Source organism: Strongylocentrotus purpuratus, unplaced genomic scaffold (genome assembly GCF_000002235.5).
Source record: "Strongylocentrotus purpuratus isolate Spur 01 unplaced genomic scaffold, Spur_5.0 spur5_scaffold_16, whole genome shotgun sequence".
Classification (NCBI taxonomy): Eukaryota; Metazoa; Echinodermata; class Echinoidea; order Camarodonta; family Strongylocentrotidae; genus Strongylocentrotus; species Strongylocentrotus purpuratus.
The window spans coordinates 27,323,190-27,467,368 of NW_022145601.1; the positions used below are offsets into that span (position 1 = coordinate 27,323,190).

General features: G+C 37.8%; 8 protein-coding genes across 15 annotated transcripts; 3 read left to right on the forward strand and 5 right to left on the reverse strand.

The window, feature by feature from the left end:
• Nucleotides 1–2,189: 2,189 nt before the first annotated feature.
• On the forward strand, nucleotides 2,190–8,659 carry LOC115924610. 2 transcript variants are annotated; one of them, XM_030987192.1, is made up of 6 exons: nucleotides 2,190–2,477; nucleotides 3,355–3,589; nucleotides 4,142–4,397; nucleotides 4,867–4,986; nucleotides 7,271–7,500; nucleotides 8,311–8,659. In XM_030987192.1, the coding sequence occupies exons 1-6, from the start codon at nucleotides 2,201–2,203 to the stop codon at nucleotides 8,312–8,314; spliced, it is 1,122 nt and encodes a 373-aa protein (XP_030843052.1). In that variant the 5' UTR covers nucleotides 2,190–2,200; the 3' UTR covers nucleotides 8,315–8,659. The 2 variants fall into 2 exon arrangements, with proteins under 2 accessions (XP_030843052.1, XP_030843051.1); XM_030987191.1 differs by lacking the exon at nucleotides 8,311–8,659 and having other exon boundaries at nucleotides 7,271–8,144.
• Nucleotides 8,660–9,686: 1,027 nt separating this feature from the next.
• LOC115924611 lies at nucleotides 9,687–13,589 on the forward strand. Its single transcript, XM_030987193.1, has 2 exons — nucleotides 9,687–10,008; nucleotides 11,550–13,589. Exons 1-2 carry the CDS (start codon nucleotides 9,825–9,827, stop codon nucleotides 11,714–11,716), a joined length of 351 nt encoding a protein of 116 aa, XP_030843053.1. The 5' UTR covers nucleotides 9,687–9,824; the 3' UTR covers nucleotides 11,717–13,589.
• A 9,237-nt stretch (nucleotides 13,590–22,826) lies between these two features.
• LOC100890591 lies at nucleotides 22,827–28,496 on the reverse strand. Its single transcript, XM_003731652.3, has one exon. It carries the CDS (start codon nucleotides 28,494–28,496, stop codon nucleotides 22,827–22,829), a length of 5,670 nt encoding a protein of 1,889 aa, XP_003731700.3.
• A 3,822-nt stretch (nucleotides 28,497–32,318) lies between these two features.
• On the reverse strand, nucleotides 32,319–57,180 carry LOC105447566 (fumarate hydratase class I, aerobic-like). Its single transcript, XM_030987194.1, has 11 exons — nucleotides 57,118–57,180; nucleotides 53,401–53,551; nucleotides 52,683–52,810; nucleotides 47,744–47,882; nucleotides 41,528–41,628; nucleotides 40,703–40,909; nucleotides 37,284–37,410; nucleotides 36,319–36,509; nucleotides 35,521–35,838; nucleotides 34,615–34,734; nucleotides 32,319–32,793 (listed from the first exon to the last, which is right to left on the reverse strand). Exons 2-11 carry the CDS (start codon nucleotides 53,549–53,551, stop codon nucleotides 32,575–32,577), a joined length of 1,701 nt encoding a protein of 566 aa, XP_030843054.1. The 5' UTR covers nucleotides 57,118–57,180; the 3' UTR covers nucleotides 32,319–32,574.
• On the reverse strand, nucleotides 43,675–47,711 carry LOC105441800. Its single transcript, XM_011673300.2, has 2 exons — nucleotides 46,090–47,711; nucleotides 43,675–44,138 (listed from the first exon to the last, which is right to left on the reverse strand). Exon 1 carries the CDS (start codon nucleotides 47,442–47,444, stop codon nucleotides 46,116–46,118), a length of 1,329 nt encoding a protein of 442 aa, XP_011671602.2. The 5' UTR covers nucleotides 47,445–47,711; the 3' UTR covers nucleotides 43,675–44,138; nucleotides 46,090–46,115.
• A 10,848-nt stretch (nucleotides 57,181–68,028) lies between the features above and the next one.
• Nucleotides 68,029–119,459, reverse strand: LOC588701 (coiled-coil domain-containing protein 30). 7 transcript variants are annotated; one of them, XM_030987196.1, is made up of 21 exons: nucleotides 119,307–119,459; nucleotides 97,398–97,517; nucleotides 95,812–95,925; nucleotides 95,371–95,598; nucleotides 93,655–93,747; nucleotides 92,222–92,476; nucleotides 87,889–87,945; nucleotides 85,184–85,253; nucleotides 84,315–84,427; nucleotides 82,110–82,262; nucleotides 80,101–80,238; nucleotides 79,556–79,639; nucleotides 77,303–77,419; nucleotides 75,711–75,868; nucleotides 74,818–74,915; nucleotides 74,659–74,726; nucleotides 73,623–73,795; nucleotides 71,431–71,595; nucleotides 70,597–70,777; nucleotides 69,189–69,286; nucleotides 68,029–68,238 (listed from the first exon to the last, which is right to left on the reverse strand). In XM_030987196.1, exons 1-21 carry the CDS (start codon nucleotides 119,358–119,360, stop codon nucleotides 68,151–68,153), a joined length of 2,625 nt encoding a protein of 874 aa, XP_030843056.1. In that variant the 5' UTR covers nucleotides 119,361–119,459; the 3' UTR covers nucleotides 68,029–68,150. The 7 variants fall into 7 exon arrangements, with proteins under 7 accessions (XP_030843056.1, XP_030843057.1, XP_030843055.1 ...); XM_030987197.1 differs by lacking the exon at nucleotides 74,659–74,726 and having other exon boundaries at nucleotides 68,029–68,235; nucleotides 74,750–74,915; XM_030987195.1 differs by lacking the exon at nucleotides 74,659–74,726 and having other exon boundaries at nucleotides 74,750–74,915.
• Nucleotides 119,460–120,091: 632 nt separating this feature from the next.
• On the reverse strand, nucleotides 120,092–127,575 carry LOC115924726 (kinesin-like protein KIF16B). The gene is made up of 5 exons (XM_030987503.1): nucleotides 127,480–127,575; nucleotides 124,606–124,788; nucleotides 123,854–124,012; nucleotides 121,418–121,561; nucleotides 120,092–120,277 (listed from the first exon to the last, which is right to left on the reverse strand). The coding sequence occupies exons 1-5, from the start codon at nucleotides 127,495–127,497 to the stop codon at nucleotides 120,092–120,094; spliced, it is 690 nt and encodes a 229-aa protein (XP_030843363.1). The 5' UTR covers nucleotides 127,498–127,575.
• Nucleotides 127,576–137,802: 10,227 nt separating this feature from the next.
• LOC115924727 lies at nucleotides 137,803–141,114 on the forward strand. The gene is made up of 2 exons (XM_030987504.1): nucleotides 137,803–140,621; nucleotides 141,069–141,114. The coding sequence occupies exons 1-2, from the start codon at nucleotides 137,803–137,805 to the stop codon at nucleotides 141,112–141,114; spliced, it is 2,865 nt and encodes a 954-aa protein (XP_030843364.1).
• The last annotated feature ends 3,065 nt before the right edge of the window (nucleotides 141,115–144,179 follow it).

A 144,179-nucleotide genomic window follows, 5' to 3' on the forward strand; every position in this document is an offset into this window, starting at 1 on the left:
ACACTATAAATACTGGACTATGAACTCCAAATACTAAATTATCCCTCGTGCAGGTTTATTTTGACTCAGGATAATTTAGTAATTTAGTCGGACATATAATTCATTATTGTATGATAGAGTATACACTATTTATATAATAGTTCACGACTTACTTATGCAGATGGTCCTTACAAGGGTGCTATAGGTTATACTGGCTTTAAACGGGACAGAAACAGAACTGTATACATAATTGAGTCCTGAAATCGTACCGGTGGTACTCGAACTGTCCAGGCTCCTAACCTAGAATGCAGCATCCTGATAATGTAGTCTTATAATATATGCACACTTAAATGATTACAAATTTTTCCTCTATTCTTTATGACATTCATACCACAAATATGTTACCAAACTTGTAACAAATTAGTACAATGCCCTTCCATACATTCCTGTTTTCCATTATAAATCCAATTATACAGGTATAATTTATACTGAAATGTACAATGTATTGTAAAGGTATCAAGACTAGCTTTATGCCATATTACTGGACTACCCACCTAGTGCTAGCCAACCTGAGAGGATGGTGCACCATTAAAAGTTTCAATCACTGATGACATGGAATATCTCATATTGGCAACGCAGTCACTTTTTGTGATGTCATACAAGGAGAACTCTCCCACATGTACAAAAATATGTGAATTTCATTTTTTTCCTCAGTCAATTCATAGAACAGAATTTTTGTCCAAGTCCTCCTATAAAAGAGGTGATTTTAGTGCAATATCTGCAAAAGAAATTGGAAAGTTTTTCATGTATGATCTCCATATTAAACATTAGTAATCATAACTTTTTTTTAAATTCACGTCTTTACTCATTAATTGACTGTTTTTGCTTCAACTTAATTTCACTGACATTTATGTTACTTTAATTTTTCTGCATTCTTACAATTCAATTGTCTCTGAGGAGTTTATTCTCCTTTATAACGAGGGCAGAATCTAAACTCTACCGCAGTGCAAACTGTTGAAAGTTATACATCCCATACTTGTATCGCAATTGTATTAATGAAAATTCATCTAATTAATGAGAGTGCAAAATATAGGTTGTTTCTCTAAACATAGAGGTATATAGTCTGTACTGTTTGTACATTTCGGAGGAAATCGACTTACTAAAAGTTTCTGAATGTCCTGTGCATGCACATTTGTTGTATGTTACATGACACGATCATCAGGCAGACTACAACTTCACTCTTGATTTCTCAAGGGGAATTGTAATTTGTATATTATGCAAAACATATCTACCCTAGCTACATGTACATGTACAACAAAGAAATATGAGTAAAAATTGGCATTCAAGGAAAAAGGGATCTTTTTTTGCATGTTCCCCCGCCAAAAGAAGTTTGAAGGGGGTATACATGTACATAGGAATTGGCGTACGGTCGGGTTGTCGGGCGGTCAGTCGGTCAGTCTGTTGCAAATCTTGTGGATCGAACTACTTCCTCATTTTTTGAGCAATGATCATGAAACTTGGCACACATATTGGTCTTAGGATGGAGATGTGCAAGACATACTTTTTTACTGTGTTGGATACTGCGTTGCCATGGGAACGGCATATTATTGTAATATATCGGGGGAAAATCTCGTGGATCGAACTATATACATGTATACTTCCTCATTTTTTTGAGCAATGCTCATGAAACTCGGCACACATATTGGTCTCCAGTTGATTATGTACAAGACATTTTTTTTAATGTGTCGGAAAGTGCGTTGCATTGGTAATGGTCTGTTATTGCAATAAATCTGTAAAATCTTGCAGATCAAACCACTTCTTCATTTTTCGAGCAATGCTCATTAAATTTCGCACAAATATTGGTCTTGAGTTGATTATGTGCAAGACACATTTTTTAATGTGTCGGAAAGTGTGTTGCCATGGTAATGGTCTATTATTGCAATAAATCTGTAAAATCTTGTATATATCAAACCACTTCTTCATTTTTCGTGCACACACATGGGGAGTGAGTATTAATCACTTTCGGTGATATTTCTAGTTCTAGGCAAACATGTAGAACATTCAACTGTATCCCTTATAATCTTTGTGTGAGGTTGTCAAAGCAAAATGAATATAATTTCATTAAGCAGCTTATATTAATGCCTGTATTTGTCCGATTTACTTTCTTCCCAGGTCTGTTTTAGTAATGGTCTTTCTACACATGCAGGCAAAGTTTTGCCAAATGAGTGTCACAAACATGGCAAAGACTTTGAAAAAAACGGAGAACAGCCTGACCGATGTTTTGTCAGTGATGGCGATCGTTAATGACGACATGATCTATTCATTTCCGTCATCAGAGGAAGAACTCCTTCCTTCTCAATCTTACACACAATCGAGGCAAAAACGTAGCAGTTCTGGATCTAGCAGCGACGGAACTCCACCAGAACGTAAGAGACGAAACAAGACTTCTGAACATTCGGCGGAGAATTCAGATGCAGCAATTGAACAAAAATGTCAAGGTTAGTTTGTGTTCCATTCTTTTACAAAATTCATTTCACTAATAATTCCAGACGTACAACATTTCTCTCTACATGATATCACTAAGTTTAAATGTGATGTTATTGATTGGCAGTTTTTAAATCAAAGAGAAATGCAAATATCATGGAGAGAATGTGTACAAAATAGTTTATCAATATAACAGCACTGAAAGCCTGATAAAATTGGGACATTCCACTTTTATTATTTGATTTTGTATAACTTCAAACAATTTTTAAATGGACTCCTATACAAATACCACAAATATTTCCATTTTTTTCATCAAAACTACAATCTCCTTTTTCTTATTGTTTATGAAGTACATGTTTGGGGCCAAATTGATTATTTAATGCCCCTCTGCAATAGCCACAGGGAAGGTAAAATGGCCAACTGCTGATTAAAACCAAAATAAAGTTGAAAAATGATTAATTGCCAATTCCCCAAAACAATGTTCATATGTTGCATTTTCCACATAAGGCAAAATGAGATTGAATTGAAAAGGGCTATAGGAATATTTTTTGTATAGCTCTAGGACAAAATTTCCCTGATGAGCCTCTGTGTGTTTTGATCCAGTTACTAATAATATGTATCAGGGCCCGTTGCATAAAGACTTACTATTATGGTAACTACCATAGAAACCTTGATTTCGATTGGCTGCTGAGCCCGGTTACCATGGTAGTTACCATAATGGCAAAGTTACCATAATAGTAAGTCTTTATGCAACGGGCCCCTGGTGTCATTTTCAAAATGTAGATTAATTGTTCTCTGCACAGGGGATATTATTTATAAACATTAAAGATTTAAATGTCACAATCTTTGAAAATGTGTCATTGACCTGAAATTTTATTTCTTTACATGTAGGCATTTCTGAAATCTCCCTCAAAAAACTTGTGGAGCCCGAGAAGGATCTCCAGAGACCACGTACCAGGAAGGAAGTGATGGAGGCCAAACAGTTCGTGATGAAGGCAGCAACCCACTTCCAGAGCTCCCATGTCCTTCCAGTCCTCGCAGTAGATGGCCCTTCTGGAACAGCTTACCAGCTCCTAGGAGGGGTGTGCTATGCTCTTGCAGCTAAGGATCTTGTTGACGATGAAAGGTATTTTATTCTATAAAAGTTACCCGTTTTTGCAATTGCTTTTTAATGTTATTTTTGTTTCTTTTTGTAGTTACAGTGTATGAGACAAAGGTTAAATTTTTAAAGGGATTATGTGATGTACTTACCGATATTATATGTACAGAACATATTCATTTATCACTTGTCTTTTTTTTTCTCCATTTATTATGCAGTCCACAAATATGTAGTGGAAGCATGTAACATAAAAGAAATGCTACCCAGGTAGTCAATGTACCATTTGGGAAGAAAAATGGTAATAGAGAGGTGTTCCATTTATAGTTATACAATGAAGGGTATATTAAGGACAATACAAAATATTTTTAGATCCCTGACTCAAATAAAATCCCATAGAATATTTCCCTTGTGTACCATGTTCATATTTGTTTTCTTAAAAAGTGTGTGACTGCATGGAAAGGTATACCGTGTAAGCTTTTTTCCAATATTTTATTCTGCATGATACATATATACACCATGTTTCTATATCCTACCCATCTCAATATCCTATAACCAATATACTTTTTCTGATTGCTTTAGATATGAACATCTATCTCGTGGATGGCGCTGCAGGGTGTACCAAAACCTGGACAAGGTTGAGGCATTGAGAGTGGCATCACTGCATAGGTGTGGGCAACCTGCTGTAGACAAGCCGTGCTTGCAGGAGGAGGTTGCTGTCTGCAGGTCAATTCTATACGATGACAACAACCTTGATGTGGAGGATGAGCCCTGCACTATGACTGCCTCGACAAGACGCAAGTGTTCCCTAGCCCTTGGGAAAAATGGCTCCTTCAATGTAAGTCTAAACACTAGAGCTGACATTTTCATCTGACATTTTCATCTAGATAAAATGCTGAATTCATTCAATGTTCTATTTTTACTTGTAGCGAAGTAGGTTTTTTTTTTAATGAAACGATGAATCGGACATTAAATTAGATTTATGTTCAGCATAAAAACTCATGAACATCACCCAACCCCCCAATAAAAAGGTTATTGTTATATTCAGCCAACTTACATGTACATGACAAAATGGAGTTTAATCAATGATTGATTTGAGATGATCGAGCTTTCAAGAGTGACTGTTGGAAACATAAATTTTAGCCAAAAAGTTCTAACATTTCTTATATTTTAACTTGAGGGGTCATATTACAATATGGTGAATTATGTAATGCAATGGTGATTGCAGTGAATGAATTGGAATGTTCAGAATCAAACTGGTTATGAGAGCATATATTATCCATTTCTTTTTTTGTTGTAATTTACAGGCACTGAGGGCTCTCGAGCCAACTTTCCAGTTGGCTAGTTATTCAAACAGATGCTACAGGAAAGCCACTCTCCTTTTCGATGCAACTAGAGAATCTACTGGAAAGGATTTGAAACAATGTGTAAGTAAGCTTTAAATTTTTTTATTTTTTTTTACACATTTAAATATCATCTTGAGTAATGAAGGAAAGCATTTTTTTATGCCTCCGTTACGAAGTAGCCGGAGGCATTATGTTTTCGGGTTGTCCGTCCGTCCGTCTGTACGTACGTCTGTACGTACGTACGTCTGTACGTACGTACGTACGTCCCGTTCTCGTGATCGCGTTATCTGAAGAACCGATTGATGGATTCCTGCCAAACTTTGGTCATGTATGTATCTTGCAGAGCCGATGAACTGATTAGATTTTGGGGTTACGATGTCAAAGGTCAAAGGTCACAGGGCTCATTATGTATGCAAAAACAGCTCGTGATCGCGTTATCTGAAGAACCGATTGATGGATTCCTGCCAAACTTTGGTCATGTATGTATCTTGCAGAGTCAAAGAACTGATTAGATTTTGGGGTCATGAGGTTAAAGGTCAAAGGTCACAGGGCTCATTATGTATGCAAAAACAGCTCGTGATCGCGTTATCTCAAGAACCGAGTAATGGATTGCTGCCAAACTTAGGTCATGTATGTTACTTGCAGAACCGATGAAGTGATTAGATTTTGGGGTCACGAGGTCAAAGGTCAAAGGCTACAGCGCACATTATGTATGCAAAAACAGCTCGTGATTGCGTTATCTCAAGAACCGATTGATGGATTGCTGCTAAACTTAGGTCATGTATGTTACTTGCAGAGCAGATGAACTGATTAGATTTTGGGGTCATGAGGTCAAAGGTCAAAGGCCACAACGCACATTATGTATGCAAAAACAGCTCGTGATCGCGTTCTAAAGAACCGATTGATGGATTCCTGCCAAAATTAGGTCATGTATGTTACTTGCAGAGCCAATGAACTGAGTAGATTTTTGGTTCATAAGATCAAAGGTCAAAGGTCATGGGCTCATTATGTATGCAAAAATAGCTTGTGAACACATTCTCATTAGAACTGACAGATGGATTACTATTTAACTCAGGACATCTTGCAGAGCCAATGAACTGAGTAGATTTTAGGGTCATGAGGTCAAAGATCAAAGGGTCATATATGTATATGAGAAATTGCTTGTAATCACGATATTCTGAGAGCCTGTTAATGGATTACAATTGAACTTGAATTCGAAAAATGTCTTCTGTTTTGGTTTGTAAAATTGCTCTATGACGGAGGCATCATTTTCGACTGCGCGCAGTCGAATTCCATCTAGTTTCTTCATAGAATCGAACAAAACTTGACTTGCGAATGTTCAAAACACCAAATAAATTATAACTTTTTGGTAGAAAATGTATATTATTGCTGAGTAATGAGCTATATGAAAAATACAAAAATTGAGCTGGACTGGATGTCACACATACCACATGTTTTCTGTGCAAATGAGAATTGTGGTTTATTCAGCCGCTATAAGGAGTTTATCAAATCATCACAACCAAAGTAAATAAAGTAATATAGCGCCACCATTGGCGGATACCCTATTCTGACTGGAGGGGGGGGGGGGGGGGGGGGGTTCAATTTCCAGTTCAAAATCTGTGACTGATGCGCAATGGCTGCAAATAGCGACACGGCTTCCGGTGACTTTTTCTGACTTTTTTTGTTTGTCTCGCAACTTTTGAGACCGAGTTCTAAAAATTAACAATAAAATCAACTTTTTGCATAGGTACGTTCGTGTACAAAATACTGCTTTTCCTAAATTGCTTTACAACACTGTTAATTGTGCCTTCTAGTCTTTTTGCCTGACCATACTTGTCTTGAAACTTTTCAAGATACACTTTTGAAACATGAAAAAAATCACATATATAAATGAAAACAATAGATACATAAGTAGTTTATGAAACAATAGAATACAAAAGAATTGATCGGAAATTTCATTATTTATTATTTCAGTATTGTTGCCTATGCTATTCAGCAACTTTAAAAAAGAGATTGAGCTTCATAACTTAATGAAATATTAATGAATATGTTAAAATAGGTATCTAATTTGCATAAATTATAATAAAGTAACAAATTTGTGATAAAAACAAATCTGTATTGACGTCCTTGCAATATTTCGCATTAAGCTTGCACTCAAAGTGAGAATAGGGTTAAAGCAATAGTTTTTTACATATTCAAATCAAACAATAGATGAATTGGGGATTCTTTGCAGAAGAATTGACTTTGATTGAAAAAGTTGATAGTTCATATATATGCAAATAAAATTTGTCTTCTGACAGTGAGCAACAATACTTCACGTGCACTAATAACTACTCTTATTATTTTCATTTGTCTTATTTTATAGTGTTTCATGAAGCTACAAGGACTCTCAGAAGAGGAGCGATATTCACTTCTTCTGGAGGCGACCTTGTCTTTGAATGTTAAAAAGATGAAGGCGGATGCCGATGAACTGAAGGCAATGAAGAGTCTGAAGAGCGTGTTTGCTAAGGGAGTTGGGGCTAAGACGTGGGAATTAAGAGGCGATAGAAAGATACCCAACCTTCACTTCAGAAGCAGCCCTGGAACCCTATGTTGGTATGCACAAATCATGGCTTCGTATAATGTCTATTGAAGAGAATATTGAGCCCCAGCAAGATATACAATAATTGCTATCCTGTATCTCCATCAATCCAAATTTTAAAGTTTAGATGAACTAGTAGGGTTGACTATTCTGACTGGGGGGGGGGGGGGGGTCAATTTGGCCCCTGCCTCCCCCGTACACAATCCAGGACTGCCACGTAACCGCTACAAATCACAACCTGCCTTTCAATGACTTTATTGTCTCGCAACTTTTGAGACCAAATTTGCCCCAAAATTGGGACAGTCCATGCTAGAGGTTATGCAACATTACTTAACCACACGTCTAGCCACAATTGACATTTTGCATAGTACGTTTGTGTACAAAATACTGCCTTTTCTAAATTGTTCTATAAAACATGTCAAGTTCAAATGTGGGTCAAAGGCAACAGGTCAAAAGGAAAACAGACTTTCCTTGGGATTCCATTATTGCTAAAGAGTAAACTACCAGAACCCAAAATTCACCTCCTGATCTGCTTATAGGGCCTAAGATGCAGGCAAGACAACGCTTGGCGTTTGCCTTGTTTAATGATATATTATTGAATGTGTTAAAATAGGAATTTAATTTGCATGAATTATAATAAAGTAATAAATGAGTGATTTTTGTAAAAAACAAACATCAAAGCAACATTTCTTTGCATGTGCATTGCTGTCCATGCAAAATTTCCCATCAATCAGACCTTCTGTGGCCAAGATATTGTGGGGGGAGGGGGGGGGGTCAAATTGACTCCGGAGCTCTATGATCAATGTATATGTATTTTTTTTCAGGTAAAAAGTATACAAAAGGTAACATCCCAGAGGTCTTCCTGGAGCACATCAGCAGGGCCAAGAGAGACATGGACATGAATGCAGACGACATCCCAGCCCTTATGATACAAGAACTAGAAGAGGTATTGTCCCATATTCTTAAGGTTCCAAAGCACTTATTTGTAGGCACTTGGTAATTGAAAGAGGTAAACTGAATTTCACATAAAACAAATCTCAAAATTGTGAGTTTAAAATATCTCAAAGTTGTAATATTGTAATCTATAAGGAACTCAAGGTTAAGGGATTTACATGGAGAATGATCTTATGCTGATGAAAAATCATTGGTAATTTGTCATTGATAACAAAAAAACAACAATTATATTCATGGCATAGAAATTGCAATTTTCCCACAAGTCATATATTACGTACAATGGCACTGTCGCCCAGACGACTGGCATGGAAAAGTGCACCCACATGCTATTTCATCCTATTTTCAAATTTGATTTTTCTATTTTGATTCAACATAGCAAATGTTAAGCTGCAGATAATTATGAAAAGGGTATAAATAAAAAAAAACAGTTTCCAGAACTTTGCATTGTGTATATTATCTGGGCTCAACATATTAGAATTATAGTTAATTTGTATGTTCTTTCCTTTTTATTTGAATTTCTGATATTACAGGATATCCAGTTATCCTCAACACCATCGGCTACTACCAGAATCTTCCTGACAAAGGACATCACAGCGATATCCAAAGTGGTCAGCCAACATACCCGACACGATGTGCATATATTGCATATTGTCCAGTCCCCAGTAGGAGATATTCAAGGTAACTATGCATGTTCCATGTCTTTTATTAAATATCTTATGAAGCTGACTGTTATTTCGGTATTCAAAGCAACATAACAAACGTTTTTGTGGTTGTGTAATAATGAGATAGCTGCAGTGTGTGTTAAAAAAATATAAATTATTAAGAAAGAATGTTACCGTATAACTTCCAGTGTGTTAGATTGGCTGCTCGATCTGAATGAAAATTCTTTCTTAAGAAATCCTCCTATGAAGCTCAACATTCATATAAATTTTTGTTTATATCACTTGGATTTTAAATATAATCTTGAGTTCTGGTAATGACAGAAATTAATTTCTGACAGAATCCAATGACATTTACAATGAATGTTCAAAACTTCAAAAAATAATGATTACTGAATGCTTTTGGGGGAAAAAAACATATAATAGCTGACTAATGCTGAACAAATGAAGATAAGATGCTTGCCATGTGATCTCAAACACATTACCTCCAAAGCAAGCTAATTATATTAATTAGACAACTGCGGAGTAATTGTGAAACAAATGCATTTCTAATGTCTGGGTTTTTTTGATTCCTAAAGAAAAAGGTGCATTCAGAACTCAAAAAATCACATTGTATCTGTTTGAAAAGAAATTGTGCCTCATGTGAAAAATCACATGTATGTATATTCGTTTTACTTCTATAGGAAATTAAGGCTTATTCATACTGTTCTAAGTAGCCATATAAAATGTGCATATATATTTTATCAACAGATGTCAACCATAATGTCTGTATGCAGTATGGTATTGTCGAGTCTAGGAGGAGGGGTGCTGGCACTAGCCAACTCTACATGCCATCAAGATCAGACTTCTACAAATATGCAGTGGAGCATTTCACTTCTATTGATGAAGTGGTTCTTGACGTTGGAGACGGTAAGACATTTTATCTATATACAGATCCAATTAAATTATGATACAGTTTTAGAATAAATGGGTAGATTAAATATATAGAGATACCAATAAAGCAACATGAATACAAAAATAAAATAAAATGTAAGGAAAGGAAAGTTGTGAAATAACGTCCAAATTGTGTAAATTCAAATTGGCTTTTTTCAATTCAAGTATATTTACCTATTTTTCACTATCCATAAATTCTAGACGCATAATAACTGACATTAATAGCATCAAAGTTGCCCAGTGTTGCACAACAAAGATTTTAGTCACGAGATTTGGGGTCGTGCAAAATCATGGTCAATATCAATAAGCAACCCTGTGCCTTGTCGGAAATTTGTGTTAACCCTAACTTTACCGGAAAGGTCTCAGATGGCGCCCCCCCCCCCCCCCAGACAAATTTTGTTGTCAAACCCATTGCATTTTCAGCAATAGCTAGCGCTTCATGATTTTTTTTTCAAGTGTTATAAATCTTATGACACTGAGGTGTTGAAAATCAGACCTTTCATGATAAAAGGTCGAGCCGATTTTTTTTTTTTTTCTTTTTTTTTTTTTTCTTCCAGTTTTCCAGTAGAATGCAAAAAAAAAAAATGTTCATAAAACATTGAAATACATAAGAATTGAAAAATATGCAAAAAAAAGGCATATAAAAACTGTTTGAGAAGAAATGAACTGTGTAAAAGCTTAAAGACTTGAGATGACATTGTGAGCATATAATTTAAAAAAAATCCAAGTCAAGAGAGATATAGAGAGCTTTATATCTTCTCAAAAACTCTGAAACCAAAAACAATTTGGAATGAAACATTTTAGATAGGTTACAAACAGAGATTTTTTATATATATTCTCACCAGGAGAGAAATTAAAACGGTGGTTATTAGAACCGATCGTTAGATATATTGTTTTTAAACAATGGCTCACATATTCACTATTTAAAAATACTTTCCATAGATATTACAATTTGAGACATTCAGATTGGTCTATTTAAACTATAACTCATATGTGTATACCATTTTCGAGAAATAAAATCAGATTTTAAAAATTCTAACAAGAAAATTGAAACGTCAGTGCCAAATTTGGTTACTTAAGGGGTAGGCTCTGAGGCCCCCCCCCCTCCAGTCTTACAAATTTCAAAATAGCCCCATTCAGTAAGGGTTTATGCTTTTTTTTTATTTTTTTTTTTTATTGATAATGTAAAAGTATTATTTTAGTAAGACAACCAAAAATTTAAAAAAGGGGGTTTATCATTTAAGTAGAAATGTATTGATAAAGAGATGTTGAGCAAATTTAACTCGAAAACCAGCTTTGAAAATCAAAGACAGACTGAACTTTACTAAAGCATTCCATATTGAACTTACCAAAGTAAAATACAAAAATGAACAATATGTAATGCATTTGGTATGGAATTAGGTGCTCGTTTGCTGTGGTTAAAGCCCTTTACCTAGTGTTGCGTCTAATAACTTGGTTCTTCACAAGCTTCACCAGACAAACAAAATTAAATATTCTTTTCTCTATTATATTTTCAGGACTGCTGGCAAGGGTTGCAGCAGAATGTGGACGAAATGGGAGGATGGTAGAGGAGACAACACTGTCCAGCACAGAAATAGAGGCCATGATGGGTGCTGCAGACTCGGAGGAGATTCTAGATGCAGATCTAGTATTAAGCATGGACCAGACGTGTTCTATACCTTAGTGCATTTTGTTTCTCTCGTTTCCTCACCTCGATCACTACCTCATTTAGTTCTGAAAAATCTTGTTAAGATATGTGACAAACTAACGTTTTTATGTAAATATTTTTATACAGATATGGCTGGTAGGGTGTTTATATATCATTCTTTTGGCCGCTGGAGTTGTATTTTCATGAGGGAAAATAAAACTCCTTTAGGTAGGCTAAAGAATATGTATTACATACATAACAGGAAATATCTATTATAATATTAGATAACCTTGATTAAGACCAAGTCATGGTTTTTACATGAAAGTCTGAACACGAACAGTTTAATAGAGTCTGATCTACAGTAGATATCCATTGTCTTCGCCTTTCTTCTCTGTGCTTAGCTGTTATTAACGAATATTGTTGATACATGAATACATTGTCTTAGCTCAAGCGCGTATGCTCCTACTGTTATCGTTGACCAGCTGGTCAATATAACCATCCAGATGACCGGGCGTGAACTGTTAACAATAAATTGCAGTCCCCATATCACTTGACATGCTGTGGACCAATCACACCTTAGCAACTCTCTGAGCTATCTAATACAAGTATTTAAGTCTATGTGTAGATGTGTTTTTAGTTTAGTAGATAGGTGGCTGGACTACCGATCATTAGGTACATGTATGTGGTTCAAATCTCGGCCACTTCACTAAGGTCTAGCTTTGGCAAGACCTTAACATACATTTACTACACTCAAACTATGTTGTACCAAAATATGTAGCCTAGTTAAGGTCAGGTAACATACATGCAGGAGCACCTTGCTATATAGATGAGCGCTATACTAGAGTGCAATATTATTATTATTATCTTTTATTAGAGCATATTTTTGTCTTGCCAAGTGAACTTGATTACTTTGAAGGTAATTTCAAAGGCACAGGGTTGGTGAACGTGACTCGTCACCTTATTTATTTTTCTAAAGCATCAACACAAAAACCCACATATTATTATTTTATCAAGGATAAAAACTCGGGTCACAACTATTGGGCCCTTGATTTTGTTACCATCTTGTCAAAATGAAACACTCGATCTAACTCATTTCCAAGCATCAGAAGACGGTTGTTGATATCAATGATGTAGTTGGAAGATCATATACTTCAAAGTTATAATCAAGGAATTATCAGAGCTGGAGTCCAAACTGAGGATAATTTATGCAAACATCTGGCAGATTCCAAAGGATAGTCAATAGAATTATTAAACTGCCTTGGTTCTTTGATATTTGATGCGCGATGCCACCAAAGTAAAAGAAAACATTTTAGAGAGGATGTGAACTTTGTGGGTTTTTGTTTGCACAGTTGATTTATTATATCAATAAACATAGAAAACAAATAGGCAATTGTTTAGTAATTATGTACGATGCCACTCTGAAAATCCCATTCCTCAACAAGCAAGATTTCTTGAGATATTGCCTTAAGAGTGTAATAAATATGTACTGCTTCAAGTACAATATTGATCCCTTGCTGATTGCTTTTCTGATTTTCATATTTTATATGGTACTATCAAGAAAATATTTCTATTAAATTAAATCAACCAGAGTAAAGTCCACATGTGTCCACTCATGGAATTAGCAACTTTAAATCTTGTATTTTTGGACGTGTATCTGTTTGCTTACACCTGGTTATACCATTCATGAGCACTTTCTGTGTAACCAATTATCATTATATTGAATACCTTTAATTGCATATGTGCATCCTCTGTAGCAATACTGGCCGCGGGTGTTTCATCGTTAGTTCTTTTGAATCAATGTGCATGTATTCGGAGAGCGCATATATATTTGTCGTGGTTGTTGTGGCATTGAGCCTACTTCAGAGGAAATTGTTAAGCTTTTACTCCAGCTGTAATTACTCCTTGTTATTATATTAAAGTTTCACATCACTTTAAGAGGGTCAATTTGTAGGATCACTGTAAGTTTATACGTATGTTTATATGTATAAGTTTATACATGGCACGCACCCTCCAAATCCATGTATAAACTTATACGTTTTGGATGGTCAGTACGATGTATAAATTTATACGTTTTGGATGGTCTGTACGATGTATAAATTTAAAAGTTTTGGATGGTCTGTACGATGTATAAATTTATACGTTTTGGATGGTCTGTACGATGTATAAATTTATACGTTTTGGATGGTCTGTACGATGTATAAATTTATACGTTTTGGATGGTCAGTACGATGTATAAACTTATACGTTTTGGATGGTCTGTACGATGTATAAATTTATACGTTTTGGATGGTCTGTACGATGTATAAATTTATACGTTTTTGGATGGTCTGTACGATGTATAAACTTATACGTTTTTAAAGGGTCCATGTCATGTATAAAGTTATACGTCAGAACAAACAGCATGATATACATTTGTATATTTTGCAAGTTGTGTTATTTATAAAAGTGATATTGACAACCTATTTTGTGTAAATAATTATTTATTTGTTATCAGTGCATTTATTTGTATTGCCAAATAAAGAAACATGGATTACATTTCAACTGCAAAAAGCATCATTAATTAATTATTTAAGTGTATTGTGTTAATGTTTGTATAAATGCGATGTCTTTCTACTACTGCATGAGAAAGAGAGAATTTACTTTTAGTGATTTCATAAATACTTTAATGAGGAAAGCGAAGGAGTGAAAATGAGAAAGTTAAATATACAGCGAAAATGTCATATAAAGTGTGATGGAGGTGATAGTTGGCTATACCATGAGAAAAGCAAAGCAGTGGAGGCTATAAGCCCTATAAATGAGAGAGTTCTCAAATTATAAGGATTTGGCATGTAATTTGATTTGAATCTGGATTACCCAAGTCCAGATTGGAATAAATTATTGTTTTATACATATGTAATAGAAGCAGAAAATCAGACAAACCAATAAAAAAAGTTTCGAGCAAAATCGGATAACAATTAATAAGAAAGTTTTGAATTTGTATTGACATGGAAGACTTTGAAAATCATGCGACAAATTGTCAACTCACTCATGAGTCTTTGACGCAGTATTGCCTTACTATTCCCTTATTGTTTTCTTTATATTGATAATACAAATTTCCTATTCTCCCCCTAAGAATCTTATTTCCTCACACTATCTCTCCAAAAATAACTTACTTTCAGTAGCAGAAAAATCAAACTAATCAAAAAAATTTGAGTAATGTCGGATAACTATAACAAGGAAATAATGATTTTTGTTAAAGTATGACAAAATATGGAACAATGGGAATCACTACACAAATTGCCAATTCGGTTATCAGTTTGTGACGCCATTGCCTCACTATTTATCAATTGCTTTATATATTTTGATTCATTAATTTCCCTTTTTTTTATCCCGAAAAACTTGATTTCCCCATGTCTTTGCCCAGGTTACAAGATTTGTATCATATTGCGTGCATGACATTTCACAAAGTCTGCTATAAACTTTGAAAAATTAGAATTTTGATAAACTGTTTATATAAGAATCAATAATTATGATACTATTCATAATTGTTGATTCTTATATAAACAGTTTATCAAAATTCAAATGTTTAATGATTTAACTGAAACAAATTAGTCTATATTAGTTCATCCACACAAAAACATATTACTATCAATATAACTTGGATGCTGGTGTGAGGAAATGAGATATTTAGGGGGAGAATGTGAAATTTATATTATCAATATAAGGAAAATAATAAGTGAATAGTGAGGCAATAACATAACAGACTCATGAGTGAGTTGCCAATTTGTCGCGTGAATTTCAAAGTCTTTCATGTCAATAAGAATTCATAACTTTTTAATTAGTTATCTGATTTTGCGCAAACTTTTTTTGATTGGTATTTCTGAATTTTTCTGCTTCTATTAGAAGGAAGTTATTTTGGGAGTCGCCTTGCCCTTTAAGAGTATGCATTTACAGTGTATAAAAATAAAACACTAATATCTTGTGCAAGAGTGCGATAAGGTAAGTTATAAGCCCCCGTATAAGCCTAATCAGCGACAGCATCGCTTCCTAATCCGAAATAAATTGCATACCTTGCGCCGTTTTTATTTTAAATCCCTTTCTTTAAGTCGTCATCAATCACAGGGAAATTGTGATCATAAAATCTAAAAATGAGACCATTTGGATTTCGATTGAGGAATTATTTTTTAATGAACAAAAGAGTAAGAGGACGAAGAAGAAGAAGAAGAAATGAAGGAAGAAAGAAGAAGAAGATAACAATAGAAGGAGATGAAGAAGAAGAGGACGAAGAACAAGCAGAAGAAGAGGAAGAAGAATAATATGAAGAGGAAATGATATAAGAATGAAAAGGAGAAGGAGTTGGAGGAGAAGAAAATAGAGGAAAAAAGAAAAATAAGATGAAAGTAGTGATGATGCTGTTGATGACGAAGAAGAAGAAAAGGGTAGTCTCTCAGATTTGATTTCTCAAAGAGGAAGTCAATGTCTCATGGTTCTTGGGAATATAATAAGTGTACAAGCGACTGTTTTTAGAACGCTTTATCAAATGACATGATGCAGAATCAAGAATGGTGTGTCGTTGTGAAGGCATATGAGTGGTGGTTTATCACTCCTCTTACAAGTATTGTCTAATTGACTTGCGTAAATTCCGGGTGGGCGGGGGAGCACTCTAATTCAGGAGGGAGCGTTTGGCCGAGGAAAATAGAATTATCGAGTAACTTAAGCGATTACATTCCCATCTAAAAGGTTTTCATCATCACCATCATCATCATGATTATTATAATTGTAATCGTGATAGTGGGGTGATAGAGGTGCGCTCTTCGCATACCACTCTCTGAGCCTCTCCCTTAATTTGATTGTATCTGTGTTTTAATTTTATATTATGTTGTTCTTTTGTGATCACATGAATTTTTATGTAATATTTAAATGACTAGACATCTACTGAATATTTTTTTTCTCAAGTACTCGTAATACTTGTAGACTGCTATATGAGATGTTTCACATGCTGCCATAATGTACATGACTTGTATTTTATTTATTGCAGTTTACTTTTTGTTCAGTGTCACCCATCCATGCCATCATTTTTTTTAATACCAACATTTAATAATACGTTTCTAATCGTTTTACATTTCTCTGCTTTACAATTTTGTTAAATGGTCAAACTTATACCTCTTTCCTCTAGAGTTACTGATCTTGGAGTATATGCATCCATAGGCGCCGGAAGTGGGGGCAGGGGGAGCAGTTGCCCCCCCCCCCCCAGTCAAAAAAGTGGGGGAGGAAAACGCATTTTTGCCCCCCCCCCCAAAAAAAAAAAAAAAAAAAAAAAAAAAACGCCCCCCCCCCTCAAAAAAGAAAAGAAAAGCAGTATAGGAGTAAAGATGGTTTGTATTTGAACCCAAAAGAACATAACAATAATAACAACCTGAATTAAATGACATATAAATTTCCATTCAAAGAAAAGGAAAGTTAACAGGAATTAAATTTCCTAAACATTGCGCATGCTACATATATTTATCATTGGAGGTTTTTATAATAGCGATACGCGCATATCGTGGACATATTGTGAGAGAATGGGAAAGTGTGTCTGTTATTTGTTATAGGAGTGAGACTCTCATGAGCCCCTGAACGCTGGCGTACTGATGGGGGGGGGGGGTGTTTTTTATTCGATACCAGTATTTTACAAATGTTGCTGAAATGACATGATTTTCCGGTATTTTTTCTTAATTTTTTTTATCATACCTTTTTATGCGTTTGTTGGAAAATTAGAAATTCCCAAATTTACAGTCGGGCGAAAAATATGCTTATTTACAAGCCTTTGTGTCATGGTCTGCAGAATGTCCGGGCTCGGGGGCCCGAGCCCCCCTCACTTTTTGAAAAAGTTTGTTACAGAGAAAAAGAAAGAAAGAGAGAGAAAAAAAATAAGTGACACACCAAGGGCCCTAAGGCGGTCCCCTGTATGCCCATCTGACCGTAATTAAATATCCTAAAACCCTCGAGCTTTCGGGGGATCTGCCCCCTGGACCCACCAATGGCCCTAAGGCGGGGCCCTGGATGCTCATCTGACCGTAATCAAATTCCTAAAATCCCAGAGCTTACGGGGGCTCTGCCCCCGGTCCCAACTTAGGACCCTTAGGCGGTTCCCTGTATGCTAATCTGACCGTTATTACATACCTAAAACCCCGAGCTTCCGGGGGCTCTGCCCCCTGGACCCAACCAAGGGCCCTAAGGCGGGGCTCTGGATGCTCATCTGACCGTTATTAAATAACTAAAAAAAACGAGCTTCCGGGGGCTCTGCTCCTTGGACTCTCCTCAAATTAGTGGCCTGCCAGTGTCACAAATAAGGTATTTAAAAATGTTTATCTGACCATGATTTTAATGTCTAAAACCCCTGAGCTTCTGGGGGCTCAGCCCTTTGACCCCCTACCGGGGCTCAGGCCTTGGACCCCACGCCAATTTACGATCTACCTGATCGTTAATAATCCACTTTAAAAAACATTCCGCGGGGCCTGCATGTAACGTGTAAGAGTGGTGGTTGATGCAGATTTTTCTTCTGCCCCCCCCCTCTTCCAAACGTTTTTGCTCGTTACCTCACTGGCTCACTGCCCCTGGAAGATGAGCCCCCTGGAATGTTTGCCCCCCCCCCCCATCCCAAACTGCTTCCGGCGCGCCTGTATGCATCAATACCATATTCACATTGTCCTTGATATCAAGACTGTCACCATGCTGTTCGTGCATTAATTCTACCCAGGTTAGATTATTGTAAATAGTCTTTATACCGTTTTGTCTACAAAAGATAGAAGGTAATATGAAACGTCCAGAATCGAGCCGCTAGATTAATTTTTAGTCCTTAGTCGCATCGGTTTTAGCGCTCCTGAATAATTGCTTTTTTGTTATTATCATTTTTATTATATTATCGTTATTGTTATCATGTAGAAGTAAAGGTTTCCCCAAAATTGTACAGTGTGGTATATGTACACAAATATATATATTGTGTATGTGTGATTCTAAGCAAAGAAAAACAAAGATGAAATAAATTTCTCATTTTGCATCAAACTTGCTCATGTTTCCCCCTTTTGCAATTTGTTGTAGGATTACGTTTTAGACAGTGTAAATACTTTCAAATCGCTGCGTTAAACACACGATTACTTTTTTAAAATTTAGATTTGATTAAAATCCTGATATTCTTACTAATCAAACTAATAATACAGTCCCAAAGCCTTCTAAAAGTCAATTTAAGGACATTATTTTCTTGTTTTCTCTCTAATTTTTAGAGGGGGGGGGGGGTGCTGATGTTACTTGGCAAGGTGAATTTTGGAGGGGAGGGTCAGATGTTTCTGTTGATACACCCGAAACTGGTGTAACGGTGACAGGAGTTCAGCCATTTAGATGTCCATGCAATGCAAACATAAAACAAACATAGAACATTATTAGTGACTACCACCTGATTACCTAAAATGTGGCTGCTTATTTTTTATTCTTGGTCTGGAATGTGTCAGGATGCCCCTCCTTCAAATGTTAGTGATAACACACACACACACACACATATATATATATATATATATACATATATATATATGTATATATATATATATATATATATATACATACAGTGTGTCCCAGAAAAAACGAAACTAAGAATTATCGATGTTTTATCATAACTTAATCACAACTATAATTAATAAATGACAGATATTTGTAAAGCTTATATTCTCCTCTTTCATTTAAAGCAACTCATGTAATGCATATTTCACGCATGAGTGATTAAAAACAATTTGAAGAGAGAAACCAAAAAGTCATTTGGCGGGCCGTATCTGAATTTCAAAGAGAAAATGACTTTTCTAGAAAGTTCATTTTCTGCCCTTTCATTTGACACCTCAATCAGGACAAATGAGCCAGGAATAACAAAGTTCTTGTGGGTGCAAAATGACCTTGAAGTAGTCAGATAGTCTGTCTTTAGTTCTCCATTTTTAGACTAGGTCTGGAGGTCTAGGCTTAGACCTCGACATTAATTCTCTGACTGTATTCTGCCCAATCACGTCATTCTTTCGACTCAAAATACACCCACAAGTGATCATGCTCTATTCATAGACCTCTCTAGTCATATTCTCATTTATCAGACTGGTACTGCACTGGTCCCTTGTTGTTCACGATCACCTTTGACTGGCCAAGAACCCAAGTTCACCTTATTATAGTTTCAACGCTCCTCTCAGCTCCGTTCCGTCCTTTAATATCTCGCAATCTGACACTATTCACACGTACATCGTCAATCCACGTACCGTACTGTAGAATTGCAATTGCAAGTGTAGAAATCAATTGTCGAATACCAATATAATGTCTCGAAAACTTTAATTTTGAAGCCTTTACTATAACCACATTTCACGTTACTCACGTCGGGTCGATCACAATGTTATTATACAATGATTGCATCCATTCCAATTGTTGTCCAAAACCAAACAAGATCATAAAACGGAAATATGAAGTAGGGAGAAGAGGTTAAAATTCTGTCTTGTTTCCAAGGGTTACTGCCAGTGATTATTCGCGCTTTTCCTCCCCTCAAACTTATTAAATTTTAAAACCGACAAGAGATGGCGCTCTTGCATTAGTTTGGCATCTACATTTCCGGCCCCTTAATTTTCAGAGGCAAGCCGACAGAAAATTACACCTTTTCTTATACTTCCAAAAAACAATAATAACCATATGGCTTTCTCGAATCATTCTGATTAAATCTTATTCCTGTATTATTTTCAAAAGTTCCTGCTAATAAAAACTCAAAACCTTTTCAAAGTCAAACTATATACACGTAACTCAATGCAATAAAATATGCATAACTGTGGCTCTAACATGCCACAACACCTACATGACACAAAAAACACCTCAATGCCATCATTTAGAAAATATCAATGACAATTTAACCTTTAACTAGCTTATGAATGTCTATACTCCTGATTATTATCAGTTTGTCAAACAAAAACCAACCAATGTCCCTCTTGTGGCTCTTTTTACTATCTTTGGACAAGAAAGCCCGCTTGTGTCACAAAATGAAAGATTTTTGCATAGGTTAGTAACTTGTAAACTCACTATAAATGATGTTGGCACCTTAAGAAAACACTCTGGAATGCTGCAATGCAGCCCTATCTTAAAAAAGGCAAGTACTGTTGACTCCAATACATAGCACAGATAAACTGAATTTTGTTATGCATCGATATAATAAAGACATGCACAATGAAATCAGGCCTTAGCTATCAATAGAATCTTGGTAACAATAATATGCTTTGGTCGTAAATCTGTCCAATTCTAAATTCTACTCAAACTACAATAAAAACAATGACAATGAGAGCCACAATATCGCAACAAAGATTTAAATGGTTAAGAACTAGATTAACCACTACCTCTTATTTTAGGGTGTACACTTTCAAGTTCCACTGAATTCAGAAGTATACTGTGGACTAAGACTATCAAACAACTCTCCTTATCGAAACATGTCATCAGATGACTAGTCTTGATTCAAACTCTTGTCACTGAGTTGAATCCCTTTTTTAACAATGTTCGCAATAATTTTGGACTTTTGTTATTTTCTGTCTCTTTCAGAATTTGTACAAATAAACAACACAATCGAATGTCATGTCCCTTCTAACGAATGCAGTAAAGCATTTCTTTCGTGCAAACTAAGCATGCAAAGTGTCGTTTTATATGTACAGTAGCTATGTAACAACAAAGCAAATGACACGATTTGTTCAAATCATGCTATCAAACACTGCCATTTCTATAAAAGAACTTTCCAAATGTAAATATCCTGACACTAAATCTGAACATAGCAAAATTATTTCACCTCTAATTATATACAACGAACTCATTTGCTATAAAAACATTAACGTCTTCAAAATAGTCAAGTGTGTACAGTTCTGCCTTCACTAAGCACTATTAATGCCCATAATACAATTTTTATCGTCTTGTATAAACTCTTTGAAATTTTGTCTCAGAACCAAAATAGCGTCTGCTTTAAAATAACCTGTACACCAAATATTTGCGTCAACACAAATATGCACATTATATACATTCCTTGATTCCTAAAAAATCTTTACATTGTATCCTTCAAAATAATAACCCATTGCCTTTTATAATCATGCACTTCACATAAATCTACACTTTAAAAGCAACACAAAATATGCTTCCAAATATCTCATATGACATTTTTAAATACATGCAAGATTTTTCTCTCCTGAGTTCCTGACAAATATTTACCTGAAAAGTGGAACATGACCCAAAGTTTTGTATTTGACTTTTGTTTTCTACTCCTTTTTTTCTGTCACAGAAATTTAAATTTAAATATTCATATTCTAGCAATTACATCATAGATGATCAAACAATAATTCATATATTTTACATATTCAATATTTCTATTATCTTCTCTTTCAACTTCTAAAAGACATCTGTGTCACTGTGCCCACCATTTCAAAGGTACATTGTACATACATTTTACACTCCTCAAATGCAATTCACTGAATAACAAAATATGCTTATGAAACTGTTAGAAATAGCATTCAAATTGGCAAGAATCTTTTCTACATGTATACATAAAATGCATTTTCACTGAGTCTCTGTCTATATCATGTTCAAATAATCTGACTTTTTCTTTTAAATGTCCAAAGTCTGAGTTTATTCCTTAGTCAGTCCATGATAGCCAGATTTTGCACAATAATCAAGTCTTTTAGTCTTTTTCGAATCTGCATACTCTGTGCCTCTGCTGCCATCTCTACGGCTTGATTACGCGACAGAATAGAAGGTGCAGAGTGGTCCAACTTGTGACTCCTAGTGAACAAATTCGCGTTTGGTCCAATGAAAACATTTCACTTGGTAAATACATGAAGTGGCGGCGCTAGGCTCGCACCATATATCACAATGATAATCTTTTCTAAAATCAACATTTTCCAAGCTTGTGATCCAACAATTAAAGGCTTCGCGATTGATCCAAATATAGACTTGAGCTTTATTATGGCGGCGCTAGGCTCGCACCAAATTACTTCACACATATAATTATCACAAACGGACTCCAAAATTGATTTCCAACTTGACTTGCTCCAAAATTTGATGAGTTGGTCCCGTGAAGAAACTTAAAAGGTGTCTCAATAGCGTATATCTCTTATGGAATCACAATTTCACAAATTCAAAGTGCTCATGAATCTCCTTCCAAGAGGAGACACAGTTTGCTGATGGGTCGCGAATAGGTGCCCGTCTTGGTCTTCACCTCCGCCCGTCGAACCATGCCCTGTCGATCTGGAGTGATGCCGATGATTACTCCCATGAGCCAGAAGTTACGAGGTGCTGTCTCGTTCACTACCAGCACTACGTCACCAACCTGGATGTTGCGACTAGGATGTACCCACTTCTGCCTGGCCTGGAGCTGCGGCAAGTACTCTCTCAGCCAACGTCGCCAGAAGACGTCTGCCAGATATTGAACCTGCCGCCATCTACGTCGTGCGTAGCAGTCGGTCTGCCTACTAACCGATGGGGGTAACATCGGGGTAGCCTTCAACGTCAGGAGCTTGTTTGGTGTCAGAGCCTCTAGATCGTTAGCATCGTCTGAAACCCTGGTGATGGGTCTGCAATTGATAATGCCTTCTATTTCACAGAAGAGTGTCTGCAAACTTTCATCCGTCATGGTCTGCTGTTTGGTAAGGAAGAAGAGCAGCTGTCGAATCGTCCTGATCTGTCTCTCCCATACGCCCCCGTGGTGTGAACCTCCAGGTGGATTAAAGGTCCACTTGATGTTTACTTGCAATAGTGAGTTGCTGAGCTGGGCCTGGTTCCAGCTCTCAAGTTCTTTTCTTAGTTCTTTCTCAGCCCCAACCAAGTTCGTTCCATTGTCCGATCTCATTTCTCTGACTGCTCCTCTTCGAGCAATAAATCTCCGAATTGCTGCGATACAGGAATCCGTATCTAGTGAATCAGCCTTCTCTATGTGTATGGCCCGAATGGCGAGGCAAGTGAACACTACGCCATATCTCTTGACTGTAGAGCGTCCTCTTTTCACTCCTATCGGCCCAAAATAATCGACTCCAACTCGTGTAAAAGGTGGATCGTCCGGTCTCAGTCGGTCTATGGGTAGGTCGGCCATCTTCTGTTGGATTACCCGCCCTCTTTGACGTCGGCACTTGACACATTTCTTGACGACTTTCCTGATGGCTGAAATTGCACCAACTATGTGATATCGTTGCTGGAGTTTTGCCAAGACATAGTTTCTTCCCATATGTCCTGAGTTTTCATGAATGTGCCGCAAGATGAGTTCAGACACATGTCCTCTCTTTGGTAGGATGACTGGATGTTTTGCTTCTTCAGGCAAGGCTGCCTTGTTAAGTCTTCCTCCTACTCTAAGTAGGCCATTGTCCATCTGAGGGTCTAATTTGTAGATAGGGCTTGATTTTCTGACCCCTGGCTGCAACCTTCCTGTCCTTTGGTTGACATCGTGTGCCTGTTTCCTCAAAGCCACAACCTCTACTGGGAACGCTCTGTCTTGAACGTGTATCAGTATTGCTTCCTCAGCTTGTCTAATATCTTCCACTGTCAATAACATGGGTGGATTCTCTCGTGTGTTCTGCTGACCTTTCATTTTCTCTTTCAGCAGCCCTTTCAATTTTAGTAGCCATGCTACTCCCTTTCTGAGGTGGTACCAGTCTGAATAATGGTTGATCAATCTTTCCAGGACATCATCTTCTTCCTCTTTGCTCACAGCAGTGGCCATACATTTGCTCTCACTGGCCGTTACTTCCGAGACCTCTGTAACGTACATCTTCTTCTTCTTCACCTCGAGATCATTGTTTACGTCGTGTGATGCATTTCTGGGTTGCTTAGGCCACTGGTCCTCTGAAGCTTGAAGAAATTCGGGTCCTTCCTTCCAGAATCTCATTGCTAGGAATCGATCTACCTTGACTCCCCTGGAGCATACATCTGCCGGATTCAGCGAAGTTTCTATGTAGAGCCATTGACTTGATTCAGATCCTTCTTGTATCAGGGCAACTCGGTTGGCGACGAATGTCTTAAACCTCCCTGTTTCGCTTTGGATATACTGTAGTACAGAGGTACTATCAGTCCAGAAGAAGGTCTCATCTACTGGGATGTCAAGTTCTTGTTTTACCATTTTGTCTATCCTTACTGCTACCGTGGCGGCTGTAAGCTCCATTCTCGGGATCGACGTCTGTTTAAGAGGGGCCACTCTAGATTTGCTCAAGAGGAATGAGCATTGGACTTCATCCCTGGTATTCACCATTCGCAAGTATGACACTGTTCCATATCCCTTCTCACTTGCATCTGCAAAATGGTGCAGTGTCACAGACTTTGGGTTTTCATACCCCTCTGGCTTCAAACACCTGGAAAGTTTAAAGTCTGACAGTCTTGGGAGTTCTCTTTTCCATGTTTCCCATTTTTTCAGCAGGTCTGGTGGAATCGTCTCGTCCCATCCTAATCCTAGTCGGCAGAGGGTCTGAAGTAAGTGCTTTGCAGGGAGTAGCACTGGGGAAGCACATCCTAGTGGATCGAACAGGGAGCACACTGTTGACAAGATACCCCTCCTTGTGGCTGGCTTGTCTTTCAGCTGAATCTTGAAACTGAAAACATCTTCATCTGTATGCCACAGCATGCCAAGTGCCCTCTCTGTTGGCAACTTGTCCTTGTCAAAGTCTAGCTCCTGCACTGTACTTGCTCTCTCCTCCTTGGGTATGGCATTCAATACTCTTCTGTCATTGCTCACCCATTTTGTGAGGTGGAATCCTCCTTTCTTACAGGCTTCTTGTAGGCCCTCTGATAGCTCTGCAGCTTCCTGGACTGTTGAGCTTGAGTACAAACAATCGTCAACATAAAAGTTGCGCATGATGATATGTGCCACCTTGTCCTCTGCAAAGTCTTCTGCTGTGCGCTTCAGGGCATAATTGGCACAAGCTGGTGAAGATCTAGCCCCAAACACATGAACAGTCATGCGGTATTCCTCAATAGGTTGAGCGACATTGCCATCTGGCCACCACAGAAATCGATGTAGATCCTTTTCTTCCTTTAGCAGTTTCACTTGTGAGAACATGGCTTCTATGTCTGCCATTACTGCTATGCGGTCTTGACGAAACCTTGTTAATACACCCACCAAACTATTTGTGAGGTCCGGCCCCTGTAGAAGATTGTCATTCAGTGACTTGCCCTTGAAAGAAGCTGCACAGTCATACACCACTCTAATTTTTTGCTTCTGTGGGTGATATACACCGTGGTGAGGAATAAACCACATCTTTCCATCTTCTCTAAGGAACTCGTCTTCTGGTACTCTTTCAGCGTACTGTTTGTTCAGCACCTTATCCATAAACCCTGCATACTCCCTATGGAACTGCGGCTGTCTAGCGAACTTCCTCTGCAGGTGGTTGAGTCTCTGCTCTGCCATGGGCCTGTTGTTGGGCAGGTCGACGTCTCCCTTGAATGGCAGTCCGATTTGGTAATGCCCTTGTGTTAGCTTGATGGATCCTTCAACCTTTTCCATAAATCGTTTATCCTCTTTGGATTCTTCGACTTTATCTTCCATCAAGCGTTCTGAAAACTCAGTGTTGTAGAGATTATTTAGCTGTTGCTGAATATCTTCCATCACGTGGACTCTGTGGGAGGCTATCTTGGACCCACTTCTCTCTTGCTTGCAGCTTCCAAAAACCATCCACCCTATGATAGATTTGCAAGCGAATGGTCCGTCGTTCTGACTATTGATAACCTGCAGTGGTTCCATTGCTTTAGGGACGTTATTGCCAATGATGATGCCCACGTCTGCATTGATCTCCGGCAAGTTTATTTCTTGTAAGTAGGGCCATCTTGCAATGTCATTCCTTCTCAGTATGTCTGACTTGTCTACAGGGATGGGCTGTATGTAGACGTCAGAAAGTGGTATATATGTGTTCTCATTCACATCAGCTACCTCCAGGTCTTGCAGTATGCAGGTCTTGACCAGCTTATCATCTGTTAATGTTTGAAGCTGGATAGTGCGCGTTCCTCCTCTGGCATTTAGTTTGTTTTTTAACTCTTCTGTGCAGAAAGTTGCGTTACTCCCGTTGTCAATGAATGCGTATGTGTGTACACATTTCCCTGTCTGCTTTGAGCGTACAGTCACAGGCACAATGGCCGGTTGGGAGTCCTGCATAGAAGTGCAGTTGGATAACGTGCGCTTTACGTCTGGGAAATTTTCATTTCCAATTTCTTCTCCTTCTGTTTGTCCTTCCGAGCTTTCCTCCTTCTTCCTATTAGCTCCAACGTCGTCATTAGTACGTTGTTTCTCTGATTCACCATTCCTTTTCACTTGTTTCGATGGTGCCCAATCTCTATGAAGAAGGGTGGGGTGTAACCTTTGACAAATCTTGCAGGTCGTCCTCTGTTTACAGTCCCTGGCAAGATGTGAAGACTGAAGGCAGGCAAAGCACAGTCCTTTGGATTTGCAAAATGCAAGTTTCTCCTCATGAGGTTTCTTTCCTAGGGCCTTGCATTCTGCTGTAAGGTGATTTTCCATGTCACAATACAAACACTTCGCTTCCTCGCTCTTCTTCATGCTGGAGCTGAAGCCCTGTTTCTTCCCTGGAAAGGGTTTTGTCTTTGTCTGCGTTTCTCCAGCTCTGGCAGGTCCTACAATATTGCCATAGATAGGGTTGTTGATTATCCGGGCCTGTTTACTAATGAAACTAACCACGTCTTTGAATGAGAGTGGCTCGTCCCGATTCTGGAGTATGCCGTCGACATAGCTCCTCCATCTATCTCTCAGCCTGAACGGCAGCTTTGATATGACCATCTTCAAGTGTTGTGCGTGGTCAATCTCCTGTTGAAGGTGTAGGTCCTTAGCCAAATTGCCTAGCTCAGTCACAAACAATGAATAACTAAGCAGGCCCTCCGGATCCTCACCTCTAATGTTTGGCCATGCCATTGCCTTGATGATCATAGAGTCCAGAACATGATGCTTATCGCCAAACTTGCTTTCTAGCAGCATTGTTGCCTTGTTGAATGCTGCCTTGGAATCACCTCCATACATGCAGCTTCTGACCATCTCATTCGCCTTTCCCCTAGTATATTGTTCCAAATAATATAGTTTGTCAGAGTCCTCCGATGTCTTGGACTCTATTACATGCTGAAAAGCCCTCTTAAAGGCGTGGTAGTTCAGGGGATTCCCGTCGAAAGGCTGAATGTTCCTTTGCGGTAAGGCGGACTTCATATGACATTCTAAGAGCATGTACGTAAGTTGGGTTTGTTGTCGCTGCAGCTCTACCCAATCAACATCACTATCAGAATTTGTTCCACTTACTCGTACATCTTGCAAATGTTCTCGGTTCTTGCGTCCTTGCGTTGAACTCTCTTCTGAGCAATCTGCATTCTTGACTTTGTGACTTGTTTGGTTCCTATCACTTTCATGTGTTACATGAGCAAAGGTTGGTAATGCAGGTGGCTGGTGAAAAGCTACCGTATCGTCGAACTGCTGTAATGCTGCTGCTTGGGCTGTAGCTGCAGCTAATTCGGTCTCAACAGCAAGTTGCTCCTTTCTTCTAATTAAGTCCTGCTCTTCTTTCTCGAGCTCCTGTTTCCTTTTTAAACTCTTCAACTTTGCTTGCAATTCTGCTCTCTTCATGGCTGTTTCCATCAAAAATTTCCTGGAATGTGATGTTGATTTGCTTGATACTTGAGATACACTGTCATCTACTTCAACCCTCTCCATCGCTGAATGTTTTCCTGCGTTCATTGAAGGAGAGTCAAACAGTTGGTTGACTTCCATCCATGGGTCTCGATCATGCAGTAACGGGTCCATCCGAATACTAGTAGCTGGATCTTGTTCATCCTGCCCTTCCATGATGATCTGATCCACTGACACAACAATCCTAATGTGGGGCTGTATCCATGACGGCTGCTGTCAACCTAAGGCTTTCAAGTATGCATTTCATGTGCTTATTCTTCTATACCACATTCACTGTTGCAGGTTTTCCAGCCTCTTTCCATATTCTGCACCGCTTGTAACTCAGGCGATATCAGCTGCAGCTAACCGGCATATTTCTGATTTCCAAAAACTTCCTGAAATAGCTCCACTAGTAGACTCTGTGTATGCCACTAGACTAGACCCTCTACTACTCTAGCCTTCTGTAATTAAGAGCAGTAGCCAGTAGACATATTCTCCATTCTTGGCTAATCTCTGACTGACATTTGTCCATTCAAATCAACCGTAACATCTGGCCTTCTGGGCATCTAAATATAATGTAGATCTGGTCTAACCTCTATAGACTAGACTGGAGTCTAGAAATCTAGTCTTAGTCGCTGTAGATTCTACGTCTACATCTCAAGTAGATATTTCAGGATTCCAATTTCTTTATCCTTTTCAACAGATTCCTGAATGCTAACCAGTCTCTTTATTTAACATCGTTAGGCCTTCCTCTGTTAGCTTGTGAAACTAGAATTTTAACTTAGAATGTGGGTGCAAAATGACCTTGAAGTAGTCAGATAGTCTGTCTTTAGTTCTCCATTTTTAGACTAGGTCTGGAGGTCTAGGCTTAGACCTCGACATTAATTCTCTGACTGTATTCTGCCCAATCACGTCATTCTTTCGACTCAAAATACACCCACAAGTGATCATGCTCTATTCATAGACCTCTCTAGTCATATTCTCATTTATCAGACTGGTACTGCACTGGTCCCTTGTTGTTCACGATCACCTTTGACTGGCCAAGAACCCAAGTTCACCTTATTATAGTTTCAACGCTCCTCTCAGCTCCGTTCCGTCCTTTAATATCTCGCAATCTGACACTATTCACACGTACATCGTCAATCCACGTACCGTACTGTAGAATTGCAATTGCAAGTGTAGAAATCAATTGTCGAATACCAATATAATGTCTCGAAAACTTTAATTTTGAAGCCTTTACTATAACCACATTTCACGTTACTCACGTCGGGTCGATCACAATGTTATTATACAATGATTGCATCCATTCCAATTGTTGTCCAAAACCAAACAAGATCATAAAACGGAAATATGAAGTAGGGAGAAGAGGTTAAAATTCTGTCTTGTTTCCAAGGGTTACTGCCAGTGATTATTCGCGCTTTTCCTCCCCTCAAACTTATTAAATTTTAAAACCGACAAGAGATGGCGCTCTTGCATTAGTTTGGCATCTACAGTTCTGTTTGTTTAAATTAAGGCTTGCATTTCCATAATTTTATTAAACGAATTCGATTTCACTGTCTGGCTGCCGTAGCAACAGAGTTGACAAAAGACTTAACTCCGTTTCGTTGACGATCAGCCATGCATCAAGTCTTTCGTCTTATTTGTACATGGCTGATCATCAACAAAACGGAGTTAAGTCTTTTGTCAACTCTGTTTGTTGTTACAGCAGGTAGCCAGTGAAAACGAATTCACTTCACAAACACAATCCTGAATGATAACAAAACAATAATTTATCAAGTAAAATTTTAACCAAGTTTAATTTCTTCTTTAGAATATCTGTTTTATACACATTTACACACATTAAATTTATAAAATGCTATGAATACCCATATAAGCTGATGATTTATACATGTTAAACATCTGCATTTTACAATAAATCGTTAAAAAAGAAAAAGAAAATATACAAAAAAAAAACTAAATATGAACAGGTCAATGCTTCCATCTCTAATAAACGAATCTAATTAACGTTTAATTATCGTTTATTATATTTAATTTTGTTATCACTCATTACCTGTACTTGCACTCATCTACCAATGATATGAGCTGGGACCTTCACATCTTGAACCTGATATCTAATCAGTTCATACTTTCATGCTTGTACATTCAGGCGTAACATTTGGCCAAGTTTGTTGAAAACTTTGTCCTCTCATCCACCACAAGGATCAACTTGTATTTTTTACCTTTCCTGAACATGCATGCCTTTGTGACCTTTCAAATAAAGAATACAACAAGTCAAATCAGTTCAATCTTGTAGGATTGTTTTTGTAGCTGTCAAAGTTGCCTTTATAGATTTCAAGTCACTATGGTAAGATTATGCATTATGACCTGTTGAACTCTAATTCTTCACATTTTTATGCTCACAAGTACAATGTTAGAATCACCTCAATGGTACTATAAGACTTGGTAACCAGTCAAACATAGAGAAAATGCTATTCCGTAAACAAAACACTAGATAACATATGCGGGCACCTCGTTGCCAAATACATGAATGCAAGGATATTCAGGCATCTCGTTGTCCAGAATTATCCTGTTTCCAAATCTACTGAGTAAATGAAGCAAACAAGCATGGTAATAATGTAATGGCAATTTAAAAAAAAGTTATATTAGGGCCCCTTCTGTCATAACAGATATTCTGGCACCTTGTTGACTAATTATGTGAGTATTCAGGCACTTCACTGCCTGAAATCATACTGTTTCTAAATGTTGCGAGCAAGTGAGCGAGGAAAAAAAAAGACACTTAATTGTCTTCAAAATGTTGTTTCTTCATGAAAATATAAAGCAGTTTCTAATATTTTGTTTTCACAAAATTGACGTTTATTTCATAATGGATGAAAAAAATGAATGTTGAATTAAATTTTTGGATTTAATTTCAGCACCTTACAGATGTCCTGCGGAATCCTGGTTGAAAAAAGCTGTTTTAGGGGATCAATCAGGTTGGATAAAAACAGAATATTGTTATTTGGGACCAAAATATAGTCAAAATATACAGATGTAGACCACAAAACACATTAAAAAACACCAGATCAACTATTGTACATCTAGGTATACACAACAGGAAAGCCTCTAAATAGCACCTAAACAGACATTTTCAGGCATCTCAAGAACTCTTAAAGCTTATCTGCCATAGTTTACAGGAGGGATTATACCGCCCTGCAAGGTCACTGGACAGGTGGTTATCTCATCAACTCAGCTCTCAGTTAACATAAGAAAAAGAGAATCATGGGGGACCAATGGTCACCAATTAGGCACTGTTTGTTATATAGAGGGCGCAATTAGCTACAAGTAGTGCAGTGGGCCTTTAACACCCTTCTCAGCATAATTTACTGAAAACTTTGATGTTCATCTCCTCAAGTTAATTGATATCCTATAATGAAAAATTCTGAACGGCTGCTGTTTAATAGCAAGAATTTTGTCTTCCTATAAAGATATAAGAGATATTTCAAATCACAAATATATTTCATGACCACTGACGTTAAGGGGAATCAAAACATTTGCCAATGCCGATAAGATGAAAATAGTGAAGTGCAAATTGTATATGAACTATTTGTATTCATCCTGTTAATACTGTTCTCAATTTTATATTGCATTTACAAGATATTTTTTTGAAATTCCACACATATAACATCACATGTTTTAAAGGGATGTCAGCCAACTTGTACTGAATAAGAGGCTTTCCATATGTACAAGTCAATTAATCTTCATAAATCATGTATGATTCTACTTTTTTAGGAGAGCTCAGTTGCACAAAGGACTATAGACCTTCCTTGGCTAGCAAATTCTGTAATGGCTCATATGTATATATATTTATATATATATATGCAGCGCAAACCTGTCTGTAAACACCACCCAAGGGAGACAAGAAAAGTGGTCTTTATAGGCAGGTGGTTTTTAAGTACAGGTGCCTATAGTACATGTTTCAATGGGAAACCATTTTCAAGGGAAACAACAAAAAACGGTCTTTGTAGACGGGTGGTCATCTAAAGCAGATTTGACTGTATATATATATATATATATATATATATATCCAAACTTTGAAGGTATTCTGATTTGACTGATGAAGAGACATACCCCTCCATATCGATCCTGGACATGCAGGGTTAAAGTTTTGAGGTAAATTTTAAAGAGAAACAAAAATGAATGTCATAATAAAATGACTAAATAGAAGTTGTACTTAACAAGTTCAAGTATAGAGTTCTTGAATTGTCAATCATATGAATCATTCCACCTGCCATTTTTTAAAGAAATCATTTCCCTTGTCATCAACCACAATAAAAGCTGGGAAATCCTCCACATCTACCCGCCAGATAGCCTCCATACCAAGCTCTTCATACTCTAACACTTCAACCTTCTTGATACAGTCCTGAGCCAAGATGGCTGCCGGCCCTCCGATGGAACCAAGGTAGAAACCACCATGAGTCTTACATGCCTTGGTGACCTGTGGAATGAGGGAGAGGGGGAGAGGAGGGGGAGGGGGAGAGGGAGGCAGAGGGGAGGAGGGGGAGGGAGAGGGGGAGGAAAATAGGGGCACATATAATGAGAAATAGACAACGGGCGTGTTCATAGATGGGTGAAAAGGAGTGAAAAATAGAGAGAAGAAGAGGGGGAGGAGAGGGGGAGGAGAGGGGGAGGAGAGGGGGAGGGGGAGGGAAATAGGGGCACATATAATGAGAAATAGACAACGGGCGTGTTCATAGATGGGTGAAAAGGAGTGAAAAATAGAGAGAAGAAGAGGGGGAGGAGAGGGGGAGGAGAGGGGGAGGGGGAGGGGGAGGGAAGGCGGAGGGGGAGTGGAGGCAGAGGGGGAGGGGGGAGCAGGAGGAAAATAGGGGCACATATAATGAGAGATAGAGAAGGGGCGTGTTCATAGATGGGTGAAAAGGAGTGAAAGAAAGAGAGAAGAAAGAGGAAGTAAACAGAGACAGGAAGAGAATGTGTTTTAAAGCTTAGAAATAAAATATTAGTATTTTTTTCGGTTCACTCTATTCATTTCATGTTCTGAGATGCCGAGTGTTTTTTTTGGAGAGGAATAATGTTTATTTTATTTGTTTTTTGTAATACTTTTATTTGGATCTGAGTCCTTATTCTGAATTCAATGAATTGATACCAAAGATTTTGTTATTGTGATAACACAGTGCTTGATCCAAAGAAAAAAGAAGGCCATGTTATAGAAAACTTCTATATCATCAGACTATATCATAAAGATGTTGACCACTAGTGTGTGTTTCATAACTTTCTTTGGACCGCTGAGGGAAGTTATATTTTCACAAAGCCCGCAGTACTGAAGCTAAATATTTCATATTCTTCACCACCCATCTTAATACTGTACAATCCAATATCAAAAGTGATGATATACTACATATTGTTAAAATAAGATATCATAGAGATTTATTGCTGTATATTAAGAAATGCCATCTCTCTTTTTCAGATTTTGACTTACATGTCAAAATTAATGAAATTCAAATCTATATTAGTGTTTATGAATCAGTCTGCTTATGGTGGCGGGTCATTGTGTTTATAGATTTGAAACAGAATTTTTGAGTTGTACTTTTTTTGTTAAATATGTGGTATACAATATGTGCCTTGCAACTTAACAGAGACAAATTCATCAAAGATTATTACAGTATACCATGGGGACAAGGCAAACTGAAGTGTAGCCTAATTGGTTAGTAGACTGAACTGGTTATCACATGTGCAGCCAATGTGATGATATGACTGAATGATATTAAAGGTAATACAAAGTTTTGGTATGGGGTCATGAATTTGGTTCAAATGGACCTATTTGAAGCATATGCGATCCTATAATATTTAGTGATCGTTGTCACGGTTGAAATCGAGTCTAGAGTGATGAAATTGTAAATAATAAACTCTTTATGCTGTATAGCTCCCTCTCGATGTCAAGATGTTGATTAAGCTATACATGTTCTTGACTAAAATCGACCGATAAGCTATTCCCGTTTGGAAATTATATATCACAACTACAAATTCCGAAATTTCATGGTCGCAGCTAACATTGTACGGCCGTAGGCACCATTTGAAATTTATCTAAATTTACCGGGAGCACCAGTAAATTTTTTATATTCAATTTTTCTCGAAAGCAGAAGTGTTTTGGGGGCCAATTTTTTTAGTGCTTATAATACATTCAAAGGGGCATCCAATTATATCAAGATTTTAAAGAATCATTATTCAGCCAATTTTCAAATTTCCCCAAACTTTGTATTACTTTTAAGTACCCCACACACATAAATCAAGAACTTACATCTTTACTTCTGTTCCCTTTGGCTAACATGACCTTTGACCCGCCAGCAGCCTGGAATGAGTTGACATAAGAGTCCATCCTTCCAGCCGTTGTAGGTCCAAATGATCCTGATGCATAGCCCTACAATCATGTGAAAGACAGAAAGTTATTTAGCCCTAAAATCATGTGAAATATTCCACTCAATATAACATGTTTTACCAATAAATTCAGTATTTCCCAAGTGATGTTATATTTCACCAAGGCCCCAGGTGAACAATACTTTTAAAGGGCAATCTATCATTCTATGACAAAGACATTTCTGGGTAATGTCACTATTCAAAGAAAAATGAATGCGAGAAATAAGTTTTGTGAAAACCATATCATTAATTAATATAGTGTACATCCATCATACTACTCCAAAACAGTTATTAAACTGCAAGCAGCAGCCTGGAGAACCTTGCAGGGTTTAAAGGTAAAGACCAGTATTGGAAACGCCCTAATTTCAAAAAATGGAATGGAAGCTCTTATTACCAATCATGTGAAAGAATATGTTTTGACTAATACATGATGATAAAAATTTTGCCGGGAAACCACCTACTAATTAATATATTTGGTAAATTAGTTTATCTATTTGTATGTGAGAGATAAACGCATGTATCACTCACGTGTGCGTAGTCCCATATACATCTTTCTGTGTACAGTGCTTGTAACTTTACCAAGACTGGGCCAAATTTCTTATCATTTTGATGATTCCAGAACCTTGCAGTACACACCAATACTTATATGCTAGATGATCAACCTTTTCTGATCGATTCCACAACGTTTCTTTCACAATGCAATCGCATGACCATAACTGGTCTTAATCTTTAACAAGTAAAATCTTCTGAAATAAAGAGGATATCTCACTGAAGGTGTTTAGGTTCTTACCTCTGGTGTCTTTGCTGGTCCTGCATAATAAACAGGATGATCTTTCATATACTGAGGAAGCTCTTCACCAGCATCCAACCTCTCCTGCAGCTTAGCATGTGCAATGTCCCTAGCAACCACCAATGTGCCTGTCAAGCTGATCCTAGTTCTGATTGGATGCTGAGTCAGTGTTGCTAGGATATCTTCCATGGGTTGGTTTAGATTGACCTTGATGACCTCACCACTCAGGTCACCCTCTTGGACCTCAGGTAGATACTTGATAGGATTGGTTTCAAGCTGCTCTAGGAACACACCTTCCTCTGTTATCTTACCAATCGCCTGCAGAAAAACAATCACAATAAAATCAATATGGTGAAACACCCTTGTCTGCATTCAGATTCAGATTATTTAATTGCTCCATATTTTCATATTGCATGGCTATTTATCAAATATTCAGAGACAAGTCAAATACATATGATTCCCTCATACTTAAAGCCACACTGTCCTACTTGTAGCTACTTGCTCCCTCTATATAGAAAACAATGCCTAATCGGTGACCATTGGTCCCCCATGATCCTCTTTTTCTTATGTTAATTGAGAGCTGAGATGATGAGATAACCACCTGTCCAGTGACCTTGTAGAGTGGTCTAATCCCTTCTATTAACTAGTACAGATAAGCTTTAACATAAACCATACTTATATTGTAGCAAGGTGACTTGAATATATACATAACACGTAATGAAATGTCATACTAACATGTTATGATAGTTATCCTTGCTATCTAGTATGAAACATGATGTCTATGAGACTTAGGCCTACCTGCCTGTCTGCGGAGCATGAAACACCCAGTCCTACAGGGCAAGATGCACCATGCCTAGGAAGACGGATAACTCTCACATCATGACAGAAGTATTTCCCACCAAACTGAGCTCCGATACCAAGCTGTTGAGATAACTCATGGATTTCTTTCTCCAACTCTACGTCTCTGAAGGCTCTGCCATGCTCATTACCTGTATGGAATAACCATACCAATATACCAAGGGGGTGTTTCACAAAGATCCTAAGTTAAACTTATCTCTAAGTTGGACTTAACAATTATGGAAAGCCGTTAGTATCCTTGAAAACATTTTGTAAAAGTTATTTTAAAAGGCATAAAATGTTGATTCAAATCATTCATATTTTCTGTTATCATGGGAGATTTCATGTTGATGTGGAATTTATGAAAAGTCTAAAATACTTGAATTTTTGCTTTTGAATATATTTCATTATTACCGGTAGGCTACAAATGGCTCTCCATAATATTTAAGTCCAACTTAGAGTTAAGTTCGACTTAGAAACTTTGTGAAACACCCCCCTGGGCTTGTACCTTAGATGAAAGGAACGGTAATGTATCAGCAAAAGGACAATAGAGATACGAAATAGAACCAAGCACCGCAATGGGCTGATGGCGAGCTGCACAACATTTATTGTATTTGGACCAGTGAAATCTGTGGTGAATGAGTTTGTTATGTTAGATCTAGTGTAGGGGGAAAATAAGATACAAAGTAAATCTGGGAGATAAGGCAAAAGAAATTACATCATATTGAGAGTTACAAGTATATGAATTTATTATAATAATAATAACATAATTACTGTAATGACCACTGCTCTAATGGAGGATGACTAGCAGTGCATTAGAATCATAGGAAATGTGAAAATTAATCAAAATTTTAAAATGCCCTTATCTTGCATAACTAACCTCAGTGAAAGCTTACACAGGGGCTACTTTTAGTATAAATACTAACCTGAGGTTGGTAGGGTGTCATAATACTTTGTAGACGCCATTTTAACCGTCTTGAGAGTCATCTCTGCCGACAGTCCACCAACCACAAAAGATAGATGGTATGGAGGACATGCAGCTGTACCAATTGTCTGCAAAATATATCAATTTATTCAAAATATTATTACCAATTAACTGGAAATGCCCAAAGGGGTCTTACATGTAGGTAGTCTACGCGAAATGTATCAGCACAAAAAGAAGCGTTCGTAACGCAGAAAGGCCCAACGCCGAATGAAAATTTGTAATGTGACATACATGTATATTAATTACATTTTTGTTGGTAATAAACAAGGTAGCATAGATATTTCCCAGGTCTGTGTCCTTGAAATACAGTTCTATCACAATGCCATAAAACTATACTTTTCACCACACCAATTATGAGTTTTTTGTTCTGGACACATTTTTTCTTGACGCTATATTTGGTAAACTACCTTTATAGAGGAATTTGATAACATTGCTCATAAGCTAACTTACACAATCTCTGACTTTAGCATTCAATTGTACTCCCATCAATAGGACTCCCATCTGACTAAGCTTATCCAAATGCTCCTGGAAAATAGACGCTTTTATGTTGAGCTCAACGGGAAGCGCAGCAGATGGAGGAAACAAAAGAATGGTCTACCTCAGGGCAGCGTACTTGCTCCTGTCCTATTTAATGTTTACACCAACGACCAGCCAGTGTACCCAGGGACAAGAAGCTTCATCTATGCTGATGACCTTGGCATAGCAGCCCAGAATTCCCACATAGACAAAATAGAAACCACTCTTTCATCAGCCCTAGACAACTTGACAGACTACTACAACAACAACCATCTGAAGGCTAACCCTGCCAAGACCCAGGTTAGCTTGTTCCATCTCCGCAACTACAATGCTGGGAGGAAGCTGTCCCTGAAATGGAACAATGTCTCATTGAAACACTGCGATCACCCTGTCTACCTTGGAATCACTCTTGACCGAACCCTTTCATACAAACAGCATGTTCAAAAGGTGAAGGGTAAAGTTGAGACAAGGAACAACCTACTACGGAAACTGGCAAACTCATCTTGGGGTGCCAATTCCTCTACGCTGAGGTCAACTGCTCTTGCGTTGTGTTACTCTGCAGCAGAATATGCCTGCCCTGTATGGGGAAGATCATCCCATACAAAGAAAGTTGATGCAGCACTCAACGACAGCTGCAGATGCATCACTGGCTGCCTCAAGCCCACGAATGTGGACAGCTTGCACTCCCTGGCCGGCATTGCTCCATCCGATGTCCGCAGAACAGTTGCAAGTAGGACTGAACGCAGCAGACAAGTTGAGGACACCCGCCATCCCCTTTACTCGCATCAACCGGCCCCTACCCGCCTGAAGTCAAGGAAAAGCTTCCTTCATACAGTCCAGCCACTGTCACAACCTCCTCATTCAACCAGAGTGATCTTGTGGGAAGAGAAACGTTCTGAAAACCACCACCATGAAAAGCTACCAATCCCGACCAAGGAACAGCTGCCCCCTGGCCATAGATGTGATTGGAAGACGTGGAAGTCCCTCAATAGGCTTCGCACAGGTGTGGGGCGATGTAAATACAACATGAATAAATGGGGATATACTGACGACACAGACACCAACTGCGAGTGTGGAACATCTGTGCAATCCATGTCACACCTATTAAGGATGTCCACTCCTAATCGACCAATGCTGCCTGGAAGACCTGGTGGCAGCAAATGAGAAGGGTCTCCAGTGTGCCAAGGCCTGGCAGAGCATTTGAGGACACGAAAGAAGAATACAAAGTGTATATATCCTTTTCTTGAACATGATATTATTTATTTTTGGTGCTTGATAAATCTTTATAGATATTTATCACAACTATGAAATTTTAGATGGTTACCATTTCGTGTTTGTTCTTTTCTTTTTACTTTTTTTTTTTTCCAGTTATGAGTTATGAGTTTTTGATCGATCGGGTGGGTGGTACATGTACGATATTACTTATTATAGGCCCTGTATAAGCTTGGCTTGTTAGAACTCTTGTGAGTAATGTGCCGCGGGATTCCATATCCTTAAACTGCTGGCGAACAGAGCAACAAGACCAAGCTCTGTAATTATTAGGATCTCTGTCCAGTAGTGCCGTGTTTGTGCCATCGAACTGGATCAACCAAATCAATTGATTCATAATATATGTATATGCAATATTTTTTCCCGTAACATGAGAGTAATTTTAATAGTTTCATACTATTAATTGAATGTATTGTTAACTGTAACTGTATAATTGTTTTAAATGGGGGCACGCTACAAGAGTCCTATCTCGCACCTCGGGGCAACGTGTCTGACACGGCCGGTTGTAGCAACTACTCCGAAGATCAAGATTACAGTAATCTTGATCTAAGGAGACACGAACGAACGAACGATTCAATTGTAATGAAAAAAATTGCAGGACTGTAGAGACATTCTAGATTTTATGAATCAATAGTTCATTTAGATACCAAGATATCTATGATTAAAATCTGGAAATCATACTAATGAATAAAACTCAGCCTGTACAGGTGAACATGTACTATCCCATGTCAGTCAATAAGTGCTAGTATATGGTACCCCATGTTGGTGTGCATACAACATGCAACTGTGAGCACCAAGCCACCAATAAAAAAAATTGATATTGTATGTAAATTAATATGATTTTTGCTTTTGGACCCCATGGAAGAACAGGACCATTCTCAAAAAAGGTCCTGAAATGGGCTATCCAACTGTTTGTCTATACTTTACACATTTATTTACTTTCTTATCATTTGAAATGTGTTTTATATGTATGTTTTTAAAACTTGTATGTATATATGAATTTCGGAAAAAAAAAACAAACAAACAAACTGGCAGCTAGTCATCATTAATTTATGTTTCTCTCTGGAATGCCTTCTCCTTTGAGGCACTTCTTAAAATATATTATAGAAAGCATATCATTACAGGACCTCTAAAAAGAAAAGGCCCTCTTAGTAAGTTGACATTTTAGTTGTTTTGTGTGTTGGATCAAATGGGATCGTTGTGCAGCACTAGATCACAATGACATTACTGATTAAGCCAATCTGAAATTCCCATAAGTATTGTGATCGCAACTTTAACAAAGTGTAACTTTCTCATTTTTTAAGCTGATTTTGTTCAAACTTTCACAAGTCTGCTTCTCTGATTTTCTGCTTTATTTTAGAATAGTTTGCTATGAAGATTGGATTTCCCTTTAATTGCTATTGCACAATACATACCTGCTAAGAAATATATGAATCGTTTGTTTTATACTTATCAATAATATAGTTGCGAATAAAACAATAGAAAAACATTAAAAATATTTGACCCAGAACACAGGCCTTTTGTCTTGCTTTGACTATAATTCCATTTCTATCAGCTTTGAAGAAATCTAAATACCTTGATTTTCTCATTGACAAAAGCCATGAGTTTTTCTTTATTGAGGAGAGCCTTTGTCTGCTGGTAAAGAAATGTTTTATTTGCTGAACCTCCTCCCTTGGCGATAAAGAGAAAGTGATATTCATTTCCTGGGACTGCGTAGAGTTCTATCTGTGCTGGTAGGTTGGTTCCTGTGTTTGCTTCCTTGAACATATCCAGTGGGGATACCTGAAAGTAACAGACAAAAAAAAAACTTAATCATTCTGCAGTGGCGGTTAAAAGGGGTATTAAATGCATTTATAAATTCTTGGAACTTGCTCTGGAGAATAGACAGCAAAGAAAAGGAGACCTGTTAAACTTAATACATGCATTTCAATGGGATGTCGCTCAACTTGTACTTATGACGGTTTCGTGAGATGCAGCCATGGAGGACAGGACATGGAAAAATAAAAGAGAAGCCTGTCTGTATCATGAAGAGCTTAATTCCAATAGGAGCTAAATCCACTTTTGATGAAAATTGAGTTATTGATATCAGAACATTGTTCACTTAAGTACCTGTCTTTCAACAAAATTATTACCTACATTTTGGGAGCAATTATGAAAAAATGCACTAATATCACTTTTCCATAGACGCCTGTAAAAAATCTGGTAAAGAATTTTTTTTCTTCTCAGGAGGTACAAAAATGGATTTAGCTCCTTTTGGAATTAAACTCTTCATATGTGAATATGGATTCTTGATATAATTAAGAATGAGAAAGGTAATTTCATTCTCTTGGTTACACTTGAGCCAGAACTCAACCTTCAATTTAAATCATATTATATTTCTTATCAGCCGAGGGGTCTCACCTGTGAATACCTAAGATTCTTCTGTGTGTACGTGTTATAGACTCCTCTAGATAAATGTTCTTCATCTCTCTCATCTGTCCAGACATTCTGACCTCTTTTACCTGGGCAACACAATAAAAGGTAAAACTAACCCATAATGGCAGTAAACCTTATGTCTACTCAACAATATTTTTATCAAAATTACCCTCTATTTCTCTTTTTGGTGCAAGCCATTTTCTTAATAATATGAAGAACATGTACATGAATCATAGGGAAACAAAACATTCTGGTCAGAAACATATTTTTTAAAACAAAAGTCAAATTACATTGACTTGATAGCGCAAAATGGTAAAAAAAAAAATCCCAACAACATGAATAAATAAAAAGTTTCATACATGTATTCTAAAAATTAAAAAAGCTCTTATTCATATTTTAATATTACCTGACTTTTTCTCAATAAAAATTGATTATCTGAGGATTACCTGACAGAGCAAGAGCAAACTTTATTCAACCTTTGTTCTATTGAAGTATATTACTTCAAAGCTGGTGAATGTAATAGTTTGTTACTATTGACACTACGAAATATGAGATGGAGTCATCATAACATTAGATGAGTTAACACATTTACTATTAAAAATTCAAGAGGATATTTATTAATGATAATAATAAAAATAATAATAATACTAATAATAATAATAATAATAATAATAATAATAATAATAATAATAATAATAATAATAATAATAATAATAATAATAATAATAATAATAATAATAATAATAATAATAATAATAATTATAATAATAATAATAACAACAACCAAGTGATTTATATAGTCCTCTTACACATATAAAACAGTTTCTCAGAGTTCCAACAACTTAACTTACACAAAGCAGAAGTAAATGATAATCACTGAATAGGAGAGTTTTTAGAACCTTCTTAAAAACATCTTATGAAGGGGATAGGCGGACAGATCATGGCAGATCATTTGAAAGTAGTGGTGCAGAGGCATGAAAAGCATTATTACCAGCTTTGTTTGTTCTGGGCAAAAGGAGTATGGTGCAGTCTGAGCTTGGACGAAGGCCTGGTCTGGCTTTGATAGGAAGTAATACCCTTTAACTAGGTCTCTAGAAATATACAATCCACATCAAACAGCCAGGCGTAAATAAAGAATGGCTACTATAGCATTGAATTGAAAGATTAAACGAGAACTCGTTTGAGATTTAATCTCAATTATATAAGTAATATAAAATGAGGGTTTACGTTAAATGAGACCCCGTTAGTGCGCATGCGCTAATCAGCAATATTCGTAGATAGCCGAGGATGTGCCTACTGAACCAAGCAGAAAGATAACGAGAACTGTAATTAATAACAATACCCAGCACTAGGGAGGGTAAGGGAGGGACGTAAACCCTCATTTTATATTACTTATATAATTGAGATTAAATCTCAAACGAGTTCTCGTTTAATCTTTCAATTATACTACGTAATACCAATTTCGGGATTACGTTAAATGAGATTTCAAAGCTCAGTAGGCCATCCGATCCAGTGCTCAACACAAAAGTATACATTATTGATAGAATAGCAAGCTAAAGCATGCTGCTAAGAAGGTAAACCAGCTGACCTTAAAAAGGCGATGCCAATTCTAGGACATCCTTTAGGACGCCATGATTGCACCTGTGAAATTGACGTTCCTGTTCTCTACTGGTTTCATGTAATAGTTTCGAAACGTCCGTTCAGAAGACCAGCCCGCCTGGGCTAGTATATGCTTGATAGGCAGATTTGAACTGTTTGCTGCTGAAGTTGAAGCAGCTCTAGTAGAATGAGCTTTGTAGATGTCTGTGTCGATCCCTGCTGAGGTCAACGTTTCCTTCACCCATCTGGCGATGGTCTGCGTAGTAACGCGTTTGTGCGGTTTCTTGAAGCTGATGAACAGATAGCGTTCCTGTCCCCTGACGCTCTCCGTTCTGCGCAAGTAGTGCCGCAAGTAGTTAAGTACACATAACCTCCTGTCTGGTGGATATGCCTTCATTTTCAAGTTGAAGTTCACATTCCCCGGTTTTGTTTGCTTTAGGAGGTCCTTAAAAATGAACAGAACTTCGCTGCCCTTGATTTTCATGTAGTCAAGATGCAAGCTGTGCAGTGACTGGACCCGCTGGGCCGATATCAGCGCCATAAGTGTGCAAAGTTTCATAGTCAGAGTTTTTAGCGTGAGCGAATTCGCTGGTGCCCACTTCCGTAGATAATTAAACACTATGTTCACATCCCAAATCTCCTTATATCTTGGCGCTGGAGGGCGCAATTGAAAAGCTCCTTTACAAAAACGACTAATAAGAGGATGAGTTCCAACTGTACATGACGAATCCTCAAGTACTAGGAATGCAGACAAGGCGCTGCGTGCAGAATTTATAACACTATAACTAGCTCTTTCACTTTCAAAGAGTTCTGACAAAAAATCAATTACATCATTGGATCTCGCCTGGAGATAGTTCAAGCCTTTTTTATGGCAGTATGTCTTCCATTTCCTTATGTAAACGGCATAGTTCTTTGTCGTTGATGCTCGCCACGATGCTGCTATTACATTGATAGCTCTTGCACTCAAACCTTTACTTTCTAGTGGCTGGCGCAGCACCTGCAACAAAGCAAATCAAGCTGATTATTAAGCGGGTGTGGCTCATTTGTAATAGGCTGTGCTAGTAAGTTTGGCCTTCTAGCTATGAACATTGGCTCCCCAATAATCATACTCTTCAAAAGAGGGAACCATGGTTGGGTAGGCCAGTTTGGAATTACTAGTAGGCCTGTTGCATCATCGCATTTAATCTTTTGTAAGCATTTTGCGATGAGGCAGAAGGGTGGGAAAGCGTAGAAACTTAATGGTTTCCAGTCGATTGTGAAAGCATCAACTGTTTCAGCTCCAGGGCAGGCAGCCATGAGATGTATCTGTCAACTTGCTTGTTTAATCTTGATGCAAATAGGTCTATTTCTGGGGAACCAAATTGCTGAGCAATTTCTTTGAATGCATCTGTATTTAGCATCCACTCTGTCTTGTGGTTAAAGTGTCTAGACATGTGGTCTGCCTCTGTGTTTAGTTTCCCTGGTAAATGGGCAGCTGATAGCCATATGTTCCTACTCATGCACCATTCCCAAATGTGTTTGGCTGCCTCATTGCAATCTGCAGACTTGCAGCCCCCCATATTGTTAATGTATGATACTGCGGTTACATTATCAACACGGAGTAGTACATGCACATTTTCCATATCAGCACAGAAGGATTGAACGCCAAACCCCGCAGCAACTGTTTCAAGGTAGTTAATGCCATAATGCCTAGCTTTGTGCAATTCTTTTTCATTCCATCTACCACCTGTGCATGATTGGAGGTTAGTAGCACCCCAGCCAGCCCCACTGGCGTCCGTGCGCAACTCAAGGTCTGGTTTCGGTCTTCTTATTGGTGCAAATGAAGACGTTACATGCTCGACCCACCATTGAAGCTCACCCTTGGCTTCATTTGAAAGTGTCATTTTTCTATCGAAATGACCTCTGTTTGCTTTTAGTGCTGCAATTTTATCTCTCTCTAAAGTACGATAGAAGAGAGGGCCATATTGGACTGCTGGGAAAGTTGAAACGATCTTCCCAATAACCCTGGCAACATGCCTTATTGAGGGCTCCTTAGTGTCAATAAGCTCTTGACAGAGGCGTTCTACTTCAAGCGCCTTGCTTTCTGGAAGTCTAATTTGCATAGTATTTGTATTCAGAACAAAGCCAAGGAACGTTATCTCTTTGGTGGGGGTAAGTACCGATTTTTCAGGGTGAATAATGAACCCGAGTTGTGCAAGGATGTCAGTGGTAGCCTTAACAGCTGCTTTGAGCTTTTCCTCATTTTCTGCAATGAGGATTGTGTCATCCAAATATCCTACCACAATGTGACCAGCTTGTCTGAGCTTAGAAAAAACTGGCTTTAGTAATTTTGTGAATAGCCTTGGTGCTGTACTGAGACCATTGGGCAGTGCTTTGAATTGCCAACATTGACCATTGACAATGAATTTGAGGTATTTCCTATCCTCTTGGTGGATCGGTACTGTATAATATGCATCTCTGAGGTCGACAGAGGCTAGAAAATTGTCAGGGGATACAAGATCCAGCACAGTGTGGATATTATCCATCTTAAAATGCTTATACATCATGCATTTATTCAATTCTGAAAGATCGAGGATTAGACGTACACCTCCAGTTCTTTTAGGCGTAGTAAAAATATTAGAAATGAATTCACCCTCTTCGTGTACACAGGGCTCAATAACATTTTTACGATGGAGGCTAGTAATTTCTTCTTGAATGCGCTTAGCATCCTGGACACTCCGTTTATAGCGTTTAGCCTTTAATTCAGGCAAGTCTTTAATTTTTTCTACATCAAACTCGATCTTGTATCCCGTGACAGCCCTAATAACAATAGGGTCTGTTGTTAGCTCTTGCCAATTTTTCCTAAAATACCTCAGTCGACCGCCCACTGGGGGAACACTACTAGTACTAGTACTAGCATTAGTCATATCATTTTCGCTAAAAATGAGATCAAAGTGTGAATCACTAACCTTGTCGTGACTTGGTCTTGGGAGTTCTACTTCCTCCTCTGCTGGCCCATGGGACCCCTCTGGGCACCTGGCGCTTGCATTTGAGGCTGGTTCGGAGCCTGAGACTGAGTGTACGGAGGCTGTCTGCCCCTCCTGTTCTGTCTGTACCCTAAAAAAGGGCCACCCTGCGATCCTGACATTGGCCTGCTATACCCGCGGGATTGGCTCTGTGAGCCCCAGCGGTGCCCCGGTGCATTGTAGCCACGTCCCCGATAGGGATGCGAAGCAAAGCGGTTTTTGAATTTGTCCCTCATTACACCAGCCGCTGCCAGTTGCTGATCTTTGAGATCCTTCACCTGCTTTCCAAGATCATCACCAAACAAAAGTCTAGTAGCTGGCAGAGTAGGTTTGCACAGATGCGTAAACCTTGCATTCAAGTCAGGTTTTAAGAGCTCTTTTCGCAGGCAGTTCAGTTCAAAGTTAGCGTTACAAATCAACGCCAAAGCATCTTGCTGTGTATCAGTTATACCGCCCGTAGAAACGGAGCGGGCAAATGCATTGATGCCATGAGTGAGTGATTTCTGAACTCGCTGTAACTTCAAGTCACGGCTTTTTGTCATCGGAGGTAGATTGTCCCATATCACAGGGTTCACCTTTGGTGCCTCTATAATCTGACAATTGCTTGGAGCTGGGTATTTTGCAGTAACTTCATCAAGAACTTTCCCCTCCAATTGGTGTGTCATGAGATATGAAGTAGATTGGGCTATCTCCTCCTCAATAGGATCTCCGATATCCGACGCCATTGCGAATTTTGCGGCGATCGAGGGAATGACAAAGTTATCAGGTTGAGGCATGTCTGAGTCCAAATTCTCTTCCTCCGAGACGGCGCCCGCTTCGGTTGCATCCGCGGGTAGACCGTAAAAATCCATGAGCCCGGTGGGCGGTATGTCATTCCCGTGGTCGAACGGAGGCCGTTGCACATAGTCTTCCCCGCCGGTAGCCCCGGTGGGGCCGCGAGACGAAGACGGGTGTGAGCTGCCGGTGACAGCCGTAGCATTAGTAGCGGGCAACGCCTCAACCACTCGCGCAAGAAGCGCTTCCATTTTATCAAGTCTGTTATTAAAAGTAGAAAATGGAACCGTTGATTCCACTTCCTGATTTTTCTCGCTCATTGCCTTTGGCTCCGAGTCCGACTTTGTTTTACTTTTAGCTTTCCCCGGCCCACTCTTGCTGACTTTGCCAGCCGTGACTTTGCCACTGGAGTTGGGTAATTTTTTCTTTCCGTCGGAGCCCGTGGCTCCTGCGCTACCAGGCGGTGCCTGGGGTGAAAGCGCGGACGGAGGAAACGCAGCAGTGCTGCTATCCATTTGAGACATTACAATTCTATCGATAAAATATCACTTCAGAAGGGCGTGATTTATAAAAATAAGCGTCTCAAAGTTATCAGTAAATGTCAAGGGTGAAACTAATAACGTTTTTTACCTTTGAATTTCGGGGATTGCGTGGATAATAAATCTGATTTCTTGAGCCAGAAAGGGGTCCTTTCGCTCAAATAACACGCGACTAACGAATTGCTGATTAGCGCATGCGCACTAACGGGGTCTCATTTAACGTAATCCCGAAATTGGTATTACGTAGTATAATGTACCTGAGGCACTGACACACATTAGCTTACCCATCATGATGGCTGTTCCTGTATCTTGACAACCTGGTAAGACCATTGCTGATGCTACGTTGGCATTCTTGAGTAGCTCTAATGATACAAAACGATCATTACTTGAGGCTTCGGGATCATCAAGGATGTTTCTTAATTGCTAGAGGTACAAAAACAATAAGCATATGGATAGCAGTCATGGCATGAAGTTCATGGACAATTTATACAAAATATATATCAAAAAACAGAAACAGAAAACATGCCTTACAGTCACAAAAGAATGGTTGCAAGGTAACATTTATAATATGAACAATTCAGTATTTCTGGAGAAATTTCACACAGGTGCTGTATAAAAATAAATTTGACTACCTATACACACACCATTATATCATTGTCAGACATCATTAGAATCGAGCATGTCAAGCATATAAGATCTATTCTGCTAGAAATTACTTTATTACCAGCCTACTACTTGACTGATCTCTGAGAAGTGTCTAACTTTTGTTTTAAAGTGGCCCAATCATTGTGGAGCGTGTGTGCAGTGCTTTGTAACTGCAAGGAAAAGGCGCTATATCAAATATCTTTTGGATTGGATTGGATTGGATACATGTAGCTTGTTTAGCTTACTTGTGAATTTTTTTTATAAATGTAATGCTTCCTGGGAGAAATTTCAATTATTAAATATATTTGTGGCATTCCACCCAGTAAATAAAATCGATCTGTATCAATAAGGTCGATTGATCGACCTGTATTGAAAAAACACAAGTCAGAAAAAATCTTGGAACCAGCGGGATTTGAACCTGCCATCTACTGCTTGCCGGGCAGCGACTCTACCACCAGGCCATCACTGGTCCATGGCACAGTCACGATGAACTAGAAACAAATACCTAAGCTCTCCTGATTAATTCTGACTCATTAATATTCATTAGTCCGCCATAGGACAGTAACTTTTATAAATGTAATGCTTCCTGGGAGAAATTTCAATTATTAAATATATTTGTGGCATTCCACCCAGTAAATAAGATCGATTGATCGATCTGTATCAATAAGGTCGATTGATCGACCTGTATTGAAAAAACACAAGTCAGAAAAAATCTTGGAACCAGCGGGATTTGAACCTGCCATCTACTGCTTGCCGGGCAGCGACTCTACCACCAGGCCATCACTGGTCCATGGCACAGTCACGATGAACTAGAAACAAATACCTAAGCTCTCCTGATTAATTCTGACTCATTAATATTCATTAGTCCGCCATAGGACAGTAACTTTTATAAATGTAATGCTTCCTGGGAGAAATTTCAATTATTAAATATATTTGTGGCATTCCACCCAGTAAATAAGATCGATTGATCGATCTGTATCAATAAGGTCGATTGATCGACCTGTATTGAAAAAACACAAGTCAGAAAAAATCTTGGAACCAGCGGGATTTGAACCTGCCATCTACTGCTTGCCGGGCAGCGACTCTACCACCAGGCCATCACTGGTCCATGGCACAGTCACGATGAACTAGAAACAAATACCTAAGCTCTCCTGATTAATTCTGACTCATTAATATTCATTTCAAGTTCAAGTTCAAGTTCAGTTTATTCAATTCCAATAAAATATACAAAACAGAATACAATCATGACAGAATAAGAGTATAAGTCGATCAATAATACAAAATACGGTAAAATTATAAAACTATAAAGTGATACATCAGATAACAACATAAGATTATTGGAATTGGGTGGCCATAAAAAACCATGTGGATTTGTCGAGACGACCACCCTTGATGAAGGTAAAATACGTTTCATTGAACATTCAATATAATATTTAAAAAAATAAAAGATAATAAAGTACTATAAAGGAATAAACAATTATGAAAATATGACAAAATTTATTTTAAAAATACATAACCGCACAAACCCACCACAGGACAATACAAGGCTTTAAAATTTCACACACTTGTGATTAAGTACGATTTGAGTTTTCTTTTAAAGGTATTCATTGAGTTAAGTGATTTTATTTCAAGTGGTAGATTATTCCAGATAACAGGAGCATGATGTCTAAAAGAGAATAGTGAGTAATTTTTATTAACAGTCCATAGATGATATTTATTTCTGCTTCTTGTATTATGGTCATGAACAGTTGTATTAGAAGTGAGCATTGATGATAATGATTTATGGAGCATATTCTGCTTATGTTTAAAAAGTAATATTGAACAGTAGTAAGAGTTGAGTTGAAACACAGTGAGAACATTAAATTTAACAAATAATTCTTTAGTATGGGCTTGTCTCCAAGAAAATGAACATATACGAAGAGCTCTTTTCTGTAATAAATACAATGGTTGTAATTTTGTTGGATATGTGTTCACCCACACTACATTACAATAAGATAAATAAGGCAAGACTAAGGTATTATACAAAGTTAAAAGAATACGTTGAGGGAAGAAATTGCTAAGTTTGCGGATGACACCAACATTTCTGGATACTTTGTTTGTTACATCTGTTATATGGTTATTCCATGTAAGTTTTTCATCAATCAAGACGCCTAAGAATTTTGTGTGACTTACACGCTTTATAACTTGATTATTCATTTTTATATCCAATAATTCTATGTTATTTTTTTTAGTATAAATTTTTAACATAAAAATATATATAATTTGATTTGTCCGTATTTAAGGATAATTTGTTATAATAAAACCATTCAGATACCTTCTGCAATTCAAAGTTGAGAATATTATTCAAAGATTGTAAAGAATCATGAGAAACTAAAATGTTGGTGTCATCCGCAAAGAGTACAAATCTCAACTTATTTGAACAGTTTGGAAGATCATTAACAAATATCAAGAATAAAAGTGGGCCAAGTATAGATCCCTGGGGCACACCGCATATAACATTTAAAGGCTCGGATAAAACATTATTGTAAGAAACATATTGCACACGGCTAGATAAGTAGTTTTTAAACCAGAGTAGAGGAAGACCCCTTATTCCATAAAATTGCAGTTTATGTAATAATATGGTATAGTCGATGCAATCAAACGCCTTACTTAAGTCTAAAAATATTCCAACAGTATGAAGTTTCTTATTCAATGCATTAATTATATAATCATGCAGGTTAATCAAAGCCATTTCGGTAGATACATTTTTTAAAAAGCCAAACTGATAATCATTTAAAAGATGATTACTAAAAAGGAAATCGTATAATCGATTATACACAATTCTTTCTAAGATCTTTGAAAAGAATGGGAGTAGTGAAATGGGGCGATAGTTAGAAACATTATGTAGGTTATCTTTTTTGTATATAGGGATCACTTTAGAAATTTTAAGCTTAGAAGGAACAATACCAGAAGACAAGGATAAGTTTAAAATATGGCATAATGGTTGCAAAATAAGTACTATTATTTTCTTAATAACTACCGGACTCAAATTGTCAATACCACAACTACTGCTACATTTGATTTTTTTAGTAACTTCAATTATTTCATTTTCAGTAACAGGTTTAAAAAACAATGATTTAGAACATTTCTGCAGCAAGAATTTGGTATAATCATTGTTATTAAGGTGATTTCCGGAATCATTTATTAATAATCCAATTTTTATAAAAAACTGATTAAAACTATTTCCTATATTCTTATTCCCGCATACAGTGTTCCCATTATCATATACAAAGTTAGGCAAATTATTCTTTTTACTACCAAGTACCTCTTTAATAATGTTCCATGTCTTTTTTAGATTACCACTAGATTCCTGAAATTTATGTTCGTAAAACCTTTTCCGAGCGTTCTTTAACGACTTGTTAACAACATTTCTTATCTGTGCATATTTCTTCTTGGTATTAAGGTTTGGATTTTCACGATATTTCTTAAATAATTTATTTTTCTTCCGAATCTTTTTTAATAACGTTGAATCGATCCAAGGTTTCTTCCTTTTTTTATTCCCTTTGATTTTGGAAACTTTTTGAAATACATTATCATATAAGTTACTGAATTTCATTAAAAATCTATTGTAAGCAACTTCAACATTTTCACAAAATAGTGTTTGATTCCAGTCAATAACAACAAGTTTTTCTTTGAAAGTAGTAATAGTATTTTCATTGATTTTACGACGTTCATATATCGAAGCATTTTTAGATAAATTGTATTTCTTTGAAACTTGGAATACAGGAAAATGGTCGGAGATGTCATTCACAAATAGGCCAGATGAAATGTCAGAATTGAAATTGTTTGTAATAATATTGTCAATTAAAGAAAACGATGACTGAGTTATCCTAGACGGTTTATCTATTAGAGGCAAGAAACTATATGCATAGATTATACTAAGAAATTGATTTACAGAATTACAATTAGAATACTTCATCAAGTCAATATTAAAGTCACCCATTATATATGCATGCTTACATTCTAAATCGATTTTCTTCAAGCAATCTTCAAAGTTACAATTAAAATCAATAATATTTGATGAGGGTTTTCTGTAAACAATACCCACAATAATATTCTTTCTTTGTGATAGTATTATTTCAATAATTCATTAGTCCGCCATAGGACAGTAACTTTTATACAGTAGATGGCAGGTTCAAATCCCGCTGGTTCCAAGATTTTTTCTGACTTGTGTTTTTTCAATACAGGTCGATCAATCGACCTTATTGATACAGATCGATCAATCGATCTTATTTACTGGGTGGAATGCCACAAATATATTTAATAATTACTTGTGAATGTTTTAAACTTGGTAAGTAAGCAATGTGAATCATAGCTTATTCCTTAAATAGATGTGTAGACCTGAGAAAGAGAGCTATCATGTCAACACAGCTTGTTCTTACTTATAACTGTTTGGGCCTGAGTAAGTGAGCAATATCATGATAATAATCATGGTTTGTGAAATATAGCTGAATGAAAATATCAATCATTGCTTGTTCTTACTCTTAGTTATTAGTGTTTGGGCCTGAGTGAGCGATGTTAATCATAGATTCTTCTTACTTGTAAATGTTTGGGCCTGAGTAAGTGAGCAATGTCAATCATAGCTTGAGATGCTAGCATGGTTAGTGCTTCTGGTTTCACTCTTAGAATCTTTCTGCCTTCAACTTCAATAGTAGAGACGAAGTCACCTAGGAAACAATAACAAAAACCACAGATATGAACTTCAAGTTGCTATCTGGGGACCATTTTACTAATGGAAAATATACAATTTTGAAGGCTTTTAGTACAGGGCAAATGGGAGGGGACCTAGCAAGATATGTCACAGAGTTGCCAATCTGTGTTTGATTGATCGCATCTTAAAAAATTTAAAAACTTCTTATTTTTAATTGGTTTTTGATCAAACTTTCACTGACCTGTTTCTTTCTTTTATATTTATGCTTCTATTAAAACCAACTCGATATCAGGGTAGACTTTCTCTTTGATTAAACATTTAATCAAATTGTTCATTTATTAACACATTCATATAATTCATCTGGTCACCCCCGCTTTATTTTCTCTCTCAAAAAGATACAATACAGAAAGAAATTCCAGAGAAATATGTGAATAGAGGCCATTGACTGTCAATGATTTTCAAACAGACCAGGGGCCAGTTTTCTCAAAATTACTATAATTCTATTCAAGGACATCCCATAGAAATGCATGTTAATTTCATGATACACACTTCAATGGGATTTCCAAGAAGTTGAATTTTTCCTTTGAGAAATGGCATCCAACTTACTGGTAAGTTTCTTGAATGGTGTGTCGCGAGCATGATCAGGTTCAAACACATCCTGGTAGATAAATGGTTTCTGAGCTGCTACAGAGGCTTTACTTCTTATCAACCCATGTCTCAACGGACAGTGAGATCTCAGAAACCTTGAACACAGCATCTAAAAACAAGAAGAAAACACAGGCCGTCTAAAAAAAATGCAACACAATTATTATTGGCAATATCTTAAAAAGGACTTTAACATCCTCTCTAAAAGTTGGTTCGTAATGTTGGAGCAATAACCCCTTAAATTCCATTTGAATTTCATAAGGACCTAAGCTAAAACCATAAAGGTATTTTTGTCATTGTAAGATGAACTATTTCACATCACTCAGCACTACGGTTTGCTTAGCCCTGGTTCCAATCGCGCGACGTCATGCCTCGTTCAGCGAGGCATGCGCACAGCTGTCCGATGGTACCGTAGCAGCCGACGAAGATTTGCTATCGCTATGATATCGTTATGTCATCGGATCATTATCAAGTTCTTTCTATTCTACCCAATTCACTGAAAGCCTGTCCCACAAAGCAGTTCACAAATGACATCATGGCGTTATTTACCTCATTCCCCATACGTTGATACCAAGATCATTCGAGCATCATTTTTCCGGACAATTCTAACCTGTTAATTCAAGTTTTTAGCAGTCCTAGCATATGAAAAATGTATTTCTTAATCAGTAATTTTGACTAATTTTGTATAATTTGTGAAATATTGTGATATACTTTTATGAATTCTCAAGTGCGAGTATGTGCAAGGTATGTGCAAGAAAAGATTTGTTCATGTGCGATGAGCCGTTGCTTATGAAATAGCTGCCTCATGAATTATGCATATATGGATTTTGCGCATGCGTTGTACTATCTCAATGCAGAAGAACTCTTAAACTCTGTACACAGGGCATGGGAAGCAAACAGTAAGTGCTCAGAGGGCACATAATAAATATAGCATTTCCGTTTGCTAATCTTTTTCTTACCAAGCTTATTTTACCATCTTGGGTTCATTCTCATTCAATTTCACCTTTCTAAAAACTGTTTTTATACCATCTACCGTCATCTGCAAAACCAAGGAAATTTTCATCAACAAAATTTGTGACATGTGAGTTCCATTTAATTTGTTACTGATCAGCAAGTGGACTCACAATTAAAATTTGAATTTTTAAATTATTCTTTCTAGTAACATCGCCAATTCAAAAAAATTGTATTTCATTGCTATTTAGGTGTCATCAATCGTCAAGTACAGACTATGAGTGAAATTAGTTGAGTTTTGTACAGTGGTGTTAGAAATGTTGAGAATCAATAGCACAGCTTTTAATACACAGCCAGGATAGTAATGCAACGGGGGCTCGTTCCTAGAAACAAACGACAGGACAGTCATAACTTTATCCGCCAACTACGGAGATGTCTCTGATCTTCTTAAACCGTTTCACGAAGAGCTTACTAGCTAGTATCTCGTGAGATCAATACTATCGGCGAGAATAGGAGCCGAGATTTAGCCTTAGTCGCAATACCACCGGATTATTACAAAATTAATATTAGGGAAAATGCAATTATTTAAATGAATTAGTAATAAAAAAAGATTGAAAATGATACCAAGAAATAAGAGATGCAATATACAGTCAAACCTGTCTATAGCGACCACCCAAGGGAAACACAAAAAGTGGCCTTTGTAGACAGGTGGTCTTTGTAGACAGGATCCTTTAGTACATGATTCACTGAGAAACAATTTTCAAGGGAAACAACAAATGTGGCCTTTATAGACAGGTGGCCTTTGTAGACAGGTGGTCACTAAAACAGGTTTGACTGTACTTCCAAATTTGTGTAGATTATACAATAGAAGTACTTGTAAAATATAATTGTGAGTATTTCATTACATGACCGGTGAATTAGTTTTGTTCTTGAGATGGGTACCCTCCAGATATTTCATTTGATATTTTATAAAAATACACCCTCATATTATTCTTAATAAAAATACAATGTTATGAAAGTTTTGTTTAATGTTTTAGGCATCAGTACAGTATCCAAATGACAAAAATTTGACATTCCAAACGTTAAAACTCATGTTTTAAAGTATTTATTTTACACATTTGAAGATAGAATTTATCTTGAAAGCAATATGGGTCTGAAAACTAAAGAATACACTTCAAACTATGGCTTGCCTGCCGTGGCAAAATACCTATCCCTTCGACGATTTTACAATGTGGAAATAAAGGCGTATATTAAATCAGTTTATTTAAGTGGGAAAATCCTTAAATACAAACATTGCATATTTTTATGAGATTATCAAATACAAAAAATGATAACTCACTGTTTAAATGAATGTGTTGAAAAATCATAGTTGGAGGATTTATTGTCCTTTTTTGCCAGCCATAGTCTACCTAATAAATGACATGTGATGGCACTGCCCATCAACTAAATAGTTATCATATAGGTATGTGACTAAAAAAAATTTAAAAAAATAAAAAATTGTGGGATTACATTGTATCTTATATTATTGGAAAGGGCTTGAAAAACCATTTAAAATGGTATATAAACCATAGCTCTAGGACAAATATTTAGCGAGTTATGATTTTTTAAAGATTAAAAATCTGATTTAATTATCGCCATTGTTTTACCATTGAGACCTCTCAAAATCTGTGACCGACCATGACCAATATAAAGGATGGTCTTATCAAAAATGTAAAAATTATTCATTTTTCTAGATAAAACCTTAAGGTAAGAACATGTGATAGGGGAAGAAAACCAATATTGTAGTATTTGATGTACTATAGACCCTTCTATAATTAATTAGTAATTAGCAATTAGCAAATTAATTAGCTAATTAGTCGTTAATGAACTCACTGCCACAAAAAGACAGACAAATTTCCGTAATTTCCTGACAATCAATTTTGAGGAAGTAAAAAAAACAATGATTGTATGTTCCGATTTGATTTATATTCATCAAGTAATGAGAAAAATGTATAAATAAACAAATTAAATTAGTTTTAGAACTATTAAAACTTATCTTCAGGGAAGATTACGATGGTAAAGATGACATTGAACTTTGACTTGAACAAAAATGCACTTTCACATGTCCGTTTCTGAAAATTCGAAGTCGAGGCGAAAGGAAATTTTTCCAATGACGTCATCAGACAAGCAAGCCAAATCTGGCGAGAAACCGCCGTTTCCACACGCAATCAAAGAGGAACCCTGCAGAGTAACTCGTATTGGGCGTGAAACTGCTGCCGGGCACGCTGAAACCAAGCCAATGTGCGCGATAGTCACATACCTATTTAAACAGTTATGACAGAGATACGACGGTGTCAGACGCGTCATAACTCCTTAGTCAGGATGTTGTCGTTGATCTTGGCAAAGAGGGCTTGGTGAAACACGTAGCGGACAAGTTGTTCACTAACGCTGATTTAGTCAAGAAGTTAGACTTATGACAGTTTCTAGAAACGGGCCCCTAGACGATGTGTGGTCATGCACCCCTTCATTACACATAGTCAATAGGCCTACACACTAACACAGTTGTTATCATACGGGACACAGTCACACACAGGTAACACCAACAAGATTCTAAATGCTGCTCTTATCATAATTTGTTCAAAAATTCATTCATTTCCACTATTCAACACATCCATTGTGGTTCTATACATTACAGTAAAATGTTTTTCCAACTCACGAAAATGGACAGAATGGATATTTGATACTGACCTTGTTGTCTGCTCCTTGAAACTAGCGACCAATAAGCCAGCGACCGACAAGGGAGGTTAAAGTGTCTCCAAAACGGCAAATCGAAATGAAAAAAAACCAAGTGCCCCCTTACCCCCTTAATTCTGACAGGTACACTTTTTAATTAGACACGTGCCCCTTTTCCTTTCTTAAAAGTGCCCCTTTTCCTTGTCATAAATGCCTCCTTTTCACTCCCAATAATTACCAACAATATCAAAAACTAACAGGTGCTCCTTTGTCATTATAATCAGCGCCCCTTTTCATCTCTGGTGAGTTCCTCTATTCAGGTGCGAGAATTAGTGCCCCATCCCTCTGATAATTGCCCTTTTTACTTTGACACATGCACCTTTTCTTTTTTAATAACTATCTTTTTACCTTTTGATAAGTGCCTACTTAGAACCCCTTTTTCTTTAATTTTCACTCGCTACACACATTTGCATTTATAGTCGATATATATATATAAGCATAATAATAATAATAATACATATGATTTATAAGGCGCCAAATCCACTTGACATGTTACTTATAAGAGAAATTTTCAGTCTTTCTTCATTAGATAATTGTGCTTAAAACTCATCAGGGTTTGTTTTTTGTCCTCTTTATAAGAAGAAATTTTTTGCACTGCGAAAATTAATATTCAGATCATCACACCCAATACAACTGCAAAGTATGTTGCTTGAGCAGTAACTTGTACCATATATGTAAAGGAATTGTCGTCATCCCTGGTAGTGTAATCACAATCACAAAGATGTAGGGTATACCGGGTCAATGTCGCTATTCATAAGGACCGCTATAAAGGTCCGCCATTCATAAGGACTGCTATTCATAAGGTCCGTTTTTCATAATTGGAGAAAAGGGTCATTATTCATAAGGGTCATTATTCGTAAGGACCGCTATTCATAATCAAAGAAGAGGGTCGGTATTCATAATATTAGAAGAGGGTCGCTATTCATAATACAAAATCGGGGTAGTTATTCATAAGGGTCCCTATTCATAATATTACACAAGGGTCGGTATTCATAACACAGAAAGAGGGTCGATCACTATTCATAATACGACGAGAGGGTCGCTATTCATAATACGAAATGAGGGTCGCTATTTATAATGCAAAATGAGGGTCGCTTTTCATAAGGGTCATTATTCATAAGGGTCATTATTCATAATTAATGAAGAGGGTCGCTATTCATAATAGGAGAAGAGGGTTGCTATTCATAATAGGAGTAGAGGGTCGCTATTCAAAATAGAAGAAGAGGGTCGCTATTCATAATATAGAGTGGGGGTCGCTATTCATAATAGTAGAAGAGAGTCCCTATTCATAATAGGAGTAGAGGGTCGCTATTCATAATATGAAATGAGGGTCGCTATTCATAAAAAAAAAATGAGGGTCGCTATTCATAATAGGACTAGAGGGTTGCTATTCATAATACGAAATGAGGGTCGCTATTCATAATAAGAAATGAGGATCGCTATTCATAATAGGAGTAAAGGGTCGCTATTCATAATAGAAGTAGAGGGTCGCTATTCATAATAAGAAATGAGGGTCGCTATTCATAATATGAGTAGAGGGTTGCTATACATAATACGAAATGAGGGTCGCCATTCTTAAGGAATGAGGGTCGCTATTCATAATACGAAATATGAGGGTCGCTATTCATAATACGAAATGAAGGTCGATATTCTTAATACGAAATGAGGGTCGCTATTCATAATAGAAGTAGAGGGTCGCTCTTCGTAAAAAGAAATGAGGTTCGCTATTCATAATAATAACAAAGGGAAACATCCCCACAGCTATGGCGTCCAGTACAGGCACGTAGCCAGAGTTTGATGATTGGGGGCACATAATCGATCGAGGTCACAAAAGGGGTCTAAACATGTTCAACCGATCTTGGGGGGGGGGGGGGGGCGACATATAGCCCTGAATAGTTGTCTCTTTTTAAAGTAGTTATATTTTATCTGTTATCTTTGATTATTATATAGAGCCAACCCCGCTCATGTGGTGACGTAAAAAAAAAAAAAGAGGAGTAAAACATAACACACGTACATGTAATCCTATCGTAAATTGTCCTCCTTGTTGGAAATCTTGCCCCACCACCATGCCCCCGACTGATCTTATCCAGGCTACGCCACTGAGACATTAAGTAAGCCAAGCAGGCCCATTATCCATTTTAGTTTGCTATATAAGAAACTAGTAATTGTTTTTACGACAATAATGTTTGTGTAGAAAGTAATTTTCATTAGGACTTATGGACCTACAAATTATTTAGCGGGATTGGACCTGACCATAAGCCTAGTATCTACCGAGCCCCCCCCCCCCCATTAATACGCCCAGGCGCGGATCCAGAATTTTCCAATAGGGGGGGGGGGGGAGGGGGTGGAAATTTGAAAAATGCGCAGACCGTTTTTTCAACTCAACATACCAATACTGACAAGGTCATATTAGAAGCACGGTACCGTATACCTACAAGCAGGCACAATTTTGGAAAGGGGGGCAGGCTCACGTCACGTCTCTTGTTCGATATCAACATTCCCCGTTTTTTAAGTTATACATTTTTTTTGACATTTCATCGGGGGGGGGGGGGCTGAAGCCTCTTGCCCGAAAAAGTAATTTTTTAGTTCGCAATTCGGTTAGTGAGCGAAACGAGCAAGCAAAAATTTGAGCATAATATGTATTTTGTGAAAGTGTTATTTATCACCAAGATAAACGAGAAAAGATATCAAAAATTCATATTCCGGCAGCTCGCTGTTCCTCCCCTCACCCATTAAGCGCGAAAGCTTTGAACTTTCTTTAATTATTAGAAAAATTAGACGATTTATTGTACCATTCTCGTATCTTAATCCTAGTCTGAATTCAGTTCCCCCCCCCCCCCTCCTGCGCAAAGCGCGTAAGCTTTGACCTTTCATAATTTAATGAAATTATTAGATAAAGAAGACGATTCGTTGTTCCATTTTCGACCCTTTTTCCTTGTCTGATTTGAGTTCCCCCACCCCCTCCCGCGCGAAGCGCGGAAGCCTTGACCTTTCATAGTTTAATGAAATTATTAGAGAAAGAAGACGATTCGTTGTTCCATTTTCGACTCTGGCTACGCGCCTGCTTTAAAGGGAAAATGAAACAATTATGATTGTGATAGCACACAATAATGTTAGTAGAAATGAAAAAGAACAAAAATTATTGCAACAACCATGGATAGATCACGGCCGGATGCGTGGGTCGAGTGTCATATCATAGTTTTGTGTTATTGGGCGAGGGGGCGTAGCTACCAAGCGAGATTTTACAATGTTGAATGCTGACATTGTGCACTCTAGGAAATCCCTAAGCCCAATATGTACGTTCTTTCCGGTATATATCTTTCTAGCTATATTTCTAAATTTCCTGGGGGACGTGTCCCCCTATCGGGCCCAGGATTGCCGCCCTGTCCATGATTACTACCAACATGAGCTCAAATACAAGCTCAAGCGAGTTTATATGAGCTGAAGCCAAATGAAGGGCAAAATAAGAGTTGTGAAGCGCAGGGGCTGTTTTAACGTTTAACTTTGATTCTGTGGCTCGAAAGTTACTGTCACTAAGCGCCATTTCCTTGTCTTTCCACCTTTCTCACCCGACCCCCCCCCCCCCCCCCCCACTCAGTGTTATCTAGGGTACGCGTACGCATTTCTCTCTCTTTGAAAGCGCCCCTCTATCTCCGGTGTGTAAAGTCGATCAGTACGGGCCGGATTTTTGTGTATTACGGGCCAGACTTTGTTACGTGAAAAGTACTCCTTTACCGAAGATTTTGGGAACACGAGTTCCGTCCTTCCGACCTAGGAGTGGGAGGGAGGGGGGGGGGGGGGGGGGCTCTCCTTCTCCCCTCTCTCTGTGTTTCTTTTCTCTTTTCTTTTCTTTTCTCTTCTGCTTTCTTTTGTCTTTTCCTTTTTATTCCTCTTTTTTTTCCCTCTTTTTTTCCTTCCATTTTTTTTGCGCCGCCAATAGGGGGGGGGGGGGGGGGGGGCGCGGCCGTTTCGCCCCCCCCCCCTGAATCCGCCACCAAGTATGCATGTGGTGTCCAGTGGCGTATCTGGCGCTTGTTCTCGTTTGGGGGGGGGCGAGAGGGGCGCAAAAACGTATCTTTTCCCCCTTGTTTTTTTTTCTTCCTCTTTATTTTCTTTCCCTTTCTCTTTTTTGCTGAGGGGAGGGGGGAGGCAAGGGCCTTTCGATCCAAACCTTTTTGGCGGGAAAATCGCAACTGACATCCCCTTTCTTTAGTTTTCTTCTTCCTCTTTTTTCTTTCCCCTTTTCTCCTCTTTTTATGGGGGAGGGGGTGGAGGCAAGGCCCCCCCCCGATTTCCTTCTTTCCCCCCCCCATTTCTTTTCTTCTTCCTCTTTTTTCTTTCCTTTCTCTCCTCTTTACCTTTCCCTTCTTTTCCTTCTCTCTCTTTCTCTCTCCTTTTTTTTTGGGGGGGGGGGGGCATTTGCCACCTCGCCCCCCGGATCCGCGCCTGGATGTACGGACGGTAAACGGTACGAAAATGACCGGTATAGGCAGGGGCGTCACTAAAGGGGGAGGGTGTCGGGTGCGACACCCCCCCCCCCACACACACACACACCTTTTTGAAAAAGTGTGTTAATGTAAATATAAAGAAAAAAAGAAAGGTGACCTGCCGGTTTCACAAATGAGGTATCAAAATATGCTCATCTGTCCGTAATTAAATGCCTAAACCCCCGAGCTTCCGGGGGGCATGCAGACCCCACCAAAGGCCCTCAGGCGGGCCCCTGGAAGCTCATCTGACCTTATTTTAATGCTTAAAACACCATAGCTTCCTTGACCCTCACCGGGGCTTTGCCCCTGGACCCCACGCCAATTTAAACAATTTGCCCAACTTTTTCACAGTGTATAGGCTAATGGTCTGGTCAAACTCCGTTTATTTTCGATGCTAGGAAACTTTCAGGTTATCAAGTTTTTGGATAAATCAAGTTAGGTTAATTAATATTATTATTAGTATCCTGAGGCATGATAGTTCATGGAAAACTGAAATCTTGAAACTCTTCATTGGCTTCATTGAAATTGAAGAGCTTCTGTGTGCCTGGATCTGACTAAGGCTATATAATTTGTAGTTCCATAAGTCCTACTAAAAGTTACTTTCTACAAAAATATTATTTTCGTATAAACAATTACTAGTTTCTTAAAATAGCAAACTAAGTCCTTAAATGGCTATGATGATGGACATGCTTGTTCTACTTAATGTGTCAGTGGCGTATCCACGATAAGCTCTGTCGGGAGGGGGGGGGGCAGATTGGTGGGGCGAGATTTCCCATGAGTGGGACAAATGACGATAGGACTACGCTGTAGCCATGGGGTGTCCTCTATCGCTTTCTCGTTTACATTTAGTTTATTGCTTATGTCATTTCGACTTTTTCAGTATTATGACTTTTTCGGTATTATGAATAGCGACCCTCTCGTCGCATTATGAATAGCGACCCTCTTCTCGTGTTAAGAATAGCGACCCTTATGAGTAACGAACCTCATTTCGTATTATGAATAGCGACCCTCATCTCACATTATGAATAGCGGTCCTTATGATTAGCGAACCTTATTTCTTTATGAATAGTGACCCTCTTTTACCATTATGAATAGCAGACCTGCAGGTATGGGAAGTTGCACATTATGAATAGCGGTCCTTATGAACAGCGAATGGACCCCATTATACCAATGTCAGAAAATGGTGTATGTTCACTTTGAGGTTTCCCTTTGTAGGTGCCCCTTTCCCCAGAAGTGCCCTTTTTTGTGGGTGCCCCCCCCTCACTTAGGAAGCGCTACGCCGCCCCTGACTACAATTAAAACTCATAACCACTCATGCGTGACCTAGGACCTAGGTGCATCAATTTGAAAATACACATTGAATTTATGTTCATACATGATTGGGTTGAACAATCATTCAAGTTTATTAAATTCACATCATACATTGATCATCAGACTAAGTTTACAATATCTATCTTTATCCTCTACAAGAATACAAGCTGAAGCTGTAAATGTGTATGGTACAAGTATAAAATGTTTACAAAAGATAATACAATATGATTACAAAATAAGGTGATCTGTGATGTGCATCACAATATTGTTCATTCCTTTTCCTACTCCAGGTACCAATTACCATGACCTGGGTTGAGTGTGGAGAATGTTGATTGCTGTCTTCCCAAAGGACATTAGTTCTGCGACAGGGAACCATCTACCTTAAGATTCACAGTTTACAGATTCATCCAGTCGACCCCAACACCCCTAATTTCAATATGTGTCAAGTGAAAGTTGATTGAAATGTTTTTGAGAGTTGCTGTGGTCCAGTGGATAAACATCTAGACTGTGAACCACAAAGTATGGGGTTCGCGTCCCTGTTGCAGCACTAATAATGTCCTTTGACAAGACATTAATCTACATTTGCCCCACTCTACCCAGGTAAGGTAGCCTGGCCGAAATTAATTCTTGAGCTCTTATTGTCACCACATACAGATTTCTTTATAGAACAATGGGTGATTGAAAAATTATAGTCTGTTCATGTCTTATTTAGTCTGTCACATACATGTGATATTGGCAGCTGTGCTTACGCCAGGGTGCTAGAGTGATCCGGAGTGGCAATGTGGCAGACCTGCGCGCTATACAATATCTATTATCATTACCATTATTATTATTATTATTATTATTATTGTTATTATTATTATTATTATTATTATCATTATCATTATCATTATTTTTGTTTAAATAATTGTTATTATTATCATTAATAGTGGAGTCTTGTATAGCAATTTTGCCACTCCAGAAACTCCATTATTATTACCCTGGCTTTCGCACAGCTGTCATTAGTATACATTATTGCTATTGCCATTATTGTTAACTTAAGTGTCATGATTTGATAACAACTTTCTTTAATAGTACCAAAATACATAAACTTCTATCCTATAAATTCTGAAAGATTGTAGTATAACATATTCACTTTTCTCATAAAAAATATTTTATATTTCAGCTCTGTAAATAATTTTTTAAAATAAAATACATGTAGTTTAAGACATGATACATTTAGACGTTCATCTCACTAATGCTTGGTTGCAGCATTCCTAAACAAGGAATATGTCAAGCCTTTACATATTTAGTACAGTCATATAGTGAAAAAAAAGGCATTAAACTCCCACTAATTGCTACATAAAAAATGAATTGTTATAGTATCATAAATATGCACTGAATAACATTTACAAAGTTCTAAGGAATCCAAGGGGTGGAAAGTGTTGTCAAATACTTACAGGAATATAAAACTCAACAAACATTAGCTGATAATCCTATTCAACATTTTCAGCCAGTTAAACAAAACCTTAAAATTACTTGCATTTCATTATTCAGCAAGGACAACAGTATTTCCAAAATGTGCAATAGGGTCACCATTTTGATTAATATAGTGATGTCAGAGGAGTATTTACTTGTGAGGTACCAACTGACCTGTATTTTAGCTACAATTTAGGACACATGCCTGTCAAATGCAGGTTTCGATAGACCATAATAATAATAATTAGAGTGCTTATATAGCGCCTAACACTTACTTTGTCAGAAGTCTCTAAGCGCTCTACAATAATGCAGCATAATGATAATGCATTCAGATAAATGGATATTTTTTCACCATATATGGTGACAAGATTCAGCTGTTTGGAGCTATTGAGCAGTTTCTTTTGTTAAGCAATATTTGGCATACATAGGTTGTTACTCGGTAAGACAAAGCTCCATAGCCAATCATTACCATAAGTATCACCATATCTATCCTAAGCAGTTCAATGGGTATGATAATTGATTGGAGAATAGCTAGAAAGGAAACTGCAAACTTTATTTTTCTTTTCTAACTAAACCAAAAGGAGTAATTTCAAGCTACATGTAGTTATAACTAACCGACAATTTCAAATAAGACTATCAGCTAATGTTTGTTAAGTTTCATTTTCCTTTAAAATCTGTGATAATTATTTTCCATATTTCATAAGCTTTAACAGAGCCAACTATACATATAGATTGGTCAACTCTGCATCAGTTGGACACACTCTGATGCACATTCTTTATTGTATGCTTGCCTCACAAAGCAGTATTTGCCATGGTCCAACTTACACAATCTTTGTTTATAAAGCTATGAGCAATAACTTACATGGACACCCTCTTATGAATGCAAATAAATAAAGTTTTAAATACAGTAGCGATGTAGCATGTACTAGGTGGTAAAATAAATAAGGTTTATAATTATAGAAGAAAGAGAGATACAGATTGAGTTAGTGAGAGGGAGAGAGAGAGAGAGAGAAAGAGAATAAAATAAGAGGCAAGTGGGGCAAACTTAGTAGAGTAAAAATGTAGTACAAGGATTCTCCAGCAAAAGAGAACAAAATCAAAATATGATGTACATAAATATAATAGTCCATCTGGAATGCTCCCCAAGGAGAGGAGAATGTGCATACATTGTGTGAGGATCTGTTAAATATGTTGACTAGGGTAATAATATATCTGTAAAGAGCTAAAAGACATCTTCAATGTATATATCAAGCCAGAATACTATTATCATTATATTATGCATCGACACATGATTGGAAAACAAAAAAGCAACATATTATAAACATATAAACCATACATTTACCATATAATCCTTGCATGATATATAATTTTGCATTATTATACTATATTATAATTGCATAATTATACTATATAAATTGCATAATTATATTACTTCAAAATTGTCATTCACCTAATTCCCAATAGCACACTTTAATATTGTCTTGTTACTGCTATTGGCACAACAGTTCTTAAAAACTGGATATATCATGAATATGAATAATTAGATTGTCAATCAAACCAGCCAAAATAGTATGCATGCACTATATATTCCCATTGCATACAAAAAAGATAAATGCGACTGGTTCCTGCCTCTGGTGATGTGTATGTTCATTGATGATTGATTTTATGACCTTTAACATCTGACCTCATGAACACAAACTCATTCAATCTTTTCATGCTCATTCATATTTTGACCAAATTTGGTTTGCATTTGTTTCACGCTTTTCAAGTTATTGTGGTAAAAGGCTATTTTCTGGTAGTTGTTGACAATTTGATGATCATGTGACCTTTGACCTCTTACATTAAAAATCTAATCGGTTAGTCTTTCTATGCTCATACATACATGTTCTTGATCACAGTCTGATTAAAATCTGCTGATCATAAAAGTATCGCAGTAGCGAAAAGAGGAATGAATTTACGGACGAGTGACAAGAAAACAGAAAACACAAGGCCTCCAGCACCACCTTGGGCAGAGGACAAAAAACAAAAAACAAACAAACCTAAAACAATAACGATAAATTAAATCACAGCAAATACTATACTATACATATACTTTTTTTCCATTGTTAGACATAAAAAAACCTTTCAGGTACAAGTACATTAAGCAGCATTATGTACATTAGCAGGTAATATGTGGTCTATTATTTCAGCCTTGATGATGAACATACATGAGAGGGCAACCAAAGTTCATGCACATTAAACAAAATAAGAATATGATATTCTATCCATGATTTCTTGTTTTTCACATAAATTCAATAAGATATATTACTACCAAATAGACAGCAAAATATTTACACTAAAAATGGGCGCAACTAGAAAAATTTATTGTCCAACTACAATCCAGCGATATCACAATCTCAAAATTCCCTGTCGAACCGGAATGAGCTACAAGTAAAGAATAAGTTATGCATGAGAGTTTACAAGTGATTTATGATAAAAAGCAATTCGTCAAAGGTAAGGTAATTGCATAAATGTAAGGCAAAATTTCTTTCTATTTACAGTTTTGATTACATCGTCTCTTAAAATACAGATTTCCAAACCCTTGTTGGCAAGTTCATAATTTTGCAGAACGGACACAAAAGACTGAATCATTTGCCGATCTCTTGACTTTTTTAAATCATAATTTCGCAACCGATAACATAGGAAATTTTGTTAGTAGTTAATTTTATGTTTCTGTTTCCATTGGTGGTATCAGATTTTTCAAAATCTTACCGATATTTACTAGAATGGAACTGTGTGGGAATCAAGGTCATGAGCGAACTATGGTCACACCACCATAAAATAAGGATTAACAAGGTATGTTCCAATACCGTTTGGAATTTTAACTATGTAAAAAAAAAGGTGACATGATAGGGTTAGGATTAATCGACCTTCAAAGAGTTTGACCAGCAAACCATTAATGCATTCTCAAATATTTCTGTAAGATACCACCAATGCATTCTCCAATATGTGTCCAGAGAGATTCAGCTGTTTTCTGAGTGTAAGACAGCGACAAATTATTCTTGTGCACATGATTTGTAATATTCACACTTGTTACTTTAACCCTAGCAGGGCCAACAGCTTCACAAATATAGACATGTAAATGTATCACCAGTTATTAAAAGTGTTGTCAGACAATACTCCAATCAAAACGCTTCTTTCATTGATCATCTACATATAAACCAAGTGCTCTGACAAAGAATTTCATATACATATCATGAACCAATTTTAGATTTCAAGACAAAAAAGCACACTATTGGATACATTTCATTTTGATCCGTGTAAACCATCTTTGGCACTGAACGGGTTAAGAGCTCATAACTATATTTTTTCTATTACAGTTGGGTTAGGGTCAACATAGGGGGCAAAATAGCAGTTTCCAGCACTGCCCGACATCAATTAATCTATGATTGTTCAGATGCAACATACAGGTATATCATTGTTTCTAGTCCAATTTGAAGTACATTTTCTTGTTCCTTTGAAATACATGTACTGTTATAGTTCTTGGCAAGTCTGTCTATGCTGTGACTGGCCACTCAACTGCTCATTATTGGCCTCTTACTGCTGTCAATCATTATAATAGTCTCATTTCCCATTTGGTGGACAATAGGTTAAGTAAGTGCCCTTGTCGAGGTTAAGCACTAGGTTTAGCGACTATAGCGTTAACATGTTTCTCCCGTTACTGAGCAGGTCGAGAAGCACTTGGGCTCTGTATTAATGGACGTCTGATCCATTGGTCAGATTAGTCTTGGATAGGAGACCATCATGATGACCATTCGCAAGATCCACTGATGACCTGCTGCTGTTAATGAAAGAAACATGGCAGATTAGAATAAAACCCTTGAACAGAAAGTGGACAAATTCATTCCTCTACCTCAAACATATAATTTTAGGTAATATTAATACATAAAAGAAATCTAAATCTGTCTGTCATCTAGAAGAGAATCCAAATCAATCAAGCTTCCTACCCTTCCCCACTCAGAAAAAAAAAAATTGGCTATAATTTTTTGCTCTAAAACCAAATTCTCATCACAACTGCATTGCTGCTCTAACACAGTATGTGCATCATTAGAGACCAAGACCTGTTTTATATTCCAATTTTTAAAATTACTTTATTAAGAGTGTCAAACATTATGAAACATGCACAAGCATCACAAGAAGCAAGAAATGAATTAATGTGCTGTGCAGATTATACATCATTGAATGGAAAACTCAATATAAAATAAAATTTTCAGATAGAAAATAAACACTTTAAACTGGCATCATACATTTTACATGTACATATATAGATACATTCCCATCCTTTCCCTTAAATATTAACATTGTTTTTCAGCAATAAATAACACATGAATTGTACATTGCATATGTATGGATAAGTTTATAAAGTTGTCTTCTAAATTATATTACATTTGAAACGTCGAGCCCCTCCTACCACCCATCCTCTCCTCACTACAACCCATACCGGTGCTATAGTTCTCTTTAGGACTATACTCAAGAAAGATTACTAACAGTCCTTTTCAGAACAACACACTTGCAAGGAAGATTACCAATAGTTCTTTTCAGGACTCCCAAATGCTCCCTCTCACATGGTGCAACCGTAAACCTAATATACTGACAATAATACCACTGTTGACATGTTTACAAAAAGATGTGTTAATCCCTATCCATAATCATTAGTAATTTGTTACCATTATAGTATTTCTTCATGTATTGATTCCTGAAATATCTTTTTGAGGGTAAAGTGTTACTTACCTGACTGAGTTACCCATGCCGCTGCTAAGAGATGTCTTGATGGATGGCTGAGGGTAGCCACCATAGCTAGGTACCCCACCTATTGATCGGTTGATCTCCTGCATGAAGCAAATATGGATGGGAATTCCTTTGTATCACACAAAGCTACTTATATCTACAGCAAATTTGATATAAAGGTAAGAGTATGTGTATAAAAGATACTAGTATTGTCTCGCCTGCACCTCGTAATGCGGGTGAGAAAGCAATACACATACATGTACATGTACGACAACTATGCCATTTCAGGCTTTCGACAGTTTAGGCAGTGAATTTTGGTTCTGGCTGTTTACACTACCGGTAACAGTCTTGCATAGACTTTATATTCCTGGACAATGAGAAAACTGTATGCTGTTAATAATATCTCAAACTTTACTCTTAGTGAGGAAACAAAAAAAAGTACTGAAACGTGGAACACGTCAGGGATGCCTTCTGTCTCCTCTTCTCTTCTGCCGTGACCCCAAATCTTCTTGTGATTGTTCATTCCTCATATATAAGTAAAGGTGAATATGAGGTTTGATGAAACTGTAGTGGATCGATCTTTGAGATATTTATCTAAGATGGCCTTGTACTTTTGACCTCGTCATCAAAAGGTACATACAGGTTAAATGGAGACATTAACACCAACCTACACATTTAGTCTTGTTCTTTGTAGTGTTTGCTCACACTTGAAGCATGCATGTATTTTACATTAACATCTCATTCTGTTTTGAGCCACAGAGATAGTCGGCCCAAATCCCTGTATTTGCGTCATAGGTCAGGTCCCTTAGACCCATCCGATGTGAATGTGAATGTGAATGTGAATGTGAAGGTGAAGGTTGATGCAAAGGCATCATTATTGGTTCTCCAGATTGGTTCTTCAGATTGGTTCTTCAGATTGGTTCTTCAGATTGGTTCTTCAGATTGGTTCTCCAGATTGGTTCTTCAGATTGGTTCTTCAGATTGGTTCTTCAGATTGGTTCTTCAGATTGGTTCTTCAGATTGGTTCTTCAGATTGGTTCTTCAGATTGGTTCTTCAGATTGGTTCTTCAGATTGGTTCTCCAGATTGGTTCTTCAGATTGGTTCTTCAGATTGGTTCTTCAGATTGGTTCTCCAGATTGGTTCTTCAGATTGGTTCTTCAGATTGGTTCTTCAGATTGGTTCTTCAGATTGGTTCTTCAGATTGGTTCTTCAGATTGGTTCTTCAGATTGGTTCTTCAGATTGGTTCTTCAGATTGGTTCTTCAGATTCACATACAAACTGTTACTGGTAAATAGCCCTTCTGATTCTCATGAGATGATACACTGTAAGTTCAGCTTGACTTTGATATAGATGATTTATAAATAAACATAAAATGAGAGAAATGGTAAGACACTGAAAAGCTGAACCTACATCCTTCTGCTTCTCCAGCCTGTACTCTCTGACCAGCTTCTCTAGGGCCATCCTCTGCTTGGACAGTGTATCAATGCGCTCCTGAAGCATACCATTCTCTCTCTCTAGGAACTTGATCCTATAATCCTGGGTACCGATTCCATGGCTCTGGTCTCTTACCATCTCTTCCAACTCAGTGAACCTGCAAGGATAGGACAGGTACACAGACAAGGTCATGCAAATTAACAATAGCAATACCAACGGCAATGACAGTTACAATAGCAATAGCAATAATAATAATAATAAATAATATGGATATTTATATAGCGCCGGTATCCACCAGGCTCTGACGCTCATGGCTCTGTACATATTACAATCACAAACATATCACTTTCGTAACTAAAATGAAAGTAAACTAAAACAACACAAATTATTACGCTACATTGAAATAATTAAATAGCACTGTTTAGAAAGAGATGGGTTTTTAGAGCAACTTTGAAGTCATGAAGGGCAGTTAAATTATGAATACTAAGTGGCAGCTTATTCCAAAGGGACGGACCAGAATGAGAAAAGGCTCTATCCCCCCAAGAACTGCGCGTCAATGTACTTGAAAATGACAACTGAAATGATGATGACCCGTCTGCGACAATCCCTGCAGGATCTAACATATCAAGAATCATGTGGAAAGGTATTGGGAGATACAATAGACTTTGAGTGCAGGCAGGCAGGGCCCTCGGACCATGGACCATCCATTTACCACTGTGACATGCTGACGGAAACATGCTTTGGAAGGGACCTGGCTAGATATTGGGAAGTATAGTTAACAAGAGATGATGATGATGGTAGATGACTTACTTGGTTAGATGTTCCCTGTGTTCTGCGAGTAAGGTTTGGTGTTTATTGTCCATAGTAGAGTGGGAATGGTTTGTCGCTGTCAATTCAGACCTTGCTGCTTTCAATTCTTCCTGTAACTTCATTAGACTATCACCCAGCATGCCTTTCTGCTTGGCAAACAAATCCCTACAAATCAAAAAGAAGAAATGGGCTCATATCAACCATAATAACATTAACAAAGTTATGACATTTCGAAAGTATAACAAATTCCATGAATCTTCTTACATTTGTACTGAAAAAGTACATAACATATAGCAAATGTACATAACGGTACATGTGCAAATGTCATAAGTACTTTTCATCCCTAATAAACTTTCTTCACTTAACAGCACTTCACTTGGTAAATTGCTGTTTGGTCTACAACCACTTCATCTACTACCCAACTGGTCTATTCCCATATGGTCTACACTAGACCGTCTACTACCCAACTGGTCTATTCCCATATGGTCTACACTAGACCGTCTACTACCCAACTGGTCTATTCCCATATGGTCTACACCCAGGCCGTCTACTACCCAACTGGTCTATTCCCATATGGTCTACACTAGGCCGTCTACTACCCAACTGGTCTATCTCCATTTGGTCTACACCCAGTCCGTCTACTACCCAACTGGTCTATTCCCATATGGTCTACACTAGACCGTCGACTACCCAACTGGTCTATTCCCATATGGTCTACACTAGACCGTCTACTACCCAACTGGTCTATTCCCATATGGTCTACACTAGACCGTCTACTACCCAACTGGTCTATTCCCATATGGTCTACACCCAGGCCGTCTACTACCCAACTCGTCTATTCCCATATGGTCTACACTAGGCCGTCTACTACCCAACTGGTCTATCTCCATTTGGTCTACACCCAGTCCGTCTACTACCCAACTGGTCTATTCCCATATGGTCTACACTAGACCGTCTACTACCCAACTGGTCTATTCCCATATGGTCTACACCCAGGCCGTCTACTACCCAACTGGTCTATTCCCATATGGTCTACACTAGGCCGTCTACTACCCAACTGGTCTATCTCCATTTGGTCTACACCCAGTCCGTCTACTACCCAACTGGTCTATTCCCATATGGTCTACACTAGACCGTCTACTACCCAACTGGTCTATTCCCATATGGTCTACACTAGACCGCCTACTACCCAACTGGTCTATTCCCATATGGTCTACATTAGACCGCCTACTACCCATGTGGTCTATTCCCATATGGTCTACACTAGACCGTCTACTACCCAACTGGTCTATTCCCATATGGTCTACACTAGACCGTCGACTACCCAACTGGTCTATTCCCATATGGTCTACACTAGACCGTCTACTACCCAACAGGTCTATTCCCATATGGTCTACACTAGACCGTCTACTACCCAACTGGTCTATTCCCATATGGTCTACACTAGACCGTCTACTACCCATGTGGTCTATTCCCATATGGTCTACACTAGACCGTCTACTACCCAACTGGTCTATTCCCATATGGTCTACACTAGACCGTCTGCTACCCAACTGGTCTATTCCCATATGGTCTACACTAGACCGTCTACTACCCAACTGGTCTACTCCCATATGGTCTACACTAGACCGTCTACTACCCATGTGGTCTATTAATCCCCTACTGATCATTTGGTCTAATTTCGATTTGGTCTATAATCTCCAATAAGTCTACTATACCCATTCGGTCTATTGTTCATTTAGTCTGATTCCCAGTTTGTCTAATGCCCATTTCGTCTACTATCCATATGGTCTAATAATCATAAGTAATTATAATCATCACATTATTATAAAACCTTGTGCACAGTAGACGAAATGGGCATTGGACAAACTGGGAAATAGACCGTCTGAAACCAAAGGGCTTCACCTCACCTAATTGTAACAAAATATAAACATCCTGACATTCTTACTTAAAGTGAACATTTACAGACTTTTTTTGCTTTTGAAGTAGTGCTCCATTAATTTGATGAATGCAAAGTATCATTATCCTGCTTTTCTAAACACAAGTTGGTCTATATAACTAGCCTTTACATTTTGAGCTTTGTATTGCTCTTAATTGTTGGTACAGTACAGTACAGAGCCTAAGGGCCTCTCTTCTTTCTGCTATTCATGAGACCACTTTCAGATTACTTGTCCAAAACACATTTACATTACCTTGCTTGTTGCATCTTAATCTTGGTATTGTTTTTGTGGTCCTGGTACTTGCGTATCTGAGCATCTAGCTGGGCTGAGATACGGGCTAGTTCTTGGCTCAGGTTATCCCTCTCTGCTTGGAGGTTGCCAACTTGCTGAAGCAGCGATGATCTGCTCTGCTCTGACATGTTATGCTGCAAAGAAGTAACAGGGCTATTCTTTATAAAGTGAAACAAATTGGTCACGAATGTGAATACCCTTCTTCTGATGGTGGTAAGATTACTATCTATACATCCAAATTGAGAGATTTCTGCTACAAGATATAAAGTACTGACAAATTACACAGATTTTTTTTTTAGGATTTTAGTCACATATGTGACTGAGAATGGCTAAACATTAATTTCTTGTCTTAATTTGGGAAGTGATGCCAATCTATCAAAGAATATTACAGAACAGTTAGGGGAAGAAAATCAAATCAATTCTATTCATGTTTTGAAATTCGGATGTCAAATTGAAAAGAAGACGTCAAAGGAAATTTGAAAAAACATGTAAAAACAAAAAGAGTAGAAATCATTCCACAATTCCAGTTTCTTATTTCGCTTCTGCCCTTAACTGTTAAGGAGATGGATGGAACTATTCTTGAAATATCATGATGAACACAAAAAGCCTATAATTACATGTCAACTATAATCTTTGACCTTTGATCGGATTGTCTTCCTATGGTGATACATATTGTCACCAGGTTTGAAGTTCATGAACCTCAGGTGGTTCTTGAGATTACGCAATAACTTTTGTATGAACTGTCACATAAAATTTAAACTGGTGTATAAAAATGGAAAGGTGTAAAAAGTGAAATTCTACATATCTTTCTTTAATACCAACACAAACCAAGTTTTAGGTTTGTACAAAGTGAATAATGCGCAATGTATACCCTTGTCTCATATGTAGAAATCAGTGCACCTAATGAGAATAACTAGATACAGCTTCAATGGTCATGGTTGGGGCCAGTTAACAAACATAAACAATTCAGGTCTATTACTATCATCATTACATGTACCTTATCATTGACACTCCTACTAGTATCTTCTGCCTGATAGAGTTTGGATTGGATTCCTATGAGCTGATCTTTCAGGTCCTGGTTCTCTTACCTTATCATTGACACTCCTACTAGTATCTTCAGCATGATAGAGTTTGGATTGGATTCCTATTAGCTGATCTTTCAGGTCCTGGTTCTCTTTCCTCAGCTGGTCTTCTATGTCTCTGGATGTCTTGCACTGCTGGCGTAAATCGTCTATCTGCTGAGTCATCACAGATCTAAGTAAAATGAGGATCATTACCCAATATCACTAGAACAGTCAATTTCATCTTTTGATCTCCATATGGAACAATCATGGGAGTGATGGATGATGGAGATAAGGAAATACTATGATGTTGGTGTCTACTTCGGTGTCAACTCTTTCTTATGGTCATCGCTCTTTCTGCAAAGCTTCTGCTGAACTTTGGAAAAAACTACTTTAAAATGTCAAAAACTGTCTGACTGTTAACCAATCAAAAATTATTTAGACATATTTGTGGCTAATACACCCAGTAAATAAGAAAAATTCAAAACTTGTGTTAAGAGACATATATTCAAAATTGTTTTTGATGATTAACTTACTCTGTTCACATTAATGTATATGTAATTTGTAGGTTCATTTGGATTTTCTTTTTGTTTTGTTTAATATGTAATTGTTTATCAAATCATTGTATTTTGTTTGTTATAGCGCTTAGAGACTTCGATGGTAAGCACTTTATAAGCACCGTTTTTATGATCATTATTATGATAGGGATATAGGATGATGGTAGTGGTGGTAGTAGTAATGATATACCATCATTGTTTATCCCTATCTCCATCATCCATAATCACCTAGCTCGATCTGTCCAATATCACTGGCAATACATGTAGCCCTCACTCTGTCATCACAATCAATCACCATTGGTCATTACAAATAATCATAATCATTCATCACAAATCAATTTACAATTCTCATCACTGCCAGAGCAATGCATATCATCAAACATCATCACTACATTTCCTAAGCTAAATTTTTATGTAAAGTACTCACTTACCTTTGTAACTTATCATCTTGGATCTGTGATTTCAGTCTTACAGCCTCATCATGTCTGTCCTGGAGTTGCACCTTGAGAGCACCAAAGTCTTTAAGATGCACCTCAGTAGCTTGCAGTCTTAGTGATGTTTGGTCCAGTTCGGTTTGGAGCTCTGGAATCTGAAGAAAGCGAGTATTGAGATGGTCAGGTACTGATTCAGAGGAACACTTGAACCTTATAAATACTCACAGAATGCTCTTACCCACCTTATACACATTGACCACATTTTACATCTATGTTTTTAATTTTCAAACATTGACAGGAATGTTGACTAGGGTTCAAATTCCAAGAAAAAGTAGTGGCCGAGCATAAACTTCTTTGTTTACTGGTAATTGGTAGAAACTAGGCATCAAGTATAGAAACTTAGAAAGAGTGAATTTCCACAATCAATTATCAATTTCAAATTGGATTTTCCAGGTCAATGTGACAGTAATTTTGTTTATTCTTCCTTTCATTTTCTAATGCTTATTATAGAAACATCTCATCATAAAAAAAATTGGCAATTTAAACAATTTTCAACATTGCTAAATATATTACTCATTGCGGATGTAGTATTAAAAATAATATCGCTAGTGATATTTGTTTGTCTCGCAATGTATGGTCAACAAGGGATCTAAAAGAATTTTCAAAATGTTTTCCATAGTTATACATGCATTTGGGGATTTGAAATGTGATAAGAATATGAATGCGCATGTCAAAATATCAGTATAGCCATGAGGGCTAAGATTTTTTTTCCAGATCCAAAAAATCAAGGTACTTTTTAACATGCCGTGACGATGTGAAATGAAATATCTAATTCTGAGGAAGTAAACTTCCATTTCTCCAAAATTACATCTTTTACTACATACTATCAACATCATGCATAATTGACAGTAGAGGTGTTGGCCACAGGGGATGGCCACAAATGGTGTCCATGAGGCACTCTGATCCCAATGCTTAGATAATTTGTAGTGTGACTTTATGCAACTTTGGAAATTTTTCTTTTTGTAAACATGTAAGTATTTATCAATGTTTTGCGTTAAAAGTGATTTTTGTATTACTGAATCAGTTATTGTTATTGTTGTTGTTTTTTCTCATAAAATAATAATTCATAATAATTACTTTTACAGGGGGGGGGCTTACACCCTATAAGCTCTGCTTTTTAGTTGGCCCTCCTTCCCTTTCAATTTCATGTATAATTTGTTAATGTATTGTATTGTGCAAATTGATCTATATGTATATGAATATGTGAATATGTTAAAATGTACCATCATTGTAAATATGAACGATTGAAAGAGGAAAAATAAATGAATTGAATTGAATTGACTTGAATTGAATTGAAGACTATAATATTTCCTTAACTATTTATATATTCACACTGGAGATGAATTTGTGTATCTTATAAATTGTTTTAATGAAGTTGCAAGGTCAAATGGGGTCAGATCCACAGAAACTTGCTTGCTAATTTCATCGCTGCACACTGCCTGATGACTCAGCGCACACTATTACTACAAAGCAAACACAAGCACATATAGTGAAGAGTTTAGAGCCCAAACCAAGCATTAATTATTAACCTTCCTCTCTGCAGCCTGAGCTCGCTGCTGAACTTTACTCAGGGTAGTCGTCACGGCAACTGTCTCTGCATGATGCATATCCTTTGCTGCTTCTTGGTGACGATACTGATTGGTTAACTGCGGAGGGGTCAAAATGGATTAACCAATGAAGAATGGTGTTATATAATGATTATGCAGGGATTAACAAATGGGGAATGGTTTTTAATATATGATTTGCAATAACATGCAAGGGATTATTACATGCCAGGTTAGTAAGTATGATGGAATGTCCTGTTCTGGAATTGGAACTTTTGTTTCATTTTGAATGCTCTAAAGAAAACTGGAGAGTAAAGTGCTGTTACTTAATATCAGTTTGTTATAAAATGATCAATATGAAAAACGAGAGCAATTTTGGTTAAAGAGCTGTAGGTTTCCTTCCAGATCTTACAAATTTGCAAATTATAAGTTTCTATGCACAGCTAAAGTAAACAGAACTAAACAGATTAAGACAAATGTATTATCATTTTTTGTTGTTGTTACTTGTTGGAATGAATAAACAATATTATTATCATTAAACCATTAGGATTTTCACAAAGACAAGTTCTATGGATGGTATACAATATTCTTATTATGGAGTGTGTATTAAACAATTGGAAAGATATTCATTCATGCAAATATATGCTAACCTTAACCCCAAAAAGGAGACAAAATAATCAGACCACTGCTGATCAGAAATATTGAAATTGGAACCCCATTAATGTATTAGGCATTGCCTGATGACTTTACTTTTAATTTAGCATTGTCATTTAATTAGTGTGAATACTGTACATGCATATATATTTACAGCTTAGGTATAAAGGTGTTGAATATGAGTATGATAAATGGGGTTTGGAAAGAGTTTTGATAAAAGAAGGTGATTAGGTGAAATAAATGTGTAGGGATATTAAGGTTAACGCCAGAATAGATGGTGGAAGGGAATATGTCGAAAGGGAGTTGTGGTGAAAGAGGCGACATGAAAGGGGGTGTAGTATAAGTGCATATGATGAAAGGGGTGTACAAGAGGTCAGTAGAATGGGGGTATGGTAGAGGGGATATGAGAAGGGAGTGGAGTAACAATGATATGATGAGAAGGATGTTAAAGTATTAAAAGTGGTGTAGTAGAGGTTGTTTGGAGAAGAAAAGTAGTACTGGGACTTAGAGAGAAAAACCTGGACTGCAAAATCTGCAATATTTTGTTCCGGAAACTGGAGAAACAGGAGTATCTGTTAAGTTTTGATCTTCAAGTAGGGATGAAATCATGTGCGTTGTCAAGGCCATGCCTACTGTGCTGTCAGAAGCGGAATTATGCGATAATAAAAATATCTATCATCTGTTTCACTTGAGATTACAATTATTCCAGTTGGCCTAATGTTATTACAATGATTTTCAGATAAAGAGGTGATTCAGAATTTTAATCTATTCAACCCATGGTCCATTGTCTTGATTGACTTCCATTTCACCTATGTTTCATAATTTTTCAAGACGGCCCAAAATAAGTTATGAGCATCGTTAGATCTTCTTCTTCTTCTTCTTTACGTGCCATGTCCTGAGACGTTGGCGACCATGGAATGCCACAACTCTCTGTCCCATATTCTATGAAGTAATTCATTCTCCCCGATAAAGAAGTGATTTGCTATTTTTATCCTCTTACTTCCATGTCACTAACATTACAGTTTCTGTAGGAAGGCTAGACATAAGTATGATCATTATACAATTAAAATTTTTTTTTTTTAATTTAAATCAATTCAGCTGTTACTTGAAGGAAAATTTTTTAAAGGGCATGAAATATATTGACATCATCCGGTCAATATAGGTAACAAAATAAATGTTAGAATAAAGAAAAGTTTGCATCAGATCATGCAAGCGTTTTAACAAAGTTTTTTCCAGTTTTCACAGATTCTACTTCCAACCAGAACCAGCCAGGACATAGACCGGAAGCCTGAAGCAGAAGGCTCCTGGGCTTTGGTCTGGTTTAACTCCAAGCACTAGAAAAGGGATGTGGTAGAAAGTGGGTGTGGTGGGTGGAAGCCCAAAGCAGAAGGCTCCTGGGCTTTGGTCTGGTTTGACTCCCAGCACTAGAAAAGGGATGTGGTAGAAAGTGGGTGTGGTGAGTGGAAGCTAGAGGCTGTGGTAAAGATACTAGGGGGTAGAGTGGGAGAAAGTGGTTAAGTTGAGGGGGGGGGGGGAGGTGGCAGAATAATGTAGTTTTAGTTTATGATTAGATTCCCTGCTTACCCTTGTTAATTCAGACTCCAATTCATGTTTGGATTTTTCTGCCTCTGACAGCCGGTCCATCATGCCTTTCAATTGGCTCCACAGCTAGAGGAGAGAGAATTCATGTACATAATATAACAATACACATTCACCTTTTGACCTTGCACGTATACAATTCTACACGATTAATCAATTCTAATGCTGTAATCTCTCAAAAAAATACATGTACAATACCTAAATCTGTCCCTATAACCAGAGAAAAGATGAACAAAGAAAGACAATAAAAGTGAAGATGATTACTGATGAGGAGAAGATGAAGTAAAGAACTAGACGACAAAATAGGAAAGGAATAAGAAGTAGAGGATGAGAGAGATATTAAAGGGAGAGAGAAATCTAAAAAAGATTAGATTAGCCAGAAAAAGATGAGGAAGATGAGGTAAAGAGGAAGGGAAAGGAAAAGATTTGATAAACAAGGAAAGATGAAATGACGGATGAAATGGACTATGGGAAGACGATGGGATAAAAATAAAAAGAAAGAGTTGTCAAAATACTGTGGGGATGATTACCTTGGTCATTTCTTCTTCCAACACCTTGTTCCTCGACTCCACGTCTGACCTTCGTCTTGTTTCTTCATTCACCTTTTCCCCTGTTCTGCTTTCATCCAGTGAGAGGCGTCCTACCTCTCTCCTCAGTTGGGTTATTTCCTATTTTTATCAACATAGATGTGTAAAATTATTCATCATTTAAAATGAAATATCAGAACAACTCATTTTGTCAGCAAGAGTCTACGATCCATTAAAGGTCTTATAATCATTTAATCACAAATAATAATAATCATCAAATGATTATTAGCCCTCATGGACAGTAGACAAAATGGGCATTAGACAGACTGGCAATTAGACCGACTGGCAATTAGACCAAATAAGTGATAGACGAAATGGGTATTAGACTTATTGGATATTAGACCAAAAGGAAATTGGACCAAATGACTATTAGCTGAAATGGTTATTAGACCAAATGATAAGTAGACAAAATGATTACGAGACCATGTGGATAGTAGACAGGCTGCGTGTAGACCATATGGGAATAGACTAACTGGGTAGTAAACAGCAATTCACCGTCTACACAAGTAAAATGATACTTGTACATCTAAGGTAGATGGTAAAATATCAGGGAAAATGAAGCTTTAGATTTCAGGCTTAGATCTTCTGAATATATTAGCATAATAATAATAATATTTAATTTCTATATAGCGCTTAATACAAATGTCTCTAAGCGCTTTACAAATATACTACTACCCCAGTCATTGGATTCAGCACACAATGTGTGCACGATCTCCACTCCCTGGGGAGCATTCCAGCCAGGCGTTACATGACGTTCAAAAACTGTTTGACCAACAATGACGGTCGCATCCTACCGGGTACCCATTTAACACCTAGGTGGAGAGTAGAAATTGCAGCATAATATAAGCATGCAAGCATATATTGTTAGCAATGTTAACAAATTTGGTTCTCTTATACATGTACATGACCATGAGCAGATAAAATCACAAGTTATCATCTATTTCACTTCATAAACTAAATTAAGAATAGTTGATGACTACTGAATACCACACACCCTTCTCCAAACCATTAGCTCATAAATGGTGTTACTTTCCATTGTATATTGCTTGCAAACTCTGTGATGCTATTGTAACCCAAGGTCATACCTCTACATGTACTAACCTAGAGCTGTTTGTAAATACAGTGAAACCTGTCTATAAAGACCATGTACAGGTTCCTTAATATATGTTTCAATGAGAAACCATTTTCAAGGGAAACAAAAAATGTGGTCTTTGTAGACAGGTGGTCACTAAAGCACGTTTAACTATATTTTCCAAAATATAAATATCTTGTGTCATATTATACCAATTACAATCAGACTCTAGTTTATTAAGTGATTATGTTATTAAATTGGGAGTATTAGTGTATGCCGAAATACAAAATAAAATTGCACATTTCATGTCAATCTATAATAATAATGATCCTTCTTCATGTTTCTTGATAAATATTGATTGAAGAAGGATTAGTTATGCATACATGTACATGTATCTCTATCTAACAACTTGCTTGGACTTGCCCTCAATCTTACAGGTAAAGACCAGTTTTAGAAACGCCCCAATTTCAAAAAATGAAATGGAAGCTCTTATTACCAATCATGTGAAAGAATATGTTTTGACTAATACATGATGATAACAATTTTGCCGGGAAACCGCCTACTAATTGATATATTTGGTAAATTAGTTTATCTATTGGTATGTGAGAGATAAACGCACATGTCGCGCACGTGTGCGTAGTCCCATATATATCTTTCTGTGTACAGTGTTTGTAACTTTACCAAGACTGGGCCAAATTTCTTATCATTTTGATGATTCCAGAACCTTGCATTTCACACCAATACTTATATGGTAGATGATCAACCTTTTCTGATCGATTCCACAACGTTTCTTTCACAATGCAATCGCATGACCATAACTGGTCTTTATCTTTAATACTAATTAACTCACTTAACTAATTCAGTCATGTCTATTAATTACCTGGTTTTTGGTACTGAGGTGTGTCTCAAGATCTTTAAGCCTCAACTCATCTCTCTCCAAGGTTTGATTCAGATTGGTCTTGTCTTTAGCTGCTAAAGCCTTTTCCATCTCTAACTCTCTCCTCACAGCTAGAAGCTCTATCTCCAATTTATTCTGATACACCAAATAAACAAAAATCACAATTACAAAATAAACAGTTGAACAGAAAGTATGAATAGACCATTTTAGTAATGTAATCAAATGTAATGCATAATCTTTAATAGATGCCATGTTAAAAAATTTAAATTTTGTCTGTTACAAATAATTGGTTTTTAATAGTCAAAATGTGAATTGCATACATTAATTGTTGCTAGGTAGGACAAACATCATGGATGAAAGCTAATTCACTTGCATATATATATATATATATATATATACCTAAATCATTTTCATGCAACGTAAATCTGTGCAAGCTTTCTGACAGTCAAAAGAAACGTTTGTATGAGAAATACAGCTTTGGAGTAATATGGATCCAAACAATTGTATCAATCGATTTTCAGACAAGTCACTACGAGCCAGGCATAAAGGTATAAAAACAAAGTTTTTGAATCTTTAATATTTTTTCATCATTTTGCTTTAAAAAAATTATATAGAGATAATTTCAACTAACACTGTACACACTGAAATATGTAGTACTGATATGGTCAAACACTTTAAAATGTGTTTTTCTAGAAATGTACTGATCCCCTTGCTATGGATTTGTTTGTGCCTGTCTATAAGGGGTGTTTCACAAAGATCTCAAGTCAAACTTAACTTTAAGTTGGACTTAAAAATTATGGAGAGCCATTTGTAGCCTTAAAATAAAAATTCAAGTACTTAGACTTTTTATAAATTCCACATCAAGAACAAGAAATCTCCTTGATAATAGAAAATATGAATGATTTAAATCAACATTCATGCCTATTAAATAACTTTTACAAAATATTTGTATAGATGCTAACGGCTTCCCATAATTGCTAAGTCCAACTTAGGACCTTTGTGAAACACCCCCTGGTCAGATAACTCACTTGTCCATCTCTACTACTATCATAGTGCTTAAAGAGTTCAGCAGACCTCCTTCCTAGCTCTCCTTGAATCTTTGTGAACCCCCCCCCCTCCCTGGTCAGATAGCACTCACTTGTCCATCTCTACTACTATCATAGTGCTTAAAGAGCTCAGCAGACCTCCTTCCTAGCTCTCCTTGAATCTTTGTGACCCCCCTCCCCCCCCCCCTCCCTGGTCAGATAGCACTCACCATAGTGCTTAAAGAGTTCAGCAGACCTTCTTCCTAGCTCTCCTTGAATCTTTGTGACCCCCCTCCCCCCTCCCTGGTCAGATAGCACTCACCTGTCCATCTCTACTACTATCATAGTGCTTAAAGAGTTCAGCAGACCTTCTTCCTAGCTCTCCTTGAATCTTTGTGACCCCCTCCCCCCTCCCTGGTCAGATAGCACTCACCTGTCCATCTCTACTACTATCATAGTGCTTAAAGAGTTCAGCAGACCTTCTTCCTAGCTCTCCTTGAATCTTTGTGACACCCCCCCTCCCCCCGGTCAGATAGCACTCACCTGTCCATCTCTACTACTATCATAGTGCTTAAAGAGCTCAGCAGACCTCCTTCCTAGCTCTCCTTGAATCTTTGTGACCCCCCTCCCCCCCCCCCCCCCTCCCTGGTCAGATAGCACTCACCTGTCCATCTCTACTACTATCATAGTGCTTAAAGAGCTCAGCAGACCTCCTTCCTAGCTCTCCTTGAATCTTTGTGACCCCCCCCCCCCCCCCCTCCCTGGTCAGATAGCACACACCTGTCCATCTCTACTACTATCATAGTGCTTAAAGAGTTCAGCAGACCTTCTTCCTAGCTCTCCTTGAATCTTTGTGACACCCCCCCCCCCCCTCCCCCGGTCAGATAGCACTCACCTGTCCATCTCTACTACTATCATAGTGCTTAAAGAGCTCAGCAGACCTTCTTCCTAGCTCTCCTTGAATCTTTGTGACCCCCCTCCCCCCCCCCCCTCCCTGGTCAGATAGCACTCACCTGTCCATCTCTACTACTATCATAGTGCTTAAAGAGCTCAGCAGACCTCCTTCCTAGCTCTCCTTGAATCTTTGTGACCCCCCCCCCCCCCCCCCCCCCCCCCCCCCCCCCCCCCCCCCCCCCCCCCCCCCCGGTCAGATAGCACTCACCTGTCCATCTCTACTACTATCATAGTGCTTAAAGAGCTCAGCAGACCTCCTTCCTAGCTCTCCTTGAAGTGCATCTCCTGAATGCTCAGACATCTTCAGTCTGGATGCTAGGTCTGACAAGCAAAAATAATCACCCCTCTGATTATAAATACTCAAGCTTGCAGTAAAATAACATATCATGTCGTAAATGAAAATCAGAGAACGATTGAGAAGTGAAGGAAACGTTCTTGTATTCAGCTGCTATAATCAATGACATACAAAGTCATTTTCCTGGTTTATCTTCATTGCTATTGTATGCTACTCACATTAGAACTAAATACTCTTTAAATTTTATCCTTGTACATGTATTGCAACAGGTTAAAAATAAAATTGTAAATATAAAAACAAATACCCCCGGTACAAAAATCAGTACAGAGAAGATGATTTGTACTAGGACTTTTAATAGGGCATGAAAAGCACTGGGATAGGAATCATCAAAATAAATCATGACACAATACTAGAACTAAATATATCCCTCCTTTGTTCTTTCCTCCCTATTAACTTCACTTTGTCCATTATTTTCGACTCTCCTTTCTTCTACCTGTTTACATTTCCATTTTCCTCTCCAAAAATCTATATTTTCCATGCTTAAGATGTATTGGAAGGAAGAGTGGAAGGAAGTAGACCTACAGGGAGACCCAGAATCAACAGGGCAGAGAATATCAAGAGCTGGAGTGGACTAAACCTGAAAGAGTGCACCAGAATGGCAGAAGATAGAGTGAAATGGGGAGATGTTGCAATCAACCTCCGAACCAGGAGAAGATACTTATATAGATAGATAGAAGAAGACATTGGATTCAAACCAATATCTCAAGACAGTCGATCCTTACCTCTACTTTTTCTTTTCTCAATGTCCAATTCTTGTTGCATGTACGTCTCCTTGCTTAGACTTGATTCCAGCTGTTTCAACAGAAATTAATTACAGACAATGAAAATATACTCATGAATATTCTCTTTCAAATGAAGCCTTCCATATTAAATAACAGAATTCATTATATTCAAAGATTTTCATGTGAAACATCTCCAGTATAGGGATAAAAGAAAATCTTCCTGCCAAGTCTTTAGGTCAATGGAATGTCATGCACATTTCGATGACAAATAAGGAGATTGGGCAACAAAATGAATCATTCAAAAGTTTTACAAAATTAAGGATCTAGGTATTTCATAATTTGTTTTGTTCCCTTTCTTTCTTTCCTTTTTTGTCATATTTTTTGGTGTTATTACTATTGTTAATGACTTATTGCTGATTGAATACATTGTATCTATGACTGTCTTAGCAATGAGCATCTGTACACGTTCATTTTTTAAAACACATACATGTACATGTAATATGGACAAGTTTGGCTACCGGTACTCAATTACAATGCTTTAGCTACAACAACCCTAACTCCTAAGTACGATTGTATTTCTTGTGCTCTTAATAGCTATCAGGTATGAACTATATACTACACACACAAATTGAAGCCTTTAATTTAACTCAGCTGCATGCTATAGAACCTACTCAGAAATAAATAATTAACTATCGTGTGTAGTTTATAAATCTCACTAGTTTTTCTTTACATTGCTACATATATAAGTGTTCATGCCGGTATGAAGCAATGGAAAATAACCCACTACCTGTAGTATTACAAATACAATGTGCAGCAAATCACACTGAAATAATTACTGAGTTCAGTTCAAAGTTCAAATAGCACATACATGTAATCATACAATTCATAGTATAGAAGAAAATGAACAAGTAAAACTGTGATTTAATTGTGCTATTGCATGATAATGAAAGGACACATGCAGCTACTGTTATACTTGAATATTTAACTTTTGTATCATACAAATGTGCCTAATTTGAGAAAAGAGAAGATGATTACAAACAAATAAGAACAGAAAAGAAACAAAAGTAAAAGAACAGATATAGTAATGCACCACAATGTTTATCTTTGGAATACCAAAATTGGAAACTAGGCGAAAGAATTAGAACGGAGCTCTGACTGATAACTTCTTTCCAAACTATCACGTGAGAAGGAATAAAATGAGAATCAAGTAGGATCGATTACTGATACATGAAGTTGAGAATAACATGAATTGTATTTAAAAAAAACATAAGTTATACAAAAACAGAGTTGACAGAAATCCAATGAGGACACAAACAAGCATTGAATTTCTTGAATACATGTAAAAAGACAGATTGAAAAAGAAAATGAAGAAATGAATGACATATCTAGTAAGTGCTTAAAATGTACATGCAGGAATAGCATAACACGAAATGTACATGCAACATATTCTATTTTAACATTTTCAGTAAATTACAAGATATAAATAATGATATCTACACATTATGAAGTTCAACACAGAATAAATATACCAATTGTTTGCTGAATCAGCCACAATTAGATGTAAATCATGCAAAATAATAAAGAGAGGATAATGAAGAAAGAGAATAATGAAGGGTGCATTATGACATATTGCCATTACTCTCCAAGATCAAACATCATGCATATCAAAGAAGATAAATGATAGGCAGAGATAAGCATACCACTAGAAACAAAACAGCTAATATGAAAAGATAAACTCCATGAAAGTAAGACAACTGAAATAGCTTGATGAATGCCAGTAAGAAGTGATTCAATACATGTTGTAAAGGATTGGAGCCTAATCAAATATAAAATTCACTCATAAGCATGTACATGTATGTGAATGTACAGAGGATAGAGAGACAATTAGCAGACAGCTTGGTGATGAGAAAACTGCTTTCCAATTGTGCTGATTTATCTGTTATTTCAGATAGCTGCAAAAACTTGAATCATTAAAAATTGGATTTTACAGGTCTGATCTACATGTAACTGTCCTATATAAGGATGATTAGATGGAAACATAATTAAAGGAAACCTCACCCAACAAATAAGTGTAGGTATGTTGAATGACGAGTTTTATTCCTGCAATTGATGTACAATATTCCTTATGGAAATATACAAAAGATATATAAATAAAGATATTCTTGGCATGATATGTATTTTACCATGACATATGAGCAGCAATTTTCTTGATAACCTGACGTATCAGGTGCAAATATATAACAGAGGAACAATTGTAACTCATTTAATACAAAATACTAAAATATAGCAGTTAACAAATCTATTTCATTTATGCAAGACCTATCTCAGAAGAGCTCCAACTTATTTATGCAATTTGCATCTGCAATTGTAGTACAATAGATAACGACAGGTGAATGAAATATTTTATCTCCGCAGCACACATGCGGGAAGGAACCATCCATAAATTTGAATACCGGTACATTCACTAGATAAACAACTTTGCATATAACATCACATTATCAACAAAATGCGGGAGATGCCCATGTCATGATGAAAAACTTTACATTATGCCATCTACATGTATTTACCGATATCTCTTTTAATATTAATGGGCAAGAATAAAATAAATCTCTCAGAATACCTAAAGTTATTTTTGGGGGTAGGTTTCCTTTAAGAATGCAAATGATGAAGAGACTATGAAAGAGAAGAAGAAGTTTCATTCTCACTGATTGTACAGATGGTGATGATGATCTGAATCTTGGAGACAGGAACTTTACTTGTTTCTGAATAGGGATATGAGAGTACAAGGTAACTTCAATAATAATACAATTTAACAAGGAACAACATATCATGATTAAATTTCATTTTCTAGACTACAATGAAACACAGATGTGAGCTGATTCTTTATATGTTAATAAATACAAACACAAATTGTATTATGTCCTCATGCATTATTCTCCTACCAAACAGACTTGATTTTTTGGGGAAAAACAATTTATCAAAACTATCATTACATCTGAGATACATTTACAGTACAAAGAGAACCTATGGTTTAATTTTATAAGCATACAGAACACTGCATGGTTAGACCCCTGGTGAAATCTGCCTCTTCGGTATGAGATCCATCAACGGCCAAAAACATCAATAAGCTGGAAATGATCCAACAAAGAATCGATACCGCCACTGGACACATCCAGCATGTCATCAATGTTGCAGGAGCTGGGATGGACATCACTCCAACAGAGACTATAACACCTTCGTCTTGTGATGTTCTTCAAGATCTACAACCAGCTAGTTCCATTCAAATCTGAGGAACTCATCACTGAATCCACCAGACCAATACAACAAGAGCTGTTCACACACAGGGATATCTCATACCATAATCCAGGACTCAGTAACATCAAAACTCCCTTCTTCCCCAGAACTGTGAAAACATGGAACACCCTCCCAGTCAAGGTTGTGACAGCCCCATCTCAGTGACAAAGCCTTTTGTCTCTAATTCACGAGAGGCTAAAGCAGCAGGATCTTTAACAAAAATTGTTAGATCGACCCCGGCACAGATGATCCAAGAAATCCAGACTATGATATCTCCTTATCTAAACAGTATGTGCACTATTATACAAACAGGGGAAATTTGATATTATACGTACTGTGTACATGCATGTGAAAGCCAGCTCTCATAAATAATTTTTCACAAGATGGTACGTCAATGAAAGTCCATCCCATATTATACTCAGTGTTCCAGGTTTTCTGTTATCTGCCAAAAGAGTATTGTCTCTGTAATAATGTGTTAATGCCCATCTGTCTTCTAGGAGACAAAATAAATCATTCAAGGAATGCATGTTCTGGTTGATTAATATCTTCATAAAAATCAAAAAGATGAAAGTCCAAACAGTACGATTGTGTTGCATGCCAACCCGAGAGAACAAGGTTTCTGATCAATCATTAACAGAAAAGCAGATGCCTTTAAATGCAGCTGGAGGATCACAATTAATGTACGCAAATTATTTCACAAGAATGCAAAGTGCTTGTCTCCCTTACACCAGCCAACAGTAATCCTGGACAAAGTACCCATAGGATATATTTCCAACACTGGTGAATGCAGAAAAAAAAAAATTTGAGCCCAGTACACTGACTATAACTGTGATATATGTAAGGCTTCACATATCAAGAGCATCATCTACCTTGGTAGAGATACACCGGCCATACTCATTTCTTCCAGGATGCAGAGAATCACCAAGTATTAGTCCCAATAACTACACCATAACATGCCAGATGGAACTTCTACCAGTCTCGCCTCAACTATCAATCTTAAAAACTTGGATAGACCATACTAGCAACAAACCAAACATGACTCCACTGTAAGTAGTAACTCTCAATTTTTAGCTGATTGCATGTACAGTACCTTTAGAGTATTACAAACAATTGCAAATTAATGCATTCACAGAAAGCTTGCTATACATATATATTGCCATTATCTAATTATTTCGTTTAAAGAGGAAATGAAAGACTCTCTCAGTATTTATATTTTCTTAATATCTCGCTTTCTGTAAATATCATGAACTGAATTAATATCACTCATAATTGTGAATCTTGGAACAGTGCTGTCATAAAACAAACCTTTGCGAACAAAAGCAAATTAAAGAAAATTGGACATCTGTGTGCCTAACCTAAAAGCCATATATACAGAGTAAACATGTGTGAAAAGAACCAATGTTAAGACTTGCTCAAGCTGGATAAAAATTTCAGTAAAGCCTATGGGCAATATTCCACATATATAAAATGTTCACTAGCCAAAAAAATTCATAAAATTGTCAATAACTCAGAAATAAATGTTCCACTGAGGCAACGTTGGTATCAAACAAAAAAGCTGAACAAGCTCTTCACTTTGAGTGATATATAAGATGAAGTGAAGTAAGTTTATAGGCATGATTTTCTCTGGCAAATGTGTTATACACTACAAAAACTTACCACACTGCATTTAGCACAGAGCAGATCAGGCAAGAACCTAGAGTAAACCACGCTCTGCAAGCAACAAGCTATCCCTTCACCAATATTTGCCATCTCTAAATCTACTTTCAGGACTAAAGGATCTTAATATTTCCAGGATGCAACAACGATGACTTCGGCAGTGCTCGCCACCAATCAAATTCCAGATTCCCTAGAATAAAAATTCAACACCTTTCGCAAGTTTCACTGACAATCAACAATTTCATTTCATACTGGAAGTAGGAGTGCACCTGCAGTCAGTTTCCTGTTATTTGTTGCTCTCATATTTGGATGTGAAGTAGGACCTTACAACGTGGTGAAATTTTTGCTTAACGTGATGATAAAACACCTGCCTGCTTCCCTGCTTGATGGATCACCGTTTAACATATATTTATAATTCAACTCTTTTTCTACCTCACACCTTTTACCTCACACCCCCCCCCCCTCCCCCACCCAATGTTGAAATTTGTCACTTTCGCCTTTCTCTTCCTCCTCTTTAAAAAAAAAATCCTTGCTCAATGACTTTTCTCCTGTGTATTTGTGTATTCTTTTTTTCTATTTTCTGCTCTTTCTCTATATCCTCTTTTGCTCTCCCCTTTCCATTCTCTCTCTTACCACCTGTTATGCCCTCCCTTTTCTCACATTATCTCTCTCTGCCTTATGCTCTCTTTCAGTGATCATCCACAGCATATGTGCTTCTTTCGTTCTCCTCATGTACATGTTTATTCCATTATGTCCCCCCCCCCCCACTTCTCCTCTCTTTCCTGCCTCCATACTCCCCTCACCTAGCTCAGCTATCAAATCCTAGATCCATCCCCTATTTCACTCTCTAATCAATACACTCACACTCCTACTGCTCTATTAAAGGGAGTGGGTCGTCAGTTTTCAGGTGCAGAAGGCCATAATAATAATATTTATTTTTTATATAGTGCTTAATACAAATGTCTCTAAGCCGACACCAGATTTGGTGGAAATACAATTAATGTGATATACATAAGGCATTTAGGTTATAAAACTGAAGGCTAATCCTAATGAGTTGGCAACGCCTGTTATAGGGTTAACACCTGAACGGTGTTGAATTCCCCATGAGAGCCGACTACTATGCGTCTTTATACTAGGACATTCTCCTCTGTGCTTTGTTTCCAGATACATGTACATGTACATGCAGTGTACATCCAGGGAGAGAGAATGTTCTTTGGCCATGAAGGCCTTCCATATTTTCCTATCAAAAACCTTGGAAGCTCCAGAACATGCAGGGATCTCATGATGAATATCAACTGCCATGGTGCGGGCAGGGTGATGGGTACAAGCAGCCGATGTCCAGCAACACGTATGAATTGGAGGGGCATGAGCCAATTTCAATGATTAAGCCCTTCTTTATCTAACGAACTTCACAACTTCTCAAGGCCAACTTGAAGTGCAACTGAATCATAGGCGAGACGATTTTCATGATGAACTCTTCTTTATCTAACAGACTTCCCAAATTTTTGATGCCCATACTTGAAGAATTTTGAAGCTCAAATGAATCAGAGGTGAGTCAAGTTCCATAATGAAACCCTTTTTTAAAACAAACATTGGAACTGCTTTAAGCTGTCTTGAAGAATTTGAAAATGCAAATGAATCGTAGGTGGATCAAGTTCATGATGAAACCATTTCTTTATCTAACGATGATCATACTTAATTGTGTCAGACCGTTAAAAGATTTGCGGAACTCATGTAAATTGAATGTAAGTCAATCAACATAAATCACTTCTTTGTTTAACAATGATTGTACTTACCTTGGGCTGTCCTTCAGAAATGACAGATTAAAGTCTTCTTTATCATGCATTACACATACTTATATCCTGCAGTTTCTGCTGCTTCACTATACTTTCCTCCCCATACTGGACATAGCCTGGAGCTATGTCAAAACAGAGGCGTTATGGTTACACAAAATTTTCCTATATTGCTTCCTCTCACATACATGGCACCCATTCCATGATTAGGTTTCTGCTCCTAGTAAATCATAACCTAGATCTAATGCCCAAGTGCTGGGAACATGATACCTATCACATTAATGGTTGGTCCTACCTTATCAGAGAGCTCCCTGTTCTCCTTGCCCAATAGGTCCATGGATCCCATCCATTCCTTGTGTTTCTGCTCCTTACTGATCATAGCCTGGAGCTCATGTGCTAGTACATCCCGATCCTTCTTCAGTCCGTCTACCAGATGCTCCAGCTCTCCTATGGTCTCCCTATGATGCTCCACCTCCTTACCCAGGATACTCTGCTCCACCTGGAGCTGATCCTCATACTTGTCCTTCTCAAAGCTAGAATCATTTAAAATCTAATGAAAAATAAAAATAAATTCCCCTTATGAATATCCTTTCTTTTAATTGCCATACAAAAGTAACCTTTAAAATATTTGTTATAACATTAAATTATCACAGGTAAAAGTGGGAATAGTTCTAAATACTTTATGGCGAAATCAGTAGATAGACCCCTCATTTAGAGAATATTTGTTCCTTTAATTTCACTCTGCCTCACATATGCTACTAACCAAGGGTATTTTTCTGAAATCTGTCTCATATCTTCCTTTTAGTTATTAATTTTAATAGTTAAATGAAAAATCTTAATTATGAAAAGACACTGGTTAATTCTAAACACAGTTGCCTGGATACATGCTGATCCAATGACACCTGTGAAAACACCAATAACTTATATTCATTCTCAACATTTGGTATGAAAACAGATTTAGTTATTTGAATATATATTTATTTGGTATCATTTCAAAAAGTGTAGCCCCAGCAGTAGTTAGAATACTGTTATACTTGGGGATCCTGCATAATATTAACAATATTGAAGACATACATATACATATCAGGATGGTTTTCCAGGAAATTTAAACAAAACGAACAAGAATTTAAATCAATATGACCTACATTTAGGAATCGTAGCGAACAACTATTTTTCTTTACTAATTACTACTTCAAACACTACCGCTAACATTAGATTGCATACACGGTGGATTATGGGCAATTAATGAAGTAAAAAGGGAAAATTACATCCAATAACACAACTGTATATTTATCCAGAAATTATATGTGAGAAACAAAATGAAATTCAAGGGAACTTCCTTCAGAATCTTTCAAGCAAACAAAATATATAAGTACAAAAACTGGCATAGTCCGTGTTAATAAAACTAACCAATAGTATTTGAATATCCAATATATCTAAAATATACAGGATACTTAGAATACAATAGTTCCTCACTTTAAGTGTCAAACATTAGATTTGTGACATAAGCATGATCAGAAAAAAAGGATGTCGATCTTGCTCACTCACATGAAATACAATAACATATGTATAATGAGAATATGAAAGAACTAATAAGTAGACAACACTTGTTTACAGATTCACACCCTGCTCAATGAATTCTATTAAACTAAATATATACTATCATAAATATCATATTCCAAAAAATAGTGATTTCAATTAATCAATATATATTTGATCAAAACCTACCCTCTTGTTTTCTGCTTGTAGCTTGAAAATATCCAGTTGGCTATTGGAGAGCAGTGTTTTGGAGCCGTCCAGTTCATGGCTCAGGATGTCCAACTGCAGGAATACAAAATGATGATCAAGTCCTGGGTCCAACTGATCATACAGTCAGGTAGGCCTATATCCAATTGATCTTTACTTATTGCTCCTAATTCCAGGGGTGATAGTGAGCACTATAACAATAGTGTTTTTTTTCTTCCTGAACCACCCCCTCCCCCCCCCCCCCCCCCTTGAGTAAAAAAAAAAAAAAAGGATTCAGGAAAAAAAATAGCATCTAACAACATGCATTCCCCCCTAAAATCTGGAAGGAAATAAATAAATCAGGAAACTGATTTAAATCAGGTAATTATCAGGCCCGTAATTCCCATTAGTCCTGAATCCGTTGGTTCTCTTTCTCATATTTCATATTTATCCCATTGTATCTGTCCAATCATTATTATTATTATTATCATTACTTAGACGGCGAATTTCCCATAAAGCCAAAAGCGCATACAGCATAAAATGAAAATGATAATTACATAAATACATGTAATAAGAAAAACAGTCTTACAACTACAAACTGCAAAAAAGATGAAAACCAATGAAAACCTAATCAAAACCACAACCCTACAACACAGGGAAAATGTAGTCCTTAGTGGTTCTAAGGATAGCGCAATAACAAGGCTAATACAGCACTATATTGATGCTTAAGGATGTTTCGCAGTAATGTTTGTGTACACCTTAGCTGCACAGCTAGGGTACGCACGAACATTCATGCGGAAAATCATTCTCAGCCTCGCACCCTCTTAATAGATTCATGTTCCCAACTTCAACCCTCCTTCTTGAGGCAAATCAAACTCCACACTTGAAAATGATGTAAAAATTGGTTTGAACGTCCTTGATCAAAACAGTTACGTTGTCTCATCATACCCCATCACCCACCCTGTGCTTCACTCGCCACTTATTGTGCAGTGTAAAGTCAAACCAATTTCACAATAGTGCCGGATACCAGATTTTTCCATAACAAGTAACGAAGACAGTGATGTCTTACCTTGAAAATCTTATCTCGTCCTTTAAATCCAATATCTAAACATTTCTTTTAAAAAAAAAGACCAAAAGAGACGCTTGGAAGAAATTCAACTTTGTATTTTGTGTTGTGCAAGGAAAAGAAAACCTCCTGCATATCGAGTTGCCCAGATACTGCAAGATATTAAAGTAAGTTGCCATGTGTCTCATCTTATCCTACCTACCCATTATCTACACCGCCAAGAAGTTAATTGCAATTTAATCCGCTAAATAGACAATTTACCACATACCTACAAACCTCATTTGTATCTTTCCCCTCTCATATTCTTTTACTCTTGAAAATTTGTAATATTTTTGTTGTGCCTATGAAGGAATTTGATTGCCTTATCATGTTCTTATATTCTCCTGCATATTTTATGAACGTAAAAAAAAAATCTCTGGTCATATAGATAATACATACATTGAGACTAATTGATTTGAACTGAGTTCACTTGAATTGAATTTCTTGTCTGCCTATTCAGAGAGCCCCTCCATCACTTTGGCATTGCTTATTATAAAATGCACTAAGTTCGACTTCTTCATGTTTGAAAGATTTAATGATATTTAATGATACTTGGCATCATCTGTGAAATGAGCAGACTACGAACCGTCTACAAAGAAAGCATCTGTTCCTACCTTGTTATTGAGCTGTTTCTCATTGTCCCGATACCTCTTGACGACCAGCTCCCATTTCTCCTCGGTGGTAGAGAGCTTCCTCTCTAGTTCCCTGCACTTCATCTTCTCACTCTCTAGAGATATCATGGTCTCTTCAAGGCGACTCACACACGTCTTGTTCTGCTTCTGAAGTCTCTTAATCTCTTCTTGGAGATTGAAGGAACTTAGATCTCCAGTAGACGTTGGCTCCTACAAAAGTTTGTGGAAAATAGCATGGATATTAAACATGGAGCCTTTCCATCTTCTTCTGGAGTTTGAGAGAGATTGAATTTCTAAAATGTTTTATAAACAAGACAAACACAACTGTCAATAAGATTGTCGATCTTTTAAAAAACTTAGCCAGAGTAAACATTTCAAGCTCATAGCATTCTCCTAAAGATGATATACATGTAATAGACTTACTGGTTTTGTCACTGTTTGTTTTTCATGAGCCTTGAATTCCTGCACATCCTTCCTCAGTAGCTCAAACTTCTGTTCCAAAGATTTCTTCTCAACATTCAATGCTTCCTTCTCCTCCTGTACAGCAAAGTAAAAGGAAAATCATGCAAAGATTTCTGTTTAAGACCCAGTCGGAAGAAAAAACATGAAATAGAAGAATTATAGATCAACAGAAAATTAAAAGCCATAGATTACAATAATATCCACTATATACTATCTTAGTGTCAGTCAGGAGTAACAGCTCTCTGAAAACTAAAAATATAAAGCTTTGAAAATTGGCAGTTGCTGACCTAAAAACTAGCTATCGGACTTGATAACATCATCTTAAGTGGAGTACGCACATATTCACAGTGTATTTATCAAGTTTAGATGCTTAGTTTTTCAGCAGATTGGAACTTGGAAATATTCAAGATAAGATATTTCTTTACCATTTCCTTCCAGTCCATACTACTGAAGCTATTTAGCGTTATTTTAGATAATTTTTAAACCAATTTATCCTGCATATTATGTAAATGTAGGTTTGTGACAGAAATGTTTCCTGAGAAGTTCCCTGCTTTAATACAGACAGGTTACATTGTTTGTTTTGGCAACCTGTTGTGGTATCCAAGTTGGACAAGATTATTATCAACTTGGTAGAAGGCACCAAATTAGTCACAAACAAAACAGTTCTATCATACATGCATGACAGTAGGGACAATAACAAACAGGAGACACTTGTTCACCATCTCTATGGTGAGGGCACACATGAGAATTTGATGCAAAAATTACAAATCTTTATTTCTCAATGACTATATTCCTCAATGAAAGATACATAAACCAATTATTTCTTTTCCTTTTAGAAGAGCATAAATGGGAAAATTAATACATGTATAACAAGCACATTATGTCTTTTTTAACACACACACTGCCCCACTGTACAGTCAAAATCTTATGAATTTGTTAAGAAAATAGATGCACATGTACATATACATCTTTAGGCTACTATTGCTTTTTAATAAGAGTTTTTTTCTTTCTGTTACATAAAATCAAGCATTTCATTTTGCATGATATCGTGTATAGTTCCCCTGTAACTCAACTGTCATTTCTCAAACTGTGATGGTTTAATATCAAAGGGTACTATTCACCTATAACTATTTTGCTCTGTAATTTAGGGTGTCCTCCTGCCATTCTCTATATATTAAAATTAAGAGCTTCTCAGTTTAATTTCATAAAGATATATTTAAGTTGAAATACATTCTCTATGAATGTAAACATGACTTGTGCATAGACTATAGTCAATGCAGACTCACATGCATGATTTTCATTCTATTCTTCATAGTCCAATTAAAGAATGGCAGGTTAAGTTTTGGGTTGTGTAATTATATTTCTCAAGAGTCTGGTCCGGCCTTTAAGCCTCAGTGATTTCAATTATCAAGATCGTTATGAAGCCTTATTGATTGATTTTCAAGAACACATCTGTACACTGCATGTTGTCCAGCACTATAGCTATCATTCCTGTTCAAAAATACGGCGCTTAATTGAAATGTGTCATAAAATATATGCTTCATTACCTCGATCGTGGAGATGGTTTTGCGATTTGTATCCAACAGGTGTTTTAACTTGATGATTGTGCCTTCATAGGATGATCGCCGTTTCCTCTCAGTATCCAAGCTCTCTGTGAGCTCCTTCACCTGGATTGGCAAACACATGGAAAGATGGGAACAAGAAGATGAAATACATTGGAAAGGAGAGGGAGTAGAAAAGATATAGGGAAAAGGGGAGGAAGCAAGAGAGAGAGAGGGGGAAGGGGGAGAGAAAGGGGGAATTAGGGGAATTAAGAGAGAGAGAGAGAGAGCGCGAAATAGAGAGAAAGGGAGAGAGAGAGAGAGAGAGAGAGAGAGGGGAGGGATATGGTTTGTAAGATATGTTCCATACATTATTAAATTAAAGTGTGTTAGCTCAACACCAAATACCGTAGAATATAAAAAAGCTTGGTAGCAATTAATATCTGGGCTAGAAGAGCTGCCATGCTGAATTTACCTCCATGTGTTAATCACACACATGTCAACTGCATAATCTTCTATTGTGTCTTGTCAAACAGGTATAGATTGCCATTTGGATTTGGGACTGTTACATACATTCTAGGCCCATTTACACAGCCCAACGCCATTTTGAAAAATCATTGAATTTTGGACTGCCATTTACGATACAGGAAAACTCCATTAAAAACATCAGTGTTTGCTCGATCCAATCTGTTTGGGAAGTATAATAATGCGTAAATAATGCCTAATTGTTGCTGCTCTACATGCAAATTGCAATCTCACGGAAGCAAGGAGATCGAGTCACATGACCAAAAGCAGGAATCTTTTACCAATGTTTTGAGATCGCGGACATATATATATATATATGTACACTGCAAAAAAAAATCAGTAAAATTTCTGCTGGCATTTAACAAAAAGCACACTCCAGAGGTGGATTTTTCTGTTTCATTCTTTTGCTTAAAGCATTGGAATGTGAGAAAAATCAATGATTTTTGCTTGCTATGTAAATGCAGCTCCTGTCCGTATATTTTGCTACATTCAATTAGAGAGAAAAAAAGCCTAGAAAAATGTTATCTCATGACAAAGAAAGAACACCTTTGAGAATATTCATTTTAAAGATAAAGACCAGTTATGGTCATGCGATCGCATTGTAAAAGAAACGTTGTGTAATCGATCAGAAAAAGTTGATCATCTAGCATATAAGTATTGGTGTGTACTAGCTGCAAGGTTCTGGAATCATCAAAATGATAAGAAATTTGGCCCAGGCTTGGTAAAGTTACAAGCACTGTACACATGCAGAAAGATGTATATTGGACTACGCACATGCACGCGCGTTATATCTATCAGGTCCAAATAGATATAATAATTTACCAAATATATCAATTAGTAGGCAGTTTCTTGGCAAAATTTGATGATCACGTATTAGTCAAAACATATTCTTTCACATGATTGGTATAGAGCTTCCATTTCATTTTTTGAGAGGGGGGCGTTTCCGAATCTGGTCTTTACCTTTAAAGCAGCTACAGGTATAACTGTATTTTTTTCTCTAAATACCTTGGTCCAATACCAATTGTACATGTACTATGATTTACTACAAGAATATAATCAATTCATTAGGAAAGGATGATCTCTTTCGGCTACCACACAAAAAGTATATGCTGCACCATTACATTGTGTACACATGTGAAGAACTAGATGGTTTCATGCAGTCTGAATTAATGGAAAGTAAATTTAATATACAAACTGGTTTCTGACTCGGAATTCTAAAATCAATGATAGAATTCAACTGAACTGTCATCAGATATATATGTCAAACAATTCAGACAGTTTCATGACGCACGTGTCATGCATGTACAGTATATAGTGAACATGGAAGCTAGCTGTATGCTATATATATTTGTGAAATCTCTCATTTAAATCTAATATACACAGTAACTCCCATTGTATAATACACTAAATTGCTCCATCAGCATCTATAATAAAGATATCGAATTTGCATGTACATACCACTGCTGGAAAACTGAGTTACATGTATGGCGAGGCAAATGTCCAAATCACATAATGAGCTATTCTAACCATATATGTACCATATGCAGCCTGCTCCATCAATATGAAGTACATGCATATATATCTAGTAAAGAGCATGAATAGGAAGTCCATCACTAATAGAAGAAGTCAACTGTGATATTGATTTCTGACTCAAATGAAGCGTAGCAAATAACAATGTCAACGGACGCTCCTGCTGCATCGATCATCAAGACCTGTGGTGGGACCGCAGCAAAGCCAGCCAAGCCAGCCATAACACATAACAATGCCAGTGGAGGCTTTATTGTCTAATTTCAAGCACAAACTTCAAAGAATTCTCCGTAATCTTCTTTTGATTTGCCCATGTATTGATTATATACACTTATCAGATTCCTGAGCAATTTAAATTGTCATCAAATCATGCAATACACATACATTCACATATGGTCTCCAGTGAGTAGATGTATATATATTCTACACTGTATATCAACATTTTCAATGACTTTGATGCAGGCATGCATGGTAATATCATTAATAATCATTGGAAACACTTTAATAAATACCATTGCTATCTGTTCACTGGATCCAAATTAATTAAGCTTGGTCTTCAGTTGAAAGGCACATCTATGTCGAGTGTTTTAATTTATTAATAAACAAATTTTATTGGCTGGAACTGGTAGGTTCAACTTTACTCGAAGCACATATACTGGTATGTATAATCAAATCAAATATTTGTAGACACTACAAATATGCATATAATGATATATGCTTGCAAAAATAATATTCTAATTTACACAAAATATACTGTGGTCTCACTATTGGATAATACACACATGCATACTCACTTGTGAATGTGAAAGATATAATTCCTCTCTCGAAAAAATACTAAACTAACTGTTGCAATTCTCTGGAGTACTCCAATTACAAATCCAATATGATGATGACATGTGTAGTTATACTGTTGTGACTATACACACCAGCATTGCAATCTACAATCCCTACAAACACTATAAAGAACTACTAACATTCTTGTAGATAGACTTTAGACCCAATGAGACATGGGTTTTCTGGTACTTAAGCCAACAAGTGGGTCTAACTCTATACAAGTCCAAGAAGACGAAAAAGTCCAACAAACACAAGGAGCGTTTTGTGCTGTTAAAAACACAATAGCAAACAAATCCAGGGCAGTCAGGCCTATCTAATATGGCTAGACCCTTGTAAGATTTCATTGAATTACAGACTGAGAAACTGAGAAGCTGCAATCTTTATCCCCTGAGTCTAACTGTTTAGACATGAAAGGGCTGGTTCAAACAAGCTAGATTACACATCTGGTTGTCCTGACAATAAAGCTTCCAATTCATCTTAGGGCCCTTGTACAGTATTCTATCCTCAGAATAAGAAAGTATTTGAAATCTAGCTGCCTCGATCTCTCTAATCAAGCATTTGGAATACTGCTTTAAACACTGTGACCAGATTTGACAAGCAAGCAGAGTCATACACTGCAATTTTACGATGGGCATTAATTGTCATATTTTTCTATTTTCTCTTGGGTTCGGTAACAAATTTCTTGTTGGTATACATATATGTTGTTTCCAATTTATTTAAAAAATAGGTATTATTATCAAAGTCACCGGTGCTGATCTTTGTTGGAATCCAAACAGATCATTGTTTGAAACACATGCAGAATAACAATTTCAGATGCACAGAGCAATCGCAAACCATTTGTGTAGGGTTAATCTCTGAAATGATAATTCAAGTCTTATTTACGTCTAAAAAAATCATATCAAACCTGCCATGGTTGTGAGAGGTAACATTATATAGCTCTTGTGCAGAGAAAAGACATTAGGAAAACATCTCATTTGAGCTCTGCTCACCAGTTCACCACTTTTCCTGGAGCTACCATAATCTGATAGGAGCACTGACCACTGATAAAGGGATTACCAGTAGGGTCCATGGGGAGAGAGACAGTGGTCAATCATAGCCTAGTTACTGATAAAGGGATTACCAGCTGGTATCTGATATCCAGTCCAGATTCATAGTCTTCTCAACGCAGACCCTACACCTATATTTATAATAGGCCTGGATTCAGTGTGTCTAAAGTCTCACTTCATATTGTTTTTTTTTAGCAAGTACTAGCTATTTAAGTTTCTTTTACGTATAGAAGAGAACATTGATGTGCTTGGCAATGGAAAAATGCAGAAGGAAAATATAAAGGGAGGATAAAATAGGGAAAACCGGGTGATAATAAGGAAAGATGGAAATGGAGGGAAAGAAGGAAGAGAAAATAAAGAATATAGCATAAGGAAAGATGGAAAAGGAAGATAAAAAGTTTAAAAAGAAATACATAAGGAAAGATGGAAACAGAAGATAAAGAAGGTTTGAAAAAAAAAGAAATACATGAGAAAAGATAGAGAGAATAAAACAAGGTGAAAATAGAGGAATACATAAGGAAAGATGAAAAAGATAAAATTAGGAGAAAATAAAGAATAACATAAGGAAAGATGGAAAAGGAAGATAAAAGAAGGTTTATAAAGAAATACACAGGGAAAGATGGAAACAGAAGATAATGAAGGTTAGACATAAAGAAATACATGAGAAAAGATAGAGAGAATAAAACAAGGTGAAAATAGAGGGATACATAAGGAAAGATGAAAATTAGAAAGACGGAGAAAATAAAGAAGGGCATAAGGAAAGATGGCTAAAGAAGATAAAATTAGGAGAAAATAAAGAAATATATAACGAAAATTAGAAAAGAGATGTTGAAAGGAGAAAAATAAAGAATAATATCAGCCGAAAGGTATATAGAACAAAGGTGATAATAGTGAAAAACATGAGGAAAGATGGAAAGGAAAGATGGAAAGGAAACATGGAAAGGAAACATGGAGAAGATAAAGAAGTTAATTGGACAAATAAACTTTAAAAAAACCACCAACCAACAAGCGTTAACTGGACCAAACTTTGATTGGTCATGTTGCAGCATAATAACCTAAAAAGGGCGACTTGAAATAATCGCATTGTCAAAAGTATTTTAGTTTTTCTGCATAAATATAATCATTACCTTAAAGGTAAAGATCAGTATTGGCAACGCCCCAATTTCAAAAAATGAAATGGAAGCTCTCATTACCAATCATGTGAAAGAATATGTTTTGACTAATACATGATGATAAAAAATTTGCCGGGAAACCGCCTACTAATTCATATATTTGGTAAATTTATTTCTCTCATGGTCTGGTGAGAGAGATAGGGCCGTCCCATATACATCTTTCTGTGTATAGTGCTTGTAACTTTACGAAGAATGAGCCAAATTTCTTATCATTTTGATGATTCCAGAACCTTGCAGATGCTAGATGCTAGATGATCAACCTTTTCTGATCGATTCCACAACGTTTCTTTCACAATGCAATTGCATGACCATTACTGGTCTTTACCTTTAAAACATAAAGGTTAGATGGCTTATGTATTGAACCAAATCATTAATAGGCAAGCTTGCCCAGTACCTCTTTGATCAAACGACACGGCGAATTTTTAAGAACACTAAAAGAAAATACACTGAAAAACGGCCGCTCAGAGTGCCGGGCGCATTCACGATACTGCATGTGGCAAGCTGTTCCGAATTGGGTGGTGGAGTAACGCCTTTAACAGAGGCTATATTTGTCTACCTTACCCGACTTTCAAATGGAGAATCTCACTTTTCGGTGAACGGGGACCAAAATACCCCACTTGCGTGTCTGGTATTACAGACCGCTTTCTTTCCCGATATCTTCGCGTACACCAAGCTTCGTGAGAATGAGCAATCTCAGAATCTGGATGAATGTTGTCCTTGTAGTGTGAGGTTCATGAGTAATTATTGTTATAAACTACGACATATAGTATGGATGGTAATGTTTGTCAAGTTTATTGCGGACTATGTCATCCTCATAAAAGTATTAGATCAAGTAAAAAGGCTTCAATTAAAATAGTTAAACATGACCAGAAATCATTTTGATGTTAAGATATTTTTGACGCACTTCTCGTCATGATATTGAATTTATAACATACAACGAAACAAGGACATCATAATCATAAAGACGTTCGTTGTGCAGATATGTATTTGCTTATTAATACATACAGTGACAAAAAGAATAATTCGCTATAATCATGAGCAAAAAACCAAGAGGTTTCGGAGAAAGGTAAAAAATCATCCGAGCAGTCAATTAGGCAATTCTTCAACAATCTTTAGTATCAAAAAGTGAAAAGGTTTAACTGTCGTGATAAAAATGAGCTTGTCATAGAGATTTATTATACAAGTGAGCATCGAAATGTTTCTTTAACAAACTGCTATAACATTTTGAAACCAAATACACTTGTGCTGAAATTTCGTATCTTCAGTATCGAGAAGCATAATGTTCCATTATGGTTGCATCAACTATTGTAAAATAGATTAAGTCCTTCGATGTCTTGTAATGCCCTAATTACTCGGCTAATTATTATCTTTCTAAAGGATTGTAGATTTGAGAGTTTCTGTTTCTTTCGTGTTACATGCAATGGACATTCAATCATCACGGCTTGATGTGTTGTGGGGAAATAAATACTGTATCCTATACGTATACAGATCATATTAAATCGAATAAAAGTTTGATGAAATTCAATTCTTATCTTGCCAGAATCATCATTTTTTTAAATACCGTCTTTATAACGAATTCCAAGAAATATGCCGTCTGCCTAAACAACCACCCCCCCCCCCCCCCCCTATTTCAAATTTGACATCTGAGCCCCGGCCACTCCCTATTTTCAAATCCTTGATCTGCCGTTTGGGGGGGGGGCAAGAAATAGGCAAAGAAAGTTGAGTAGACCTTGAGATTACGCACGGAATAAATGTAACGAAAACAATATTTACAACATTCTATTCTTGCTTTAATACCTCAAAAATATTTAACGGTCAAACCAACAAAATGTATGTTTTCCTGGCCTTTCCTTATAGGCCTAGGCCTATATATTTACAACATTCTATTCTTGCTTTAATACCTCAAAAATATTTAACGGTCAAACCAACAAAATGTATGTTTTCCTGGCCTTTCCTTATAGGCCTAGGCCTACACCATTTTTCTAAACGCGTTCAAGTTTATTTCGTCTATGCGAATAAATTTGGTGGCGGAGTAACGCCTTTAACAGAGGCTATATTTGTCAACCTTACCCGACTTTCAAATGGAGAATCTCACTTTTCGGTGAACGGGGACCGAAACACCCCACTTGCGTGTCTGGTATTACAGACCGCTTTCTTTCCCGATATCTTCGCGTACACCAAGCTTTGTGAGAATGAGCAATCTCAGAATCTGGATGAATGTTGTCCTTGTAGTGTGACGTTCATGAGTAATTATTGTTATAAACTACGACATATAGTATGGACGATAATGTTTGTCAAGTTTATTGCGGACTATGTCATCCTCATAAAAGTATTAGATCAAGTAAAAAGGCTTCAATTAAAATAGTTAAACATGACCAGAAATCATTTTGATGTTAAGATATTTTTGACGCACTTCTCGTCATGATATTGAATTTATAACATACAACGAAACGAGGACATCATAATCATAAAGACGTTCGTTGTGCAGATATGTATTTGCTTATTAATACATACAGTGACAAAAAGAAAAATGCGCTATAATCATGAGCAAAAAACCAAGAGGTTTCAGAGAAAGGTAAAAAATCATCCGAGCAGTCAATTAGGCAATTCTTCAACAATCTTTAGTATCAAAAATTGAAAAGGTTTAACTGTCGTGATAAAAATGAGCTTGTCATAGAAATTTATTATACAAGTGAGCATCGAAATGTTTCTTTAACGACCTGCTATAACATTTTGAAACCAAATACACTTGTGCTGAAATTTCATATCCTCAGTATCGAGAAGCATAATGTTCCATTATGGTTGCATCAACTATTGTAAAATAGATTAAGTCCTTCGATGTCTTGTAATGCCCTAATTACTTGGCTAATTATTATCTTTCTAAAGGATTGTAGATTTGAGAGTTTCTGTTTCTTTCGTGTTACATGCAATGGACATTCAATCATCACGGCTTGATGTGTTGTGGGGAAATAAATATTGTATCCTCTACGTATACAGATCATATTAAATCGAATAAAAGTTTGATGAAATTCAATTCTTATCTTGCCAGAATCATCATTTTTTTAAATACCGTCTTTATAACGAATTCCAAGAAATATGCCGTCTGCCTAAACAACCACCCCCCCCCCCTATTTCAAATTTGACGTCTGAGCCCCGGCCACTCCCTATTTTCAAATCCTTGATCTGCCGTTTGGGGGGGGGGGCAAGAAATAGGCAAAGAAAGTTGAGTAGACCTTGAGATTACGCACGGAATAAATGTAACGAAAACAATATTTACAACATTCTATTCTTGCTTTCATACCTCAAAAATATTTAACGGTCAAACCAACAAAATGTATGTTTTCCCGGCCTTTCCTTATAGGCCTAGGCCTACACCATTTTTCTAAACGCGTTCGAGTTTATTTCGTCTATGCGAATAAATTTGGTGGCGGAGTAACGCCTTTAACAGAGGCTATATTTGTCGACCTTACCCGACTTTCAAATGGAGAATCTCACTTTTCGGTGAACGGGGACCGAAATACCCCACTTGCGTGTCTAGTATTACAGACCGCTTTCTTTCCCGATATCTTCGCGTACACCAAGCTTCGTGAGAATGAGCAATCTCAGAATCTGGATGAATGTTGTCCTTGTAGTGTGAGGTTCATGAGTAATTATTGTTATAAACTACGACATATAGTATGGATGATAATGTTTGTCAAGTTTATTGCGGAATATTAAATTAAAATTAATTTAATTAATTTAAATTAAAATAGTTATACATGACCAGAAATCATTTCGATGTTAAGATATTTTTGACAATTTTAGACAATATCATATTTAATTGTGTCCATGTACTATATCGAACTAGACAATTATGATGAAACTTGAAAGGAACATAACTATAACCAGGAAGTTCCTGATATAACTTTGCTTATAAAGTGAAGCAAGGAAGATGAAACTGGCATCACCATGTATACCGGTAGCTATGAGAATGGACATAATCCGAACCTATATGAGACTGCGAATAAGACTAGAACGAGTTCCAAGCAGTACTTATCAAGGTTGGGCTGGCGATGTCCTGGCAAAGTTTGTTTATACTGCAGATTAGGGACTCTAACTCTCTCTTGCTCTGTGGTGAGCTTACCACCAAAATGCACCCCACTTTCGGCTCCAAAGTGGGGTGAAGTTTAAATGGACTGTTTTCGTCATGTGTGCACAACTCACAAAGCAAACTGCTGATACTGCATTAATTGCTACTAGGAATAAACATCTGGTGACCCTCTTTAAATAAAATTGTGGCACAACAATCTATACAGCTCAAGGATGAAATAAAGCAAACCAGGAGCAAAAGAGCCAATTAATATACAACACTTTGGTTAAATAATGGCATCTAGATCCATGTTTATACAGCAGTGTAAGGAGATAGGCCAATATAGATTAGTCATAAACACCCCAAACACATTTTCACATGATTTTTATATATTTGGCTTACTTTAATACACTTTTAGTTGTTCACAAATAAACAGGTTGACTTTTATTTAACGCTTATTATAAAACAAATTACAAAAGTAATATTTAAAAAGGATCTCAAGAAGCTTCTCAACATGTCAAAAACTCTTTAAAACCTACAAACCATGAGGCTATAATATAAGTATGACTTCTTGCCCTCCTTATACCCACCTTTTTTCTCTCTCTCTCTCTCTCTCTTTACTTTATCTGTCTAACATTGTAAAATAATGACTAAAATGCATTCCTCTATTAGAACTATTATAAACGGTCAGAGTATTAAATACATTGTTTTTCCCTACACTAGAAAGGCCTTCGACTACTGCTCCTTCAATGCAAAAACCATTGAAGAGTTGCGCATACAATTTGAATCAAGTGGTCTTTCTTTACGATCAAAACGGGGCAATCATCGACTAAAGGACCTTGCCTTTACTATCTGACGCTTAGGAGTAAGGACGTTGTAGTATTCTAAGATACCATAGAATGCGGAATCAGAAATGAGCTGCTAGATTCAGCAGCATAAGAATACACGTGAATAATGGAAGCTGAATAAAGTACCATGTTGAGTTCAAACTTGATTCATCTGCTTGTCTTATTCGAGTTATCTCACATACACATCTAACAGTAGCAACCATGTTAGTATGTTACACTGGCGACGAGGATGCTTGTGGACAAAACGGATTGTGAAATGCTCTAGTTTGATTTTTACTAGCTGACTGCTAACTTTTCGCCATGGCATCGCAAGGCATGCCGAGCTTACCGTGTTTCGACCCAACGTCGGATCCCACGTCTCTTCTCGTGCGGTGGGAACGTTGGCTACGCAGATTCGAGGGAGCTATGGTCGGGTTTGGCATAACTGATTTCAAGCGCCAGAAAGCCCTTTTACTTCATTTTGGAGGAGAAGCACTCCAAGATATATTTGAGACTCTCGACACTGATAACCAGCAGCAGCGAACGGTGGATTCTCAGCAAACAGACCCGCCAAGTCAGTCTCAACTAGATGAACGTGAGTACACAGCAGCTAAATGTGCCCTCACAAACTATTTCACTCCGAAGAAGAACATTCTATATGACAGCATTGTATTTAGGCGTACAACCCAGCAAGCCGATGAGTCAGTCGATCAGTATTGCACACGCCTTAGGCAGATAGCAACCAAATGTGAATTTGGTAACCTTGACAGAGAGCTCAAAACTCAGATCATCGAAGGCTGTAATTCTGACCAGCTAAGACGCAAAGCCCTGGAGAGGGATATGTCCTTGACCGATCTCCTTGAACTTGCTAGATCATTATCGCTATCTGTTTCCAGAGCTGCAGAAGTCGGGCGTGAAAGATCTGGTAGTGCTAGTGTCAACAAAGTCTTCACACGCCATGAGCGCACACCAAATCGCAGACAAACTTTCAAGACTTCTCAGTCCAGACATCTGTCTAATAATGCAAAGCAGTGTTTCTACTGTGGAGGCGAGTATCCCCATCAGAATGAATGCCCAGCTAGAGGACAGAAATGTCGTAATTGCGGGATACTTGATCACTTTGCAAAAGTTTGTAAGTCACGGAAGCAAGCCCATAACTCCAAGTCTGTCAGAGGTCAAGTTAGCGAATTGACCACGAGTAATGCTGCAGGCGATACAGAGGAATATGGGAGAGACTGCGAATATACTTTTGGCATCAAGCAAGTGAAAGGAAAACGACCCCGTGTCTCCATGACACTTGAAGACACCAACATTAGTATGCTCGTCGACACAGGGTCAACCGTCAATGTAATAACGACACCTGTTATCAGCGGCTGACAAAGCACCCAACACTAGACCAGAGTAATAAAGTACGTGTTTATGCGTACGGCAGCAAGACTCCTCTCAAGGTTCGTGGAACTTTCGAAACCGAATTGACCTTCAGAGACAACACTGCTCAAACAACCTTCTACGTGGTCTACGGAGATTCTGATAATCTGTTGAGTTGTGACACTTCAGAATCGCTAGGCATCGTCAAGCTCACATATGCCGTAACAGCTGACGACATGTCATCAAGCTATGCCGATCTCTTCAACGGGCTAGGAAAACTCAAGGACGTGAAGTGTAAACTTCACATTGACGAAACTGTAAAGCCAGTAGTCCAGCCCCATCGCAGGATTCCATTCCACGTTCGCAAACAGACAGAAAAGGAACTGCAGCGTCTCCTTGATTTGGATATCATTGAACGGGTTGGTGGTGAGCCAACACCTTGGGTTTCGGCGATTCTAATTGTCAAAAAACCCAAGAGTCCAAATCAGATCCGCATCTGCGTGGATATGCGTGCTCCTAACAAAGCTATTCAGAGAGAACGCCATTTGACCCCCACTATCGACGAGATCATCGTGAAAGTAAATGGAGCTCGACACTTCGCGAAGTTGGATCTCAACGCTGGTTACCACCAGATAGAGCTCGCTGAGGAGTCGCGTTATGTAACTGTCTTTTCTACTCATGTTGGCCTGTTCAGATATAAGCGACTCAACTTCGGAGTCAATTCCGCAGCAGAGGTGTTTCAGCAGATGATACAAACCACCCTCAGTGGTCTTGATGGAGTTCTGAATATCAGCGACGATATTCTAGTGTATGGCCGTACACCCGAGGAACTCAACGACAGGCTTGAACAATGCCTGAAGCGACTGCAAGACAATCACCTCACTCTCAACAAGAACAAATGCGAATTCCGCAAGGAAAGGATGGAATTTTTCGGCCATGTTCTGAGCGCTGAAGGAGTATCACCTGACCCCAAGAAAGTACAGGCCATCATCAATGCGTCGAATCCATCAAACGTTCAGGAGGTGCGCAGTCTTCTGGGACTAATTAACTACTGCGGACGATTCATCCCTGATCTTGCGACGCTGTCTGCTCCTCTACGCAATCTTACGAGAGAGGAGGTAGAGTGGCAGTGGACAGGAGATCACCAGAAAGCCATGACTAACGTGAAACAGTGCCTTGCAGCAGGATGCACGAATGCTTTCTACGACCCAGACAAAAATACTCAACTACTCGTAGATGCCAGCCCAGTTGGCATCGGTGCTGTGCTGGCACAGAAAAGCAGAGATGGAGAGCCCTCCGTAGTCGCATTAGCCAGCAGATCTCTTACGCCAGTAGAACAGCGGTATTCACAGATAGAGAGGGAGGCCCTGGCGATAACCTGGGGCATTCAGCACTTCCATCTCTATCTTTACGGAAACACATTCGAAGCTGTCACCGACCACAAGCCTCTGGTGACTATATTTAACAACGCTCATAGCAAGCCTCCGACGCGAATTGAGAGATGGATCCTCAAAATTCAAGAATACGACTTCACTGTCGTGTATGAGCCTGGAAAGTCTAACCCAGCAGACTACCTGTCCCGCCATCCGCTGCCGACTACTGAGCGCACAAGCCGCGAAGAGAAGGCGGCAGAGCAACATATCAACTTCGTGAGCGTGAATGCAGTACCAAAGTCAATGAAGCTAAGCGAAATCCAAGACGCGACTAAACAAGACGTCGCGTTGAGTCTTTGTATGCAAGCTCTCAGATCGCGAAATTGGAAAGAAGTGATAGAAACCACTTCATCTTCAGATGTAGCGAGATGCCTTCAGAGCTTCTACAATGTTCGCGACCAGTTGTCAATCGCACCCAGTGATGATTTTGTGTTACGCGGAAATTGCATTGTCATCCCACAATCCCTATGTGATCGCGTAATTGATATTGCACATGAAGGCCATCAAGGCGTCGTGAAAACCAAGCAGCTTCTGAGAGAAAAAGTGTGGTTTCCTGGAATTGATCGCATAGTTGAGCGTAAAATAAGTCAGTGTTTACCATGCCAGGCCACGACAGTAGGGCCAAGTCCTCGTGCACCACTTCAAATGTCTGACCTGCCGAATGGTCCTTGGGAAGAAGTAAGTGTAGATTTCGCTGATTTGCCCTCTGGAGATCATCTTTTAGTGATTATTGATGATTATAGTCGATACCCAGTTGTAGAAGTCGTATCGTCGACGTCAGGGAAAGCTACAATTCCAAAGCTCGATAAAGTTTTCTCATTGTTTGGAGTCCCGCAGATTGTAAAATCCGATAATGGTCCGCCATTCAACGGCGATGAGTTTAAGCGATGAGTTCGCAGAATACCTAGGCTTCACCCATCGCAAGATAACGCCGCGATGGCCACGTGCAAATGGTGAGGTAGAGCGGTTTATGCGCACGTTGAAGAAAGTCCTCCGCACTGCACATGCCGAATCCAAATCGTGGAGGCAAGAGCTACATCGATTTCTTCGCAACTATCGCGCAACACCACACACAACCACAGCACAACCTCCGGCAACAATAATGTTCTCGAGACCTATGCGCACACGCCTGCCAGAGATATCACGTGAAGGAAGCGACTCAGAGCTACGCGAACGCGACAAAGCAAAGAAAAACACCATGAAAGCTGATGCTGAACGCCACATGTCGTTCAGACGTGTTCCCCTCTGTATAGGAGACACGGTTCTAGTGAAGCGTGAAGGGTATGTTACTAAAACAATGACACCCTATGAGCTAGAGCCATTGGTAGTCACCGATGTCAAAGGCTCGATGGTCACAGCAAGTCGTGGATCACAAAAGATAACACGCAACACGTCTTTCTTCAAAGCCTTGAAGGAATACCTCCCAGCTGAACCAGTTTTTGTAGAAACTGAACAAGAGCAAATAGAACAATTCAGTGCTCCTGATGACTTGTCAGATGACAATGAACAAACCAATCCGACTACCCCTAACGTTGAGAGGTATTCGAGCCGTACTCGAAACCCTCCAGCTTACTTGAAAGACTACGTAACCAAAGTTAAGGTCAAGAAGTAGCGTGATACATGTTAAGACTAACATTCATCAAAAGTGTTAAGTAATGATACGACATCATCCATCTTATTTCGTTAATCATTTATGTGTAATGTGTATGCAACAACAGTCTGTAATAAAACAGAGATATTCAATAGTTTTAAGTTATAAATATGTACTCTTGATGTTTTACTACTTTGCAGCACGAAAGCCTGTACGGTACTTACACACTATACAAACTAAAGGAAACGTTTTCTTTTTAAAGCATATAATAGCAAGTCAGCTATTGTCACAGTCCTAGTCTTTGCTGATTTAGTTTTTAGTTTTGACAAATCATTGCATGCCTTTTGGGCGTACTGACAAACTACAACAGTATGTGTAAGTGATCTTATAATAATAAGCTGTTTACATTGTATTCAATTGTTTAGCCATTTTATAATAATAGGCTGTTTACATTGTATTCAATAGTTTAGCCATTTTAGTGTTAATTATTCAAAATGTTTAACTTTTGACTCGTGTTTTCAAACACAATCCATGTTTGTTTTCAGGGCTGCATGCTGTTGTAAAGTTTTAAAGTTATACCATTCAAAGTCGTTCAGGGTTGATAAGGAAAACTTTGTATTTGAAGAAACTTACTCTGAAAGTAAGTCTCCAAAGTGTTCGATCCTTAGTGTATATAAGTGTACATAGTTTCACACATTCAATTAGGGCGATCATGAGAAATACGCCTGATAGTCGTTGCCACACATACAAATGTTACATAGGAAAGAAAACAGTTCACACAGCAAGTGAAAACATTGTTCTGGTTAAATTTAAAGAAGATTTAATTTCAGTTTTATGTCACAATATGCTTTCTCATTGTAATGCATGTTTTCAAATAACATGGGGAGGGATGTAGTATTCTAAGATACCATAGAATGCGGAATCAGAAATGAGCTGCTAGATTCAGCAGCATAAGAATACACGTGAATAATGGAAGCTGAATAAAGTACCATGTTGAGTTCAAACTTGATTCATCTGCTTGTCTTATTCGAGTTATCTCACATACACATCTAACAGTAGCAACCATGTTAGTATGTTACAGACGTAAGTTTTGTAATGGCCCCAAACTTTGCATCAGGTTTCTTTGCAATTTATACTTGGTACATACCTGTGCTTCCATTCTTCTGACAACAGATGAGAAATTGTTTTAAAAGTGTTATTCTCAATATTTCAAGCAAAAAGTTTGATAGACATGGGAGTACAGAATTGCAGACACAAAACTTTCCCACCGTTGATCTAATATGATCAAACCATAAATGAACAATAAGATATTTCTAATGTGCTCTGCAGGGGGTAGAGCATTTTGAAAAGAAATATCTTGCTCTTTCTCTCTCTCTCTCTCTCTCTCTCTCTCTCTCTCAGGTGTTCTGCCAAAGGCAAGTCCACACACCAGAGCCTTCTTTAGTTCCTTCTTCATCCCTCTCTATCTTTAGCCTTCTCCTTCATAATGTTCCTCTAGTAAGTCTGACACTATCCCAAATCCTGGTCTTCCATTTCCCCGTTTTCCATCCATCTTCCCTTCCAATTTGTCCCTGAGCAAGTTATCCCTCATAAGATGTGTCCTATCCAGTTTTTCTTCCATTTCCAAATTGTTTTTCCCAAGCTCCTTTGCATTCACACTATCCAGCACTTCTTTGTTAGTGACCCTATCCGGCCTCCAACTAATTGCTTCCATTCTTATCCACAGCCACAGAGTTTCTATCTGGCTATCATTTATTTAATTAGAACAAATTTTTCTCCTTTTGGCATTAATTGTCAAATATAATGCTGTTTATATGGGCATTCTTTGATTTGTCATTTTTTGGTAGAGTGAATAGAAATTCACCTGTGAATCATCAGTTAAAGGGTACCAACCACTACAAGATACTTAAAAAAAGAAAAAAATGCTTTGCAATTGCAAACATGCTACTTCAGGTATCAACAGATAATTGTTGATGGCTGGTCACACCAGCAATCCCTGTAAGGAGATTCCTAAATAAGCCAATCAAAGTGGTTTGCGGCTGCTCAGATGATATGTGTGATTCACTAGTTTATTTATATAAAAGAAGTAACTATATATTCCTAACACATGTAACATATGAAATTTGTAGAGCTCTTCATTATTACTCTGTAGTGTTAGGCGATCCATGCTGCGACACTATATTTAAAATATAAGCTGCAAATATTACTTCTATTAAAAACATATAAAAGTACTTTAAATACACTCTGGATAAAAGTAAACAATTTGTGGGTATAGACTAGTCAATGAATTGGTCTGAATTGGTTGCGGGTATATGATTTTTATGTCAATACAAAGCAGTTAAGAAGATGAAAAATTGTGAATTGAAGCCACTTGCTTCTGTCCATGGAAACAGCAAACAAGGGGGAACATTGATATTGTCAGCTGCTCATCACTTTATTCTTTCAAGTCAAAGTTGAAACAATATTTGATCTCATATCCAACTCTTAAGATTTAGTTTGTACGGTGTTTCTTTCTATTTTTCTCACTATTTCTTTCCTGTATATCATTCATTTCCTCTTTATATTGTATTTCTTGGTACCACCAACCCACTACTACTCACCCCACACATAGATTTGCATGTACATGTATATGTTTTGTATGTGTTATTGTTTAATTAAAAAAAAACTATTGTATTTTGATATTGTAACTTTAAGCAGGGGATGATCCCAGATAAACCTCCGTGGTTTTTGATCAACCCCTCTTTGCAGGTTCATCTTTTGTTGTAATACTTTTATATTTGATTGTAATTTATACTGTCTTTTATGAATCTGTGGAAATAAATGAAATTGAAATTGAATTGAAAAACATATATTACAATCATCATGTTGCCCATTTGAAGACAGAGTTAATATTCACATGCAATGATACAATGACAACTTTTTTTTACAGAGAATCGTACATCAAATTTAAGTTATTAATGTGTACTCTTTTATAAACAGATTTCAAATCAAATACAGCAATATATACAAAGTAGGAATAACATTGCACAACAACGCAATGGAAAGTGAGGGGGATATTTAAAGGACAGACCAGATAAAGCTTAGGATTCAGATTCATTGGCAGTCAAAAGTTTGGAGATATAAATAAACACTGAAATTTAGAATAGCAACATAAAGTTCAGCTTATTCAAATAAAAACTATAGTTTGCATTTTTAAACAGTGCATCATCTTCAAGTAGGCTATATACTTGCAGATTTTATTGCACTGTGATCATGCACACTGAAAATGGCACTCTTTCTTGACAGGGATTGTCGTACAGCCAGTACACAAGGTACACAAAGCACTCAAATGCCTGTGAGTGGTGTACTGCTGCCATGGCAACAGCAGTGTAATTGCTTGACATGATAATGGATATATGCACTGCTAGGTGCATGGCCTTGGAACCACTCAGGTATGAAAGCAATATGACAGGTGCATGGAGCATATATAGGCATTATTGAATCAGTAGTACTTGCAGGTTTCTTGATATACCGGTAATCATAGCCCTTACCCTAACCCTAACCCTACCTGATGCACAAGGTATCCAAATTTATGTTAATTAGCTGTCTCAGCTGCAGTACATTGTGGATATTTATAGAAACATGCCTCGATCTAAGACTGATTATGAATGCTTACCAGGTGGTGCCCAGGTAGTATTCAAGAACTATAGAGGGCAGTATGCATTTCCATTCAATGAGTCAGTTTGACTTGTGATTGCTTGTGTAAGATTTTCTTTGGGAGATAACCATATTGGGCCTACAGTCACTGCATGTACAGGTATCTACCGGTAATATCGTTTTAGAGGCTCATATTTTACACACAAAGATGAATACCTAAAATACGGTCCTATGTAACATTACACATGTATATGAAAGTAAATACCGGTACATGCACAAGATGAATTTTCAACTATTCATTGTAACCTTCTTGGATTCGTATTTTGTAATTACTTGTGAATTGAGGTCTTTGAGGATAATCAAAAATTGCAAGAAATCGATTTGATTTGAGTTTTTATAATAAAATACCTATGTCTATCAAATACCACATTTTACCTGTCAATAAAGACTAGAATTTACTCTAAGTACATGTACTTACAGTATACATTTATATGTAGCTGGCTGACAAAAGTAAATTCTTACAAGATTTTAGATAAATACAGAGTTGCCTTTTTCTGGTGATATTAGTATTAAAGAAAAGATTATTATAGTAAAGATAGATAAATCCTCCAAGCTAGATTAACTAAAATTAATATTTTCATCATAATTGTCACATTAGTATCTCATATCATGGATTAGTTTATGACCTTATATGCAAGTACTATGTTCACTACGTGAGCCTTCTATGGGCAAAACAATATTCTGTGAAGGTACACAAATCAAATAACATGAAATGAATATACCGTAATACATACAAAATACAAATACATATTAACATATTTAACATCCTTAAATTCTCTTTGTCCAATAATGAACAATGTCAATGTCAATGAACAATGTAGACTCCTGAACATCAATCCATGTAAACAATTACATAACAGTAGAGATATGTTGGGGTCTAGTGGATAAGTCACCAGACTGTAGATCAGAAGGTAGGGGGTTCCCATCCCAGCCTGGCACTAATGTCCTTTGGCAAGACATTAATCTATATTTGCCACTCTCCACCCAGGTGTAAATGGGTACCTGATATGCTTGAGCACTAGTTACTTTGGCAGCTTGGTTTAATAATGTCAAGGCACCATAAGCATCACTGCATAACAGATATTATTTGAGTTAAGTGCTGCTTGAAACCTTACACCGATTAAGTGAACTGATTCTGTTTGTTCTTTATGACTTGAGTCTTTAGTACACCCCAAAATATCCTATCTTACCCCCCCCCCCCCCTCCTCCTCCTCCTCCTCCTCCTTACTGAGATGAATTAGAGTATGACAGTTAAATAATTAATTTGGGGACTTTGGATTCTAGCTGTACTTCATAGATCTGTATAGAACAGGCACAATATAGCATGCCAACATGCTGTGACAATGATTTGTGCTATCCTCATGAATTTATCCTTCTAAAGAAATTCTGTTTTCAGGATGAATGTGCATGTACATGTAACTGCTTTGTGTATATAATACAGCTAGCATGTGAGTTGTTACACACATCATTATTTATTATTCATTACATTGTATTCTAAATATCTATGCCGTCGACTATTAAAAATGTGAACACTGTGTGACTAAAAATATATATTTTGATTTTGTTTTGCCCCTCTTTGTAAACAGTTTTAAAAGCTCAAATTTTCTTTACTGATCAAATAAAATAATAACAAAAACAATATCCGTATGAATGAATTACAGCTTGGTTTCATTATAAAACATATGTACCATATAAAAATGTTCTTACAGTAACTTGTTTTTTTTTTTTAATGGGCATTCCCAACAGAAGCCATATGCTTTCCATGTTTTCGCCTCCTATTTTTAAAATTATTTACTGATACTGATCTCTCTCTGTTTACCTTTTTATCAATAATTAAAAGGGGGAAAAAAATGTGAATTTCAGTTTCGAATTCCATAAAACATGTCAATTAGAACACATAAAACCCTTGTCACATTGATATTGATATATACTTACCCTACTGTCTTGATGAACAGCCATTTTTCGTCTACTGTCTTGACTTAATTTGAAAATCACTCAACATATGCCACACATGGCAATGAAGTAGAAGCCTTGCAACCGCTAATCAGTTCTTATCCAGTCTATATCCAGCTCAAGCTTAGACAGAGTTGACAACTTATTGCACTTTTGTTACTCCAGATAACCTCTAATACCTATGATGTACTTAAAATACTTCCATGAATAGTCAATATAAACAACAAGTTCCAAACCATGAGGAACGCACTTCCATTCAAGATGTACATAAACAGCATTGAATCTAGCCGCTGAATCTGTTCCAAAACAGTCCTCAATATTAAAAAAAGTTCAAAAGTATCTTAAAATAAATCCAAAGTGGAATTCCACATGACTTCAATTGTAGAAATAATTCAAGCAATATGTCCACACACCAAGTAAACAGTAGATATTGATTGTATGGACCGCAACCACAATCGTTTGAATGGCCCATCAAAAGCAACCTCTTTTCAATTACTTACAGTAACCTACACAAGCAGTGCTTTGAAACGATCACAAGCCTCTGGATCAATAATCAGGAAGACTCAACAATGCCCTGTCCTTAATGGTCTTTGAACCAACAGAATAGCAGATGACCAAGGATAGCTCCCCCCCCCCCCCAATTGTTATTAACCATACAAAGTTTTTACAAAGGAGATAGGAAGACCTACACTGTATATGATCCAATTTTAAGGGTCTGATGTATAGTCAATCACTTTCAGGCAGAAATAGATTAAAAAGACATAATGAACTGTCCTTAATGGTCTTTGAACCAACAGAATAGCAGATGACCAAGGATAGCTCCCCCCAATTGTTATTAACCATACAAAGTCTTTACAAAGGAGATAGGAAGACCTACATGTGTATATGATCCAATTTTAAGGGTCTGATGAATAGTCAATCACTTTCAGGCAGAAATAGATTAAAAAGACATTTAATGCATTTCCCAAATGGTGAGACTACTCTGAAGTGACTTCCTAATGGCATGGTGCAAGAAGTGTTAGCCATGTAAAAAGAATGCTAAGATTAAGCCACGTTATCTAGCTGAGCACTTAAAACTAACTGATCTGGTTTGAATTAACGATGGAAGATTAGATCCAATCTTTTGTGTGCATGCCCTTTACAAGTGCTTCAGCCCTATAAAATCCTTTTTATAGGGTGACCAATGGATTTCTTAGACACTTACAATAACATCTAGAGTAGGTATAACAGTAAATCGGCTGAAAGTGTGCTTATGGAAATGGGAGGGGGGGGGGGGGGTCATGAAGGATTACAGTATTAACATACCATGAATACTGCAAACAGTGTGCAATTTTTCACTGGCTCTTAACAAACACAAAGAAAAACAAAACCACTCACTCAAACATACACATTTCTGGTGTAAATCAAGGACTCGTAATATTCACTTCAGTATGTTACTCCATATTTGAGTGAACACATTTTTGTAAACATGTAACATCCAGGGACAATCTGAAAATTTACTGCATATAAACTGAGACCTACTTTTGTGTGCAAATAGAGCACCTAAATAAATGTACCCAATCTGAATGAGCTTCTAATTTTAAACAAATTTAATACAGGGTTATTTAACCGAAGACATCCTTGTTATGCGAGTGGTCCTCGATAACCACCCACACACCCAAGTGAATATACAAATAACAAGGGATATAGTGATGTGCATTGTACTGAGAAGAAACAAAAATATATACAAAATAACATGGCATTACCTGGAACACAATTCTTATACTTGTCCAAACAATGCACGATATTTTACAGATATCTTTCTACACATATTAATGATAATTTTTCCAATTATATTGTGTTTTTCACACCCAAAAGTAAATGATGATACATACCTTCTGCTTGATCTTTTCCTTCTCATCTTCACTGGTCTTCATGCGGTATTTCATTGTGGTCAGCTCTTGTTCCAACTTACGTTTAGACTCTCTTAGCTGAGCATCATCACCTGAACTACTCTGCAATCTTTCATCTACAGTGGGACAGACAGACAGACAGACAGAAATACAAAGAAAGAAAGATAGGTGATAACTGTCAAAATATTAGGGGGAAATTTGTCGAAGTATAAAAGACAATTTATAAAAGCAAATGTGTCTCCAATATGCCTACACTGCCAGTCTTAAGAACCATTACCGGTACATGATTGATCAGAATAGAGTACATATTATGAGATACATTTGACTTCACAAATGGTAACAATATTAAATGGTTCACTAAGGAGCCAGTTCTAATCACCAGTGGCCAATAAGGAGAAGCATACCACTGTGCTTCCAATTTCAATTTAATCTAAAATTTATTCTATGAATGCAAATCATAAAATCCTATTACAAAAATTCTTACATTTACAATGAAATACATTTGTAAAATAAGTGGAATGATAGAAATAAGTTAATTTGTAAACTTTAAACGCATTTAAAGAACAATAAAGCAAATGCCTGTGTTTCAGAATGTATCCAGCTAGGCTACACAGGTCTATTCCCACTATCTTCAAATTTAATACTAGTGAGAAATATTTCATCCAGATTTTCATAACTCATACATGCCCCCTGGGACTTTATTATGGGTTCATTACCCATACTACTGCATTTGACTGATTATAGCTTTTAAAAAGCAAGAGAAAATGTTAACGCACCAGCCTTTTGTGGACCCTTTCCACCTCTTTGTGATGCACTTCCTTTTCTTTCTCCAGTCTGTTCTTGCTCATCTTTAGTTCTACCTCCAGCTCCTTCACTCGCTGCATCTGCTGTCTACGCTCCTGCTCCAGGTGATCCTTCTCTTTCTCCAGTTTACCAATCCTATCTTTCTGAAACTGACATGACAATGAGAATATTTGCTCAAAATTTGGTGGGGTTAAGTATGGCAGAACTATTCCTTTAATAATAATTTTAATCTTTTAAATTATAAAGTGAGCAACTCCAAGATCAACACTAATCATGTCCAACAAAAAAGTTTGATTCAAAATAGTAAAAAAAAATATAAACAACTACAAGTATATCCATGCTAAAACTTCAAGTATATTGATGTCTTTAATTGGAAAATTCAATGGACTATTCCAGTAAACTCTTTGAAGGCCTATCCTACCCTTGTAATAAGTTCATTTGAATGAAAGCAGAGAAATCACAGGAACAGAATAGCAAATGTTTGTAATAAATTGAACCAATAACAAGAAAGTTATGAATGTTTGAAATATGAGATCACTACAGCTGTGCAAATCTCAAATTCACAATTTTGTCAGTGGATCGTGACCTAGGGACGGATAACTCCCTTGTTTGTTGTGTACAAAAATATCTCTAATTTCTGTTTTTTTCCCCAAGTGCCTTCAAGTACCCATCTTCCTTCTTCTGCACTGGGCCCCATTTCACAAAACATGTCATCAGTGACAATTGTTGGTTTTTGATTTAAGCTAGTGAAATCCTTGCTTCTGATTGGTTATCAGCAGATTTGTCACTGATTTTTGTCATTTTTCATTGAAAAAAGGCTTTGTGAAACGGGTCCCAGATGTCTCAATGAAGGAGTAATATTAATGGTTCACATATATTATGAAAGAAACCCGACTTGCTGAACAATCTAATAATAAGATGATAAAATCATTGAAGGTGGCTCCCTAGTCCAATTGTTGAGGTGGGACCTAAAACAATTACCAGTGGGAGTGATTAGGGAAAGATTTATTGTTACCATTATTGGCATCATTATCATTCAGGTAGAACCAGCACTCTAAAATACATACCGGTACTCAAAAAATACTAAATATCATGAACACTTCCATAACAAAATTGCTCTTCATCAAGTTTGTCAGGTGCTTGCCTGGGACAGCAACAAGGAATGAATGCCAGATTTATTCTTAAAGAGAAGATGTTAACAGGTGAATCAAAAAATAATTAACTGGCCTCTAAGGGTTTGGATATTGGATCATCCATAACTAGGAAAGATTAGATAAAAAGTTATTTACCTGTTCTAGCTGATTTTTTGCCGATCCATTGGTGAGTGATTTCCTTCTCTCTGTGGCTATGTTATCAGAGAGACGGGTCCTCTCCACTAGAAAGTAAGCTATAGCCTCACTGGCTGTACTCTTGGCTAGGTCTTCAAAGCCCTCCTGTGGAGTAAAGATTCACCATGTCAGGTGCAGTGTCAAGCTGCATATCATCTCCCACTAATTGGTTTTGTTAGAGCCTAATGTTAATTGTTCATGTAATATCTTAAAGTGTAGTTACTCTTGATTTGTACAGTGAAACCTGAATATAAAGACAGCTGAAGGGAAACATGAAAAGTGGTCTTTATAGGCAGGTGGTCTACAGTACAGGTTTCAATTAGAAACCACATTAAAGGGAAATGAAATATGACGTCTTTATAGACAGGAGATCTTTCAATACAGGTAGTCGCTAAAGCAGGTTCAACTATAGTATGTTTATTGTTCCACATTTTTCCTGTACAGTGCATAGAGAAACTCATTTGTTTATTATGTATTTTATGAAATATTTATTATCATCATTATTATTATTGCAGGGGCAAAGGAATGTCACACCTTGTATTCCTCCCTCAGATGGTTATGTGGTGCAACTCCAAGAGAAGTAGATATTAACGGGGTACGTAACTCTTCATCACGACATGGATTGAGGTCTAGACTAGTTTCAAAGAATGTCTGTGACCCCATGCAGCATTTAAAAGAATGAATGAGCATATAAAAGTTGTACATGGGAAATTACATTGGAAGTACCTTCCCAGACAATCCACTGATTTGAATGTCAACAAAATAAAAATAGAGTGCATTCGGATTTGGAAAGCTATAAAGAGAATTGGGATTAAGGTTACAGGGTAGGTACCGGTAAGCATTACGTATAGCGTATAGGTACAGGGTTGATGTTAAGAATTCTTTTTGTGCTGGATATGAACTGCAGAGCAATTGATGCTGGAGCAGGTGTCATATAGAGAGCGAAAATTAGATGAGAAAGAGAGAGAACGAAATATAGAGATATTGAGAGAGAGGGGGGGGGGGGGGGGTAGTTCATGTACCAAGATCTCATCACATATAGGTTTATAAGTATCAAGTGTCATCTCGGTGGGGGAAGTTGACCTGTTGAACCTTCTCCTCTGGGGAGGTAAACTTAACCCCCCCTCTCTCTCTCTCTCTCTGGAGATTTTCACTGGTAGTTCAAGGTCTGAATTAACATCACTATACCATTGGACGTGACAACACTATTGGAAAAACATGTTCTCGTCACATAATGTGGTTCCCTTTCAATGAGCAAAATACATGTAATAATGTTTAGCATCACTCAGCTAGATAGGAGTGATAGACAGTACATGTACTTTGTATATCTACCTTTTCAAGAAGAACTAGATGGAACTTCGACTGCGCGCAGTCGAAATGATGCCTCCGTCATAGAGCAATTTTACAAACCAAAACAGAAGAAATTGTTCAAATTCAAGTTCAATTGTAATCCATTAACAGGTTCTCAGAATATCGTGATTACAAGCAATTTCTCATATACATATATGACCCTTTGATCTTTGACCACATGACCCTAACATCTACTCAGTTCATTGGCTCTGCAAGATGTTCCGAGTTAAATAGTAATCCATCTGTCAGTTCTAATGAGAATGCGTTCACAAGCTATTTTTGCATACATAATGAGCCCATGACCTTTGACCTTTGACCTCATGACCCAAGAATCTACTCAGTTCATTGGCTCTGCAAGATACATACATGATCTAAGTTTGGGAGGAATCCAACAATCTGTTCTAATGATAATGCGATCACAAGCTATTTTTGCATGCATAATGAGCCGCATGACCTTTGACCTAGACCTCATGACCCCAAAATTTAATCAGTTCATTGGCTCTGCAAATAACATACATGACCTAAGTTTGGCAGGAATCCATCAATCGGTTCTTCAGATAACGCGATCACGAGCTGTTTCAGCATACATAATGAGCCCTGTGACCTTTGACCTTTGACCTCCTGACCCCAAAATCTAATCAGTTCATCGTCTCTGCAAGATACATACATGACCTAAGTTTGGCAGGAATCCATCAATCGGTTCTTCAGATAACGCGATCACGAGCTGTTTTTGCATACATAATGAGCCCTGTGACCTTTGACCTTTAACCTCGTGACCCCAAAATCTAATCAGTTCATCGGCTCTGCAAGATACATACATGACCAAAGTTTGGCAGGAATCCATCAATTGGTTCTTCAGATAACGCGATCACGAGAACGGGACGTACGGACGGACGGACGTACGTACGTACGGACGTACGTACGGACGGACGGACAACCCGAAAACATAATGCCTCCGGCTACTTCGTAACGGAGGCATAAAAATATAAGCCTAATTACCAGTATGCCCGAGATAATTGGAGATAATTTTGGCATGAATTACTATACCTGTCTCAACAATTGCTGGATTTCTTGGTTGCTTTTCTCCTTGTTGTTCTTTAGTCTCTGATTTTCCTCCTTTAGTTCCTCATTTTCTGCTTCAAATTCTTGAGTCAGAGTCTCCCTTTCCTCTGATAGCTTACGCATGTTTTCAACGTATAATTCAACCTGAGTAACAAAGGAATCAACTCATCATTAATCTCACATGTTCATCATTTTGACACAGCAAATGAAGGCATTCTGGGTAACTTGTGTAATTTTAAAGTGACTAACAGAAAGCCTGGTAAACTGAACTTTCAAACCTAATGTTTTGGAAGTTAGAGATTGTTAAGCAGGTTTTCTCTTCCAGGTATAATAATGATCTATGTAACTTTGTCTATCAAGTTATTTTTCAACATGAAGAGAATTAACCTACAAATGTAGTAGAAACTTGTGTTGGTGAATTAAAGCGAGCTTATATAATGGAATAAGAATTGTACAAATCAAATACAGCAAGATAAGCCAGAGAGGATAAAATGAATTGATCCTCTTCATTGCTCCCCCTCCCCCAACATTAAAGTTCAAATACAAAACAATGAACCCACTACACCCCTTGGTAAAAAGTAGAGGGGAACTAGGGCGTAGTGATACACAGGAAGACCAAACATTTAGACCAGGAGAAAAGACATGGGGGTTACAATGATTATGGTCATTCTCTTTTCCCCTCTCAGGCACAGGTGATGCAGCATATTATATCAAAGATAAATGATTATTTTACTAACTTCTTTCATTTCTTCTGCTTGTTTCTTGTGCAGTGATTGCATGCTTTGTGACCCGGCCTTGATGTCTGCTTCAGCCTGGAGGTAGAGCTTCCACAGGACATGAAGCTTCTCATCAGAGCTGGCATTCTGGCCAACACCATTCTTCAACAGCTCTGCATTCATCCCATCCATCATCATTTTAACCTAGTTGCACAAGAAAATCACCAAATTCTTTAAAATATTTTCCTTATTTGCCAAGTATGTTTGCGGTTCTATACTTCTACACTGAATAAAAATATCAGCTTCAAATGTTAATACAAATAGAAAATAATAAACAATGTGTAAACACAACTTGGAAGTTACTTCTCTTGTTTCTTTTCTCCTTATTTGCATAATACAACATAGCGGCAGTGATGTGCAGAACCATGGAAATTTATGGTACCACGCTCAAAATGAATACTGAAGCACCCCACAAACGATGCAACAAGAATCAAACTCGGGCAAAGAAACAGCTAGTGAGAGCACCAGATCTATTAAAATATCAGTCTAACCTAAAATATATTTAGCTGAACAGAAGTACTCAAAATAAAAGATCAATACGGGCACTTTGAGGGATGCTGCTCCCAAGCCCTATTAAAGGCATATACCCCATTTAAACAACTTTAGATCTCCCTGTCCTGCAGTTGATCCCTATACACATTTTTGTTAGAATCCAGCTATGGGTTTTCAAGAAAAAGAAGAAAATATGCAATTATTGGCACTGAGGACATTTGGGGGGTACATACCCCACTTGAACAACTGTAGATGTTCCTTGCCTAAGAATCATTCTGAAGTTGACTCGGATAAGATAAAACCGGCGGCAAACTTTACACAGGATTCCGCTGATAATCAGTTTGTTAATCCCCACCCGTTTCATTTGTGTTTGCCAAGCTACCCTAGCCAATAAAGATTAATTAAAAAGGAGGTAAAAAAATCAAATATTTTTACAAAAGTATTTACATGATACAAAGATACACTACATATCATCATTATAATACAAGTAAACAATAAATGCGATTGTACAGTATTCATGAGTGTAATATCAATGGGCACATCATGAGGCTACAATTAAATTAGCAGTACGATTTTAGATGTATACCGGTAGGTGAAGGTTCAAAATAGTACAGTGCAGTGTTATAGTGAATTAGACCGCAAAAAGAAGGCAGGTGAAGAGAGAGAGAGAGAGAAAGAGATGGATTGACAGTGAGAGGTAGAGAGGGAAAGAAAGAAAAAAGAGAGAGAGAGAGAGGGGGGGGGGGGGGGAGAGAGAGAGAGAGAGAGAGAGAGGTTGGGAACAAAAAGAAGGAATCAGGTGCCACATACATGTACAACAATACAAAAAAAATACAAACAAAGGAACAAATTGAGTACGTTTGAGTTTTGACAGAGTAAATACGAGAACTATGCGAAATATGAGAACTATAAGATCAGTTGCTTCCAGGTTTAGAAGGAGTAGGCCTAAAGCTTGTAACAGTCCCCTCCCCCTCCCCCATTTGTTCCATGCTTGTCCCAATCGATATTTGCTATACAGGCCCTGAATAACCCAATCAAACAGGATTATTCAAATTAGGTTACAGTAGAGTAACAACAATTTACAGTTACATACTGTTTTGGGTCAAGGGTCACATAGTCCAAAAGATTGGATGCATGATGTGCTTACTCCAGTTCTCCTAGACCAAAGTTTCTGTCTCTTTCGTTAAGGGCCTGTGATTTGGGCAGGGTCGGCTCCTTTCTTTAGAGACAGAAACCGACCATAGGTGTTCGTGTTCATGAAGGAAAAACTGTGATAACGTCATTACGAACTTGTAGCTCGGGCACAGTTTTTCCTTCATAATCATTTTGCCTTGCGCGTACATGTAGACTAGAAGGGATGAGACTTAGATGACGTCATGCGCAGCGAGAGTTTAAAAGACGGCTGTAAGATTTTCAACATGGATATCGATTTTGACCCATAATTTCCTGAAAAGGGACCATTAAACAGATTTATTCAGTCAAGTTGGTAAGTGGAACCGATTTTTAATAGCCTAGATCTAGGCCTAATTACAAAATAAAATGCATCAGATATGCATTGGGTAAAAGGTAGCATTTTGGGCAAAGAATAAGGCCATAAATTGCCATAATTTTGCAAAATGTTTGAACATGAACACCTATGGTCGGTTTCTGTCTCTAAAGAGAGGAGCCGACCTGCCCAAATCAGAGGCTAACAAACGAAAGAGACAGAAACTTCGGTCTACAGTTCTCCCAGTCTTTTTTTAAAGCACTTTTCTGATTTAGGAATCTAACTTTAATACCAGACACTATGATGCAGATTATAAATGTGTATTAAAGTGTCATTATAATTATGAATTGATAGCAATAATACAGTACGTATAGTCACTGACATAAACAGATGGATGTATCACACTATAGTATCAGTATCAGTACGAGTATCACTTAAGTATCATCATCACTCAGTCAATGCACAATAAAGCTTTAATTAATGGGCTCCAATATTATATAGTTGCACCTCAAATCATGCTCTCAGTATCCTCCTTAAAGAGTAACATAAAGTCATTAACGATTCACCATTCTCCGGCACACTGTTGCTATCGGACCGCTAGCAATCAAGAAAAGGAGAATGGGAGTGGGTAAAAAAAACGAGCGCCGACATGAGAGTGGGAGAATGTGAATGATATCGATTAATAAATAAAGATTGCGGTACCCAGGACCCAGGTTAGCCGTGCATTGACCACTAAGGCACTATTCGTTGCTGGCCTATTATTCTACCACAATACAACTCCGCCCCCTTACAAACAACACCTGAACATCATCATCTCACACACAACCCTAAACCCCGTTTCCCGCTAAAATATTTACCTTCACTCCATGATCCATGTCATATTGTCCAGCTTGAATCCTTGATAAATCGCTCTTTAAATCGAATCTGCGCGTCACCGGTAACCAACCCAGTATACCCATCGAATTTGAGTTCGTTGAGTATACGCCGTCGGCGTTATTTTTTTATGCGGCACAGATTGGGGCATGGCGCGTGTTAAACCTATGGGAAGTACGTTCTTTCCCTTCTGAATAGTGTCTGCACGTACGTGAGACTAGTCATGTTCGCTAGCGCATTAGCGCTGCGAAGAAGTTTGTATATCCATCGCGAACTATGTGTTTAGATAACATTCCTCTTTGTTTAAGTTAGTTAAGTTTTATTGACTAATTATTGTGATGTTCTCCTTATTGACGTGCTGCCTCCTCTTCAGATTTCCAATTTGATTTTAATTGTTGATGTAATGATTTTCCATGCGGTAGTGGATGTAACACTATTAAAAACAGACCTCTACTGCTTATACTGTCTAGTACGCACACGACCAGTATTAGTCTGTAAATCAAGACCCCTTTTTTAAAAAAGCCCCAATCTGTGCCGCATAAAAAAATAACGCACCCCGTCGGCGTCGAACCTACCAATTAGGGTGTCGCCGAAACGTCCAACCTAAATGGAAATTATTTCCAAATATTATGGAATTTAGTATTAGCAAAAGGCAGGGAAAAAAAGTTGAAAATGTTTACTAACAGATTTGTGGATTACGCCGCAACTCTATGACAATTAAAATGGATAGTGCAAAGTTAAACACCTCTATAGAAATGTCGCCAAAAACGTACTGCCCGGCAAAATTATATCCCCCAACTATTAGTTGGGGGGAAATGATCACTGGCGTACCTGAGGGGGGGGGGGGCAAGGGGGGCAGAGTGCCCCCCTGACGGGCTCCAGGGGGGAAAAGGAAAAGGGGGGAAGGGAAAGGAAAAAAGGAGAAAGAAAAAAAAGGGGAAAGAAAAAATAAGAAAAGAAAGGAAAGAAAAAGAAAAAAGGAAAAGGGGCGGAGAGAAAAAAAAAAGAAAAGAAAGAGAAAAAAGGAAAAGCAAAAAAAAGGAAGAAGAATAGAAAAAGAAGAAAGAGGGAAAAGAAAAGGAAAGAAAAAAAATGGGGAAATTATTTAAAAAAAGACCATGGCCGTACGCACCGGGGGGGGGGGGGGCAGTTGACCCCAGATATTTTGAAAACGTACAGTTTTTTTCCTGAAAATGTTTAACAAAGCTCACAAGTAGTGAAGGCCTATACGAAATCCCTTCAATTCTACTTTTGAAAAATGCAAAAGTACCCTCATAACCAGTTTGGTCGCTCGAACTCCCTTCACTCCTTTTGCTTTTGAGTTTCTTCAAAAACTTTTTATGCATCTTTCCCCCTCCCCCATCAGAAAAATATTCCGCATACGGCAAAGAAAAAGACAAATGAATATAGGAAAATATAAGTGATATAACAAATTTGACTCTCTTCGCTGGCGCGAGCTGCTTGCTAGCCTATTTTGTATTAATTATTTTCACTTGCTCGTCCCCCTGAAAAAAAGAAAAGCATTAGCATTGCCTAGAATACAATTGTGTCTGCCCTGACTGGACCCGACCTGCAACCATGGCAACCATAACACCCAGTTTATGTACCAAATGTTACTAAAAGAGACTAATTAATTTTTTCTCGCTCGCTACGCTCGCTCGCGAATAAATGAAATAGACATTGCTTTGAAAACAATTGTACCCATCCTTGACCTGCAACAACAAAAATGGAAGTGTTTTGTCGCCCTCTCGCTCAAAAGGAATTGATATCGTGTTAAACGCGATTACGCCCATCCCGACCTGCACCAATAAAAACAAGTTTATGTATTAATTTCTATCAAAAGAGAATTCAGTTTTTTTTGCATCGCTATTATCGCTCACCAAAATGGAAATGACATTCCTAACAAAATATTTGCGCTCCCTTGCCTGCAACGAAAATCCCAGTAAATAAGCACCGAACTTTATTTTGAGAAATATTGTTTCCTCGCTCGCCAGAATTGATGAATTGATTGATTTTTGTGATTGATATATGAGTTTGTTTTTTGTTTTACCCTCTCTTGCTACGCTGTCTTTACAATTAACATCGCTAAGAAACATGCTCACCCCAACCTACAACAAATTACCAGTTGATAATTATGTACCAGACGTTAATCAAAGAAAATTTGGTTTGCTCGCTAGCTACGCTCCCTCGCCAATATGGAATAAACATCACCTTAAACATGATTGTGTAAGCCCCGACCTGCAACAAAAAAAAACTGAAAATTATGCACCAATCATCATAAAGTTTGTTTTGCCTGCCCACCAAAATGGGATTGACATTGGCTTAAACACGATTGTACCCACCCCGACCTGCAACAAAGACACAAAGTTTATGTACCAATTCATTGAGGACAATTGAACCAAGTTTAATTGGCAATATTATTATTAAAAAAAGAAGCGATTTTTTATTCTTGCTCGCTACGCTCGCTCGCCAAAATGAAATTAACATCGCTAACGTGCCCGCCCTAACCTGCAACAACATTACTAGTTAATAATTATGTACCAAACATTATTCAAAGAAGTTTTGGTGTGCTCGCTCGCCAAAACGGAATAAACATCACCTTAGACATAATTGTGTAAGCCCTGACCTGCAACAAAAAAACCTGAAATTTATGAGCGAAAAATCATTAAAAAAAATTGGCTCGCTCGCTACGCTCGCTCGCCAAAATAGAAATAACATCGCTTTAAATAATCATGTTTCTGACATGGATCAATGAAATCAAGTTTATGTACCATGTTCTCACCGTAGAGAAGTGATTTTTTTCGCTCGCTAGCTCGTGGAATTGTGCCCACCACTGACCTGCTACAATATCATTAAAAAGAGAAATGTAGGGGGGGGGGGGGTTGCCTGCCCGCCAAAATGGGATTGAAATTGCCTTACACACGATTGTGCCCACCCCGACCTGCAACAATGAAACAAGTTTTATATCGCAATTCATTAAGAGAAAGGTGTATTTTCGCTCGCTAGCTAAAATGGGTATAAAATCACCCTAAACACAATATAAATAATTGTTTCCCGCACCCGGCATGGGACAATTGGACCAAGTTTAAGTGGCAAATATTAAAAAAGAAGGGATTTTTTTCTTGCTCGCTACGCTCGCTTGCAAAAATGAAATTAACGTGGCTAACAAATGAATGTGCCCACCCCCGAGTTGCAACAATACCGATTTATATACCAAACGTTACATAATATATTTTTTTTGCCCGCTCGCTCGCCAGAAGTGAAAATTAGCATCGCCTTTTTTGTTTTGTTTCGATCGCTTGCCCCCCCCCCCTGACGGAGTACCCCAGGTACGCCACTGGAAATGATGATGTGAAAACGGACACATGGAGGTTCGTTCGATTTCATATCCTTAGCTGATTACATTTTCAAATAGAGAAGATATTCACCTTTCTCGTGATATTGTTTGGTACTGGGAGCAAAATGCCTTCTTCTTCAGTTGCAGTACAGGCCACCGTCAGGTGTATTGTCGTACGGTTGAGGTGCAGTGCCTTGATATTACTGTTTATAGGAAATAGGGTACTTATTAGAAAGGAGAAGAGGCACGTGTCAAAGTAAAAGGGGGCACTTATCACAGATGTAAAGAGAAATTTAAGAGAAATGGAGAGGCTTCTTATTAAAAAAGGGAAAGGGACACTTATCAGAAGGAAAAGGACACTTACCAGAAAATAAAGGGGCACGTGTCAAAGTAAAATAAAAGGGCAATTATCAAAGGTGAATAGGGGCATTTCTCGCACATTAAAAGAGGTACTCACCAGAAATTAAAAAAAAGAGGGGCACTTATGAGAGAATGGAAAAGATGCACGTATTGTAAAGTAAATGGGATATTTGTTGAAGGAAAAGGGGCACTTATCAGATTTCGATAGGGGCATTTATCAGGGGTTAAAAAGGGGCAATTATTAGAAAGGAAAAGGGTCGCGTGTCAAAATACAAGGGTCGATTTTCAGTTGTGAAAAGGGGAACTTATTAGAAGAAGAAGGGGCAATTATTTTGAAGGGTAAAGGGGCACTTGTTAAAGTGGAACTTGTACCTCTCAGATTTGAATAGGGGCAATTAACATAGGTGAAGGGGGTACTCATCAGAGGTGGTAAGGGACACTTCTCGTACATGAAAAAAGGGCACTTACCAGAGATGAAAGAGGGCACTTACCAGAGATGCAAAAGGGCACGTAATGAGATGGAAAAGGGTCAAATATAAAAAAATAAGGAGCACTTATTAAATATTTATAGGGGCGTTTATCAGAAGTGAAAAGGTGCATTTCTCAAAAGGGAAAGGAGTCTTATGACGAAAAGAATGGGGCATTTATCACGAGAAAAAAGGGGTACATATCAAAATAAAAAGGGGGGGGCACTTTTTGGGTACCTGAATCTATACGTGGACAGGAGTGTTACCATTGCCGTTTTCCCATTTTTTAAATTACGGATTAAACTGTCACGCTGCCTCATAAAAAAGGAAATTACAGTGTGAAAATAATTTGTATTTATATGATGTTTATAAAAAAAAATCATATATCATACAACTAAACAATTCTTTCATAATGCATGTATCTCACAGTTGCTAAACGAGAGGGACGATTGCTTCCCTGCATGTTACAAATTACATGCACCTGCCTTTAATGATCATTTGAAGTTTTACTTGTTTAGGGAAATCGACCGCTTTCTTCAAAAGGCTTTAAATGTAACACAATGCACCGTACATAATTTTAGTGCAAGTGTCCATGGTTTTGTGCATGTACATTTACTTGCATATTGATCCTCTCCCTGTTTACTATTTCAATTGCTGTTCCAACATTGACCCAATGCCAATAAATGATGTTGGCCAATGTTGGGCTGGAGGACATTTTAACATCGGGCCAATGTCAAAATATATATGTTGGTCCAACATTGGACCGTCGCTTAGTTTTGCAAAGTTGGCCCTGCATTGGGCCATTGCAATGCCAACATTGGCCCAGTGTCAAATCTATTGATATTCGTTAATAAAGAGACATTTCAACGGTGGACAAAAGTCAGAGTTGATAATAATTATAATGATATACCATTTATAAAGCGCCTTTTCATTTTATACATAGCGCATAAACAATTAAGAAATACTTAAAAACAAACAAAAATAGAAAACGTTACCATATGAAGCTTACATTATTTACAAACAGAGAGGAAAATTTTAAAAAAAATAGAAAAGATTTTTCTTTTCTTCAAACACCTCTTATTGAAAGCTGTGAGAACAGGGCACGAGGGCACGTTCCCCCAACTTCGAATGGCAAAAAAAGAGGTAAGAGCGAGGGGAGAGATAAAATAAAATGAACAAGAACGTGAGATAATATGAGGAGATAGATTACTGGGAAACGTTCTTCAAATATTATACTATAATGTGAAACAGTAACAAGAAAAGTCTTAAATTAAATTTATTTTAAAAGGTGTATAAAATTAACGATTATCAAAAATTGTAATAGGGTGATCCGATCTGTACAGGAGAGAAGAAAAAGAAATGGAGATAGGAGTGAAAGATATAGAAAATATGCGGAAAAATGGCCAGAGGGAGTATGTAGGTGTGTCTATTTTAATTTAAAATGCAAAATTTTCCCCCTCGAGAGAGGCATGTATCCCTTACCGACCATCTGGGTACAGCATTTTCGATCGGTGTGCATGTCGCGAGATAATTTTAGTTATATTAAAATATGTGATTTTGGAATAGCGTCAACTTCATGGCAAATAAGTATCAGAAAACGCAAGATGCCGAAATATTCATCACTTTGATGACGAAATAAAATTTGAGAGTTCGCTCGCTCGCAAAATTTAGAAAAGTGGAAGGGGTTTGACTCAATGACGATGCAGAAGCGGCGAGGCGATTTTTTGTTGTTGCCTATTTTGAACCCCCGTAAGGGATGTTTTCCTGGCATTTACTAACAAGCAGAGCAACGTCCACGAGCCGCGAAGCGATATGTTTTGCTATTTTGACCCCCCAAAAGCGATGTTTTCCTGGCTTCTACTAACATCTACTAGTACTATGTGGGTCTGGACACATGTCGATGTTGTTTTATGCACATCACATTTTCACTTCCAGGAAACTCGGGGGACCCCTAACCCCCTCGTAAATCCGCCCCTAACAATGCGTCGATTCTTTGGTCGATTTAGAAAGACAGTGACCAAAGGTTTTCGAAAATTATGCTGCTGCGTTCGAGGTAAATAAATGAATGAGATAAATGGCATTCTCAAATATAAAGAGGAATCCTGAACGATTATTAAAAGGCAGGGAAGGGGGGGGGGGCGGCGGGTGAAATGGGTGTTTAACTGAAGGTAGTTTGTACATCCTCACTTAAACGAGATAGAGGTCGTGTCATTTCAACACCAAGATCCGATGAGTTTTTAAGAAGAAAAAAAAGAATGAGCGAAAAGCGATTGGCGAAAAAGAGATTGACATATTCGATATTCTCATTGCAGCATCTACTGATGACGAACTCCCAGTCGCATTGAAGGTTGATGATATTGCAATGGTAAGTTAATCGTTTCGAGCAATACCAAAAGTCATATTCTCTTCTGAAATTGGTTCAATTATCAATGCCACGCCTAGTAGTGTAAATAATAGACAGAATACACTGCAAATTGTAGTGCTTTTTTCCGGGGGGGGGGGAATTCAAGACTAGAATGGACTTTCGAGTTCCCATTGCTATTTTTACTGGAAATCAAGTGGTTCATTCTCGATCGTAATTCATCTTATTCATTCTCTTTCCCTTCTTTAATGTTGCAGTTGCACCTTGCAAGTGGAGTATCAATCTTTGAAATTCCTAAAAGTGAAGAGGTTTGCAACATCGACACCAAACCCCACTTGGTCGTTCCTTCAGCAGTGTCTGACGACGACGGTTATGATGACGACAGCTTGAGTTCGATCTCTGTCTGGTCTTCGCTATTCGATGAGAGCGACGATGATGACGATATCTCGAGTTTTACTACCGTATCTGAACTATCAAACTTCACATGGGATCTGTTCGAAGAGACCAACAGTAGCACAATAAACTCGTTAATCTTTGAAGTGGATGTCGACGGTGTTGATAATTATACCATCGCCCAAATGCTCCTCGAGCAGTTGCTTAACGAAATCGTATAATTTGTTTGTCATCCCTGAATACAAAAATAAAAAGTGTTATGAGAATGACAAAAAAAGCTCGTGTGTTTGTGCATTTGTTATCTTGAATTCGTGTAGCGTCAAGTGTAAGAGAAGGCTGTTTTGCTCTCCACTCTCGAAAAGAGCATGAATAAAACACCAAAGTTCGACACGAAGATAATTATGAAGCACGATGACGTTATGACGGTATATGGCACTATAGAATACATTTTTAATCCGAATAAAGATATTGACAAGAAATAACCATCCGCTGATGATGCATGCCGGACAGGCGAATGTTAAACGACTTAACGGTAGCTGATTTAAAATGACTTATATAAGATAGAATATTGCCTGCTGTAAATCTATGAAAGAGCAGATACTGTTTCAACTCTGCTCTGGTTGTATATTTTTTGTGTGCCTAGATCACGTTGGTTTATTTCAAAGGGATTATATGATCTGCGGCCCAACTTTGCTAAAGTGTACTTTAAAGAAGGAAGAAGGCCGAATTAGCGACCATCAAAGCCATGATGATCTTATCAATGGGTGCTATATAAAAGAACGAAGCGGTCACCAAAAGAAACTGATTCGGTTCATTCTGCTTCATTCGAATGTAATATCAAAGCGAATTAAGGAGACTAAATGGTAATCTTTATCCTTTCAGATATCAAAAATGTCACCCCCACCCCCTTGGTATCTGGAAATGCACCTTCTTTTCCAGCTTTAAAACAACATAATTGTCAGTCTTAAGCATGACATATCCCACCCTGCCTACATTAAAACAACCATCGTTCCAGTCCCTCCTGCATCCCCCCTCCCGGGAAGAAAACAAATCAGCGCTATACAGGGCAACGCGCAATCTTACAACCGAAAAAAAGGTGTGACGACACAATGCTTTCTCGCGTCCAAAGGCAAGCGCCTCTACTTATGTGGGTCAATGCGTAAACTCTCCAAGCATTAAGATGTGACATCACGATGATACCGGCGCATCGCTCAAACTTCCATCCAATCAGCGCGCGGTAACCACTCATGTGACATCACAATGCGTTACGCGCCGCTATGTTTACGTTTCAAGAAAATGTGTTGCTAACGCTCCATTCTTTACTGAATTCCATTCGCATTCAGATGTCTGTACATCTTGCTTGCTTCACAATGCCAAATCAGTCTATGAGAAGGCGTCGATTCTTTGGTCGATTCAGAAAGACAGTGACCAAAGGTTTTCGAAAATTATGCTGCTGCGTTCGCGGTAAATACATGAATGAAATAGATGGCATTCTCAAATATAAAGAGGAATCCTTAACGATTATTAAAAGGCAGGGGGGGGGGGGGGGGCGGGTGAAATTGGTGTTTAACGGAAGGTAGTTTGTAAATCCTCACTTAAACGAGATAGAGGTCGTGTCATTTCAACACCAAGATCCGATGAGTTTTTAAGAAGAAAAAAAGAGAATAAAAGAGATTGACATATTCGATATTCTCATTGCAGCATCTACTGATGACGAACTCCCAGTCGCAGTGAAAGTTGATGATATTGCAATGGTAAGTTAATCGTTTCGAGCAATACTAAAAGTCATAACCTCTTCTGAATTTGGTTCAATTATCAATGCCACGCCTAGTAGTGTAAATAATAGACAGAATACACTGCAAATTGTAGTGCTTTTTTCCGGGGGGGGGGGGAATTCAAGACTAGAATGGACTTTCGAGTTCCCATTGCTATTTTTACTGGAAATCAAGTGGTTCATTCTCGATCGTAATTCATCTATTCATTCTCTTTCCCTTCTTTAATGTTGCAGTTGCACCTTGCAAGTGGAGCATCAATCTTTGAAATTCCTAAAAGTGAAGAGGTTTGCAACATCGACACCAAACCCCACTTGGTCGTTCCTTCAGCAGTGTCTGACGACGACGGTTATGATGACGACAGCTTGAGTTCGATCTCTGTCTGGTCTTCGCTATTCGATGAGAGCGACGATGATGACGATATCTCGAGTTTTACTACCGTATCTGAACTATCAAACTTCACATGGGATCTGTTCGAAGAGACCAACAGTAGCACAATAAACTCGTTAATCTTTGAAGTGGATGTCGACGGTGTTGATAATTATACCATCGCCCAAATGCTCCTCGAGCAGTTGCTTAACGAAATCGTATAATTTGTTTGTCATCCCTGAATACAAAAATAAAAAGTGTGATGAGAATGACAAAAAAAGCTCGTGTGTTTGTGCATTTGTTATCTTGAATTCGTGTAGCGTCAAGTGTAAGAGAAGGCTGTTTTGCTCTCCACTCTCGAAAAGAGCATGAATAAAACACCAAAGTTCGACACGAAGATAATTATGAAGCACGATGACGTTATGACGGTATATGGCACTATAGAATACATTTTTAATCCGAATAAAGATATTGACAAGAAATAACCATCCGCTGATGATGCATGCCGGACAGGCGAATGTTAAACGACTTAACGGTAGCTGATTTAAAATGACTTATATAAGATAGAATATTGCCTGCTGTAAATCTATGAAAGAGCAGATACTGTTTTAACTCTGCTCTGGTTGTATATTTTTTGTGTGCCTAGATCACGTTGGTTTATTTCAAAGGGATTATATGATCTGCGGCCCAACTTTGCTAAAGTGTACTTTAAAGAAGGAAAAAAGTCGAATGAGCGACCAGATCAAAGCCATGATGATCTCATCAATGGGTGCTATACAAAAGAACGAAGCGGTCACCAAAAGAAACTGATTCGGTTCATTCTGCTTCATTCGAATGTAATATCAAAGCGAATTAAGGAGACTAAATGGTAATCTTTATCCTTTCAGATATCAAAAATGTCACCCCCACCCCCTTGGTATCTGGAAATGCACCTTCTTTTCCAGCTTTAAAACAACATAATTGTCAGTCTTAAGCATGACATATCCCACCCTGCCTACATTAAAACAACCATCGTTCCAGTCCCTCCTGCATCCCCCCTCCCGGGAAGAAAACAAATCAGCGCTTCAGGGGCACGCAACAAGAGTCCTATCTCGCACCCCGGGGCAACGTGTCTGACACGGCCGGTTGTAGCAACTACTTCGAAGATCAAGATTAAGATTAAGATTGAGAATAATAATAATTTAGACTTAGACTTAGAGTAATATTAAGATTACGATTAAGATCAAGACCAACATAACATAATGAAAATGCCCAATAGAGCAGCATCCCAGAGCAATTCCGCTGAGGGACCCCTCTCACGACCGGCCCTGACGGTGCTATCATGGAACGCCGAAGGTATATCAGATGCCAAGGAGGAAGTCCTTGCACATATGTGCAAACAAATGAACTGCGATGTGCTATGTCTTCAAGAGACTCACCGCGGCAGCGACAATCCACGGCCCAAGATCAAGGGTATGAAGCTTGCCATCGAGCGGCCACATCGCCAATATGGAAGTGCTATCTTCATGAACGAGAAGATCAGACCGGATTCTACATCCTATACCCACAATAACGACATCGAAGTGCTGAATGTGACAATCAAAGGACTAACGATCTCCTCCATCTACAAGCCACCAAACATAAGTTTTTCGTATCCTTCCACCACTACCAATAGGCATATTGTAATTGGCGATTACAACAGCCACAGCACGCAATGGGGATATGATACCACTGGAGATGATGGAGCACTAGTTGAAACATGGGCCCAAAACAACGACCTAAAACTAATCCACGATCCAAAGCTCCCAAAGTCTTTCGCCAGTGCCCGCTGGAAGAGACGTTACAACCCGGATCTAGTTTTCTGCAGCAGGCTGCTTGCTCCCACCAGTCGTAAGTTTGTAGCTGAGCCGATTCCAAGATCCCAACACCGACCCATCGGCATTCAACTGACTGCAGTTATCACACCAAACAAGACCCCGTTCAAGCGCAGGTTCAACTTTGCTAAGGCAGACTGGCCTGCTTTCACCGAACACCTTGATCATGCCCTAACACATCTCCCTGCAGATCCAAAGAACTATGAATCCTTCATAGATATAGTCAAGAAGGTGTCACGTACACATATCCCAAGAGGCTGCCGCACGACATACATTCCAGGCATCGATGAGGAATCAAGTCAGCTTCTGGCAAACTACACCACAGCCTACGACACAGATGCCTTCTCAGAGGATACCATCAACCTTGGAGAAGAGCTTATATCAAGGATATCTCAAAGACATAGGCAGATGTGGCAGCACATGATTGAAACAACAGACTTAAGACACAGCAGCAGGAAAGCGTGGGCCACCATACGCAAGCTCGGAATTGACAGCACCAGAGCTCAACAGCATTATAATGTTACGGCTGACGAAGTAGCAAATCAGCTGTTGAAAAATGGAAAGGCCCCCAAGACGACTAATTCACACAGGCACAAACTACCTGGAGTTGACCAGAACATGTCTCTTTTCACAAGACCTATTTCTGAAGAAGAACTACAGAAAGGTATCTCCACGCTACACGTCAACAAGGCGGCAGGCATCGATGACATCAGATCGGAGCAGATCAAACACATGGGCTCTGTAGCACAGAAATGGCTGCTAGACATGTTTAACAACTGCATCGAGAACACATGTGTCCCAAAACAGTGGCTCCGAACCAAAGTCGTCGCTATCCTCAAGCCAGGAAAGGACTCGAACGAAGCCAAGAACTTTCGACCGATCTCGCTCCTGTGCCAAACATACAAGCTGCTTGAACGCCTTATTCTCAACAGAATTGGGCCTCACGTTGACAGCCAACTGAACTGTGAGCAGGCAGGTTTCCGACCAGGAAAATCCACCACGGGACAACTTCTCAACCTGACCCAACACATCGAAGACGGTTTTCAGAACAACCTCATCACAGGTGCAGTATTTGTGGATTTATCTGCGGCTTATGACACTGTCAATCACCGAAGGCTACAGACAAAACTTCATGACATCACAAATGACCTCAAACTCACCAGATTCATTCAGAAGATGATGCAGAACAGACGCTTCTTTGTCGAACTGGATGGGCAGAAGAGCAGATGGCGGAAACAGAAAAACGGTCTCCCCCAGGGTGGCGTCCTGGCGCCAACACTCTACAACATATACACTGCTGACATCCCTTCAACAGAGAACACTCGAAACTTCATCTATGCAGATGACACCTGCATCACAGCCCAGCATAGTACCTTCGAAGCTGTTGAACTCCATCTCAACACAGCGCTCGCAAGCCTTTCGGAGTACTACAGAGCAAACTACCTACGGGCAAACCCATCCAAGACTCAGGTGTGTGTTTTCCACTTGAAGAACAGGGAGGCAAAGAGAGAACTGAAGCTAAAGTGGAACAATGTGCAACTTAACCACTGCGAGCATCCAGTGTATTTAGGTGTAAAACTTGACCGCACTTTATCCTTCAAGAAACATATCGAGAAGACAATAGGCAAAGTAGAATCTCGAAATGCCATCATCGGGAAGCTAGTATCTTCACACTATGGCGCTGACCCCAAAACTGTACAAAGTGCAGCTGTTGCTCTATGCATGTCATCCGCAGAATATGCTTGCCCAGTTTGGAGCAGATCAGCCCATGTGAAGAAGCTTGACACCACACTCAATAACACATATCGAAAGATAACAGGATGTCTGAAACCAACAAAAGTTGAGGAGATATATCACCTCGCTGGCATTGGATCTCCTAACCAAAGGCGCACTAACACCTGCCTAAAGGAACGGATGAAGCAGGCGACAGATGACAGACACATGCTACACGGATACTTACAACCCCACAAACGACTTATATCCCGACACAGCTTCCTCGATTCTGTCCCACCACCTGAACAGAATCCTCCACCATCAGTCAAGCCCGTACTCATCAAAGGTCTTAACCTGAAGTGGCCGGAGTGGCAATGCCTAAATCGAATGCGGACGAGAATGGGACAGTGTAAGGTCAATATGGCAAGATGGGGCTATGCCCATGAAGGAGATACTCTCTGCGACTGCGGAGAGACTCAGACGATGGACCACCTCTTGCAGTGCGGCGGAACGGGTTGCACAGATGAAGACCTGTCCCTTGTTAATGAAACGGCCATTGCAGCAATCGAGCGATGGAAGAACTTAATTTAATTTAATTTACTTCTAAGTTAAGGAACTTTACATTACTATCTTGATCTAAGGAGACACGAACGAACGAGCGCTATACAGGGCAACGCGCAATCTTACAACCGAAAAAAAGGTGTGACGACACAATGCTTTCTCGCGTCCAAAGGCAAGCGCCTCTACTTATGTGGGTCAATGCGTAAACTCTCCAAGCATTAAGATGTGACATCACAATGATACCGGCGCATCGCTCAAACTTCCATCCAATCAGCGCGCGGTAACCACTCATGTGACATCACAATGCGTTACGCGCCGCTATGTTTACGTTTCAAGAAAATGTGTTGCTAACGCTCCATTCTTTACTGAATTCCATTCGCATTCAGATGTCTGTACATCTTGCTTGCTTCACAATGCCAAATCAGTCTATGAGAAGGCGTCGATTCTTTGGTCGATTCAGAAAGACAGTGACCAAAGGTTTTCGAAAATTATGCTGCTGCGTTCGCGGTAAATACATGAATGAAATAGATGGCATTCTCAAATATAAAGAGGAATCCTTAACGATTATTAAAAGGCAGGGGGGGGGGGGGGGCGGGTGAAATTGGTGTTTAACGGAAGGTAGTTTGTAAATCCTCACTTAAACGAGATAGAGGTCGTGTCATTTCAACACCAAGATCCGATGAGTTTTTAAGAAGAAAAAAAGAGAATAAAAGAGATTGACATATTCGATATTCTCATTGCAGCATCTACTGATGACGAACTCCCAGTCGCAGTGAAAGTTGATGATATTGCAATGGTAAGTTAATCGTTTCGAGCAATACTAAAAGTCATAACCTCTTCTGAATTTGGTTCAATTATCAATGCCACGCCTAGTAGTGTAAATAATAGACAGAATACACTGCAAATTGTAGTGCTTTTTTCCGGGGGGGGGGAATTCAAGACTAGAATGGACTTTCGAGTTCCCATTGCTATTTTTACTGGAAATCAAGTGGTTCATTCTCGATCGTAATTCATCTATTCATTCTCTTTCCCTTCTTTAATGTTGCAGTTGCACCTTGCAAGTGGAGCATCAATCTTTGAAATTCCTAAAAGTGAAGAGGTTTGCAACATCGACACCAAACCCCACTTGGTCGTTCCTTCAGCAGTGTCTGACGACGACGGTTATGATGACGACAGCTTGAGTTCGATCTCTGTCTGGTCTTCGCTATTCGATGAGAGCGACGATGATGACGATATCTCGAGTTTTACTACCGTATCTGAACTATCAAACTTCACATGGGATCTCTTCGAAGAGACCAACAGTAGCACAATAAACTCGTTAATCTTTGAAGTGGATGTCGACGGTGTTGATAATTATACCATCGCCCAAATGCTCCTCGAGCAGTTGCTTAACGAAATCGTATAATTTGTTTGTCATCCCTGAATACAAAAATAAAAAGTGTGATGAGAATGACAAAAAAAGCTCGTGTGTTTGTGCATTTGTTATCTTGAATTCGTGTAGCGTCAAGTGTAAGAGAAGGCTGCTTTGCTCTCCACTCTCGAAAAGAGCATGAATAAAACACCAAAGTTCGACACGAAGATAATTATGAAGCACGATGACGTTATGACGGTATATGGCACTATAGAATACATTTTTAATCCGAATAAAGATATTGACAAGAAATAACCATCCGCTGATGATGCATGCCGGACAGGCGAATGTTAAACGACTTAACGGTAGCTGATTTAAAATGACTTATATAAGATAGAATATTGCCTGCTGTAAATCTATGAAAGAGCAGATACTGTTTTAACTCTGCTCTGGTTGTATATTTTTTGTGTGCCTAGATCACGTTGGTTTATTTCAAAGGGATTATATGATCTGCGGCCCAACTTTGCTAAAGTGTACTTTAAAGAAGGAAAAAGGTCGAATGAGCGACCAGATCAAAGCCATGATGATCTCATCAATGGGTGCCAAACAAAAGACCGAAACGGTCACCAAAAGAAACTGATTCGGTTCATTCTGCTTCATCCGAATGTAATATCAAAGCGAATTAAGGAGACTAAATGGTAATCTTTATCCTTCCAGATATCAAAAATGTCACCCCCACCCCCTTGGTATCTGGAAATGCACCTTCTTTTCCAGCTTTAAAACAACATCATTTTCAGTCTTAAGCATGACATATCCCACCCTGCCTACATTAAAACAACCATCGTTCCAGTCCCTCCTGCATCCCCCCTCCCGGGAAGAAAACAAATCAGCGCTATACAGGGCAACGCGCAATCTTACAACCGAAAAAAAAGGTGTGACGACACAATGCTTTCTCGCGTCCAAAGGCAAGCGCCTCTACTTATGTGGGTCAATGCGTAAACTCTCCAAGCATTAAGATGTGACATCACAATGATACCGGCGCATCGCTCAAACTTCCATCCAATCAGCGCGCGGTAACCACTCATGTGACATCACAATGCGTTACGCGCCGCTATGTTTACGTTTCAAGAAAATGTGTTGCTAACGCTCCATTCTTTACTGAATTCCCTTCGCATTCAGATGTCTGTACATCTTGCTTGCTTCACAATGCCAAATCAGTCTATGAGAAGGCGTCGATTCTTTGGTCGATTCAGAAAGACAGTGACCAAAGGTTTTCGAAAATTATGCTGCTGCGTTCGAGGTAAATACATGAATGAAATAGATGGCATTCTCAAATATAAAGAGGAATCCTTAACGATTATTAAAAGGCAGGGGAGGGGGGGGGGGGCGGGTGAAATTGGTGTTTAACGGAAGGTAGTTTGTAAATCCTCACTTAAACGAGATAGAGGTCGTGTCATTTCAACACCAAGATCCGATGAGTTTTTAAGAAGAAAAAAAGAGAATAAAAGAGATTGACATATTCGATATTCTCATTGCAGCATCTACTGATGACGAACTCCCAGTCGCAGTGAAAGTTGATGATATTGCAATGGTAAGTTGATCGTTTCGAGCAATACTAAAAGTCATAACCTCTTCTGAATTTGGTTCAATTATCAATGCCACGCCTAGTAGTTTAAATAATAGACAGAATACACTGCAAATTGTAGTGCTTTTTTCCGGGGGGGGGGGGAGGATTCAAGACTAGAATGGACTTTCGAGTTCCCATTGCTATTTTTACGTGAAATCAAGTGGTTCATTCTCGATCGTAATTCATCTATTCATTCTCTTTCCCTTCTTTAATGTTGCAGTTGCACCTTGCAAGTGGAGCATCAATCTTTGAAATTCCTAAAAGTGAAGAGGTTTGCAACATCGACACCAAACCCCACTTGGTCGTTCCTTCAGCAGTGTCTGACGACGACGGTTATGATAACGACAGCTTGAGTTCGATCTCTGTCTGGTCTTCGCTATTCGATGAGAGCGACGATGATGACGATATCTCGAGTTTTACTACCGTATCTGAACTATCGAACTTCACATGGGATCTCTTCGAAGAGACCAACAGTAGCACAATGAACTTTTCAATTTTTGAAGTGGATGACGACGGTGT

What these genes read in the sequence shown, in the direction of transcription:
- LOC115924610 (XM_030987191.1), top strand. Translation starts at nt 2,201, where the DNA reads ATGAGTGTCACAAACATGGCAAAGACTTTGAAAAAAACGGAGAACAGC. An exon ending in GATCTTGTTGACGATGAAAG is followed by an intron (nt 3,590 to 4,141) that starts GTATTTTATTCT and finishes TGATTGCTTTAG; the next exon opens with ATATGAACATCTATCTCGTG. An exon ending in GGAAAAATGGCTCCTTCAAT is followed by an intron (nt 4,398 to 4,866) that starts GTAAGTCTAAAC and finishes TGTAATTTACAG; the next exon opens with GCACTGAGGGCTCTCGAGCC.
- LOC115924611 (XM_030987193.1), top strand. Translation starts at nt 9,825, where the DNA reads ATGTGCATATATATTTTATCAACAGATGTCAACCATAATGTCTGTATG. An exon ending in GGTTCTTGACGTTGGAGACG is followed by an intron (nt 10,009 to 11,549) that starts GTAAGACATTTT and finishes TTATATTTTCAG; the next exon opens with GACTGCTGGCAAGGGTTGCA.
- LOC100890591 (XM_003731652.3), bottom strand. Translation starts at nt 28,496, where the DNA reads ATGGAAGGGCAGGATGAACAAGATCCAGCTACTAGTATTCGGATGGAC.
- LOC105441800 (XM_011673300.2), bottom strand. Translation starts at nt 47,444, where the DNA reads ATGTCTCAAATGGATAGCAGCACTGCTGCGTTTCCTCCGTCCGCGCTT.
- LOC105447566 (XM_030987194.1), bottom strand. Translation starts at nt 53,551, where the DNA reads ATGCTGTGTTCAAGGTTTCTGAGATCTCACTGTCCGTTGAGACATGGG. An exon ending in ACCATTCAAGAAACTTACCA is followed by an intron (nt 52,811 to 53,400) that starts GTAAGTTGGATG and finishes ATTGTTTCCTAG; the next exon opens with GTGACTTCGTCTCTACTATT. An exon ending in TTGTCAATGAGAAAATCAAG is followed by an intron (nt 37,411 to 40,702) that starts GTATTTAGATTT and finishes TATATTTTGCAG; the next exon opens with ACAATTGGTACAGCTGCATG.
- LOC588701 (XM_030987196.1), bottom strand. Translation starts at nt 119,360, where the DNA reads ATGAAATACCGCATGAAGACCAGTGAAGATGAGAAGGAAAAGATCAAG. An exon ending in ACCTCAGTACCAAAAACCAG is followed by an intron (nt 80,239 to 82,109) that starts GTAATTAATAGA and finishes TGATAAAAATAG; the next exon opens with GAAATAACCCAACTGAGGAG. An exon ending in CAAGATGATAAGTTACAAAG is followed by an intron (nt 74,916 to 75,710) that starts GTAAGTGAGTAC and finishes CATTTTACTTAG; the next exon opens with ATCTGTGATGACTCAGCAGA.
- LOC115924726 (XM_030987503.1), bottom strand. An exon ending in AAGCAGAAGAAATGAAAGAA is followed by an intron (nt 124,013 to 124,605) that starts GTTAGTAAAATA and finishes TTTGTTACTCAG; the next exon opens with GTTGAATTATACGTTGAAAA. An exon ending in CAAAAAATCAGCTAGAACAG is followed by an intron (nt 120,278 to 121,417) that starts GTAAATAACTTT and finishes TTGTCATGTCAG; the next exon opens with TTTCAGAAAGATAGGATTGG.
- LOC115924727 (XM_030987504.1), top strand. Translation starts at nt 137,803, where the DNA reads ATGCCCAATAGAGCAGCATCCCAGAGCAATTCCGCTGAGGGACCCCTC. An exon ending in ACGATGGACCACCTCTTGCA is followed by an intron (nt 140,622 to 141,068) that starts GTGCGGCGGAAC and finishes ATTCGCATTCAG; the next exon opens with ATGTCTGTACATCTTGCTTG.